The sequence below is a fragment of the Crocodylus siamensis genome, chromosome 15 (assembly GCF_052110815.1).
Source record: "Crocodylus siamensis isolate JL-2025a chromosome 15, ASM5211081v1, whole genome shotgun sequence".
NCBI classification, from domain to species: domain Eukaryota; kingdom Metazoa; phylum Chordata; order Crocodylia; family Crocodylidae; genus Crocodylus; species Crocodylus siamensis.
The window spans coordinates 45,943,286-46,065,181 of NC_143409.1; the positions used below are offsets into that span (position 1 = coordinate 45,943,286).

The 121,896-nt window shown below is 49.9% G+C and overlaps 5 protein-coding genes across 10 annotated transcripts; 3 read left to right on the plus strand and 2 right to left on the minus strand.

The window, feature by feature from the left end:
- Positions 1-11,758: 11,758 nt before the first annotated feature.
- On the minus strand, positions 11,759-13,933 carry LOC149852529 (uncharacterized). The gene is made up of 2 exons (XM_090028386.1): positions 13,646-13,933; positions 11,759-13,093 (listed from the first exon to the last, which is right to left on the minus strand). Exons 1-2 carry the CDS (start codon positions 13,931-13,933, stop codon positions 11,759-11,761), a joined length of 1,623 nt encoding a protein of 540 aa, XP_089884512.1.
- A 15,240-nt stretch (positions 13,934-29,173) lies between these two features.
- Positions 29,174-32,070, minus strand: LOC149852530 (endonuclease domain-containing 1 protein-like). Its single transcript, XM_090030037.1, has 2 exons — positions 31,632-32,070; positions 29,174-31,022 (listed from the first exon to the last, which is right to left on the minus strand). Exons 1-2 carry the CDS (start codon positions 31,917-31,919, stop codon positions 29,682-29,684), a joined length of 1,629 nt encoding a protein of 542 aa, XP_089886163.1. The 5' UTR covers positions 31,920-32,070; the 3' UTR covers positions 29,174-29,681.
- A 22,209-nt stretch (positions 32,071-54,279) lies between these two features.
- On the plus strand, positions 54,280-71,722 carry LOC149852531 (uncharacterized). 2 transcript variants are annotated; one of them, XM_090029981.1, is made up of 5 exons: positions 54,280-54,494; positions 55,728-55,839; positions 64,098-64,172; positions 64,582-64,818; positions 67,681-71,722. In XM_090029981.1, the coding sequence occupies exons 2-5, from the start codon at positions 55,806-55,808 to the stop codon at positions 69,834-69,836; spliced, it is 2,502 nt and encodes an 833-aa protein (XP_089886107.1). In that variant the 5' UTR covers positions 54,280-54,494; positions 55,728-55,805; the 3' UTR covers positions 69,837-71,722. The 2 variants fall into 2 exon arrangements, with proteins under 2 accessions (XP_089886107.1, XP_089886108.1); XM_090029982.1 differs by lacking the exon at positions 55,728-55,839.
- Positions 71,723-78,894: 7,172 nt separating this feature from the next.
- LOC149852532 (uncharacterized) lies at positions 78,895-97,014 on the plus strand. 4 transcript variants are annotated; one of them, XM_090030028.1, is made up of 5 exons: positions 78,895-84,029; positions 86,952-87,084; positions 87,558-87,677; positions 87,816-87,929; positions 88,604-97,014. In XM_090030028.1, the coding sequence occupies exons 2-5, from the start codon at positions 86,997-86,999 to the stop codon at positions 89,923-89,925; spliced, it is 1,644 nt and encodes a 547-aa protein (XP_089886154.1). In that variant the 5' UTR covers positions 78,895-84,029; positions 86,952-86,996; the 3' UTR covers positions 89,926-97,014. The 4 variants fall into 4 exon arrangements, with proteins under 4 accessions (XP_089886154.1, XP_089886151.1, XP_089886153.1 ...); XM_090030027.1 differs by having other exon boundaries at positions 78,896-85,578; positions 88,604-97,013; XM_090030025.1 differs by having other exon boundaries at positions 78,895-87,084.
- A 7,130-nt stretch (positions 97,015-104,144) lies between these two features.
- LOC149852533 (1-acyl-sn-glycerol-3-phosphate acyltransferase alpha-like) lies at positions 104,145-121,265 on the plus strand. Of its 2 annotated transcripts, XM_090030130.1 has the most exons (7): positions 104,145-104,489; positions 113,906-114,128; positions 114,610-114,743; positions 114,890-115,065; positions 115,865-115,960; positions 116,043-116,115; positions 116,244-121,264. In XM_090030130.1, the coding sequence occupies exons 2-7, from the start codon at positions 113,944-113,946 to the stop codon at positions 116,384-116,386; spliced, it is 807 nt and encodes a 268-aa protein (XP_089886256.1). In that variant the 5' UTR covers positions 104,145-104,489; positions 113,906-113,943; the 3' UTR covers positions 116,387-121,264. The 2 variants fall into 2 exon arrangements, with proteins under 2 accessions (XP_089886256.1, XP_089886255.1); XM_090030129.1 differs by lacking the exon at positions 104,145-104,489 and having other exon boundaries at positions 111,501-114,128; positions 116,244-121,265.
- Positions 121,266-121,896: the final 631 nt, after the last annotated feature.

The following is a 121,896-nucleotide window of genomic DNA, read 5'->3' on the forward strand; positions in this document are numbered from 1 at the left end:
CCACAACTGGGCAGTTTGGCCAAGAGGTGATCATGGGATACCAGATCAAAAGCTTTTCTGAAGTCAAGATATATGACATCAATCTCTTCTCCCTTGTCCAGGTGATAGGTCACCTGGTCATAGAAGGAAATGAGATTGGTCAAACAAGACCTACCCACAACAAACCCGTGCTGGCTGTCCCTTAGAATGTTAGCCTGGGCCAGTCCCTCAAGGATGGCCTCCTTAATAAACTTTTCTAAGATCTTCCCCAGGATAGAAGTCAGGCTAATGGGCCTGTAATTAGCCGGATCCACTCTCCTCCCTTTCTTGAAGATCGGCACCACATTGGCCTTCTTCCAGTCTTCTGGCACTACACCAGAGCGCCAGGAGTTTTCAAAGATCCGTGCCAGGGGCTGGGCTATGACGCTCTCCAGCTCTTTGAGTACCCTGGGGTGCAGGTTGTCAGGGCCGGCTGACTTGAAGGTATCCAGATTCTCAAGGTGTTCCTTCACGAGGTCAGCACTGATGGAGGGTAGGGGATCCCCATCACCCGGATTTACCTGCTGGTAAAAGGGGCAAGAGCTCCACACAGCGCCCATCCCACAGTGCTGTCCTTGTGAGGCAGGGTGGGGAGGAGGGGAAAGTGGCAGGAGAGGGAGGGTTGGGACCCTGGCAGGGAGGGCCTTGTTCCCTTCTGGTTTAACTGAAAACCAACTGGTGCTATATTGTGGGTAGAGCAGGTCAGAGAGGAGAGGATTTTTTCCTGGTGATAAAGAGACAGACAGGGGATTGGCTGAGAGAGATGGGAGTGAGCGCCAGCGGTTATGGGCCCTCGGTAGGTGGTCCTGCTTCATCTGTGCAGTGACAGCAGAGTCACTGATGTACGAAGTTCCACAGTCGAGGCTGAAGGGACCCTGGTTTTGGCATGGAGCTGGGGCAGATGGCAAAGGTTCCCGTCCATCCTGTACTTGATGCTGATGCCACGTGGCAGACAGGCTTGGATGAGCACTGTGATGACAGCAAGGAAGAAGGAGAACAAAACTGAGACTTGCTTGATGACAGATTGAATGGCAAAGGCCTCCTAAACAGGGACGGTCATCTGGTCATGAAGGATCCTTAGGATGATGATAAATTTCTCTGAATGGCCAAACTTCAATAAGATCTTCCAGAGAGCCTCATGGTTAACAGAGTCCAAGGCTTTGGTCAAATCAATAAAGACCATATAGGTTGCTGGAGTTCTTCTTAGTATTTTTCTGGATGTCCCCGGCTGCAAAACTCATGTCCATTGTGGGTCTTGATGGTCTGAAGCTGCATTGAGACTCAAGAAAGATTTTATTGACAAGAGGGAGCAGTCAGTTCAGCAAAATATGAGCAAGGATCTTCCCAGTGATGAAGAGGAGGGCCACACCTCGATCGTTTCCACAGTCAGACTTGTCTTTCTTTTAAAAAATGGAGACAATTTTGGCATTCCTTAGGTCAGTGGGAATTTCCTCAGTGCTCCAGATTTAGAGAAACTGTGTGTGGAGCTTGTTGGTTATAGTTTCCCCACCAACTTTGAAGACCTCAGCTGCTATGACATGTGGGCCAGATGCTTTGTAGTTCTCCATCTGTCTTATTGCCCGGTGGACTTCCTCAGAAGTTGGTGCACTGGCAAGTGCTTCTCTTACTGGATGCTGTGGGATGAATTTGATGGTTTCATCAGTCACTGTTGAATATCAGTTCAGGAGCTTTTGGTAGTGCTGCTTCCAGCAGTTTTGATGGACTTCTTGTCTTTGAGGAGTGTACTCCCATCTGCAGGCATGTGCCTAAAGACAGACCATAAAGCCAGTTTGAGAGTGCAGATGTTACAACTGGCCTTGTTAGCAAGGCACAATAAACAGGAGATGGCAAGGAGCATTGCCAAATGGGGAAGGATAGAGACAAGAAGTCCTCTCTTGCAGAACTGGACTTTTCTCAAGGACAGTCCCCAGCAAATTGTCAGCTTCCAAGCCCACAGAAAAAACGGTTCTGTCCAGTTCAGTGAAATACAGACATCTGCATAACACCATTCAGAATATTTATGAAAAGAAGCCAAATATAAATCTAGGGTATAAAAGGGGAATTTGGGAAAATACTTCAGCATATTTGAGACCACTTGCTGCCAGTGTGCTGCCAGCTTCCACTTCCCTCCTGCCTCCCCTTCAGAAGACAGAGGTACGAATCTGTAGTGTGCTGTTGCAGGTAGCTCAACAGGCTTAGAGACAAGTGCTCATTCTTGTTTTGGAGTGAGAGGAAAAATAGAGGCAACCTGCACTCAGGCAGTCAAGAGTAAAAAGCACCCTGTTCAAATTTGCTGATGACACTAAGATGTGGGGGGACGTGGGCACACTGGAAGGATGCAATGGGCTACAATCAGACCTAGACAGGTTACAAGGGTGGGTGGATGAGAATAGGATGGGTTTCAACACAGACAAGTGCAAGGTGATGCACCTTGGGAGGAACAACCGGCACCATACCTACAGGTTGGGGAACTCCCCCCTTGTCAGCACGGAGGCGGAAAGGGATCTGGGGGTCATCATTGACTCCAAGATGAACATGGGCCGGCAGTGTGGGGAGGCAGTTAGGAAGGCCAGCCGCACCTTGTCATGCATCCACAGATGCATCTCAAGCAGGTCTAAGGAGGCGATCCTCCCCCTCTGTGCAGCACTGGTCAGGCCGCAGCTGGAGTACTGCGTCCAGTTCTGGGCGCCGCACTTCAAGAGGGATGTTGACAGCATGGAGAGGGTCCAGAGGAGGCCACTCATATGATCAGGGGACAGCAGGGCAGGCCCTGTGAGGACAGGCTGCGGGACCTGAACCTGTTCAGCCTCCAAAAGAGAAGGCTGAGGGGGGATCTAGAGGCCTGTTATAAACTAGTCAGGGGGGACCAGCAGGCATTGGGGGAGTCACTGTTTCCCCGAGCACCACCAGGAGTGACCAGGAATAACAGTCACAAGCTGGCAGAGGGTAGGTTTAGGTTAGATATCAGGAGGCGCTACTTCACAGTCAGGGCGGCTAGGGTCTGGAACCAACTTCCAAGAGAAGTGGTGCAGGCTTCTACCCTGGGGGTGTGTAAGAGGAGGTTAGATGAACATCTTGCTGGGGTCATTTGACCCCAGTACTCTTTCCTGTCATGGCAGGGGGTCGGACTAGATGATCTGCTCAGGTCCCTTCCGACCCTAGAAACTAAGAAACTATGAAACTATAAGAGGAGGGCTAGCTGTAAAGGGATAAGCAGCCAGAGCGCTTGAAATGAGAAGTGGCTATTCCTGTGCTAGTAGGACAGCCATAGTACTATAGTAGAGCAACCCGGGGAAGCAGCAAGAGACCCTCTGCAGTGCGAGGTCTGCTGCTCTAAGCTATCCTGAAGGGTGGTAAGCAATGCTCCTTAGAGAACATCTGCACAGTGCCCAAGGAGTCACCTGATGGGGAGGGGTCAGGGCTCTGGTGGCAGGTAAGTCAAGGCCAGAGCCAGAAGCAGAGCAGTCAATCTGGGCCTGGAAGCTAAAGGAGAAAGAGTTGTGTAGTAGGGGGCCTGCTGATGAGAGCTCGCTCTGAGAGGTGCCAATCCGGAGCGAAGGGCCGGCAGGGGTTGAGCCTCAGAACGGATGGGGATTTCAGAGAGCCGGTGTGCTAAGGGAATTCAGTGGCAGCCAGGGTGCTGAGAGCATAGTTAGGGCCAGAGGGCTTCTGCTTTTCATATGAGATTTATCCAGTGGTTTGGGTGGTACTAGAAGGGAGTGAGAGGAGGTCCCAGTGGTGCCCAAAGGGGTGTGTGGCTGTCCTGAGTCCTGCCAAAGGGCAGGGTCTTGATGGTGACAGGAGAGAGAGAAAACCCTGGGTGAGAGAAAACAAGCATCAAGGACTTGTAGCCCACAATGGGAGGGATGGCTACACAGGAAGCCTAAGGTGAATTTTGGGCTGGCTATAGCCCCCCCACCCCTTCTGCCCCCTGCCCTGCAAACCTCCCCTGGCAAGAAGAGCACTTGGCAGTCCTCCCAGAACAGCCCTGAAACCAGGCCATGAATGAATGCATAGTGGTAGTACAGCAGCTTGTAGCACCAGGGTACCATCAGGTATTCAGAAGACACTTCCTCAGAGGCTGCCTGCTACCTGTGAAACTCTGGGCCTCCACTACTAGAAAGGTATCACCTTGGCCTCACAGCTCTTGTGTAAGATGGAGGTAAAAACATCCATGTGGGGCTGATAGCACTCACTAGCATCCAGAAGCACCCGTTGTGTGTGCTGCCAGGCCCTGAGGAACCCAAAGTCACATTCAGTGGTCTCCTGCCAGCTGTTCATCCAGTAGTTTTCACATCCACATGTCCAGGTTAAGGCTTCATGCATCAGGAGAGCACTGGGGAACCCGATCTTGGCAGCAGCAGAGTGAGAACAGTCACCCCTTCCAGGAGGATGCGGGCAGCACCATGGGTAAATGCTCCCCTCATCATCATGTGCACCAGACTGGAGTTGTAGAGCACCCAGGGAATGTGGATGGTGCTGAACCCCCTGAAGGTCACATGAGTGATCCTCCCTGATCCTATGTGAGGGCCAGTGGGACAATGGAGAAGCAGCCCCTGCAGTCGGTGTTCCCTGAGTCCTAGCTCGCTAGGCACAGGATGGAAGGCTTGGTGCCATCGATATCCCCAAGGCAGTTTCCAAAGTCCATGTGGATAAATTGGCTTTGGTCCCCTCTGGATTGGAGATGGGGAGGGAACATGGTGCCAGCACCTTCTGGGTGGCACAGCACAGCTCCCAGACAGTTCTGCTAGGCACCTGCCCAGACCAAATGGTGGATGACACAATGGAGGCCTTCACCACTATGGTAATTGTCACCTACCTCTCCAGTGGCATGGGTACCTTCAAGCTGAAGGCTTGTCTCTGAAGTGATGGGGCCAGTTTGGAAGACAGCTAAAGGAACATGGCCCTGATTGTCTCTGCCAGCACTACTCAGTGTCCTCATGCTTAGCATTATCCAAGCCACATAGTCACTGCTCATGTGTCTGACCCTGACTCAGTGGCAGATGGCCTGCAAGGGTACCAGAGAAGGCCATTCTTCATGCTGCCCCATCAGCTTCATCCTCAGGCCTGTTGCCTTTGAGCAAGCAGCACTTTCAAGGAGGTGCCCTTCATTTTAGGGTAGTTGCAAAAAGTTGTTCTAACGGTTGTTCATCAGCCGATCTGCAGAAGTGAAGTAAGCAAAGAGATATGGCCCCAAACGGGTGCATGGGGAAGGGATGAAGAAATGGTGGTCAGTTCCTGGAACCTGCAAAATGAAGCAGGGACCAAGAAACAGTTGTCTGGTGCTAGACGGCTGTGGGGAGTCTTGACTGGATCAAAAGGGGAGAATCATAAACCAGCACTGCCTGTTCGCACAGTGATCATAGGGAAGAATCTGGATCAAGGCAGGGAACCCTTGGAAGAGACACAGTCCTGAACATAGTGATGACTGCAACAGCTGTGCTGTGCTCCAGGACCTGGACTAGTCCCTAGGCCCTGCCTGGTGTAGAGCAGCAGCTGAGAGGTGAGCTGCAAGAGGGCAGCAAGTATGGCCAGGTAGACAAAGCCTCTCTGCTGGGCTCAGGAGCTGAACTAGCATCTCACAACAACACATGAGAGACTGGAGGTGCAGAAGATGGTGCAGCCCCATTGTGACAGCTCTCCTTAGGGTGGCAAAAAGCAGAGAGCAGAGGCCTGGCAGAGAAATGCCCACAAGGCTCTGCCAAACTCACTGGGCTGTCTTTTGAAACCTTTGGAGATCAGAGATAAGCAAGAGGATTTTGCCCAAATGGGCGCATGGGTATTTGGGAGTGAAGATATGGTGGTCACTTTTCAGGAATTGCAGAATGAAACAAGGATCAAGAAATACTTGAGTTGGACATAGCGGGGGTGGTTGTGGTGATGTTGAGTTCATTGAAAGGGAAGGATGAATGTGCCTCATTGTCTGTTTGTTCAGAGGTCAAAAGGCTGGAATTGGGGCAAGGCAGGGCTCCCTGGGAAAGGACACAGCCCTGAACCTGGGGATGCCTGCAACAACTGGTGTGTAGCCAGTGGCAGAAAGTCACCTTGGTTTCTCCCCAAATTCTCTGCCCTGTGAGAATGAGATTGGGATGGGCCTATCACAGAGGATTCACACCTCAGCCTATCTCTTTAGGTAACTTGAGCTGGCTGCATTACTGAGTGAGGGGGGAAACCTGCTCCCTCTGCCCACGGGACTGGCATCAGTTACCTGGGTGAGGGGCTTCTACCTGGTGGGCTGGAATCTGCCCGGTAACTGGTGATGTATTTCAAATTGGTTGGCCGACTGCCAACCAGAGCTGACCTCCACTGGACCAGGTGAATGAGGTCACAGGGGCTGTATAAGTTGGGACTGCCCAGGAGGTGGGGGCAGCAGCCATGCGGGGGACACAAAGAAGCCTTACCATCTGAAACTAGCTCTCTCTCACCCCAAAACTCACAGGCTGGAAACTGCCTGCCTCCAGAGGGGAAACTTCACCAACCTCTGGAAGATGCTTGTGAGTAAGCTACTCAAGATCTGATTAGATATCTAGCTGGCAGTAGCTCAGATGCGTGATCAAAAGGCTACCTCAGCCAGACTATTTGCTCTTTAGGATTTCTAAGATATTGCTCAGTCTTATACCCTATTTTCACCCTACCCCAGTAATCAATAAAGTCCTCCTTTGTGACCGGTGTGGGAGACTTATTGAGGGGTGGGTCTAAATTATGCCTAAGAGACCCCTTAGGTCTGTGGACTAAGGGAGACTACATGTTTTGCCCCCGAATTTGGGGAAGTGCCCCAAGTGCCTGTACTGGGTTGAGTACCTATAGGACATTAGGCCTGTGTTTCCCCAAGGACACAGGGCCGGGAGTGAGTCCATTCTTGGGGTGGTGGCAGCTACGTTACCCCCAGGCTAGCGAGTGTGCTTCGGGAAGGGGTTGGCCGGACATAAGGCGCCCCTAGGGAGGCATTCGAAGCCTGGAAGGTGGTCGGGAGCAGGGAGGTGGGCGGCTCAATGCAGGAGCACCCCCTACTGGCCCGCCACACACCCCAGAACCAGGAAACTTCTGTCTACTCAGTTCTGCATCACTTGCTAGACGTACACACCTCTGGAAACAGGGAAGTGAAAGCCCCTTTGCAAAGTCTTCCTGCACAACTTTGGCTTTCCCAGCATGTGGGCCCTGTGTGACTCTGAGTTTGCATCTCTGGGAATGGGTTTTCTGTGCTTGGTGCATTGGAATGGGGGCACGGGGTGTCTCTCCCAGGTGCTTCCCTCCAACACTGGAGACAAGTACCAGGCAGCTGGTCACCTGATGGCAAATGAAGCAGAAACTCCCATCCCCCAGTGCTATTCTTATGAGGCAGGGAAGAGAGGAAGGGAAAGTGGCAGGAGAGGGAGGTTTGGGACATTGGTGGGAGAGGCCAATCAAACTCGCGTTTGATTGAAATCCTGAAAACCAACTGGTGTTATTTTCTTGGTAGAGCAGGCCAGAGATAAAAGGGAGTTTCCTGGTGATACACAGACAGACAGAGGATAATGCCAGAAGGTTGGTTTGGATGGGGAGAGCACAGGCACTTACGGGCCCTCTGTAGGTCCTCCTCAGTTCGTGCAACAGCAACAGAGTGGCTGATGTACTGAATTTCCACAATTGAAGCCAAAGAAACCCTGGTTTTGGCACAGAAGCAGGAGAGATTGTAAAGGTTCCCATCCATTCTGTCCTTGATGCTGATGTCATGTGGCAGACAGTCAGGGTTGAGCACCTTGCTGACCACAAGAAAGATGGAAAATAAAATTGGTTTGATCATAGAGCTCTGCTTGATGACAGATCAATTGACATAGGGCTCCATAGCAGAGGCAGTCATCTGGTCATGAAGGATTCTTAGGATGATATGTTTTCCTGGACAGTCGAATTTTAGTGAGATCTTCCATTCAGGCTCACAGTTAACAGAGTCCAAGGCTTTGGTCAAATCAATAAAGACCATATAGGTTGCTGGAGTTCTTCTAAGTATTTTTCTGGATCCCCCTGGCTGCAAAAATCATGTCCATTGTGGCTCTCGATGGTCTGAAGCCGCATCGAGACTTGGGAAAGATTTTCTTGACAAGAGGGAGCAGTTGGCTCAGCAGAATATGAGCAGAGATCTTCCCAGTGATGAAGAGGAGGGCCACATCTCGATAGTTTCCACAGTCAGACTTGTCTCTCTTTTAAAAAATGGAGACAATCTTGGCATTCCTTAAATCAGTGGGAATTTCCTCAATGCCCCAGACTTAGAGAAACTGTGTGTGGAGCTTGTTGGTCACAGTTTCCCCACCAACTTTAAAGACTTCATCTGCTGTGCCATCAGGGCAAGATGCTTTGTAGTTCTTCTTCTGTCTTCTTGCCCAGTGGACTTCCTCAGAGGTTGGTGCACTGGCAAGTGCTTCTCTTACTGGATGCTGTGGGACAAATTTGATGGTTTCACCAGTCACTGTTGAATCTCAGTTCAGGAGCTTTTGATAGTGCTGCTTCCAGTGGTTTTTGATGGACTTGTTGTCTTTGAGGAGTGTAATCCCATCTGCAGGCATGTGCCTAAAGACAGACCATAAAGCCAGTTTCAGAGTGCAGATGTTACAACTGGCCTTGTTAGCAAAGCACAATAAACAGGAGATGGGAAGGAGCATTGCCAGGAAATGAAGGAGAGAGATAAGAAGTGCGGTCTCCCAGAAACGGACTATTCTCAAAGACCGCAGCTAATTGGCAACTTTCAAATCCACAAAAAACAATGCCTCAACAAAACACAAACATCTGTGTAATCCCAATCAGAATTTTTATGAAAAGAAGACAGATATAAATCTGAGGTGTAAACAGAGGGAAATTTGGGGAAGACTTCAGCAAATTTGAGACCACCTGCTGTCAGCCTGCTGCTACCTTCTTCTTCCCTCCTGCCTCACCCTCAGTTGATGGAGATAAGAATCTGTATTGTGCTGTTGCAGGTAGCTCAACAGGCTTAGAGAAAAGTGCTCATTCTCTTGTTTTGTGCTGTAAGGGAACCCACGGTCTTGCTGCTGAGAGAAAAAATAAAGGCAACCTGCACTCAGGCAGTAAGAGAAGGCCTAGCTGCAAAGTGATCAGCTGGTGAAGCCCTTTACAGGAGAAGTAGCTTTTACTATGCTAGTAGCAGAGACATAGTAGTATAGTAGAGCAACCTGGGGGAGCACGCAAGACCCTCTGCAGTGCCAGGTCTGCTGCTAAAGGCTGTCCTGAAGGGTAGAAGCAAAGCTCAATAGAGAACAGCTTCAGAGTGGGCAGGGAGTCACCTGAACAGAATGGGGCGGGGCTCTGGTGGCAGGTAAGTCAAGGCCAGAGCAAGAAGCAGAGCAATCAGTCTGGGCCTGGAAGCTAAAGGAGAAAGAGCTGTGTAGTAGGGGGCCTGCTGATGAGAGCTCGCTAGAGATCCTGCTGTCTCTGAGAGATGCCAGTCCAGAGCGAAGGGCCAGCAGGGGATGAGCCTCAGAACGGATGTGGATTTCAGAGAGCCGGTGTGCTAAGGGAATTCAGTGGCAGCCAGGGTGCTGAGAGTGTAGTTAGGTTCAGGAAAGACAGAAAAGCCTGGGAGAGGCAGAACAAGGGTTAAGGGCTTGTATTCCACAAGGAGTAGGAACAGGGCTAATGAACCCAGGGCATTTATACACATACATTTGTCTGCTGCAGTGCCTGCATTCGTATAAATGGTGAGATAGGCATCAGCACTGAAAAAATTGTGGTGATATGCTTTTGAACTAAAATACCTGTGATGTGTTTTAGTTCAAAAGCTTACCGCCATCATTTTCTCAGTGTAGACATGTATTTTGCCATTTATACTAATGTATGTGCTGCAACCTGGGGGGGTTTAAAAGTGCCCAGTGCTGCTGCCCAAATCATGGCTACATATGTGTCCACAGCCCAGAAGAGGGTAGAGTTTGACATGAGGGGCCCACAGCCTGGGAAGAGGTGAGAAGCAGGGTCAAACACCTTGTCCAAGAAGGGCAGAAATAGGCCTGGAAAGAGCCCAGTAAGGGGTAGAGGTTGGGACCAGAGAGCCTATGAGCATGGAAGAGAAAAAAGCCCAAGGGGTCGAGATGAGAATTGGAGCCTGAGGAGCCAGGCCCTGCACAGTCAGTGCAGGCCAAAGGGACCAGTCAGAGCAGTGGGGGTGGAAGCCAGGAAGGTCGAGGCCGCAACAAGGGAGTAGAGACCTCAGGTGGCCTGGTGGTGTGGGGAAGGCGCCACCTAAGTCATGAGTGGAAACAGCCGTGAGGCATAGGCATGGCTGTAGGGCAGGTTTGGAGGGTGTGATTATCCCATAAGGAAATGGGTGTCTTTGTGGGGCACTTGTCGGTGAAGGGGGACCACCTGCAGGAAGAATTGATTGGGATAAGAGGGGCCTGAGTGAGAGCTATGGGGCAAGAGGCCAAATGATGGCTGGCTCTAAGCCCCTTGGGCTGCATCTCTTTCTTACTTCCCTTAATGAGATCAAGGCACGGCAGGCGAGGGCAAAGGGAGGGTGCCTTAGTGGGGCCAGCAGGAGGTCTGATTGCCACTGGGGCATTGGGCCTTTTACAGTTGGTTTGTAGACTTACCTCATGTCTTCTTTTCTGACTTGGGAGGTAGTAATATCTTACCTCAGGGTGTCAAACATGTGTCTTGTGGGCTGGATTTCATCTGTTGAGCCCCACCATCCAGCCCCCAATGCTGCTTGTGTCATATCAGACCCACACTGGGCACAGCAGGTGGCTGTAGCATGGGTCACACTGTGCGCCAGATCCCTTTCTCCCTGCCCCAGACTACCTGATCCAGTGCCCACTCTAGGCAGGGTAGGATGCACCCTGCAAGTGGCACCTGTGGGTCCCCGCCTGCGTGAAGAGGGTGCAGTGTGCAGCACGCATCTGAGCAGGCAGCCAGAGTTGGAGAGGGCTGCTGCTTTGAATGAAGTGTGGACCCTGGGGAGTCTCTCCCATTTCCACCTGCGGGGGCTGGAGGAGTGTGGGGCCCACCTTTCCCACTTGCAACACACTTGTTGTGCCAACCATTTAGTGCCCTGTGTCTGGGCCCAGTAATCTTGGCTTGGCTAAAGCTTGTCGTCCATCCGGTAATAGGAGACACAGGGAAAATCCCTGTGTCCTTTGGGGGTTTGTTATGGTAGCTGATCACTGTCAGCATGCGGCTGGGTCACGCTCAGGAGTGTACTGAGGTTCCAGCTAGATTTTAAACTGACATCCAGTAGGCCAAGTTTATGGCTTGTTTGGCACCTGGCCACTGGTATTTAGTAAGGAGAGAACGGGCTTCTTTGGAATGAGTTTGGAGAGCCTGAGCTCATGCAATGCAAAGCTAAAATCCCCCTCAGGGAGACTTTTCCTTGTCAGAGCTGCCCTTAAGTAAGCTTACTTCACTGTTATGGATCACTCTGCAAGTTTATTAATTCAGCAAGAAGCACAGCGTTAGTAATGTGGTGCTGTCATGCACACAAGCTACACAACGTTTCCTCACTTTTGAAAAAGCATTTCTATGAGTCCATTGCAATGAGAGGCGAGAGTTGTCTTGTCATGCCCCTGATTCTGGAGTGTCCATCAGACCATGCACCTGGCAAGGTGGCCTTCACTGGGCCCCGCAATGCAATGAGCAGTTTTACTGCCACCGATTCACATTTCAGCACTTAACAGCTGCACTAAGAACAAGAGAAAATATGCTCTCCCCCCAGTCCCCTCACCCCTGCATGGTGGTGGAGGGGCCCTGCCTGGCTGGCACCTCAGGGATTGCAGTACTGCCAGCACGATGTCCCAGTTCCTGTATAGCACCACCGGTAGCTGTAACCATGTTTCCCACAGTAGTGGTTCGGAGCACAGCAGTAATCCCAGTTGTTCTTATGGTCTATGTAGCACCAGAAATATTTTTGGTGATAGAGGCCGCAAGGGAAGTCAGCACGACACTGGTGCCCTTTCACAGTCACAGCTGAGTATTGCGGTGAGCAAGTCGCTGTTCCTCCATCTCCTCGTGCACACTTGTAATCTTTCGTGCACTTCTTAGTACAGCAGTAATCCCAGTTCTTGTTGGCTGAAATGTAACACCAGCTGTAGGCTTCTCCCTTGTGCTTCCCGCAGGCCTGCCCAAAGCAATGGTAGCCTTGTGCTGATATGTCAGAGCCGGGAAGGTATTTTTGTTCGTGGAAGGTGCACACTCTGCGTGAAGTGCCTGAAGTGTCAGCAAGTCCAGTGGCATCAGTAGGATGAGACAGCACACATGACAGGCTGTCCTGCTCGTACGCTTTCAGAAACAGGTCGTGCCAGTCTTTTGTGCTGCCGACCTCCTGAATAAGCCCAACACTTCCCAGCTGCACCTTGCGCTGATTCACGTTTCTGCTCTTCATTACCTGGGTGGTCTCTTTGTCAAGGTTTTTCCTCTTGTCTGAAGGGAGGACCTGAGTATACAAATTAAATATCAGGTCCCTGAAGGCACTGTACAAATCTTGTTCAATTGCTGAGAAAACCTCTTGGGTTTTCTGGCTCTGGGCATTGCAGTCATCTGCCAGGACCTTGATGTTCTGAGTATTGTACATTTTCTGCAGCTCCTGGTTTAATTGCTCCACAGAGAGGACTCGTAGCTTGGATTCCTCCTTGTTCTCTGCCAGGACGGCGAAGGAGAACTTGCGGTTGTTGTTGGCATTGTCACAGCAGACAGCTGTCCAGATATGGCTGGCCACTGCCACTCGGTCGTAGGCCCGTTGATGGTCCCATTCCTGGTCATCCTTCTTGGGGATTTTCTCACTGCCAGCAACAGCTCCCGTCACCAGGTATGCAGTTCCTCCCTCATTGAAGCAGTTCTTTGTTAACTTGTCTTTCAGGCTATTCTCCAGCTTGCGCCAGTGGATCTGGTTGAAGCAGCGGTCCATGGGAACAGTGTTGGTGAGGGTGAAGGTGGCTATGCGACCATTGTCACACTGGAAGCTGTTTGGGTTCAGATGTCCCCGGTCATAGTTGGTGTTTACATAGTCCCTGCTGATGGCCTGAGTGGATTGCAGTTGTTCTGGGGTCAGGCCTGAGCCTTCTTCTGTTCTCATCTCGGGGGACTTGTGTGGACCTAGCAGCTGATCCAACACAAGATGGGACTCAGAAATGCTCATGCCCAAAGGAAAACCCCTTCCCCATCATCGCAAAATTGGCAGTCATAGATGCACTCAGTCTCTCCCTTGCTGCAGTCTGACCCGACTTCCCCCAGAGTCAAATCCTTGCCCACCAGTCAGTTTTACTAGGCCTGCACCCTATGATAAAATGACCTCTCCTTGCCCTCGCTCCTGCTGCCTGCCTTATGGGCTCCCCATTCACAACCATCTTCTGTACCTGGATAGAAACCCCTCCTCCCATGCTTCCTGGGCTATCAGCTGCCCCCTTACTTTTCTTTTCCAACCCAATGGGATCTTGCTGCACGGTACCCACCTCACTCAGAATCACAGCTCTGCCCTTTTCCCCTGCTCTCAGCACCCTCCACGTCCCCACGCCCTTCACTTTCACTCTCTCCCAGGTCCGAACCCCACTGTCCCTTCCTCCCTCTTCCACCTTATGCTGTTACATCCCAGGTTCATCAGGTTCCCGAGCAGCTCTGCACCCCACAATGCCTGACCCAGTGTGCTGGGACTGACCTGTGGCTCCACAAACCATTTCTTCCTTCTCTGGGGCTGGTTTTCACATGATTTAACCTTCAGCGTGTATGCAGACCAGCGCGGGGTGTGGCTTTCTTTGTCATACAGGGTGGCATAGTGGTAAGCGTTGTCATACTTCTGGCAGATCTTTGCTGTGTGTTGGGTGTAGAACCCCACTGGCTCAGCCTTTTTGTAGAAATACTCTTGGCAGGAACTGAACTTCCCCACCTCAGCCTGCACCAGCCCAGCCCACAGGGAGGCACAGCCCAGCAGTACGAGTAGCCCCATGGCTCAGAGAGATGCAGGGCTGGTCCTTGTTTAGCTGCTATTTTTATAGACCCTGTGAAGTGTCTGGATGCACGTGACACTTGAGGAAAGTGGAGTAACTTGCAGGCTTCCCTATAGAGCATTCTGAAATAAATGTGACACAGCAAGTCTCCAGCGGTAGAAAGTAAACGGGGTTTGAGTTTGAGAGCAGCTAGCTACTTTCCACCTGCTGTGCATTGCTGCCCTCCTCTCCTCTATAGAGTAGGAGTGACCAAACCTCAGTGCAGTGGGGAACCAGCTCTCCCGTGGTGTTAGGAAGGGGAGCAATACAGTATGCAGGATGTTGCAGTGATCATGAGAAGCCTTTCCCCTCTGATATTTTGGTTCGGGTCGGGGAGTGTGTAGCTGAGGGAAAAGCAGAGGGTGCATCCCATTTTATACATAGCCTAATGGCCTGCCATTACTGCACACCTCAAGTCCTTAAATATGGCAGGGAAGCCATTGACACATGTCCTGGAGACATCTCAAGAGTGGCCAGGGAGAGACCTGCCCCAACAACCCTCACATCCTTGTTCCTGGGCTTGGTGTTCTTGTGTGACAGGTCATGTGGGCAATGCCAGGAGCAGGCACCCCCATCAGCTGTGGGAACCAGGCTGCTCATACTGGGCCCAAATATAATTCTCCTGGAGGCAGGTCAGTAGCACTTAGGAAGCTAAACTTAGTTGCATTTGTGGCAGTTTGGGCCACCTGTGCAGATTTTAGATCCTATCCCCCTGCAGGATTTGCTTTTCCCCCCACGAGCACACGTACAATAGATCCAGTGTGGACACTTATGCTTTGCAATGATCTCCTCTCTGCAACAGTGAGACAGTGCATCTTCACAGGAAAACTGAGGTTTGCATGGGGTTGCTGGCAGAGGAGGAACTCAGTCTCCTATTGTCAGAGTAAAGGTCCTAACCACTGGGTCACCCTATTGGGTGGTCAGGTGGTATTGGAGGCAGGAGATCACTTTCCTCCTTCAGTATTAAAGAGCTGTCCTTCTAACTTCTCCACATTTGAAATGTGCACAGATTGACATGCTTTCCCAGATGGCACAGGATCTCAGCAGTGTAAGTGACCACAGTGTGTCCCTTCTGGTCATGCTCAGAGGGACCAGCCTCGTTGCAAGGACTTGGAAATAGGATCTAATAACATCAGAGTTGAGACAGTGAACTAGCACTTAGGGCATGGACAGATGTAATATTTGTAGTGCTTCAAATGCCTTAAAAGAACTAGAGAAAGTGACAGGACAGACGATGCCCAGCATTGTAGCACTACAAGTTGGACCAAACCACAAAAAAAAATCTTGCATAAAATGCATGCAATTCTGACCCACTTCAGGTGCAGGGTGTTCCTCCCTCCAGACCCCAACAGGGAGATGATCATTCTGCCAGCACCCTATAGTACTAGGCTTCCCAAGTTTCTTCCCCTCCACTCCTCTCCTCCCCAAGACAGCCCCTCTCCAACTCACACCCAGCTCCACTACTGGGGGACCACAGACCCTGCTTTGTATATGATCTCACCTTTTTAAAACCCATGCTGTGGCTCCCATTTCCAGACGGACAGCCCAGAAACCTCATTTCTCAAGTGCAGCAGTGACTCAAGCAGCCACTCCCTGAGACATGAATGGACTCCCTTCACAATGTCTTTGTCTGCAAAATGCTTCTGCAGCTGGAGGTCTGTGGAAGCCATGCCCCTTTTCTCCGTCTGGGGCAAGCAGAGCACCTGGCCGTCCTCCCAGAAGAGCACAGGAACCAGGCTGTGCATGAATGGATGGTGGTTGAGATTGCAGCTCACTGGAACCAGGTGCTGGCAGGTGGTTGGGAGACTTTTTCTGCAGCTAGTTGCCACCTGGTAAAACTCTGGGGCTCTACAACCAGAAAGGTCTCACGCCGGCCTCATAGATCTGGTGTATTTCCAGGCAAAAAAAAACTATCTGGGCTTGGTAGTACTCCCTACCATCTAGGGCCCCTCCGTGCACTCCACCATGCCATGAAGCACCCAAAGGCACATTCAGCTGTTTCCCAGCAGATGTTCACCCAGTAGTTAAAAACCTCTGTCCTGACATTCACATGTCTAGGTTAAGGCTTCATGAACCAGGGGAGCTTCAGAGAGCCTGGTTCTTGTATCAGCAGAGTATATGAAAAGGGGAAAGTATGCCATTAGGCCAGGGCTTCAACTGCTTGATGCGTATGTCCGTCTGCTTTCTTTATATATTTCATAGATTTCATAGACATTACGGCTGGATGGGACTTCACAAGATCATCAGGTCCAGCCCCTGCCCAAGGGGCAGTGAATCAGCTGGGGTCAAGTAATCCCAGCAACATAAGCATTCAAGTGCTTCTTAAAAGTGTCCAGAGTAGGTGCTTGCATGACTTCTGAGGGGAGTCTATTCCAGGCTCTGGGGACTCAGACAGTAAAGACATTTTTCTTTATATCCAATCTAAAACAGTCTTCCAGCAATTTGTGACTATTAGAACTTGGGATCTTCCTTTGGGGATCTCTGGTGAACAGATGTTCTCCTAGTTCCTGAAGCACCCCCTTTATATACTTATAGGCAGCCACTAAGTCCCCCCTGAGCCTACACTTCTCCAGGCTGAAGCGTCCCATGCCTCTCAGCCTCTCCTCATAAGGCCTGCTGTCTTGTCCTCTAATCATGCATGTGGCTCTCCTCTGGACTCTCTCAAGCTTCTTCACATCCTTTCTAAAATGTAAATCCCAGAACTGGATGCAGTACTCCAGCTGTGGCCTCACTAAGGCCAAGTAAAGCAGGAGGCTGACTTCTTGGGTCTTGCTTGAGATGCTTCAGTAGATGCAAGCCAGAGTTTTGTTTGCTTTGCCTGCTGTGGCATAGCATTGGTGGCTCATGTTCATCTTGTGGTCAATCATGATCTCCAAGTTTCTTTTGGTCATGGTGCTAGTGAGTGTAGCACCACCAAGCCTATAAGTATGATGTGGGTTTTTTATCTTGAGCTGGAGCACCTTGCATTTCTCCAAGTTGAATGTCAGCAGGTTTTGATCTGCCCACCTTGTGAGCCTGTCCAGGTCAGCCTATATTGCCAGTCTATCCTGTAGTGTGACTGTGCTTCCCCATAATTTGGTGTCGCCTGTGAACTTAGCCAGTCCACTTCTAACATCTGAATCCAGATCACTAATAAATATATTAAATACTGGTCCAAGTACTGAGCTCTGGGGAACACCACTGGTCATCATTTGCCCTATTGATTCGGTTCCATCGACTATCACACTCTGGGTCCGACCATGGAACCAGTTCCCCAGCCATCGGACCATAAGGTTGTCGAGGCTGCAGTTCCCCTATTTTACCATGAGGACATCATGGAAGACCAAGTCAAAGGCTTTTTTGAAGTCAAGATACATGATATTATCCTCTTTTCCTTTCTCCATGTGATGCTTCTTCGGCTTCTTCAGCCCCTAAAGGTGAAATAGGATTTTGGCCAAAATGAAAGGGCTTGTCCTTGGTTTGCAATGGGCAGCTGAATTTAGCTGAACAAGTGCTAAGCTCCCATAGTGCTTGCAAGCTGACAGTTGGAGCAGTGGTGAGCTGTGCAGATCTGTGGCCTGCCAAAAGAAAGAAGTTGCCACATTTTGTTCTAGGGTTTGTTTGCTTTTTATCAGCCGCTATGAAGATTAACAAAAGGATATTGCCCAACCCCCAAGTGCAGGGGGGCTGGACCCAATGGTCTGTAACGTCCATTCCAGCCCCTAACAACTCCAAAACTATGAAACTATGAGATGGGTAGATGGATATTGGGGGAGGGAGGCAGGTGAAGAAATGGTGGTCACTTCCTGGGAACTGCAGAATAAATCAAGGATCAAGAAATAATTGAACTGGGGTGGTGGGTGGCTGTTGACTAGAACGAAAGGGGAGGATGATTGTGCAGCATGGTCTCTTTGTGCAGAGGTCAAAGGGTAGGAACTGGGGCAAGGCAGGGCTCCCTGGGAAAGGACACAGCCCTGAACCGGGATGTCTGCAACAGCCGGCCTGTGCTTCATCCCACAGTGCTGTCCTCATGAGGCAGGGCAAGGAGGAAGGGAAAAGTGAGAGGCCATGTTGCCTTCCTCTGATTTGACTGAAATCCTGAAAACCAAATGATGCTATTTTGAGGGAAGAGCAGGTAGGAAAGGGGTTTTCCTGGTGATAGACAGACAGACAGAGGATCATACCAGGAAAGTAGCTGAGAGACAGGGGAGTGAGCAGAAGCAGGCTGGTTAATAGATGGTGCATGGGGTCAGAGGCAACACACAGAGTGTGCACATGGGTGCACATGCACCTCCTGAGTGTGGCAGTGCACCCCCTACACTGCTGGTGGTGTCTGCGGGTAGTCAGTGATCCCCACTGGCTGCCACCAACACTACTGGCGCTATCTGCAGCCACCCCCCAAACAGCGCTGGTGGCATCTGTGGGAGCTCCCGCTCACTGCCACCGCCCTCCTCCTGCCACCTGGCCCCCCCAGCTGCCATGGGCATGCGTTGCTCATGCATGGGGTGCCTGGTGATGGAGGGTGCAACTTTCCATACGGGTGCAGACTGCAGACTTCAATGGCAGAAGTGTCCTGTGGTGACTTCCAGCCCCTCAGAGAGCAGCATCCTCAGAAATGTTGCTTTGCCAAAGGGAATTGCCCCTGCTTCAAAGCAGAAGGACTGCTCCTGCCCAACATGTAGCCGCTCGTGTCAGGGGCCAGGTCAGCCCAATAGAAAGGGGCTGCAGCTCTCATCTGGGAGTCTTCCCTGGAGTGCAAGGCAATGCACCTGCTTAGTCTTACCTAGATCACCAGCTTCTTAGAGCAAGGTTAGTCCTGCAAGGTGCGGCTGTCCATTGTGGGTCCCTAATTCAGGGTGCTTGTACAATGAGGTTAAAAGTAGTTGGTGACAGTAAAAATAATTGATGAGGTTAAAAATTGCTTCCTTTGCCCCACTTCCCGCCCAAACTCCTCCCCCTTCCTCCCACCCCTCTACCAAACACATACATGTGAGCCCCCAACCATTGCTTAGTATCAAGCAAAACTCTGAGTCTGCCTGGAAATGCTTGAAGCAGCAATTTGGCCCTGATGTGGAAGCCATTGATGCAGACATGCTAGAAGAAAAGCAAAAGAAAGTGCTCTTATAAACAGTAAGAGGCACAACTACCTTGGAGACTTACAGCACCTTCCACGCAGAATGGGAGGTTGGAGGAAGGAAAGCCTGACAGAAATGCTTGAGGACCGTTTTGTTATAAAAAAAACCCTTGTTTAGGGAAAACCTGTGTCCCAGCTGTCAAAGCTCCAGGGTCAGTCCTGGAGGTACGCCACACTCAGAAACTCTGCCATGAAAGACAGGGCTGTCCTGGAATGAAAGTGTGCGTGTGTGTGTGTGTGTAGCTGAGGTTCATAGATTCATACATGCTAGGGTGATAAGGGACCTCAACACATCATCTAGTTGGGTGCGCGGGAGGGCCTGAGGCCCTGCCTGCGAGGCCCCTGAGGTAGACAGTCCCAGCCTAGTCCCCGCCTACCAGCAGCATGCCATGGATGGGCACTTGCCGCACCCCAAGAGTCCCCTCGAGGTCTGCAGCCCCCCCGACACCTCAGAGACAGCAACCCAGACGGAGCCCATGGTCCTGGGCTCTACGTGGACAGAGCCCCTGGCTCTCGGCTGCAGGGGCTGCCTGTCCCTTTTTCAGGCTCTGGGGCCCGGGAGCATGGCCACTTCCCCATGTGGGGTCTGCTCCCTTTTGGGGTTTCTGCTGCGCCAGCTGGAGGAGCTCCAGGCCACAGTCCAGAGATTGCGCGCCATCAGGGACTGCAAGCAGGAGATAAACTACCACCAGGCCCTTCTCCCCCAGGAGCCAGAGGGTCGACCATGGTCTCCCTCCAGGACAAGGGAGGACTCCGGGACCTCCCCTGCTGTCCAGTCAGGGGCATGGACCAAGGGGGTCAAGGGCCCTAAGGCCCGCCGCACAAAGGCCCCTGCCTTGCTGGAGCTTAGCGACAGGTACGCAGCTCTTGCAGTTCCAGCAGAGCCTGCCGAGTTGCCAGCTCCCACAGGCAACCCAGGCTCATCTGCAGCTACTGTCCCTGCTCTCCCCAAGATGCAACGTAAGGTGTTTGTTGTAGGAGACTCCATCCTGAGGGGGACTGAGGGGGTAATCTGCCACCCTGACCCCTTAGCCTGGGAAGTCTGCTGCTTTCTGGGGGCCCGCATCCGAGACATTGCGGAGAGGATCCCGCAGCTCCTCTGGCCCACAGACCACTACCCCATGCTCCTTATTCACGTGGGCACAAATGACATGGCTTGGAGCGCTCCCTGCCGGGTCATGAGGTGCTACAGGGATTTGGGTGTGGGGCTAAGGGGTCTGGGGGCGCAGGTGGTGTTCTCTTCGGTCCTCCCAGTCTCAGGCTATGGGCTGAGGAGGGAGAGGAGGATCCAGGTAGTGAACAAAAGACGGCAGCGCTGGTGTCATCAGGAAGGCTTTGGCTACCATGACCACAGCCCGCTCTTTGGTGAGAGAGGCAGTGAGCTGCTGAGAAGAGCTGGCCCCCACCTCTCTCCCCTGGGGAGGAGGCTCTTCTCAGCCATCTATGATGCCTGTGGTGAGCCTGTGATGCCTGTGCCTGACCTGCTCTACCAGGCCTTAAACTAAGCCCGCTGGGGGACAGGGTGACTACCACCACTGCTGACCCACTGAGCAACCCTTGCAAAACCAGCAGGCCAAGGCACTTAAGGGAACCCACCCCTGCCCCAACCCTGGTACAAACTGTGGGCAAGAGCCCCTAAGGGGACACTTGCCTGCCTGTACACAAATGCCAGGAGTTTGGGGAATAAGCAGGAGGAGCTCATCCTCCTGCTTAACACAAATAATTATGACGTCATAGGGATAACGGAGACCTGGTGGGACTCCACCCATGACTGGACCTCGGGTATAGATGGCTATACCCTGTACAGGAGGGATCGTGTAGATAAAAGGGGCGGGGGTGTAGCTCTTTATATTAAGGAAAGCTATGCATCCCTGCAAGCTGATGTTGGCGACCAGGGTGGACGACTGGAGACCCTCTGGGTTAAAATCCATGGGGAACATGGCACAGGGGACACACGGTGGGAGTGTACTACAGACCTCCCACCCAAAGTCCTGAGCTTGACCAGGAGTTCTCCCGGGAACTGGCTGAGGCCGCACGCTCCAAGACCATGGTTGTCACGGGTGACTTCAACTACCCGGACATCTCGTGGGAGGATCACTCAGCAAAATCTGAGCAGTTGCAAAGCTTCCTCTTGTGCGTGGATGACCTCTACCTGACTCAAGAAGTCTACGGGCCAACGAGAGGTAAAGCGCTGCTTGACCTGGTATTGGCAACTGGGGGTGACCTAATCGGTGACCTAGTGATTGATGGGAAGCTGGGTGACAGCGACCATGAGCTGATCACCTTTACCATCCACCATAAAGCTGGCAAGTCAGTCAGCAACACGGAAGTCCTTGACTTCAGGAAAGCCGACTTTGACAAGCTCAGGAGGCTTGTCAGTGAGGCCCTAAGGGACCGCAACCCCAGGTGGAGGGGAGTTCAGAAAGAGTGGTTGCTCCTCAAGGGAGCGATCCTAAATGCACAAGCTAAGTCTATTCCATCTCAGAGGAAAGTCAGCAAGAGGGCACAGCAGCCCCCCTGGCTCTCCAGGGATCTAGCAGACCTCCTGAGGCTAAAAAGAAATACCTACAAAGGATGGAGGACAGGATTCACCTCCAAGGAGAAATGTTCTGCACTGGTCCGGTCCTGCAGGGAGCAAACCAGGAAAGCCAAGGCTGCAACTGAACTCCAACTAGCTTCGAACATCAAGGACAATAAAAAGTCCTTTTTCAGATATGTGGGGAGCCGGAGGAAAAGCAAGGGCAACACTGGACCCCTGCTGAACCAGATGGGACAACTGACAACTGACGCCCAGGAAAAAGCTAACCTATTAAATGGGTACTTTGTGTCGGTCTTTCATCAGTCCCATGGGACGCCCATACCCACTATGGGACAGAGAGGTCCGGATGAGGGAGATCCCCTGCCCTCCATTAATGCTGACCTCATGAAGGAACACCTTGAGGGGCTGGATACCTTCAAGTCAGCCGCCCCTGACAACCTACACCCCAGGGTACTCAAGGAGCTGGCGAGCATCATAGCCGAGCCCCTGGCATGGATCTTCGAGAGCTTCTGGTGCTCTGGTGTAGTGCCCGAAGACTGGAAGAAGGCCAATGTGCCTTCTTAGCAACAGGTACGCAGCCACCTCCTTCAAGAAAGGGAGGAAAGTGGATCTGGCAAACTACAGGCCCATCAGCCTGAGCTCTATCCCGGGGAAGGTCTTAGAAAAGTTTATTAAAGAGGCCATCCTTAATGGACTGGCCGACGCCAACATCCTGAGGGACAGCCAGCACAGGTTTGTTGTGGGTAGGTCTTGCTTGACCAATCTCATTTCCTTCTACGACCAGGTGACCTATCACCTGGACAAAGGAGAAGAGATTGATGTCCTATATTTTGACTTAAAAAAAGCCTTTGATCTGGTATCCCATGATCACCTCTTGGCGAAACTGGCCAATTGTGGCCTTGGGTCCACCACAATCCATTGGCTGGGAAATTGGCTCTGTGGTCAGACCCAGAGGGTGGTAATTGACGGAAGTACTCATCATGGTGCTCTATGACTAGTGAGGTCCCCCAAGGCTCTGTCCTTGGACCCATATTATTCAACATCTTCATTAATGACGTCGACATTGGAGTCAGAAGCAGACTGGCCAAGTTCGCCGATGACACCAAACTTTGGGGCAAAGCATCCACGCCAGAAGATAGGCGGGTGATCCAGGCTGACCTGGACAGGCTCAGTAAATGGGCGGACGAGAACCTGATGGTGTTTAACACCAAAAAATGCAAGGTTTTCTACCTTGGGTGGAAAAACCTGCAGCATCCTTATAGGCTCGGCAGTGCTACGCTGGCTAGCACTATGGAAGAAAGAGATTTGGGGGTCATCATTGACCACAAGATGAACATGAGCCTGCAATGTGATGCTGCGGCTAGTGAAGCAACCAAAACATTGGCTTGCATCCATAGATGCTTCTCAAGCAAATCCCGGGATCTCATTCTTCCCTTGTACTCGGCCTTGGTGAGGCCACAGCTGGAGTATTGTGTCCAGTTTTGGGCTCCACAATTCAAAAAGGATGTGGAGAAGCTTGGGAAAGTCCAGAGGAGAGCCACGCGCATGATCAGAGGTCAGGAAAATAGACCTTATGACGACAGGCTGAGAGCCATGGGGCTCTTTAGCTTGGAACAGCGCAGGCACAGGGGTGATCTGATGGCCACCTGTAAGTTTATCGGGGTGACCTGCAGTATCTGGGGGAACATTTGTTTACCAGAGCGCCCATTGTTCCTTTTTACCCCAAGAGGTGAACAGAGCATCTCCAGTTCCTTGCTGCACTGCCCTAATGAATTTGTAGGCAGTTACGAGATCACTTCTCAGCCTTCTCTTGTGGAGGCTGAAGAGGTCCAGGTCCCTCAGTCTCTCCTTATGGGGCTTGGCCTGTAAACCCTTAACCATATGAGTGGCCTTCTTCTGGATCCTCTCAAGGTTATCCACATCCTTCTTAAAGTACAGGGCCCAGAACTGGATGCAGTACTCCAACTGCGGTCTGACCAGTGCTGCATAGAGGGGAAGTATCACCTTTTTGGTTCTCTTTGTCATGCATCTGCTAATGCGTGATAAAGTGTGGTTAGCTTTGCTGATGATTTTGTCACACTGATGACTCATGTTCATCTTGGAGTCCACTATGACTCCGAGATCCCTTTCCGCTTCTGTGCTGCTGAGAGGGCCATTTCCTAGCCAGTTGGTGTGCTGGATATTTTTACACCCTCGGTGCAGTACTGTGCATTTGTCTTTGTTGTACTGCATCTTATTGTGCTCTGCCCGCTTATCCAACCTGTCCAACCTGCAATCGTTCCCTACCCTCCAGAGTGTGCACTTCCCCCTGCAATTTAGTATCATCCATAAACTTGGACAGAATACACTTCACATCCACATCCAAGTCACTGATGAAGACACTGAAGAGGACATCCAAGGACCAAGCCCTGCGGGACCCCACTACCCACATCCTTCCAGGTCATTATCGACCCGTCTACTACCACTCTCTGAGTGGACCCCTAAGCCAATGTGCCACCCACCTGGCTGTGTAAGCATGTAAGTCACAGCCTCTTAATTTATTAATAAGAACGGGATGAGATACAGTATCGAAGGCCTTCCTAAAATCTAGGAAATGACATCCACCTCTACTCCTGTTATACCAATTCCTTCACTTGTGTACTATTGAATACAAGAACCGATGCAATAACTGATGATGGACCCAGCTTCACCAAATCTCAAGGAACATGGCCCTGATCATCTCTGCCAGTGTAAGTGAGCGAGTGGGAGACCTGGAGAAAGCACAAGTAGGAATGGGCAACAAGGGAGGCCTCCTCATGCTTCCTGAGAAAGTAGGGCAATCAGGTTGTTAAGTCAGGTGTCTGTACCTGAATGCATGGTGCCTGGGAGACAAACAGGAAGAATTGAAAGTCCTGGCACAATCAAGAATTTAGGATGTGGCTGCAATAACAGACACTTGGTGGAATCTTCATCTTGGCAGGTTTTTAAGACTTGGCTCAACAAAGCACTGGCTGGAGCAATCTAGATGGGGATGGTCCTGCTTTGAGAAGGGATTTAGACTAGATCACCTCCTGAAAGGGGGGCCATCATAGAGGACAGTCTGGTTGTCCTCTGTCCTCTATTGACATGAAACCAGATGCCGTTATATCCTTGAAGAGAAAAATAGGGGACATTAAGGCATTGGGTTTTGTATCAATAGAGGACAGAGTAGCAGAAAACCCGAATGTCCTCTATGATGGCCACCCTACCTCCTGAGGTCCCTTCCAACCCTAAGTTTCTATGATTCTATGTTTCTATAATACTCAGTGTCCACATGCTTAGCAATATCCAAGCCAGCTAGTTACTGCTCATGTGTCTGGCCCCAAAGCAGTGGCAGATGGCCTGCAAGGGTACCAGAGAAGGCCATTCTTTGTGCTACCCCATACAGCTTCATCCTCAGGCCCGTTGCCCTTGAGCAAGCAGCACTTTCAAGGAGGTGCCCTTCATTTTAGGGTAGTTGCAAAAAGTTGTTCTAACGGTTGTTTATCAGCCAATCTGCAGAAGTGAAGTAAGCAAAGAGATATGGCCCAAAATGGTTGCATGGGGAAGGGATGAAAAAATGATGGTCAGCTCCTGGAACATGCAAAATGAAGCAGGGACCAAGAAACGGTTGTCTGGTGCTAGATGGCTGTGGGGAGTCTTGGTTGGATCAAAAGGGGAGAATCATAAACCAGCAGTGCCTGTTCGCACAGTGATCATAGGGAAGAAGTTGGAGCAAGGCAGGGGCCCCTGGGAAAATACACATCCCTGAATTTAGTGATGGCTGCAACAGCCGGCCTGTGCACCAGGACCCAGACTAATCCCCAGGCCCTGTCTGTTGTAGAGCAGCAGCTGGGAGGTGAGCTGCAAGACAGCAAGCATGGCCAGGTAAGGAAAGCCTCTCTGCTGGGCTTGGGAGCTGAGCTAGTAGCTCACAGCACTGCAGCATGAGAGACTGGAGGTGCAGAAGATGGTGCAACCCCATTCTGACAGCCCTTCTTGAGATGGCAGGAAGCAGAGAGCAGAGGTCTGGTAGAAAAATGCCCATAAGGCTCTGCCATTCTCACTGTACTGTCTTTTCATAGATTTCATAGACTTAGGGCTGGAACGGACCTCGCGAGGTCATCAGGACCAGCCCCCTGCCCAAGGGGCAGAAAGTCAGCTGGGGTTAGATCACCCAAGCAAGATAAGAATCTAGGCATTTCTTAAAGGTATCCAAAATAGGAGCTTGCAACACCTCTGTAGGGAGTCTATTCCAAACTCTGGAGACTCGGAAGGTAAAGAAGTTTTTCCTTAAGTCTAATCTAAAATGATGTTCCAGCAGTTTGTGACCATTAGACCTTGTCTTCCCTTGGGGTGCCTTGGTGAGCAGATGTTCTTCCAGTTCCTGATGCAACCGTCTTATATACTTACTAGCAAATTGTCCATCAAGAGTGACAGGGGGAGGACAGAGCCCCACATCTACCCTCCCCCCCACCTGCTGCTCCGGGTCTGGCCTCACTCAACCTCCCCACACCCATTACTCCAGGGCCGGCCCCGCTCTACCCCCCACCTCCCTCCGCTGCTCCAGGTGCAGGCCTGCTCTACCCCCACAACACTCGAGGTCTGGCCCCGCTCCACCCCCACTCATAGATTCATAGATTGTAAGGCTGGAAGGGACTTCAGTCCCTTGCACCAAGCAGGAAAGACAGCTGGGGTCAGGTGACCCCAGCAAGGTGACCATTCAGTCTCCTCTTGAAAATTTCCAGGGTAGGTGACTGCATCACCTCTGGAGGGAGCCTATTCCACAGTCTGAACACCCTAGTTGTGAAGTAGTTTTTCTTATTGTTGAGCCTGAAACAGTCTTCTGGGAGTTGGTGACCATTACTCACAGTTGGAGCAGTGGTGAGCTGTGCAGAGCTCTGGCCTGCCAAAAGAAAAGGAGTTCCCAAATGTTGTTTTAGGGGTTTTTTTTAATCAGAATATCTGCAGAACAGAGGTAAACAAAAGGATATTGCCTAAGTGGGTGCATGGGCATTCGGGGGGTCATTTCCTGGGAACTGCAGAATGAAACAAGGATCAAGAAATACTTGAGTTGGACATTGGGGGTGTGGCTATGGTGATGGCTGACTGTACCGAAAGGGAAGGATGAATGTGCAGCATTGTCTGTTTGTGCAGAGGTCAAAGGGTAGAAACGGAGGCAAGGCAGGGCTCCTGGGAAAGATCACAACCCTGAACCTGGGGATACCTGCAACACCTAGCCAGTGCCCCATCCCACAGTGCTGTCCTTATGAGGCAGGGCAGGCAGAGGGGGAAGTGGAGGTTGAGGGAGGGTTGGGACCTGCACAGGGAGAGGACGTGTTCCCTTGCTTTGGTTTGACTGAAATCCTAAGAACAAGCTGGTGCTATATTGTGGTTGGAGCAGATCAGAGAGGAAAGGAGTTTTCCTGGTGATAGACAGACAGACAGAGGAACATGCCAGGGAGGCTGGCTGAGAGACAGGGGGAGACTGGTTAATAGCTATGGTGTGTCTGGGGATAGAGGTTGTAGCTTTCCGTATGGGCACAGACCTGAATGGGAGAAAGGTCCTGTAGTGGCTTCCTGCCCCTCAGAGACCAACATCCTCAAAAATGTTGCTTTGCCAGAGGGAACTGCCCCTTGCTGCAAAGGTTTCTGCCCCTGCAAAGGATTCTGTCCCTTGCTGTAAATGTTTCTGCCCAAGCCCATTTCCCTTTCTTTGTGGGAGGAGGTGGGGAAGGGGGGTGGGGGTGGTGTTGTGTGGCTCCTAGGTGGCTGGGCTAGGGTTGAACAGTAATGTGTGCCATCTGCCTGGTTAATTTTCAGATCCCAGTGCCTGTGGGACATGGTGCGACTGCCCGGTCTGAGTCCCTGATTTGGGATGGGTTCTTGTACAGTGACTGACTTGTAAGGTGGAAAGTAGCTCCCTTTGCTGCCACCCCCCTCCAATCACACACATGCACATGCATGCACACACATGCTGCTTAAAATCAAGGGAAACACTGACTTTGCCTGGAAAACCTTCAAGCAGCAAATTGGCCTTAATGTGGAAGCCATCAGGGCAGACACACAGGTGGCATCTGGATGTTCTTCACAATCCAGGGGTGCATGGGAGGAGGGTGGGGTGCGGCTCCCGCTTTGGGCACCTATGCCCCCCCACCTGTGTTGTGGGAGGAGGCTGCTCCTGCTGCAGGCTGCCTGTTGTACCCAGAGCACAGGTGGGGGAGAGAAATGGGCCCCCAGGGCCTCCACTGAGATGTGCCCAGCGGTAGGAGCACCCTCTCCCCCCCACATGCCCCTGGACGGCAGAGAGTCCCAGAGCTGGCCAGGCCAGGCTGGAGCCTGATCCCACTTCTGTGCCTCTGCTGCACTGAACGTGGTGTCAGGCCCCGGCCCAGCTGGGTCTGTAAGTCTCTATGGTCCAAGGGCTTGTAGGGGGTCTCCTGCCACTGGGTGCAGCCCAGTGGAGGCCCCAGGGGCCCATGGCCTCTCTTCCCCACCTGTGCTCTGGTCAACTCCTGCTCTGACTTGACTTGAAGCTACAGACTAAAGAGAAATACAAATAAAAAGCCTGGACGAAGGAAGAGAGCAAATGTGAGTATCACACGGGGCCTGCAAGGCACGCTAACGAGGGTTCAGGTGAAAGTGTTCCACAGTGGAACGCTCTCATTAACTTCTGTCAGTCCCTGCCTGGGATTGGAGCTGGGCCGAAGCATCTCGTCCCCACCCACAGTGCTGTCTGCAGGATGAAGGGGGAGATGCGGCATTTAGATGCATATCCATCCATCTGACCAGGCTTGTCGTTCTGGGCACACTCAGAAGGGATGTGCTACAGTTATTGCCTTGATTTCCCCTCTCTCCTGCACTGCTCCAGCCTCTTCCACCCAGGGCAGTTTCGAAATGCCTCTAAAAACGTGGGTGGAAAAAGACCACAACTAACAACTGTTGGAGGTGCCCAGTAGTATGGACGTTGCATGGGATAGTGATTTCCCTGGGTTCCCTCACCCCGTGAAGATCCTTCAGCCCCTGGTCTTTTCATGTAACTGGCTCCTTTCCCTCCCCACAGTTGGAGAAGGCTGCCGCTTTGGATGAAGCGTGGACTCTGGGGAGCCTCCCATTTCCACCTACTGGGGCTGGAGGACTGTGGGGCCCATGTTTCCCACTTGCAGCACGCTTGCTGTGCCAGCCATTCAGTTCCCTGTGTCTTGGCCCAGTAATTTGTTTGGCTAAAGCTTGTTATCCATAAGGGAAGCCAGTCTGGAGCAGAAAACATTCACAGGGGACAATCCCTGTGTCCCTTGGAGGTTTGTTACGGTGACTGATCGCTGTCAGTACGCCAGTGGGTCACACTCAGGAATGTACTGCGGTTCCAGCCGGATTTTAAAGCTGACACCCAACAGGCTGAGCTGACAGCTCATTTCTCAACTGGCCACAGAGGTATTTAATACAGAGAGAACGGGCTTCTTTGGAATGAGTTTGTAGACCTTGAGCTCATGCATTGCAAGGCTAAAGTCCCTCTCAGGAGAGCTGTCCTCAAATCAGGTTACTTCACTGTTCTTTATCACTCTGCAAGTTTATTAATTCAGCAAGAAGTACAGAGTTAAAAATGTTGCTGATGTTATGCACACAAGCTACACAACTTTTCCTCACTTATAGAACAGCATTTAAATGTGTCCATTGCAGTGAGAAGCAGGGGAGGGAGGGGTGGTTCCTACACATCTTACTCTAGGGCATCAGTCAGATCATGCATCTGGCAAGGTGACCTTCATTGGGCCCTGCAATGAAATGTGCGCTTTTACTGCCACTGAGCCAGATTTCAGTACCTAACACCTCCACTAAGAACAATAAAGAATATCCTCTCCCCCTACCCAACCAAGCTCACCCTACCTACCCTGAGCACAAGGGGTGATGCAGCAACAACCGCCCTTTGAAAGACCTGGAATTAAAAGAGGAGATGGCTGGTAGTTGCCCTTGCAGACACACCCTGCGCTCACTCTCAGGCTCCATCTCTAATCACGTCCGCACCCACATGGAGGTGGAGGGTCCCTGCCTGGGGGGCATCTCAAGGGACGCAGTACTTCCACGTCCACCTCCAGCCTCCAACATAGCACCACTGGTAGCTGTACCCATGGTGCCCGCAGTAGTGATGTGGCGAGCAGCAGTAATTCCAGTTCTGCCGATAGTCTGTGTAGCACCAGAAATAATGTTCCCCATATAGGCCACAGGGAAAGTCAGCGCGACATAGCTGCCCTGTTACAGTCATAGTTGAGTATTGAGGTGAGCAGTACGCTGTTCCCCCATCCCCTCGTGCACACTCATACTTGGATGTGCACTTCTCAGTGCAGCAGTAATCCCAGTTATCCCAGTAATAGCTCTTAGAAGTATAACACCAACTGTAGGCAGTTCCCTTATGTTTCCCACAGGCATGACCAATGCAGTGCCACCCCAAGGCTGTAACATCAGAGCCTGGCTGGTGTTTCTGCTCCTGCAGGATACAAACTTTTCTGGAAGTGCCTGGGGTCTGGGCCAGCCCAGAGGCAGAAGAGAGAACACATGTCAGGTTGTCCTGGTTGTACATCGCAGTAAACTTCCTTTGCCAGGCTTCGGAGCTGGACACTTCTACAAAGGCCCTGACTGCTGTGAACTGCACCTCGGACAGATCCACATTCCTGCTTTTCACCACCCAGTTGGTCCTTTTGTCCAGTTTCTGCCTTTCCTCCGGAGGGAGGAACTGGAAATAAGAGTCCAGCAGCCGGTCCCGGAAGGCAATGTACACAGAGGCCCTTAGAGCTGACAAAGCCTCCTGGCTTCTCTGGCTCCCACCATTGCAATTGTCTGTGAAGATCCTGGGTCTCTGAAGAGTCTGGTTCAACACCAGCAGCTCCTCATTTAATTGCTCCACAGGAAGGATTTGCAGCTGGGATTCCTCTCTGTTCTCGGTCAGGAAGGCAAGGGAGAATTTGTGGTCAGTGTTGTGGTTGTCACAGCATGCAGCCATCCAGACATGGCTGGGCACTGATACCTGGTGGCACAGCTGTGCCTGGTCCGCTTCCTGGCTCTTGCCCCCTCTGGGAATCATTTCTCTACTGGGACCAGTGCCTGTCACCAGGTAGGCAACTCCATCCAGGCTGAGGCAGCTCTTGGCCAGCTCCGCGTGGAGTAGGTGCTGCAGCTTGTGCCAGCAGCTCCGGAGGAAGCAGGGCTCCATGGGGATCGTGTTGGTGAGGGTGAAAGTGGCTGTGTGGTTGCTGTCGCACTGGATGCCATTTGGGTTGAGGTGTCCTGGGACATAGGAGGTGTCCTCATAGTCCTTGCTGACAGCTTGGCTGGATCTCAGCTCCTCTGGGGTCAGGCCTGACTCTGCCTCTGTTGTCATGTCTGGGCCCTCACCTGCTTGAAAGAGCTGGGGGATCAAAAAGGCAGAGTGACTTGTCCTTCTCAGGAATTCCCATGCTGGGGACATGGCCCCTTCTCCGCCCTGAATACACATAGCCAGACCCTGGGATGCCCCTTCCCCTCCCTGCCTCTAGTATGTGCATTCCCCCTTTCTTCCAGGAATCCTCTCCTTCCCTCTTTCTGCACCCTCCATCCCCATCCCTTGGAGTCAAGCCCTTCTCCTCCAACAACCTCCCCCCAATGTCTTCATCATGTTGGGGAGCAGCATGGGGTATTCTGCCATGCCCTCCACTTTATCCACCTGGAGAACAGCCCACATCCCCCTGTTTCTTCCGGGTCTCAGCTCCTAAGCTCAGCCTCTGCCTCCCTTCCCTGAGCTCTCCCACCCTGTCCCCCATTATCTCTGGTTCTCATCCCCCCTGCTTCTGCCTTGCCAGGATCTGAACCCCTTTTCACACCTCCCCACATGCCTACCACATTCACTTTCTCTCTGGATACCTGTCTTTAATGTCCCTTCCTCTGTCCTCCCATCTCTTTCCCTCACACCCCATGCTTATCAGGTCCCCGAGCAGCTCATAATCTGACACAGTGACTGGCCCAGTTCTCCGGGACTGACCTGTGGCTCTATGAACCATCTGCTCCTTCTCTGGGGCTGCCCTTCACAGGCCGTCTTGTTCAGCGTGTATGCAGACCAGCGCGGGATGCAGCTGCCCTTGTCATACAGGGTGGCGTAGTGGTACGTACTGTTGTATCTCTGGCAGATCTTTGCTGTGTGTTGGGTGTTGAATCCCTCTGGCTCAGCTCCTTTGTAGAAATACTGCTGGCACTGACTGAATGATCCCACTTCGGCCAGCGCCAGCCCAGCCCACAGGGAGACACAGCCTAGTAGTGTGGGTAGCCCCATGGCTTGGAGAGATGGTGGGGCTAGTCTCTGCTTAGCTGCTCTGTGTATGGGCCCTAGGAGGTGTCTGGCTATACAAGAGTATTGTGGAAGGTGGGGCAACTTAGAAGTTTCCTGTCAGGGCTCTCAGAAAAACAAAAACGAGTTGTGCCAAGACCTTATCAGTGTTTTCCAGACCTAGATCAAGGCCCCAGGACTATTGGAGCATTGGCCAAACAACTATGGAAACAGGCGTGGTTTTGGCAAGAAGCCAGCTGGGTCTTTCTGGCTGCACATTGTGTTCTTCCCAGCCAGGGGATATGGGATTAACTTTAACCCCCAGGAATCTCCTCCACTCCATGGGCTGGGATCGGGAAGGGAGTACAGCCCTCAAGTCTGAGAAACATCTGCTACCTGGGTTGTTGGGTGCCTAAGCTGGGACAATGTGGTAGGGGTGGCCTGGTGGGTGCAGTGTGGTGGGGTGCCTGTCTGAATGGGGAGGAAAACTGTTGATTGTGCAGGAATCCAAGGGTGGGGGGAGGCACAGCAAGAAGGGATTTTAAGGAGGGAGTATCTGGCTGGGGCGGGACAGACCCAGCATGAGGGTTCACCTGGAACACAGCCGGCCATCCTGCGGGTAGACCCTGAATCATTGAATCATAGAAAATTAAGGTTGGAAGAGACCTCAGGGGGTCACATCTAGTCCAACCTCCTGCTTAAAGCAGAACCATCCCCAAGTAGATCATCCCAGCCAAAGCTTTGTCTAGCCAGGTCTTAAAAACCTTCAAGGATGGAGCTTCCACCACCTCTCTGGGTAACCTGTCCCAGTGTTTTTCTACCCTCCTAGTGAGAAAATTCTTCCTCATAACTAAACTAAGCCTCCCTTGCTGCAACTTGAGATCGTTGATCCTTGTTCTGTCATCTGCCACCACTGAGAACAGTCCAGCGCCGTCCTCTTCTGAACCCCCTTCAGGTAGTTGAAGCCTGCTCTTAAGTCCCCTTTCAGTCTCCTCTTCTCTAGACTAAATAAGCCCAGTTCCCTCAACCTCTGCTCAGAAGTCATGTCCCCCAGTCCCCTCACCATTTTTGTCACCCTCCACTGGACTGTCTCCAATTTGTCCACTTCCTGTCCACGGGGGGGGGGGGAGGGGGGGGGGGGAGCAAAACTGAACACAGTACTCCAAATGTGGCCTCACCAGTACTGAATACAGGGAAATAATCACTTCCCTTGACCTACTGGCAGCACTCCTAGCAATGCAGCCCAGGATGCCATTAGCCTTCTTGGCAACAAGGGCACACTGATGATTCATATTCAGCGTATTGTCCACTGTAACCCCAGGTCCTTTTCTGCAGAGCTGCTGCCCAGCCAGTCAGCCCCCAGCCTGCACTGGTACATGGGATGGTTCTGTCCTAAGTGCAGGACTTTGCACTTGGCTTGTTGAACCTCATGAGATTTTTTTGCCCCAATCCCCTGAAATGTCTAGGTTACTCTGAATCCTAACCCTGTCCTCCAGCATATCTACTACTTTCCCCAGCTTGGTGTCATTTGCAAACTTGCTGAGGGTGCACTTTATGCCATCTTCCAGGTTGTTGATGAAGACACTGAACAAAACCGGCCTTAGGACCGACCCCTGTGGCACTCCACTTGATACTGGCTGCTAACTAGACATTGAGCCATTGATTACTACCCTCTGAACCGGATGCTCCAGCCAGTTTTCTGTCTGCCTCACAGTCCATTCATCCAGCCTGTACTTCCTGAGTTTGCCTGCAAGAATGTTGTGGGAGAACGTAGCAAAGCCTTGCTAAAATCAAGATACACCACATCCACCAGTCTCTCCACATCCACAGAGCCAGTCATCTCATTATAGAAGGCAATCAGGTTGGTCAGGCATGACTTGCCCCTGATGAATCCATGTTCCTAATCACCTTCTTCTCCTCCAAGTGCTTAGAAATGGATTCCTTGAGGATCTACTCCATGATTTTTCCAGGGACTGAGGTGAGGCTGGCTGGTCTGTAGTTTCCTGGATCCTCCTTTTTCCCTTTCTTAAATATAGGTGCTATGTTGCCCTTTTCCAGTCATCCAGGACCTCTCCTGATCAGTATGAGTTTTCAAAGATGATGGCCAGTGAGTTTTCAATCACATCAGCCAACTCCCTCAGCACCTTCAGGTACGTGCCATCCGGCCCCATGGATGCGTACACGTCCATCTTTTCAAAGTAGGACAACCATGAGATTGCAACCATGAAGGGCAACCATGATGTCAGCTATGTGGGGTACAGGTAGCCAGGGCATCAGACTGGTGTCTGTCTCAGCGGGAGCAGAAAACATGGGGCCTGGTCCCAAGATGAGGCAAGAGGGAGATCCAAGAGACATAGTTCAGGATGCAAGCCAAGATCAGAAGCCAAGAGAACCAGATAGCAGGTGTTGAGCTCCAGGAAGATTCAAGAGCAGGGTTGGGGAAAGCTAAAGCTACCACGAGTACCAGGGAGAGCAGTGAACATAAGGCTTGCTGGAGCAGACTAAGGCTGTTGTCAAGGTGTGCCTACAACCTGAGGCTGTAGGTGTGCTTATAAGGGCTGAGTGGTGCTCTCAGCATCCAGTCCAGTTACATAAAGCTGGCAAAGTTGCATGAGCCCAGGATCAAGGTCAGGTGTGGAAGCTCAAGAGCTCTTCCTGGCCAGGCCTGCATGACCAGAGGCCCGGACACCCAGGGATGGACAGAGAATGAGACGTTCAGAGACAGCCTACAATTTCTACCAAAGCCTTTTCTATGTATATTATGGAAAACATGATATTAAGCTATTTTTTCCCTAAATTTGTGTGTGTAGAAATTGTCTGCCACTTCCAAAAGTCCGAGTTTTCGTCAGGAAACCAAAACCTGAAAAAATTGCCAAAAAAGCTTGAATTTCAGGCTCCTGGTCTCAAATTTTTGGTGTTCAAAAAAGATGAAAACTTTTTGCCTTATGGGGTTTTTATACAAGCCTTAGAAATCATGGGGAGATGGGTTTAGAAGAGACATCAAGAGGTGCCCCAGTTCAACTCAGGATCAAGTGTTCCTAGACCAGTGATTCTGAACCAGAGCACCATGGCATCCTGGCGTGCCCTGAGATCCTTTTAAGGATGCTGCAGAGTGCCATGCAATGTTTAGCACTATTAGGTGTGCAAACATGATTCACAAGATAAACCCAGAGATTTCAAATAGGAATCTGACTGGGTTTATTCATTCTGACCTGTTGTGGTCTTTCTGAATTCTCTGCAGCAGAAGAATAGTTCTATTATCTTTCTGCAGTCAAAAAACCAAGTGAAAATTAACAGCTGATGTTTTCCTAGGGATGCCTTGGGACTCAAAAGATTGAGAACTCAAAAGATGGTCTTAGACCATCCCTCACTGAAGGATCCCTAACCTTTTTACCACCAATGCCAGGGATACTTCTACCCACAAGGTAAGTTGATTTGGTTCCTCATTACCTTTTTAGGCCATGTTGTCTCAACAGGAGTAGGCACTTGCATCCCAAGCTTCAAGTGCATTGTGGGACAGGTGCTTCAGTAAGCAGCAGGACATTTAGAGGACACTATAGGTGTTTCCAGCTCAACTCCGATGGGTCAACTAAAAAAAAAAATCTCCAGCATTCTCCTGGGAAGGTTCTTCTGGAAGCTGACAACCCTGGTAGCATCCAGCCTGTTGTCAACCATGCATGCATGGGCAACTTCACAGCTAGACAAGCCATGGTGAAGGAACTCTGTGCCATCCAGAAGGTGTAGACACTGCTGCTTTTCCAGCCTGCTGGAGTTGCTCACAGCCAGATTTTCTCACATGGCTTCCAAGTTACACTGGGCCAGCCCAGGTGCCCACAACCAGATCCTATGCCCACATTGCTAATATCAATACCTGGTTTCTTCATCCATTTACACAAAACAAACAGAGATTAATTCTTTGGTGTCATTAACACATTTGTCACATTCTAAGCAGTTCTCTGAAACAGGTCATCATCTCCTTGGTTCCAATACCTAAACCCTGTTAGCATGACTGGAGGTCAAAATTACAAATTTGCCATACATCCAACCAGATTTTCAAGCTGAAATAGGACACACTGGATTTACCAGCTGGGTAATGTTTCTGTAGCCCCTCTTTCATGAGACAGGGAACATTCACAAACTAATGTTTAAGATGAGTCTTTCTAAGCTCAATTTTTACATGGGACACCATTTTTCTTAGCAGGCCACTTCATTCTTAACTATCTACACATAGTAGTTATTCATTCACCAAGACCTAAGAGGTATAAAATCAGCAGTTTTTACATTCAGATTAAAGGTGTTCTAGGCATAGCCTGCAGAATATGTAGCATATTGCAAACAATTGAGATAGAAGGGCACTGAAGTCCAGCAGTTATAACCGCAGAACAATACAAATCCCCAGGTTTTCACTGTATTTTATGATCATCAGTTATTGAGTCTTTGGTGTCTTTAGCATACTGATCATGTTCTAAGGAACTCTCTGAGCAGCGAAGTGCCAGATGTTTTAATCTGCAATGAGCTAAATGAACAAATTGCACTCACTGAATCCTTGACTTCAGGTTACCAAGTTCTGCTCTAAACAGGGCCCCCAAAGCCAGAGATCTGCTATTGCTCAGCGGGAGGGATGTGTAACTTTTTGGGGAGGCTGAGTCCAAGGGGACCTTCATGCACTCACAGGAAGATGCAAATATGTTGTGCTAAACACAATCCTTGGAAAACAAGAGACACTTAAAGTGAATGACATACCTGCAATATGGTATGTGCATCACCTGGCTGTTTAATTCATACAATCTACAAGACAATCCTCTAAACTGTAAAATAGGATTTGAACAGAAGTAGAGCCCAGTAAAACACATGCCCAGAGACACAGCCCAGCAGCACAGGCAGCCCCATGGCTAGGAGAAGTGGCAAGGCTGGTCTCTGCTTGGCTGCTATGTGTTTGGTATGCAGGAAATGCCTTGTGTCATGTGACCCTTTTAGTACAAAACATAACTTTCTTTTTGGCAGAGCTGTTGGAAATGGACTAAGCAGCCATGGCCTTATCAGTATTTTGCATTGGTGACGGAGGCGCTATTTCTAGCAGAGCATCAGTCATGCAAGTACGTAAACAGAGTTATTTTTGGAAAGGGGCCAGCTGGCCCTCTCCGGCTGTGCACATGTGGCAGGAACACATGACTTGAGTTGCAGACCCTTGCTCTGGTGGGACAGGATTTGCTCTTCTGTTGAGGCAAAGGGGAAATACAGCTCCTGGGATGTTGCAGAGAGCTGTGAGAAGCATCTGAGCAGTGCTGTGTGGAGGCTAAAGGAATAGCTTGGAGGAGGATGGCTGAGGAGGGGTCCGAGTGTCTGAAATTGCTTGGGAATAACAGCGATGCCTGACCAGGAACAGGCTTATTTGGTAGGTGCGGTGCAGCAGGATGACTGTCTGGATGGGCAGGGAAGTTGTGTTCTCTGTTTGACCTAGGTGAGACAAGAGAGGATTCTGTGACGGGCATGACAGACTAATAGATGCAGGAGCAAACCATATTGATGCGCAGGGAGACTAGCAAATATGACAGAAGACCAGCTTGGCTTAGCAGGGAACTCTTCAGTAAACTAAATCACAAAAAGGAAGCTTATAAGAAGTGGAAACTTGGACAAATAAATAGGGAAGAATATAAGAGCATTGCTCAGGTATGCAGGAATGAAGTCAGAAAGGCCAAAATGCACTTGGAGTTGCAGCTAGCAAGGGATGTGAAGGGTAACAAGAAGGGTTTCTACAAGTATGTCAGTAACAAGAGAAGGATCAGGGAAAGTGTTGGTCCTTACTGAATGGTGGAGACATCCTTGTGACAGAGGATGCAGAAAAGGCTGAAGTATTCAACGCCTATTTTGCCTCAGTGTTCACAGGTAAGGTCAACTCACAAACTATTGCACTGGGCAGCATAGTTTGTGGAGGAGCTGAGCTGCCAATAGTGATGAAAGAACAGGCTAGGGACAATTTGGAGAATCTGGACATATAAAAGTCCATGGCGCTAGATGGGATGCACTCAAGGGTGCTGAGGGAGTTGGCAGCTGGTATTAAGCAGAGTGCCCCAGGGGTTGGTCCTGGGGCCAGTTTTGTTCTATGTCTTCAGCAACCTGGACAATGGCATAGAGTGCACCCTCTAAATTTCCACATGACACCAAGCTGGGGAGAGCAGTAAATATGCTGGAGGGTAGGGCTACGATTCAGAGTGACCTCAACAAATGAGAGGATTGGTCTGAAAGGAATCTTATGAGGCTCCACAAGGACAATGCAAAGTCCTGCACTTAGGACAGAACAATCCCATGCACCAGTGCAGGCTGGGGGTGACTGGCTGAGCAGCAGCTCTTCAGAAAAGGACCTGGGGGTTACAGTGGACAATAAGATGAATATGAGCCAGTAGTGTGCCCTTGTTGTGAAGAAGGCTAGTGGCATCCTGGGCTGCATTGGTAGATGTATTGCCAGCAGGTCAAGGGAAGTGATTATTCCTCTGTATTCAGCACTGGTGAGGCCACATCTGGAGTACTGTGTTCAGTTTTGGGCCCCCCACTACAGAAAAGATGTGGACAAATTGGACAGAGTCCAGTGGAGGGCAACAAAAATGGTGAGGGGCTGGGGTACATGATTTATGAGGAAAGACTGAGGGAACTGTGCTTATTTAGTCTGGAGAAGAGAAGACTGAAAGGGCATTTAATTCTAGCTTTCAACTACTTGAAGGTTTCCAGAGAGGATGGAGTGGGACTGTTCTCAGGGGTGGCAGATGGCAGAAAAAGGAGCGATGGTCTCAAGTTGCAGCAAGGGAAGTTTAAGTTGGATATTAGGAAGAATTTTCTCACTAGGAGGGTAGTAAAACAATGGAACAGGTTACCCAGAGAGGTGGTGGAAGCTCTGTCTTTGGAGGTTTTTAAAACCCAGCTAGACAAAGCTTTTGTTGGGATGATCTAGTCGGGGCTGGTCCTGATTTGAGCAGGGGGTTGGACTAGATGACCTCCTGAGGTCCCTTCCAGCCCCAGTTTTCTATGATTGTATGATTCTATGCACAGGGAGCAAGAGGCACATGGATTAGGTCTAATTTTTGCCTGCCTATCTGTCCAGTTGCAGACATATCATATGGAAAATTGGATTTTAAATATTTTTTGTGGAATCTTGGGTTTTTTCTCTTGCAATTGACCCACTAACTGAGCTAGTTCCTGCCCTGAGAGCCCAAAACTGAAAATATGCCTGTTAAAATGTTTGGAGCTCAAGTAAATGGAAAAAAAAGGAAAGGTAAATGTTTAGAGCTCAGATCTAAGCTTTTTGGTGGCCAAAAGGCTGAAACCATTTTGTGGTGCAGGTTCCTCATCCAAGTTTTAGAAATCAAGGAAAAATGAGATTGGGAGAGTCCAACCCCTGGACCTGGCCAGAATCAAGTGTAATTAGATGGTTCCTAACCAGGGACTTGTTCTTTAATGCCACTGATGCTTGGGATGCTTACTACCAGTGTGAATGTTACCTGGTCTTCCCAGACAAGGAGGACTTGCCCTGAGGCCATCTCTTGTCTATAGACCACTGGTTCTTGGTGCAGAAAAGAAGCGTGAGCAGGCGAATGACAGTGCTGCAGACGGTGTAATGGCCAACAGGACAAGGTAGGCCACTTCCCAGGAAATCTGCATGGATAGGCAGCCCAACACCTTGTTTTCCCTTTTAGCAAAAAGTCAGTGGCAAGAGAGATCTAGAGCCTGACAGTCCTTGATCACTGCTGGTCTATTGCAAACTCATTGGACAAGAGCAGATCAAAAATGATAATTAATAAGGCTTTACCATAGTAATGAATAAACCACATCACATCCTACATGAATGAACTGGTTTGTTGCAATAGTGCTCAATCTTTTGGCCCCACTGTCCCCTCCCTTCCCCATGTGCTGGGATTAGGTCTTGGGGGCCTTCCACTACCCCTTTGCCAACTCCTGCATACCAGGATTAGGCCCCCAGAGGCCCAACACTGCACCTTCCCATCCCCTGTGTGTTGGGATTGGGCCTTCGCAGTCTAGCACCACTCCCTCCCACCCCTTGAATGCTGGGTTTGAATCCCATAGTGGTTTGGCACTGCCCCCTTCCAGTCCCACACTTTGGAATTGGGGCCTGGGGCTCAGTGTTGCCCCCACCTAGTTCTGCACACTCGTTCAGCTGCTGGATCCAGCATGCAGGGCCCAGGGTTCCACATGGGTGAGGAGCTCCCCTGCTGCCAAATGGCTTAATTAGAACAGGCAGAGATGTGGGTTAGTCAAGGGGAAAAAGGGATGAACAGTCAAAAAGCAGGGGGCTACCAATTACTGCTGTAGTGTTTCACTATGTTTCAAGGGAAAAATGAGAGAAAATTGTTATTTCTTCCATTTTTTTTACTATTATCAGACATTGGGAACCTTGGATGGGGCATAAACAGTTTCCTTCATTTTTCCTTTTCTCTTCTCTTTTTTTTACTTTGTTTTATATATTTTTTTTCACTGAGGAAATAAGAGGAGGCCAGGCTAACTGAAACGGAGTTTTAGTGAATAAGCCTGAGATTTAGGGAAGTAAATGGGGTGGGGTAGAATGGCTTCTCTCTTTACTGTCTTGTTCTTTGGCCTAAGCAGGAAAAAAGAGAGGCAGAAGAAGAAGGGAAAGAAGAAAAGTATGAAAGGAAGAAGGAGGTATAAAGTGCAGCCCTGACATCCTGCAGGCACCTTGGTTCATATGCCCTAAGGCAAGCTCTCTATATGAAATGCAGTTTGCTATTTTATTAATGTATTGTTTTCCCAAAACAACCAAGTGCCAATTTAGATCCACCTCAGTAGTATAGAAGCTGCAGTGGCCCCAGACCAATGAACTCCAGCTGCCAGGACAGCATCTTCATGCTTCCAACAGGAGGCTGTAAATTAGAGCAGCTTTCAGGTTCCTCTAATTTAAGCCAGATGTTGCCCCAGTCCCTACCTGTGCCTTGTTCATCCTGGTCCCATGATGAGCAGAACTGACGCAGAGCAGAGACCATAGCCAGTTCATTCTGTAAGAAGTCAGGGGCAAAACTTTCAAGTGCAGCCAAACAAGGTTCTTCGGGCAAATCTCATGTCTTTTATTAGACCAACTCAAAAAGTTGGAAAAATTCTTCTTTGCAAGCTTTTGGTATAAATACCTTTCATTAGGCTGAGGAAGCATCTGCAGTTGGTCTGTGCTCTTCCTGGATGGAATGAATAGTAAAGAAGCCAGTTTCCAAGGTATTTTTGAAAATCCTGAAGACTGTGCTGCTTAAGTCCCTTCTGAAAATAGCACCCTGGTCTAGTCTGCACTAAAAAGCCTCAGCTGGAGGAGCTATCCTAACAGAGCCAGACTAGAAAATCTTCCTCAGGAAGACACAGATGACATTGGCAAAGAGTAGAGAGAGGTAGTTGGCCATGTTAGTCTGAAATCAGGCAGAAGGCAGGGCAGGTGGTGCATACATACTAACTTTCTAACAGTTAAACCAGCTTAACTTTTTGAAAGCTGATTTAACTGTCAGAGTGTACACGTGTATGTGGAGCAGAGTCCACTTAAATGTGCCACAAGATAATACACCTCTGAAGTGTATTATCTTAAGTAACATTAGTTAAGTCAATTTAGCTCACAAGAAGCTGCCACTATGTCAGGGAGCTGTACATGGGTACTTTCTGATGCGGTTTAATTTAAGTCAGCATAGTTAAGTTGCCTTATTTGAAATTAGTATGTATTTATACACCCTTACAGACTAATTTTTTCAGAGGCATAAGCTTTTGTAGGTGACAGCCTACTTCATTCATCAGGTGCTATGAATGGATTTGCAGAGAGCAGAGGTTCTAAACAGAGGAAATTTAAACACAAAGAATAGGGGGAGGGGGCACTGCTTAGAGAGGAGAAGGTGGTTTGAATAGCAAAGAGTGCTTCTGCTGGCATCACTTATGCTTGTTCCCAAGAAAAACCAACTCCCCTGATTGAAGAACAGTTTGCTGATACAGTTATATCATAGAGAGGCAAGGGCAGATCTAGGATTTTGAAATAAGTGGTACAAATGGAGTGGTGCATCATAACATATAACGCAACACACATTTTTCTCCCATTAAACAGCAACTAGAAGTTTTACTACTATGCTAGGGAGGCAAATGCTATATTCTTCAGTTTAAGATCAAAGCAAAAGCGAATATAACTTTATAGGAATGAGTAATAATTTGCTGTAGTATACCTACAGTTTAAATACACAACAAAAATAGCCAAAATAAATTATTTTATTGATCCTGTAGTCACTATAGTTAATTATGCATCTCTTATTCAGATTTGTAAAACAAATTTTTATCTTTCTAGCCTTTGTGACAGCTAGAAAATGATATTTAGAGATTTGCTTTTAGGAATTGACTTGTAGGTAGAGTAGACATGCATTAGAACAATGGTCCAGGGGAATAGCAAGAATTAATTGGTTTCTAAAAGACTGTTTGTGACAAAAGTTTCACAGCCTTCAAGGCAGACACCTTCCCTGAGGTGTAATTTCCCAGGATATGTATACCTGCTTGTCTGAGGCCAACATACACATCCTGGGAAATTAAAAACATGAATAGCGTACCTATAACATGATATAGGCTTGCCGCGTTGGAGCCAGGTCACAGTGACCAGCTGCAGAGCTCCTGAGAGTCCTGGTTTTGGTGTACGGACCAAATTAGGGGGCTGGGGTTGCCCAAATTAAAACATCAGTAAAATGACCAAATTAAAATGTGTGCAGATGATGGATTTGTTAAAACAAATGGATATGCTGACAGGATAGAATGTGGACAGTATGATAGCCACAGGGAAACCAATCAACCATGCCTGGAAAGAAAGTGTCATCAGAGGAGAAAGAATACAAAAGGAGGGAGTTCAGAGCAGCAAAAGGTCCCCGAGGGGGGAACCTGAGGCCACTACGGACAGACAGCACCAGCCCATCTCACCCATCCCATCATTAGGGTGGACCTCAGCCCTCAACCTCCAAAGGTGCTGACTGCTGACATTCAAGAAAGAACCACAGGGTGAAGCTCACATAATGGACAGGCCTACCTTTCTGCTGTGAACCCTAGGACTGGTAGATATAGAATTGGAGGGGGGGGCGCATTATTTTGTTTGCTTTACCTGCATTATTCTTATCTGCTGTCACTGTGTATCAATAATATTTTCCTATTATCGAATGGAAGAAGTCGTGGTCGGTCTGAGGGTTTGGATCCACTTGGAACAAGGTATCTGGATCATAAATCCAGTGCCAACAATTTTGACTGTGTCCAGCACTTCACTGCCATTCATTTCCACATCTAAGTTAATGAGGGCCTGACTGTCCTGGTAGGATGGCCCCAGCCCCTGGCTGTTAGATAAAAGCTAGGCACAGCTGCCGTCAAAAAGAGTAAAACCTGCTCAGTCCTTAAGGGAAAGACTGTAGATCTGCCATTCAGGAGATGGCTGTGGGTCATGAAGAAATGGATGTACCTCCCTGCAGCTCCGAGTCAGGTACATTAGACCCAGAGAGGGATGGGAGTTCAGACAACCTCAGTCCCTAGCATCTTTCTCATGGCCTGCGGCAGGAGGCTGCACACTCAGCATGCAGACTGGATCTCCTTCCCAGGTGCCCAACCCTGCCCATGCCCTGCACTGTGGGCCTGAGCACCCAACACAGGGTTTGGGATCCCAGGTGCTTCAGCAGCTAGTTTGTAGGTGCTGAAGCCTTTTAATGGGCCTAGAGCCTTGTTCACACCAAAGCCCAGTGGGGTTCACAACAAGACATCCCCTCACTTGTGTTCCCTTGGGGGCCCAACTGCTAGGTGTGGCCCAAAGCCACCCATGAGATAGCAGTGAGGAGGTGGGGGCCCTCTTCTGCTCTATAGGCCAGTGGTTAATGCCCTTGCTCAGGGTGTCTGTGGCCTTGGTGACAAGGTTATAATCCCTCCTTTGGAAACACAGTGTGACCTGAGGTCTTGCCCCACTCCACAGTCTGTTTTCCCAACCAGTAGGCTAGTTGAGGCATTGAGGAGGTTGAGCTCCAGGGTGCTGTTCCACTGAAACTTTCTTCCTTTGAATGAAATGATCAACTATTTGTTGGATCACAGAGAAAATTATGTCATGTCCCAGCATTCCCTAGAGGGGCTGCTCTGGGGTCCAGTCCCAAACTCCAGTGGGTATTAATTGTTCCATGCAAAGCTCCCACAGGTAAGTCTGAGATGGCTCTGTTATCTGGGAGGTGGGAACGTTCAACTGCTAAGCTGTTCTTCATGTGCAGCAGAGGACTGGTTTGCACCCAGGCTTCCACATGCCAGGCAAGTGGTAGCTATCTGAACTGCTTCTCTGGTTCTGGGAGAGGGAAAGAGCTGGCCTGGTTGTGGCCCCTGAATGGGCCACAGGCACGCTCCCAGAGAGGACCTGGGCACTGCCTCCAGCCCTTCCTCCTCAGCATTTCCTTTGAAGGTAGCAGGCTCCTAGCATAACTTCTGTGATTTCTTTTTAGACATCCATAGTTCTCCCTCTGCATTGTCAAGGAAGCCCAGCTAATTGCAAGTGGAGTTCCACTCAGTGGCTGATGCCTACAGCTACAGAGCCAAAGCCCCCCTGTGTGGGACCCGCTTGCAGGGGCAAATCCGCTTTCACATCCCACAGTTATATAGCCATGTACCTGGATTTTTGCCTTTCTGTGCCATTTGGGCTTCCTTGCTGTGTGCTTCCCTTCTACGCTGCCTCAGTGGGCTGCACTCTGGTGGCATAGATGGATTAGAATCTCCTGGGTACACATAACCTGGTGTAAGTCCCTAACACTTTGATCACAGAAAACCCACAACTAGAGGGATGCCAAGCAGGTCCCTCCTGCCTTTCAGCCCCTTAACCAAGTAGTTAGGACACTTGCCCAGAAAGCAGCAGGCTGTAGGCTCCCCTTCACCCAAAGCTGGGAGTTGAACTTTAGGAACTGAAGTTAGGTTTGGAGTTTAGTTTTAGAAACTGGGTTCGGATTTAGGATATGGGATACAGTTTAGGTTACTGGTTAGTGTTTGGGTATAGGATTGTGGTTAGAATTAGGGAAATGAATAGGATTTAGGGATAGATTTAGAGTTATAGTTAAAATAAGGTTAGGACAAGCAGAAGGCAGAGCAAGTGACACCGTACCAAGAAACCAGTTCAGAGAAATATGAAGTTTCATAGACAACAACAAATTTAGTCAGATGCTTTACTGGATTAGGATTAGAATTTAGTTTCAAGGCTAGGATGAAAATTTAAGGTTAGGGTTAGGATTTGATGTTAAGATTTGGGTTAGGGTGACATTCTCTGGCCTCTGCTAAGCAGGAGATCAGATTGGTAAATTGGGATGGTCCTTTATGGCCTGATCATTGTGGAGCCTCTGAAGCCACCTATTGTTATCACAGCTCCCCTCATCCTCATGTGCTGTACTTACTGTGCTTCTTCCAATTCTGTTGTGAAGTCCCCCATTCAATGATGATATGTTCCTGCCCATTCACTATAGAATGTGACTGGAACCTGCCCAATAAATCAATCAGAGCAATAACAATAAGAATAGCTATCGCTGTTGTACACCTCCCCCCCTCTTCCCCCCAAGCTTTTCAGGTTGTAAAATCCTGAAATTTTCTCAGTCTTGGCCTTCAATTTTCCAGACTTAATCTGTTTTGGGCATTTGTACATGTTTCTTGTGGGACAGCCATCTGTAAAAATTTTGACAGGCTTCTTTGTCCCATACTTTCTGGATTATCCATTTAGTTAAATTCTCCACAGTCATGCAAAACTTTTCAGATCTCCTGTGGTTCTCAGCCCTGATTGCAAAGGAGAATTTTTCTGTTGCATTGTGATGGTCACAGCACACAGACATCCAGAAGTCCCTGGGTCCCACATTTTGTTGTAGTATATCTGCTGGTTATGGTCATGGCCACTTCTCTGCCTTTAAGTTTCCTTCTCTCCACTGGGGATTTTCCTGTTGCCATCAGGGATAGTTCCTGTCACTAGAAAGGCTGAGCCTCCCTTCATAAGGCATTCTGTTTTGACATATTTTTTGACAAGATCCTCCACAATAAGCCACATACCCCTGTTGAAACTTTGATTGAAGAGGGCAACATTGGTCAGGGTGTTGGTAGCATTTGCACTTGACCCATGCTGGAATGAGAAGGGATTCAGGTGTTCTTGATCAAAGCTTGTGTTTGTATAATCATCACTGATAGCTCGGCAGGATCACAGTTCATCTATGGACAGCTGTGATTGTTGAAATGCTTCCCTGGTCATACTGGCTGGCTTGCTTGAATTAAAGAGCTGGGGAAACAGAAGGTTAGACATGACATTCAAAATGAGGATGAGAAACCAATTCCTTCTGAGCCAGAAGGGAAATAAAATGCCCTGGCTTTTCTGGATATAGGAACCATGTGGATTATTGGCCTGAAACCAGACCAGCTCCTAGAGATTTAAGCTGGAACTGCACACAGCCAGCCTGGTGGTCTCTGCTCCTGTAAAACTCTCCTTGCCAGCTCTGTGCTACAGTGTCCTGAGACCTCACTGCTGAAAAGGGCAGGGTGGGACAGGTGGGGAAGTTCCCTGAAGCAAGGATCATCTTTGTGTTCTGTCTGCAGAGCACCTAGTGCCATAGAGAACTGGGGCAGGAATGGGGTTCCTAGTAATAAAATTGAAAACAAGAACAACTAGAACAACAACATCAAGAAAAGGAGGAGGAGGAGAAAGAGAAGGAAGAGGAGACCTTCCATGTATCACAAACCAAGGAATCTCACCCACAGACTCCTGCAGCCAGCCCAGCTGACTTCTGGTGGAGTTATTAGGAAGAGCTGTCCAGTAGGCCTTTGCGAAGCGGCTAGTATTTCCTTTGGATTCGGACGATTTGGGGGACAGTGATTCAATTCAGTAATTTGAATCACTGTCCCAAATCGTTTTGGCCAAATATGATTTGAAGATTTGTCTGCTACTGAATCTCCCGAATCACCCAGGCCCATCCCTTTCCCACTTTCCCAACCCGGCAATGGCTGCCCTGCCTGCCCCAGCTCCCGGCACTTTGAAAAAAAAAGCCCTGACTTACTGGGTACTGCTGGGCAGGGGGCAATCCCTGTTCCCCCCCACTGCCCCACACTGCATGGGGGACTCTGCACAAGCCTCCTGACCCGCTCCTCCAGTCCCCCCCTGGCTGCCCCACCCACCCCAGCTTTGATCCTTTAAGGAAAAAAACCCCCAAACTCTGGAGGGGCAGCTTTTTGAGGAAGAGGGTGACTCTCTTAATAATGTGAGATTTCCAAAGTATTATCATCAGTGTTCGCAGCATTGGAAAGTCCTAAGTTCCTGTACCCCACATCAAGCATGGGAAACAACCCCATGGTTTTTGATGGCATAAAACTGGGGTGTTTTAACCAGTCTTCACAACATCAGAGAAGCTTATCTTTTTATTTCATCTACACTTTTCTCTTTCATTCCTCTTCATGACAAGGGATGTTCAAGGCTGTGAGAGGAAGGAGTGAAGGAAATCCTGTAATTAATTTTTGAAAAATTGCTCTCTCCCATCTGAAAAGGGAAGGGGCAAAGGAAGGAAAAGCGTAACATGTTAAAATTTTAAAAGATGCAGAGAATGGAGGAGGCAGATGGAGGCAACAAATGACAATGAGAAGGGAAGTAGCTAGAGGCCATTTATGTGGGGCCCTGGACTTCTACCGAATTCAAACTGCCTCCACTGTCCTAGTCAGTCCATTTCTACCTGCCTTGCACACCCGAGGTCCCACCTCCATAATTGCAGCAGTTCAGAAATCATCTTGATTATGGACTTCCTGCTCCTTTTCTCTTGACTTCTCTCCACTGCTGCATTTCTCCCCCTTCACACCCCCATCTGGAATTGCCTCTTTGCTTTCCAGATTCCACATCCTCAGACCCCAGAATCACATCCCTTCCCCCATGTTCCAGGGTCCCATTCCCACTTCTACATCTCTTGTTCTTCCCTGTTAGAGCAGGAGGCAGGACTGCAGGAGATGGCATGAGAGTGGGAAGGAGGTAACCTCTAAGACCCATCTCCACAGTGACAGTCCAGGAAGGATGCTCCATGGCTCTATGTCATGAGATACCTCTAGAAGAATCCTTGGCACCCTACAAACAGCGCCCACCTGCCCGTGTCCATAGAAATGCAGCCACAGGCCTGGACAAGGTGAGAGAGTAGGATCTATGTAAGGGCTATATGGGGTTCAAGGAGGAGATAGCTTGGGGGAAGTCAGTGACATAGGTTGGGCTGATGAATAGGAGGAGGCAGGCTGAAGGCAATAAGGTAGCCAGGTTCCTGGGGGGAACCAGCAAGAAAGAAACTGTGAGAAAAGTGACATGACATCTGCAAGTCACAGAACTGCATCACTTGCAAACATCAGCCAGATTTCTTAATCCGCCACTTTGTTGAAGGGAGTGGATAGCAACTCCCTCCCCCTTCTTCCTCCACAATAATGCCCCTGTGCGTTAACCTCGCACACACATCTCCAAGGGATCTTGGGAGCTGGGGTGCCTCTACCTCAAGCCAGGAGTGTAAAGAAGAGCTGGGATTGCCATCAAGCTCCTCCAGTCCATGACTGACACCTGGAGGGAGTTCAGAAGGGATGTGGAGGCAGAATTGCTCTCTCTGCTGAGGAAGTTTGGGCAGGGTGTAGCTTCTAATTTTCCCATCTCCTCAGGAGTTATATAAATGTGTTCCCCCTCTCTGAGGTTTCCTCCTTTTCCTCCCCAGCACAGGGGATGCCTCTTGTCTAGAATCTCCCTTTGCCCCTTGTCTAGAGTCTCCCTCTACCCCAACAGGTGAGGGGAGGACGAATGCAAGCTAGGAGGAGACTTTCCAGCAGAAAGACCCTGAGCACAAGGACCCATGTGGGACCGGCATCAGTGTTAACAGTCCACCTTTAGGATGGCATGACCCTGTAGTGACGCAAGAGAGCCTGAACAAAGTAGGGTTTACACTTGTGTCCCTACAAGGTCACCCAGGCCCATCTGCTTTGATGTCAAGGTTGCTGCTCGGCCTGTCTATACGCTGTAAGGCAGAAGGCAACTACCTCTCTATACCGTGCAACTCCCTGCAGTACACAGAGTTCTGATTCCTTTTGCCTCTAGACCGATACGGCTACCACCTGCATACCTGACACATGGAAGATATCAAATTTTAGCCAATTTTTAAAATGAAATTTCATAATTTTACAAAAAGGAAGCAAGTTTTACCACCTGAGATCCTGCTCCTGCCTTTGTTTGAGGTAATTTGCATTATCACAGAGCCCAGAGATACCTCAGCACATAAGAAATCTCTGCCCAGAAGAGCATTCCATCTTTTTACTCTTCTGTGAAATATGAAACATCATAACGAGAAGGAACTATGACTCTACGCCCTGCTTACCACCAAACAGCTTTGAGGTAAATAGACTATTCCAGCCTTTCTCTGCATAAAATGGACTGTCCCAAACAGGAGATTTTTCCACACCTTCAACTCACTTATGAAATATGAACTTTGATGTCATAGATTTCATAAATACTACGGCTGGAAGGGTCATGGGGTCCAGCCCCTGCCCAAAGGGCAGGAGGTCAGCTAGGGTCAAAGGATCCCATTTCTGCCTGGGAGAACTTTTACAATCTGTTCTCCTATGCCCGAAGAAGGGTGCTTGTACCCAAAAGTTTGCAAATAAAGATTTTGTTTGTTTGCAAAAATCTAGTTGGTCTAATAAAATATATCATCTCTACCACGAGTTCTGATTCCTTTTGCAGTGCACAGAGACATCTAGTGACTAAATTCTGCATTGCAATCCAACAGAAAACAAAACCCTGATGAGCTTCAGCCATTGTTTTTTAAGCTGTGATCCCGGATTGAGTGCAAGAGGCGGGCGGAAGTGGAGAGGCTGCAAGCCATTGAAATCTTGGCACAAAGGGAAACACCCAGTCCAATCCCCTGCACCCTTGTACTCCTCAAGGTCAAGTGCTCTTGGTCATGCTCTTGAAATGCACATGTGGGCTGGCTGTCCCTACCACCAATACAGATTTTACTCTGACTTTTCCAATGAATACGAAGGGCAGGGGTTGTGAAATGTCTTTGGATAAGTAGGGGTTGAGGTGAAAGGCTGAGAAACATGGAGTTAAATGATACCCACAAAGTAAAACCACTACCGTCCCCATAGCCTCCTAGCACCTGCCTCTACCCGTCCCCCGCTCTGCCCAGCATTAGATGAGCAAGGTAGATTGTGGGGACACACAAGGCCACAGGGAGGGAAGGGACTGGAGGGGCTTTTGCTGGTTCAGGGTAGGATGACTCTGAGGAGCAGGATTAAGAAGGTATGTATGGGGTATGCCAAATATCCTGTTCTCTGCCCCAGTCCTCGGAGGATGGGAGTCTGCTCCGCCATGCAGCTCAGAGACAGGGTAGCACCACTGATGTCTGCAGGCTCATGGCGTTGTGGAGCCACTGAGGATCCAGGCTTTAGGTCCAGATGTTTAGGTGCATGTTGTTTTTGGCTCAGGAGGGCCTAGGTGAAGCCCCCAGAGAAGGTCAGCTACAAAACAAAGCTTCCCTTCTCCTCCAGAAGGGAAAGAGTACAACATGGCAATTCTGGGCTATTGAACAAATTAATCCAAATCATAAAATCCTTCCTCTGGCTGTCACCTGCCCGTGGTAGTGGATTGTAACGGCTAAAACTAGAGAGATTAATAAGTACTAAATATGTACTTCTTGGAGGCAGTTGGAATTTTTGTCTAATATAAAGCTTGTAAGTTTATAACCCGCAAATGTAACTTGTAACTATTCATAAAACTGACTAAACCTCAAAAACAAACCTATAGCTGTAAAATTAACTGACCTAATCGTTTTTGCTCAAATTTCAGCCTTAATAATAAAAACTGGATTCAACCGCTTGGCATACCCAGCACATTCCAGGAAAACACGTCTTAAAAAAACATAGTCAGGGAAATCTAAAGATGTTAGATTTAGGTGGAGTAATGTAGTAACTTTTTATAATAATTTTTAACACCTTTTAATCCTATAGGATAACAGCTATAAGGCAAAATTGTGAGTGACTCTAAAGCCAACAGATTAACGTAAAACTAGGTACAAAAAGCGTGGGTCAGGTAACCAGCAGGAAGGAGGGAACAGAATGGTAATTACTTTTCCAAGCCCAAACCCGAACTCTTATCTTTCTGTTAACTATTGTGCATGTGTAAGCTAATAAATTTGCCATTGTTTTACTCACAGCTCTGCCTCCTCAATCCCAAACCAAACAACCCAGTGGCTGATACAGTTATAGCACCCAATCAACCTGCAACTAAATTAATACACGTACAGTGCCCAACTAGCCTGTGATAGTAGATGTAGCCTTCCAGCCTTCCAGGCTACTAGGCACTGAGTTCTGGGAAGCCAGTGAACCCCAGGGCTGGGTGTTGGGCAGAATAGGTGTGTGGAAACTCCTGCTCCTCACACTGCACACTCAGGCCCTTGGACAAGAGATAATCACCACAGCAGACAAGGGGATGCACAGCCACATTAGTCCGCACAAAGAGATGTTCCAAGCCAGAGATACTGAAGCTCCTGAGAAATGTCTCAGGAGCTGAAGGATGGTTGCCATTAGCAATGAGGGCAGGAGGAAAGTGTGCTGAGGTGTAGTTCTCTGTGTGCACCCAGAGCAGGAGGGTTAACCATGCCTGAATGGCCAGTACCGGTACTAGACAGGATGTATGGCTTATCGTTCAGCAGACATATAGTCTCCTCTCATGGGACAGGATGATCATATGCTAGATCCCTGTATCCCTAAGCCAGGAGGCATTAAGAAACTTCCCAAGGATAAGGGGTGTTGTCCATCACCTGGAGTCTAAATCCAGACTGGATGTCTCTTTCTGACAGTTATACTCTAGCTCAGCTGGAAGCTATTGTCTTGGTGCAGGAATTACTGGGAAGGATTCTCTGACCTATGTTAGGTAGGATAATCATTGTTCCTCCTGGCCTTCAAACCTCCAAATTCATGAAACTCATAAATTTTAGGTAAGGTGGGGGTTGGGGTGTGGGAGCCGAAGACTAGAGAACAATGTTAACCAACAAAGTAAATGCTGTCTAGACAGAGTATGAACTCTTCTCCAAGCACAGGAGTCATGGCATGAGCTCTCATGCTCTGCCTGGTGGAATAGCTATCCTTTACTAGCTCCCCAGATAGGCACTCTTAGTCTGAAGTGAAAATGTTCATGTGCAGAACTAATTAGAGAAGAGTCATTGCCATTTTAATTCACACACTCGGCCAAGTTTGCAGTGGTTGCCTGTGTAAGTAAACCCTAACTTAAGAAAATATCCAACACGAGCATCAGACTGGAAGCCATTGAATCCGGTCCCCTGCATTCTCAGGCAATCATTAACCCTAGGAATCCCCCAAATCACCACTTTGAATGTGTTGCGGATCTCCACAACACCCTATAACAAGCTGCATGTAAAAGTAGGAGAGACGAAGGGCACTGCTAATGCCCCGTCACTGCAACAACAGGGAACTGGTTGGTTATTCTCAGAAAATCCAGGCAAAGGACCAGATCCCATACTACAGAGGAGGCAAACACCCCCAGCCCATGTCAGTTTGACATAAGGGGAAAATTGCTTCCTGACTTCAGATTTGGTGATCAGTGTGACCCTGAGTGAGAGAAACCCTCTAAACAGGTATATTTTGGTGTCCAGTACCAGCAGGAGCACCAGCATACCTTAGAGAAGACTAAACAAACCCAGAAACCATTGCCATTCATGGGGGCGGGGGCGCCTTCCCGATCCCAACTGGCAACCTAACAAAGCCTTGAGGTATGGGCTTGTCAAATGCATCCACACTAAAAATAGTTTTATATCCTAACTTGGTGATACCCTAACATCACGTGCACTGGCTATTGAGACAGAATATCCTGTCCTGTTGCACCAGCCCTTCCACAGACTTCTCCAGTTCAGTCTTAGAAATGCAGGTTCTTCACCCCCATCCCTTTGTTTGGAAAACCGTCCCCATATTTCACCACTCTGACAGTTAACAAACAATCTTCTTCTAATTTCCATTCTAAATTTATTCACAGCTAGCTTGTAGCCCTTTTACCTTGTGCTGGGGTTTTCTCAGCCTAACAGGCTCTTCCCCTTTCCTAATATTCACCCCACAAGTGAACTTGTAAAGAATGATCACATCCCCCCTAAATCTCCATTTTGCTGAACTGTATAAACCAAGCTTATTGCAACTTTTTTCGCAAGGGCTCCATTTCATCTTACGACGTCCCTTCCAGCCCTAAACTGTGAATCGTCTTAGGGGCTGTTCTTTGAACTCATTTCAGGTTAAGTTAATCTTTTTTTCAGTGTTCCAACAGGCTCACCGAAAAAGGCATGGCCAAGGAGCTGGGCGAAGGGCTGTGAGGCCTCTTCTCAATGTTGCAACATTTTGGCAAGGCAACACCTGCCAATACAATGCACAAGTCAAATACCTACAGCAGAGAGCACACTCAGACCGGCACAGGCCACCTCAAATGCTGGTGCAGAGCAGATATCAAAAGAACTGCTTTGCTTTACACTAGTTGAGGGCTCAACCCACTGACATCTTTATTTAATTTTCTACGTGATGTGAAAAAGTACCCGTGAAGAACTGATGGATGGCTTAGGGTTGCCAGCCCTCCAGGCAGGGGGCCTGGTCTGCAGGAATTAGCTATAAATCTCCACGAGATTGCTGAGAGTCACCCAGGAGATCAATAACAGCACATTCATTCAAATAAATGAAATGTGGAAGCCAAGTCATAGAGCAGTCCAGTGAGTTTTTCAACCGTAATAGCAATTTGCATTTGCCTTCCTGATGTAAAGTCTGTGCACTGTAATTAATGTCATTACATCGTGGATGAAACCTCCCGGAATAGAGTCGGAGTTGGCAACCCCGGGATGGCTACGCCCGGGCCTGGTCCTGTGACAGGAGCCTGAGACTGGGAAGCCCAGCTCTGCTCCCACCAGGTGAGCAAACGCGATTCCCAAGATACACCCCGGGGTGTCGAACGGGAATGTCCGACGCTACGAAGCTGGGTCTCTCCGTTCTCTGCGGCGCTGCCATGTTTCCTTCAGCACAAAGGAGGAGCTGGCATCTCCTGAGGGGTGGCTGAGGCCTAACAAGAGGTGCCAGGAGTCTAATGGGGGTGTTTTAAGTCTAAAGACAGGTGTTTCGGTCTAATGAGGGTGCCTGGTGTCTAACGAGAGATGCTTTCAGCCTAACGCGAGGGGTGCCGGGTCTAACCAGAGGTACGGGGAGTGTAGTAAGGGGTGTTCTCAGCCCTCCCAGAGGTGCCAGGCGTCCGAGAGGGGAGGGTGTTTCCGTGCGAGGCGCGGGGCCCACGTGCCGCCGGGCGGGCGGTGGCCGGGGCGGGCGCGGAGCCGCTAGAGGGCCCCGGCGGCGGCGGCGGGGGGCGCGGAGGAGCCGCGGCTCCGTCCTCCCGCTCACTGCATCCGGGGTTGCGCTTCCCGGGTCACCGCCGGCGCTGCATCCACGGCGCCCCGGAGCCCGGCCCGGCCCGGCCCAGCCCAGGGGACCGCTGCGGCGGCGGCAGCCGGGCCCTGCCCGCCCCGAGCCGGGCTCCAGGTAACAGCGAGCGCGGGGCCTGCGCCTCCCGGCGGGGCAGCCCCGGCCCGGCCCGGCCCGGCCCGTGCCCGGAGCCAGCGGGTAACAATGCCCCGGGCAGCGGACGGGGCGTCTGGCTGCGCTGGGCCCGAGTGAGGGGCCGAGGGGGCGAAACCTGCCCCCGCCGGGCCGGGCCCTGGCCCAGCGCGGGTCCCTGCGGGCAAGGGCGACACTGTCCCTGCAGGTGGGAGGCGGTGGGCCCGTGACGCTCCCCCAGCTTCAAAGGCTCGTCTTTGCCTGAAAGCTTGTGAGGACTTTCTTTCCAACTGTATGAGTTGGTCTAATGAAAGATATTGGGCTCACCCACCCAGCCTTGTCTGCCGGCATCAGGGGCAGATCCTGGCGCGCAAAGGTTGAACGCATCCCCGATGGCGCCTCTCGCCCTGGTGGGGGTGCAGACATAGGGGCAGTTTACCATGGGGTGCAAGGGGCAGGGCTTTCCCCCACGTCAGCTGCTCTAGGGGAACTGCCTGTGGGCACACTCACACTCCGCAGTAAGCTGAATCTAAAATACAATGACTTACCTGCCCTTTGAGGGCCATGCTCTGCTTTTGCTGTTCGTTCCTGCACAGGAAAGCCCCAGTCCCTTTAAGTCGCGTGCAAATCCATGCCCAGGGCAGTTCCCAGACCTCAGAGTCTGCCATCAGCTGAGAGATGGATCTTCCTGCTTGTTTGCGCAGGGTTCACGCCTCCTGCAGCTGCTCAAACCCGCTGTTATGCTGTGCCACGGCAGAAGTGTGCAGAGTGGCCCAGGGCAGGGCCTGTATCGGACCTCTGCCCTGCAGGCACTTCTGGCTAGGCCCCTATCCCACACTCACTCTGCTGCTGCCCAGGTGCCACCCTGCCAGCACGTGCCTCTCTCTTCACTTGGCCTATCAGGCTCCCTTTCGCTGGCCCCCATCACATCCCAGCATCTAGGTCTGTTTTGTGCCATGGGGGGACAGGTGCGGAGCAGATAAGGAGAATAGGCAGGAAGCAGAGAAAGCAAAGGGGGGTCCTGGCAGTGCTTTGCCAGGAGTATTCAGCCCAGCCCAGAGGCTCAGTGGTTGGGCAGGCACCCTGTGGGTATTGCAACTGGTAGAGGAAACTGTGCAGCCGTGCCAGTGTTTGGTGCTTGGGAGAGGGGGGCTTGTGACTGAACTGGGGTTTGTGGCAGGGCAGCAGGTGCTGAGTGAGAGGCTCTTGCTGTTTCAGGAGCTGGTGGCCTTCAAGACAGTAGCTGTAAATATCACCAAGGCACTTACTGCCCAAGAGGCACTTACCAGGGACACCATGCAGGAGAACTACGAGAACGTGATCTCACTAGGTAAGGACTCTGCTCCGTTTTGCTTTTCAGAAGACCTCTGAAGCCGCCAAGTCAGCTTCTGCTCAGAGATCTGTCCCTTAGGCTTTGGAGGGGATAAAATTCATACAGCATTGCTAACTCATGATTTTTGGCATTGTTCTTAAAGTCCGTGCTTTGGGAATGTGAAAAACTTAGCTCTGTCTTTTATATATATACAGGCAACCCCCACTTAGCGCTCTTAATTGGTTACAAAAAAACACAAGCATTAAGTGGAATAGCATTAAGCAAAACCAATTTTTCCATAAGAATTAATGTAAATATAATTCGTTACCAGGATGCCTGGCAGCAGTGACATGAGCATCTGGTAGCTCAGGGCCAGCTCAGCTAGCATGTGCCATTGCTGCCTGCCTGGGCCCAGGTTGCAGACACAGTGCTGTTGGTCCCCTCCATGCCGGGCAGCGGGCAGGTGGACTGTTATGGCCACAGTCATGGTTACTCCAGGTGGCGGAAGCAGGGCGCAGCATCCAGGGCTCTCCCACCATGAGTCACAGCCCACCGCACCTGGCCCAGGCACCGTGTAGGCAGCTAAATAGTGCAGGCAGGCCAGCTCGCACAATGAGGCTGTGCACTGCCAATGCACTATGGCATTAGCGTATGCTTCGTGCTTGATGCCTATGGGCATTATAACAAAACTTGCTGAGCACTAAGTTGAATTGGATATCAATCCAAAATGACTGTTATAGTCAAATAGCACTCAGCAAAACAGCGTTATCGGGGATTGCCTGTACATAAAAACACACAGACATGTAGATATATATCTATATAAAAGAAAGAGCTACATTTTTCACATTTCCAAACTGTAGACTTTAAAAACAATACCAAAAGTCATGCAAGTTGGCAATATTGCTCATAGTCCCTGATTTTGTATGAGTTTGTTCGCTCCACAAGCCTTTGCCTTAGGTAGAGGGTCAGAACCACAGCTGTGATTCTGCTCTGTGCCTGCCCAGGACCTTAAAAAAGCAGCATGTGCAGATGCTGTCTATTTGCTGTCTTCCCAGATCCAGCTGTCTCTTCAGAGAGGACATGGACTAGTGGATACAGGCACTGGACTGGAATGCAGGACTCCTGGGTCCTTTTCTAGGCTCCAGCACTGCCTGGCTGTGTTATTTTGGACAAGCCCTTCCCCTCCCACCCTTTGTCTCTCTTGTCTGCTTACTTTGTGAGCACCACAAAAGAGGGGCTTGCTGTGTGCATGTGTGTGTGTGTATTTATCCCTACACAGGGTCTGCAGAAGTGGGGCTCTGATGTGGCCTGGGGATCCAAGGAGTACAGTGAGACATGCAGTAATAATAAGGCACAGGATCATATATAGATGAGCGACTTGTTGTTCATTCTCGTCTTTATTTGATCTGTACTCTCTGTGTCTCTGAGTCTCCTTGTATAGGGCACAGAAATTGCAGCTCCTGTAACAGGCCCATGTCATCCCAGGGGATAAACTTGACTGTGAGCCAAATACTCAAGTAGCATAAATCAATGGAAACCACTGAAGTCATTGGAGCTGTGGCTGATTTACATCTGCTGGGGGCCTGGCCCCATTGACTACAGTAGAGACAGCTAGTTGAACTCACTAAGGATTTGGCCCTTTTGACTCTAGTATAGTGAAGCTGATTATGCCCCTGGTGTTCAGGCCTCCCTGACTCCCATGATGTGATACTGATTTACACTGGCTGGAGATCTGATTCCACCTGGTCCACATTGGCATCAGGACGGTGGAGAACTGAGTGTTTCCCAACCTGGAGGCCTGAAGCAAGGGCTTCCAGACCCATAAGTAGGCTGTGCCTGCATGGCTGATTCCAGCATAACAATGCCAAGATTAGGGTTAAACCAGCTGGCTCAAGTCCTGGCAGCGTGGAGCACAAGAAAATCAGGTAGGATTGTGTGATGACTCGGAAAGAGGCCACATATGAAAGACAAATGCAGACCTTGGCTGTTGGCTGTGCCCACTGAGAGGTGACAGTGCTTCTCAGAGTCCAGTTCTTTGAGCTGTCTCTCATGGCTAAGTCCTGACACAAATCCTTTCAAGTAAAGGCAGGCAACGGGGGTGTCTGTGTGACATAACATGAGCATGATGGGAGGAGAAGGATAGGGAACAGTGACAGATAAAGGAACAGAAGAAAGGCTCCAGTACATCTGGTCACAAGCAAAGAGCGACTTGAGCGTTCAGATAGTGGTGGGTGAGAACTTTTGGTTTTGTGAGCCTTATTTTCCTTTCATCCTCATCCTCACCCTCACCCTAGTGTTCACCAGGAATAACCATAACGAGTCAGTGGGTCTGATTTGTTTCCTTTTACCCTAGTGTGAAATAGGAGCAGCTTCTAGGAGTTGCTGGCGCTAAGTCCCCTATCACTCAGGCTGGTATAAACTAGAAGTAGCTGACTCCCCTCCCACTTACCATGGTGTAAGTAAGGAGTGTCCCTACTCTCCCTGTTGTAAATCTGGAGTAACCCTTTGAAGCCAGTGGGGTCAAACCCTTTTGCTGACATAAATTATCATTGCTTCCTTCTCAGTCACCCCAGCAGGGGATCTGGCTTCCTGGAGTTGCAGCTGTGTAGAGCCCAGCTGAGATGAGAGCAGACATAAGCTCTCAGATCTGACTCCAAGTGCTGCAGAAGACTTCTCCCGAGCAGACTGAAATGTAGGTCAGGGACCACCTATTATGGCCTGATTGATCCAGGGGCGGCCTTTTCAGAAGGGCTGGAGAACAAAATGGACGTGGTTCCTGCTTAGCACTCTAACCAGATTCGAGGCACAGCTGCTTTTCATTAAACCTTCCTTCTCGGCAGTGCTGGAGAAAGAGGGGGGCTTCCTGCAATTCTGTGGCACTTGGTGACCATATCCCTGGGAGCAAAAACCGTTCCCCAAGCTGTGGTTTTTAAATCTGCCAGGTTTAGCTGCTGTAATTTTATGGGGGGAGAGAGCGTTCTTCTCAATACCTCCCCAGGGCTTTTTAGACCACCGTTATGTTAGCTGTACTGCTGGGGCTCAAAGTTGGAAGCCCTGTTGCGTACTGTGAGGCACAGGAATGTAGTTAGAAGCAGCCCCTGCCCATACTCTCCCTCTCCTCTCCTCCCCACCCCCTTGCTCTGAGAGGCTAAATGGACAAGGATGGATTTTCCCGTGAAGAGACTGAGGCAAAGAGAGATGAAGTGATTGACAGAGAGGATCAGTAACAGAGCTCACACTTGACTGCTGAACTCGAGTGGCAGGCTAATATATTACCCATGGGAGCAGGCTGCCTCTTGCCTGCCATGCAAGACCACTCATTATTTCTTATCTGCTGTTTGCCTCATAAGGCCAGGAAAGAATATTTTCCCCTTTCTGTTGCTACAGTTATCAGGGTTTTTTTTTCCCCCCCCCCGCTTGCCTCGGAAAGGGGATTTTGGACTGGGGTGTGCCAGTGCTCCTGCTTGGACTAAAACCTGGAGATTCTTGGGTAGAGGGTCTACTTAGACCCCTCTACTAAGGGTGAAACCAATTGCCACTCTTGGGGTCAGGAAGGGATTTTACCCTATGGTCAGATTGGTATGGACTGTGGGGTGTTTTCCTCTGTAGTGGGGTCATGGTCCTCTTCCTTTGATCTCTCAAGTGCATTTTAACAACCTTTGCAGCAGCAAGACAGTGACAGTCCTTGTCCCCCTGTTTTACCAGTGGCAGGTTAAGGTGGTATAAGTGTCGTTGGATACTATGTTTTGCATGGCAGGGTCGACTGTAGTTTTAGAAATAGGTCAGCCAAAGATTTGTATTGGATCATTTGGATAGAGATGATCCTTTCTTGAGTACCGCTTGAGTGTGTTGGCCTTGTTGACCTCCCTTCTAGCCTTTCTTTTCTATAATACTATGATTCTAAAGCCTGAAAAAAAACCCATCAGGCTGTGAGGTTGAAAGGTTTTGCCCAATAGTTCTGAGCCTTGTTTTGGATTCAAGGCACCCTGCAGGAGATGCCAGCCCTTAGTTTTCGCTGGTGCTTTGACTACAGAAAAATAATAAAGTAGTGCTTCTTTTGGAAACAACACAGAAAGACCCCAACAGGTCACATGTATTTAACACTATATGTCTATTTGAATCTCTGAATGTGTGAATCATGTTTGCACACATAACACTGCTAACCTTGAAAGGCTCTCAAGGCACCCTGATTGAGAATCATTGGTTTCACCTATATCGGTGAATCTCAACCAGGGTGCTGTAGCACCCTGGGGCATCCTTTTAAGGGTGCCATGGGATACTGCTCAATATTGGCACCGTTAGGTGTGCATACACCCACACACAATTCCCAGGATGAACCCAGAGATTTCAAATAAGAATCCATAGTGTCAAAAACGTTCTGACCCATTGTCATCTTTCTGAGTTCTTCGAAACAGAAGAGCTACTCTATTATTTTTCCATAGTCAAGAATAGAGTAAAAGCTGAGAGCTGGCATTTTCCAAAGGTTGGCTTGAGTCTAAAAAAGGTTGAGAACCACTGGCCTGAATTTAAGAGGATGGTATTTTATTAAATAGCACAAAAGGTATTTAAAGGAATACTACCTAATTTCAGTATATTATAGAACAGGGGTGGGCAAAATGCCAGGCCATTCTATCTAGAAAATTAATATTTATCTGCTCTTGGCTGCCTATCATGCAACCCTCGATGGCTTGCCTAAACTTAGTAAGCAGCCCTCTGCCCAAAATAATTGCCCACCCCTGTTATAGAAGGAGAAACAAGGAGCAGCACTCATAGAGGAAAAAGCCAACCTCATGCATTTATACCTCCTAGCAAACTGGTGGTCATATCAGGCCATTGTGTCAGGGATCTGTCTGCAAGGACTACTGCTTTATGTAGCAGCCACACCCAAGCCTGAGGCCACTCATGCAGCCAGCAGCCAGTCCCATCCAGAATATCAGAGTGAGCTGGGGTGCTTAAACACATACTAGGCCAACAGAAAATAAGAGGCATCTATGCACGTGCTCTGGAGCCGGGGGAAGCACTTTAATTAGAGCGACTCTGAGGGCCACTTTAATTAAAGCGCTCACAATGTCATGTGTATTCAGCATCCCATGATTCAAAATGGCGGCAGGGGTACTTTAACTAAAACTCGTTCGATGAACTTTAGTTAAAGCGCCCTGCTGCCATTTTGAAATGCAGAGACACTGAATACACGTGATGTGGAGGCTGCTGGAGCACGCTAATTAGCATGTTCTAGCAGATTTGCAGTAGACTTGATTAACTGAGTCTGCTCTGACACGTGCTAATTAGGACGCATCCAAGCAGAGCTCCGTCACATTTATAGGAGCCCAAAGTGACTTAACTAAGCCAACTTAAGTCATGTCAGAACGTACACTAGGGTGGCCATCATAGAGGACAGTCCGGTTTTCTGCTACTCTGTCCTCTATCCTCTATTGATACAAAACTCAATGCCTTTGCGTCCTCTGTTTTTCTCTTCAAGAGAAAGGCGTCCAGTTTCATATCAATAGAGGACAGAGGACAACCGGATGGTATTCTATGATGGCCATCCTAATGCACACATGAATAGCTCCTTGACATGGTGGCAGCCATCTTGTGACCTATGCTGATTTAACTAAGGCAGCTCAAGATAATCCATCTCGGAGGTGTATTATCTTGTGCACATTTAATCCAACTGCACACCACGTACATGTGTACACTCTAACAGTTAAGTCAGCTTAAAAAAACAGTTAAGCCGGTTTAACTGTTGGAAAGTTAGTACATGTCTATGCGCCCATGGGGCTTGTGAAGGCAGCCAGCAGACAGACTCCTGACACTCCCCGCCACCCTTAAGAGCATCTCCAGGTACCCAAGGACGAGGGTTCTCAGGATGTGCAAGGTGGGGGATTTGAGTCGCATGCATCTTCCCTTACCCCCCATGAGTAGTCAGCAAGGCCATGCTCTTCTCACTGTTCAAGTATTTTGTTCTGTGCCTGTGGGACACGAAAATATCTCTTCTTTCTCCAAGGTGCAGTAGGAAGGGCACAAAACATTCCTGTAGCTCACCAGAGGCCTGAGGGGTTTGGGTGGTGGACCTGGGGCCAGAACAGGAGCAGGCTTCAGAGGCTCCAGGGCCAGTCAGGGCTGGAGCTGGACAATGCAGTGGGGCTGAATCGAGCCAGTAGACTGGGAGCGGGAGCTGATGCTGAATTGGGTTTTGGAGCCACACAATGTTAGCATTGTTAGGTTTGCATACATCCTTCACAAGATAAACCCAGAGATTTCAAACAGTTGTGATCTTTCTGAGGTCTTTGCAACAGAAAAACTGATCCTTTATTTTTTGTTGGCAAAAAAAGAGTGAAAACTAAGAGCTGGCACTTTCCAAGAGGCGCCTCGAGTCTAAAAAGGTTGAGAACCACTGCTTCAGGGAAACTTCAGTGGCTGAGGAGCCCATCAGGAGAAATGGGGACTGCTCTGCAGCGAATACTAACGTTTTTTGAGGCTTGCAAACTGGCATGGGGGGTTAGGGGCACAATGCTACAATGGTCGCAACCAGGAGTCCAGAGCCGAGGGTCACAAATCAGCAGTCCAGAGCTGAGGATTGAGGCAGAGGAGATGGACAGGAACCTGCCACAGCAGGATGATGAAGTCTGATGGGGGTGGGAAAGTCCCTTCCATTTCTCATCTAATGTTTTGTTTGAATATTTGGAGGTAGAAGGGGAAAAAGCCTGCCTATTTTAAACCACTGATTAGCATTCTGCCCTCAAATCCATGTTTAAATACCTTAATCCAGGCATGAGCAGACAAATAGTGATACCGCTGTAAAAGAGGGAGAGGACTTACCTTCTGTGAACATGCGTCACTAATCCTCTGTAATTTTTTTTCTTCTGTCCACTGCTGTTTAGTAAGTGAAACTAAACTGTGATTTTTCCTAAAAGAAGGAAAGACAGGTGCTGAACGGTTAGATCCTGTGGATAGCAGTTTTGCTATGTTCCCTTGAAGCTTTTCTACCCCGAGTCTCATATTTTCAGTAAGCTTTGTCTTGTGTCATTAAAGACAGTGGGAGTTTTGTCTTTGACTTAAATGACTGCAATGTGGAGCCCTGTACAAGTTAGCCAGCTAAAGAAAGTTTTATGCTGTGATGGGTTCCTCCCCACCCCCAAGTAACATGAATCCAGCAAACTGATCAGCTGCTGGTCCTGGCTTGCTGAGCTGTCTAGTGATCTTCAGGCCTGGAGTCTAGTATGTTGAGTTATCCAGCTAGCTCTCTAGCTCCTTGTAGCTTGCTTGTCCTTGGGTCAGAAATATCTTGGCGAGGGGGAGATTTTCAATAGCAGAGGGCTCTATAATTCATCTGGCAGAAGGAGGCAGAACAAGATCCAGGGATTGGAAGCTGAAATGAGATTCGTCCGAGCCAGTTTTTAATGGCAGTAGTGACCATCAGAGCAACTGTGGAGTCACCATGACTTGGGGTCTAAATCTCAGCACTGGTCATCTCTTTCCTGTCCCTTAATAAGCTCTCATAGCTGGAGACTTGAGAAAGCTATGCGCAGCCCCCTACCCTTCCATGGCTTTTCTGTTTGCCATTGGGCAAGTCTCTTAGTCTGTGTGCGCTTCAGTTCCCCATGTACAAAAGGAGTTAGTATCCATACCCTGTTTCACAGAGAGGATGTGGGGATCATTGCGTTAAGGAGGAGAAGGTGCTCAGATGAAGTGATAATGCTGCCTCTGTGTAAGTGCGTTCATTTTCTGTATGGAAGGTCTGTCCTGGTTTAACCACAAGTCATAGGGCTCGGTGCAGGAGTCACTGGGTAAGATTCTGTGTCCTGTGTTCAGCAAAAGGTCAGGCATCCCCTCCTGGCCTTCTGAATCTATGGATCCTTGTCTTTTTAAATGAGTACTTTGACAAATCTGTTCTCACACATCAGGCTTTAACGTGTGCAATTACTTGTCTCATTCTAAGCAACCTGTGTCATCCAGTTGAGGTGAATGGTGACATCTTGCTATGGCCCTCGATGTGAGGGTTCAAGCTCTGCTCTGGTTTCATGCCAAATGCTGTCCCCAGTTGTAAAAAGGGTATGTGGTTGGGACTTGGAAGTCGAAAAGCAGGGAGATGTGATGCTGACCACATGACTCCACTGTGCGCTGTCTACAGATGGTGTGCCTTCAGGGTGTTTGTCTAGGTGGGCCTTTAATGCTGATGCCATGTCCTTACTAGCAGTTGGGTTCACCAGAGCATCTAGGCACTTTCACTGGGTATGTCATGTATCTAGCATCTCTCTGGTCTATTTTTGCTGTAGCGGAGGAGATTGCCATCAGCTGGCCCCGGATAACGGCCTTCGCTGAGTCTCACAGGAGAAGAGGACTTGTCTCCGGTAAGTGGCTGTGCCAACACTGTGGAAAGACATCCATGTGCCTTTCACACCAGAGGTGTTCTTGATGTCTAGCCTGAGCTGGAATAAATCCATGGCAGCCATGTCTAACTAACATCAGAAGCCAGGCTCAGTGACTGGTGTGGCGTAACTCCTGGCTTACAATGGGAGGAATGATAGGAGTATGGGCCCAGGTCACTTTAGTGGGGTCACTCTTGATTAACATGGAGATGAGTGGCAGGAAATCTGTCCCAGTGACTCCAGTGAGATTATTTCTGATTTGCAACTGAAGGAGAGAGGGGAATCTGCGCTTATGATGCCTGTGGGGCCACTTCCAGTTTACACCCCATACAGCATCCTCTCAGTTTCCCTGTCATCAGAGTAGCATGCTGACAACCTGTGTCCCTTTCAGGTCTGGAGATGGAGTGTGAGCAGAGTCAGCTGGAGCCTACCCAGGTCCAGAACTCAGCCTCAGCCAGCTCCAGTGAAGGAGGGATGAACCCAGACCTCCGCCGGCAGCTGGGTCTCATCCTGCAAACTGCTGGCCGGACCCAGGTGGAGAAGATGCTGCGGGAGCTGGTGAGGGAGCAGAACCAGGAGGGGAAGCGTAAAACACGCAAAAAAGCAGTGAAGAACCCCAAGGATGGAGGTAAAGTGATTGAGGAGAAGGAAGGGGGTGCTAAGGGAGGAGGATGTGTCCCCGTGTGAGGGGAGCAGCAAAGGGAGTGTGTGTGTGAAAGGGAGTGTGAGCAGCAGAAATGGGTTTTTGTTCCCTGGTCCCCAGGGTTTGAGCATGTGTGCATCAGGGGTTCTAACAGGCAGCTTGGCCTGGGCTAATTGACTACTGGGCCAAACCTGCCTGGGGCTTTGACTGACAGCCCTAACCCAGGTAGTGACTCCAGCTGGCCACCATTTGGGCATTTCCATTTAACTCCAACTGTGGCAAGAGAACCCAGGCAAGCCTGTCGGTCTGACTAAGGTCTGCTCTGGTAAGCCTCTCTCTTCCCTTCCCCTGCGCTCTGCTTTTCAAGGTTCCTGACTCCTTTTGGTTCTGTTCATGGTCTCCAGCTTATGGATTTTGTCTTGGATCTGGTAACTTGGCATCTGATTATTGGGTCCTGTCCTTGGCCCTGGCTCTGGCCCTGCCTGCGTTTTGGATTCTGCTCCAGAGTTTCCCCCTTGGATGTGGTAATTTGGATCCCAGATCATGTCTCAGCCCGTGTTTTTGACTATACCCCTGGCTCCTGCCCTCTCTCAATGGTCTAACCAATGAGGCAAGATTGCCTATGATTTGGTCCTTTACAGTGTGTAAGGGTCAAACAAATTTGAGGGGCATGACCAGGGAGAGCAAGAGAAATTGTCAAGCTCCTTGTTGGAACTGAGGAAACTTGGGAAAAGAGAATACAGGGAGTGGGGATGTCTGAGGCTTAAGGGGTAGGAGGCCAAGGGAAGTGGGCAGGGCTGGACATGCTTGCTGGCAGTGGCGACACGTAAGGGATGCATGGGGGTGCACATGCATCCCTTGAGAGTGCCCATGCACCCCCTGCCCAGCTGCGCTCTCCACTTAGGTAATGGACAGGGGGCAGGCGGGAGCACTGGTGCCATCCCTACAAGCGCCAGCTAGAGTGCGGTGCTCCCAGAGCAGCCACAGCCACTTCCAGAAGCAGTCACAGCGATTGGCTGCAGTCTCCGCCTCAGCGAGTGGTCACTGGGGGGGCACATGCTCCCCCTGACTAAGGTGGCACCAGTTGCTTATGCTTGCTGGGGTTGGTGTTGAAATGACTTGAGGGGGGCAGGGCCAGGGAGAGGGGTGGCAGGGTTGAATGGAAGCTGATGTGATGGAAAAAATACTTTATAGGGACAGTTTGTGTTGGAGCAGGAGCCAGGCAGAAATGGAGGTTTCACAGAGACCTGGGGGAAGAAAATGACTTTTTTGATGCTAGGATTTAAGCATGTTCATCAAATATGCAAATTGGGCCAGTGTCTCATTTGTGTGCTGTCCCAGACCATCAGCCTTAATATGCGAGCACAAGGTGGCATAGCACAGTCCTGGGATTCAGGGTCCCCAGTTTCTGGCCGTCCAGGAGCAGTGGGCAGGGGAGTGTGTACACAGAGAACAGGCAGGCACACTCACTGTAGAAGGCAGCTCAGTCTTGGGACTGTTGCATTAGATATGCCTCACCGGTGAGCGGGAGTGCATGGGTGAGATGCTCAGAAATGCCTTAGCTGGGACACGAGGCACACTAACGTGGCAGGGTAGTCATGCTATTAGGGACCTGGATTTTGCTGTTAGCTATGCTCAGGGTGACTTGTAGCACCTATTACCTGTGAACTGAGAATGACAGTGGTCTCTGCTCTGATAAGGGCATCAGGCCTTGATCTGTACAAATTGTGAAATGCACCGAAATGTTAGCAAGATGCAGAGGAAGCAAAGACCCAACCAAGTGGCAATCTGGGCCCGAGCCCAGCACATTTGTCCAATGCTGCAGCATATTGTGCATAGTATTTCTGTCTCTCTCCAGTGGTTTGTGCTGTGCATCCAGGAATCGTAGCTAATAACTTGGTAGGAACAAGTGTTGGGGGCTTACTCCTTGCATCTGACGCTGACTCTCAGCAGACTATTTGAGTGGTGGTAGTTTCACATTCATACTGACTTCTGTGCAAATAAGTACTCTAAAAACCATGAAGTCTTAAAAAACATGCTACTGTGGGGTTACCCCTTATCTCAGAAATCTCTTGGTTGAACAACCCAAACTTTGTACTACAGGGTGCATCAAACCCTTTCATTGGTGTGCCAGTTTCCAGTGTGAGCTCAATATAACTGTTTTAGAATGGTTTTTTAAGTCAGTTTTAAATTGCAAAGCTCTGTTGTAAACTGAACTATGTCCTCCTCCTCTGTCGTGTCCAAGCAGCATCGCTCCAACTCCATGTTTGTTTGCTCCGGATGGAGGATGGGTGGGTTTGACTGTCCACGCAGCTTGGTGTGGATGAAGGGGTAGCATAACACAAGATTCCAGCAAAAGCTGGATTTGATGTTCTTTAAGGCCAGGAAGTGGTCCAGAAAAATATGGGAAGTAACAGAGGATTGGGAAAAGGGATAGGCACTATCAGAGCTCAGGGCAGGGAGGGAGAAGTTTGTCGCACATTTTTTTAAAGAGGGAGTCAGGCAGGAGTCTTGGCCATAAAAGAGGAGCAGTCCCTTGAAATTGAAGCAAGTAGAGGTAGAGTAGGAAATTCCCATTAAGCTCCTCAGTTCTGTCTTGTGTCATTCAGGTTAGGGTTGTCCCAGTGGGTGTTGTAACCTCAGAGGAGGATCATGTCACTTGTAGCTCCTTATATGACCTGATTAACCCTAGGCTTCCCCCAGCACAGCAGCAGGACACACTTCTCCTCTGGGGAAAAGTTTGAGGGATTCAGCTCCTGATTTTTTTAGTCTCCCCAGCTGCTCTTTGGGTTTGCTCCACTTGGCACAGGGAATAACTCACATCAGGATTCTCTCTCTCTATCCCAGCCGGTGATGGGACCATGAGTGAGAATGAAGAGGAGACTCCCCTGCAGGAAAGCTCGGAGAAGGCAGACTCCCCTGGGCCCTTACTGGAAACTGCAGAGGGTCCTGACCAGGGGAAGGCCAGCGGGAGCCAATGCCAGTCAGAAGGGCAGGAGCCACCACCACAGAAGAGCCTCCCCACAGGGAAGCAGGAGGGCAAAGCCACCCGCCGCACGGGCCTCAAGAAGGCAAAGGCAGCAGCGGTGGCAGCACGGGGGCCTGGCATGTGCCTGGAGTGTGGAAAGGACTACACCTGCAGCCGGCTCCAGCAGCGGGTGCAGACGCCTGAGAAGCCGCACCAGTGCCCCGAGTGTGGGCGCTGCTTCCGCCAGCGCTCCATCCTAGCCAAGCACCAGAAGATCCACACAGGGGAAAAGCCCTACCGCTGCGGGGACTGCGGGAAGTGCTTCAGTCGCGGGTCCAACCTGACACAGCACCAACGTATCCATACAGGTGAGCGCCCGTTTCAGTGCACTGATTGTGGTAAGAGCTTCATCCAGAAGTCAGACCTGGAGAGGCACCAGCGCACCCACACTGGTGAGCGCCCCTACCAGTGCGGCCAGTGCGGGAAGTGCTTCAGTGTCAGCTCTCACCTGGACCGGCACCGCCGCACCCATCTGGGCGAGTCACGACGCCACCACACCTGCAGCAGTGGCAGCAACCAGCCAGGCCCCCGTGGCCGGCTGGTGGAGGAGGAGGAGGTGGCAGCAGCTGCTCCCCACCAGTGCCCCGAGTGCGGGAAGTGCTTCGCCCAGCGGGCATCGCTATCCAAGCATCGCAAGACCCACAGTGGGGAGCGGCCATACCAGTGTGGGGACTGTGGGAAATGCTTCAGCCGCAGCTCCAATCTAACACAGCACCAGCGCATCCACACGGGGGAACGCCCCTTCCAGTGTGCTGACTGTGGCAAAAGCTTCATCCAGCGCTCAGACCTGGAGCGACACCAGCGCACGCACACTGGGGAGCGGCCCTATCAGTGCCCTGACTGCGGCAAGAGCTTCAGTGTCAGTTCCCACCTGGACCGTCACCAGAAGATCCACGCAGCTGAACAGGCCTCTTACCGCTGTCCTGAGCACCTCAAAGGCTTCCTGGCTGCCCACCAGCACGGCAAGCTTTTTAAGTGCTCTGACTGTGGGCGCTGTTTCAGCCAGAGTGCTGCCCTGGTCAAGCACCAGCGAGTGCACGCTGTGGCACGGCCCCCACAGTGTGCAGACTGTGGGAAGAGCTATGTGGCCAGCCCTGGTGGCAAGACTGGGGGCAAGCCCCACAAGTGCACAGACTGTGGGAAAAGCCTGGGTGGGGCCCCTGTACCCGTGCTACACCCTCGGCTGCGCGCCCAGCAGTGCATGGACTGCGGGAAGAACCTGGGGGCTGGGAAGCCTCCGCCACCCCCACCCCCAGCAGAGAAGCCTTTCAAGTGCGCAGACTGCGGGAAGGGCTTTGGGCAGCGCTCGGCCCTGGTGAAGCACCAGCGCATCCATACAGGGGAGAAACCGTATGCCTGTCCTGACTGCGGAAAAAGCTTCATCCAGAAGTCAGACTTGACTATCCACCAGCGCATGCACACGGGGGAGAAGCCGTACCGCTGCAACGAGTGCGGAAAATGTTTCAGTGTCAGCTCCAACCTCATAACCCATCAACGCACACACCTAGGTGAGAAACCCTACCAGTGTGCCGACTGTGGGAAGAGTTTCATCCAGCGCTCAGAGTTGACCATCCACCAGCGCGTCCACACTGGGGAGAAGCCCTACAAGTGCCCTGAGTGCGGAAAGTGCTTCAGCCGCAGTTCCCACCTCAATCGGCACCAGCGTACGCATGCCGGAGACAAGCCCTCGCTCCTCTCCACTGCCAAGTCCAGCGCCAGCAACCCCCTCCAGGCCTCCTCGGCCTTCTCCTCTGCTGCCAGCTCTTTCTCCTCCCCCTTGGGTGCCTCTTCTGCTCCCATCCCATCCCTGCCCTCCTTCCCTTCTTCCCCCTCACCCCTCCCCATCCCATCCCTCTCTGCCACCCCACTGGATCTGCCCTGGGCCTTGTCCTTCCCCTCCCGTGCCTTCCCACCCCACCCTTCTTTCCCCTCTCCTACCCCCTCTGGAGCCCAGGCCTCATCCCTGATAAATTAACTGGCTGCCTCCACGTGCCCCTTCCTTGTTCCCTGCTACGTCTCACCTCTTGACCTCCGGTCTGCCTTACTCTTCCCTCTGCCTACACCCTTGTCCCCACAACCCCCTTCCTGCCTCCTCCCAATCCATTTCTAGCAGTGTTGTCCTCTCTTGCAGTTTTTTGTGTTATAATGTTTGGCCAAAAGTCCCAGCTCCCAGAGTCAAGGGATCTACCTGAGAATCTCCACTGGCATTGTATTAAAGTGAATGTCCAGCCTGGGATGGGCACAGACAAGAGTTGGGCAGCATGCAACCCTTCAGAGCTCAGCCACCAGCAGATGAACAAGCAGAAACCCAGAGGTCATATTTAAAGCCCATGTGCTCACTGTTTTGGGAGGTCTGTTTCCTGCTATCCTGTTTCCTGCTGTTTTTAAACCTCAGGATTGGCAATACTGTGACTAGGCCCCACAACTCTTATCTTGGCTGTGGAGTTGGCCTCCCACTGTCCTACTCTTTTCCCTTTCCTATTTCTTCTCTTCCTCTGATTTTTCATACCATCAGTTTCCAGTTTCCTTTTGCCATCCCTCTGGTCCTTCTGGCTCTTCCCCATCCCTCTCGTATGCCCCAGTGGCTCCAATATTGGTGCTGGTGACCCCTCTGGTTGTGCCACTCAACAGCCTAGTTCAGCCTGCAGCACTGGATCAGACCCTTCCCCTTCTGCTCATCATCAGCAACTTTAGCTTGTGTTTGGAAAAAACTCACTGTGGAGCACTCCCCAGCTGGGACCTTCTGGTCTTCACTCTCTGTGACCCTACAGAGCTGAATGGTGACAGCCCACTGCTGTTGCAAGAGGAGACTTGAGGTTAGACTGGGAAGGCAGTTAAGCCAAGACTGGAAGCATCCTGCGAGAAGAACAAGGGCAAAATCCCAGGCCCCTCTGGTGAGTGGATTGAGTTCCCAGACTCCCGTGCATTAGCTCAGCCGTCCATGGAAGAAGAGACCGCACTAGGGGCATGGTATCTCTGCCCCTCTTAATGAAGGAGAGGTGTGGGGAGAGTTTGCCCTAGAAGTCATCATCAGATAAAAAATAACATTAGTGGTTTCAGCTTCAGTTGAGGTGGGTGGGGGGAAGAAACTATTTTTTTTAACCGATTTGGAACAAATTTCCCTCTCCCTCTCAGAAATGTTGACAGACTGTTAGATCTTGAAACCTGGGCCTAAAAAAAGTAAGGGAAAATAATTTTGCTCTCCCTCCTTATCTACTGGTTTTCATGTGGCGCTAATTAGGGTCACAGATTAGAAACGAGGCCCCGCCTATCATTCGAGCTCATTTTGGGGGCTCTTCCTGCTGAAGAGTTGGACCCCCTCATATACTTACTTTTGTTGCATATCTGTGCTCCAGGCCTTTTCGGACTGGCCTTTTCTTATTTTGTAACCTTGTAAATAGCCTGATGATAGTTTCCAACTCTGTAAATATTTTTTTAAATCTCTTCCTGTAGCTCCTAGCGGTGGATGCTCTGATTTTAAACACCTGTTGTACTATCGTGAAAAAAGCTCTGGGCAGATCATGTCTAATTTGGCTACCTTCCCAGTGCGCTGCCTGATACCCAAAGAGATGTACCCCTTAGGCCCTGAATGAACTATTGAAGACACTAAAGAGTTAGTTTGGTGGTGGCAAATATTGAGGGTGCTTAAATCCATAGTCAGGGTTTCTCTACATGGAGTGTTGTTCCAGAATAGCTTTTCCTGATTAGGTCCCTGTGTGACTATCCAGAATAAGTTTGCCTTGTTCTTTTTCCTGGGTGGATTAAGCTAATTCAGAATAAGGCATTTTTGTTCCAGCACAGCACAAGGACACACACACAGGACGTTATTCAGTATTTGCTGTTCCATTTAAGACCTATTCCCTCTCTTAATCTGAATGAATGCCATTGTGCTGAAAATCCCTCAGGTTGGATGCCCAAAGGAGCATGAAGGAGTGATGGGCCTGACTTCTACTGAGATGGTCAGGACGTTCAGACTCTCTCATGATGCCTCCCAGTCCACTCCACCACGCTTTCTGTCCCCACGCTGGAGTCTTACACACCCACCAAGTGCATGCCTACAGTTTGTTGTCTCCTTTTTCTGTCAGAGCAGGCCAGTGGTGATATTGGCTTGCCTTCTGCTGAACCCAGCCAAGTGTAGGATCAGACGGGAGGAGCAGGTGCCAGTGGCACAGACAGAAGCAACAGGACTGGCCAGCAGAGACAGAGCGGGATGGGCCATCTCCTTACCCTTGCCAACCATCTTTTCCCAGCTCCAACAATTGCCATACACTTCAGACAGACCGCAGACCACAGTTGCTCTTCTGCACCTCAAGAGCCTCAGCACCTACCTGTGTTTCAACCTCACCCACAGTGGTACAGCTATGTGCAGCCCCATGTCTTGCTCGTGGCAGGCACTGCTGGCCAGAAGCTGGCATTAAGGTAGCATGCAAATGATTTGCAAGTGTGTATGAAGCAGTTTGCATATTGTGCCGCACTTGGCACTGCACTGAACCAGGCTGTTCCGTGAGCTCCTTGGACAACCCCAGGCAAGAGGTGCCAAGCTGCTGGTCCAAGTGAAGCCCCATACAAATATTGGTACGAGTAGTAGTGCTGCTTCTACTGGAAGTTATTGGCAGCTCTGGCAGCCCAGCACCTCCAAGAACTGGGTTGCTTTCCTTTTGATGCCTTTATCAACTGAGGGGCAGATCCTCTGCTGGCATAGACTGGGGCAGCATTAATGACATGAAGACAGTGTTTGGCATCAGCTGTATCGTAGAAATGGGGATGGCACACTACTGTCATCCCCATAATATGGGCAGTTCTTGACTTACAACATTTTGAGTTACAACGTTTGGCCTTTACGTTTATAAATTGACACCCTGTTTCAACTTTATGACATCAGTTTTGACTTTACAACGCTTGATCCAATGCTATACCACGCCAGTGAGCACGTCCACTGCATCGCCCATCTCCCTGGAAAACATCTGTCCAAGCTTCCTTGGACGCTTTCTTTAAGAAAGCAGCCAAGACTCCAGAAGAACCTGCAGCCGAGACTCCTGAGAAGACTCCAGCCAAGAACCCTTCAAAAAGTCCAGCAAAGTCACCTCAAAGAAGTCCTTCCAAATTAGTGCGATTGCTAATTACAATATAAATACATTAATGTAGCTATATTACTCATCTATAATTGACTGAGTGCAAAATTATGGGTTGTTTTTGGTGAAATAGGGCATCGGGCCTTGCTTCAGGAACCAATCCCGCATTTATAACATTGTTTCCTATGGGAAAATCGGTTCTGAGTTACAACATTTCGACTTAAGATGCAGTTTTCAGGAACCAGTTTTGTTGTAAGTCTGAGGACTGCCTGTATCTGATTACTGCCCGTCATGCATTTAGCATCTAATTGCATTTTTAGGCAGACAGATCTAAAAATTGGAGCCTAAGTATATATATTTTTATTCTCTTACAAAAGAAGACAGACACCCCACAGCCAACTAGCCCTCCCTCCTCTTCGCCCCCTGAAGTGAATGAATGGCTTTGCATTGTGTGAATTTGAAGCAAATTCATCTGACTCGGGATGGGGATCATGGGAACAAATCATCCGAGCTCTCCTGAACTCCTTTCAGGAGGTTCTTTATTAAAGAAACAGACATTTGTAAGCCACAGAAGAAAACTTATTTCTGGTTTGAAGTTTGATTTCAGGCACAGAATCAGGAACTATGAAATCGAATAATCAGATGGCAGCTAATCCTAGATGTTAAATTCTTGGTGATTCTGAAATTTTATACTAGCACCTTCAGTGCCACAAGTATTGAATGCTTTAATGATGGACATTTAGGCCTATTAAACAGAAAGGCAGATGGATTGCCCATGTCTGTGGAATATCGTTAGCCATCTCGAGAAGAAACTCCATCAGAGCAAACATCTCGAATAAAGGAGGCAGAGGAGGCCTTTGTACAAACTGAGACTCAACTTATTGGTGAACAGTAATGTATAAGGTGTCACTACCAGGCCTTGAGTTACAAAGGGAGTGGAGTCATCAGAACCAAAATCCCACACAAAGTTAGAAGAAAGTTACGCTCATCAGGTTTGAGACCTGGTCAGTGTCATTGTCACAGGAAAGAGCAAGGCCACTTGGATGAAGAGGAGAGAGATGGATCCAGCAGAACAAGCATAGCCTTCTAAAGAAGGGGAATGATTGGCCTTTCACAAGATGGCAGTGATAAAAGAGAAGAACCTCCTTGGGTTTCAACAGGACTTAGTTATGCTGCAGATATGCTGGCAAGGGATACCTCTTCAGAGTTGGCTTTTATGTGCCTTGAAGAAAATACTGTGAATGGTGCAAATTTAAAAAAGAAATGCAAGCCTGTCCCTTGCTGCAACAGCCCACAGGAAGGAGTGCAAGGGTGATGCTAGTATGGGCTCCCAGGCCATGGCGAGAGCAGCTCTGTGCCTGGGTTATGCATGCCTGAAGAGGTGTGATGCAGTGATAACTGGCTGCTCAAAAAATAGGATTGGCAGCAACTGTGTGCTGAGCTACTTGTGCAGATGAAGCAGGTGGACATCTCTCCCAAGAAAGACAAGGATGAGGAGGCCTTGAACAGTGTACAAGAGTGTCTTGCAGGGGTCTGAGGACCTGAAAGCAGTACTGGGTCTAGAGACAGATGAACTGGTAGATAGTATTGCACCTGCCAAGGGCTCCAGTGCAAAACCAACCCTTGGTGCCATTGGCCAGGCACTGTAAATTAGGGCAATGCAAAGCTTCAGTTGCCAATTTGATTCAGAGGAGATTTGGCTCGATTTGAGGGCTGAATCTCCGAATGTGAATCAAATCAGGAGACCCATTAAAAGCTCCAAACTGATTTGAATCTTCCAAATCGATTCGGAAACGATTCAGAGATTCAGATCAACTGGGGAGAGGCAAGCACAGACAGGCAGTTGCAGGTTATCCCACAGCTCCTGCAGCTGTGCCTGCCTCTCCCCAGACTGGGGGAGCCATGGGAGAATCCTCCATGGCTGCCCTGCCTGGCCCTGGCCTCCCAGTACTTTAAAAAAAAAAAAAAGCAAAAAAAAGCCCCGCATTCACCAGCTGCAGCAGTCACCCGGAGCCCAGCACTGCTTAGCCCCAGCGGCCCTAGCTCCCACACAGCACACGGTGCCCTGCTGCACGGCACCTGCGCTATGGGGCAGCTGCTGTGCGGGGGGGGGGGGGAGGGCATCCCCACTGCTCTGTGCTGTGCAAAGTGGCTCTGCCATGAGTGGCCAGAGGCCTCAATTCCCGCTCCTACAGCCAGTGAGTGCAAGGCTTTTTTTCTTTTCTTTAAAGTGCCAGGAGGCCAGGGCCAGGCAGGGTAGCCATGGGGGCTTCTTCTGTGTCTCCCCCCACCCCGCCTGGGGAGAGGCAGGCACAGCTGGAGGAGTCCCTGGGAGAACCTGCAGCCGTCCGGCTGTGCTTGCCTCTCCCTGGCTGATCCAAATGACCAAATCTCTGAATCAGCGCCAAATCTTTCGAAGCCAATTCAGCTGAATTGGATGGGGACAGTGATTTGAATAACTGTCCTCTGAATCTGAATCGAATACTACCCTATTTGCACAGACCTACTATAAATCCCTGGTGCTTGGCTGGGGAATAATAAATGCTCCAGCCACTTTTCAGAGGTTGGCCAAAGAAAGACTCTCAGAACTTGAATGGGAATGTGTTTGCATGCTGCCTTCTGTGGTTAGAGATCTTAGGGATGCCCCACCCCCAGATAAAGTGTACTGCCAAGGCTGCTGCCAGCAGAAGCAGGCCTGCTGCAGGAGGGTGGGTATGCATGATGAAGTGATCCTGTGAACATGGAGGGTAAACCAGAGGAGGCTTCTTAGGGCATGGTGGGACTTTGGTCCTGCTCAGTAGGTTGTTGTGGTAGTATTGGCAACAACTACAAGAATATCACATGGGCATCATGGCATCCAGTCCACAGTGGGATGTGAGTGCATTGCTGAGAGTGGTGGGGATTTCCAAAGGAAATGGCCTGACTCTCTTCTCTCTGAAGGTCCCATTGAAAGTCCCGTTGACATCAGTAGGACCATGGCCTAAGCTGATCCAAGTGCCTTTGGAAATGGCAGCATGTTAGGCTTTCTGTTAGGGGTGCCTTCGCCCTCCACTTGGGTACTTCATTGACCCCACAGGCAACAGGAACAGATCTGACAGGCAGGTGACAAGAAATTATCAGGAGCTTGGGTAAAAATCCTCTGTGGCAAAAGATTTATAAAGGTCTAGAGTAGACAGCTTGGTGGAGGGGAGGGGGAAGAGATGATCAAGAAAGCTTGAAGAGGCAATGAATGGGCCAGCTTTTAAATCCCTCCTCAGTCTTCTCTTCTCCAGACTAAATAAACTCAGTTTCCTCAGCCTCTCTTCAGAAGTCATGTCCCCCAGTCCCCTCACCATTTTCATTGCCCTCCACTGGACTCTCTTCTATTTGTCCACATCCTTTCTGTAGTGGGGGCCCAAAACTGGACACAGTACTGCAGATGTAGCCTCACCAGTGCCAAATAGAGGAGACAATGATAAAGTAAAAATAAAAGGTGATAAAAAGAGTCACTTGACTCAATTTCTGGTTAACCTATGGAACTCAATGCCACAAGACATCACTGTGGCAGAGGATGGAGGTGCCTGTCTTTTTAAATTTACTAAAGTGACAAGTGTCTTGGAATACCTGTCACGGGGCTTGCAAGGGCTCTTGCTTCATGGTGTGAGTCAATCCCTGAGGGATGGAGGTTAGAAAAAAACACTTCACTGTAAGGGCCAGTTGTTGGATCACTGCATATGTCTCTGAAGCAGCAGATGCTGGCCACCATCCGGGACAAGGTGCTGGACTAGATGGATGCCTGATAGGACCCAGGCTTCTGCACCCATGGCATGACCAAGGTTTAACTCACTCCAGAGAATTCCCACAATTGTGATACCTCTGCTTGCAGCATTGTTGAATCCATACCTGAAATATTGTATCCAAGGCAAAATTCCCCTATTTCCCTGGCTACATCTTTTCAGTGGAGCTGGTGACCAGGTACTGAGGTCAGTACTGACTGTAGCATTGTTTCAAAATGGTACAGATGGCAAAGCAGAAGTGGTAATCTGAAGGGCTAAATGCTGCCACCCACCGTGTTGCCAACTCTCTTGCCTTTGCTATGTGGTCTTATGATGTTGAATGCCTCCCTTAAAGCCCCAGCTGTGGGCAGCCTGCCAGGAGGGGAGGCTCTTGACTTTCACTTAAAACCAAAATTATGTTTTTAGTACTCATGGTCATGGAGAAATGTTTGCGGACATGACCCAAGGTTAGCACACCTCGAGGACTTGGAAATGGGGACAAATAAAAAGAAACTCAAATGCATGGGGGGGTGGGGGTTCAAAGAAGGAAAGAAGGGGTAAAGAAGAATGGGCAGTGCCAAAGATTTCTGACCACAAGCTGTAGCCAGGGACCTGTACAGTACCCAGCTGGACTGGCAGCTGATGTGCAGATCCCAAGTGGATCATGCATCATCCAGAGCCTAGAGTTGGTTCTGGAGACAACACACAAGCCAGCAGGGATCCCAATTTGTTCGCTACACAGCTGGCAAAATGGGGAAGGCCTGGTGACGGGGGGCATCTGGAAGGGAGTAAGAAACCCATTGTGCTATTCCTGGCTCTGCCACTGAATCCTGTACAATGCAGAGCTAGTTGCTGCTGCCACCCAGTGCCTTGGTTTACCCATCTGTAAAATGGGGGAATGATAACGCTGTTTCCTGCCCATCTTGTAGAGGAGTCATGAGAACAAAGTGCTTAATGTCCACACAGTGCTCTGAACGGGCAATCACTGTGAGGCTGAGCTGTGTTGCCATTAGGGTAGAAAGCTGGGATAATACAATTAACGAAGAGATGAGCAGTTTTCTTTCTTCTTACTCCTGATAACTCGATGCCATTCAAGTCCCCAGACAAGGAGTGGATTGACAGCACAAGTAAGGGCCTAAATTTTTTAGTACCTCTCAGCCTTAACCCCATGGTATCTCAGAGCCCCCTGTGTGGCAGGGAAGGATTAGCATGCCCGTTTCACAGACGGGGACCTGAGACACAGATTAAGTGACTCCCTCAAGGGTCACTGACACAGCCAGGAGTTAAGCCTCAGTTTCGTCAGTGCCAAGCTAGTGTGCTAGCCACTGGACCCTCCTTCCTTCTTAGGCAGTTACTCTGGGGAGTAAAACCATGCCTTGGAGCAGAATTTGCTGAAGGAATGTCCTGAGGCCTGAATAGCTAAAGGCCTACCTCCATGTGGCCAGCAGAGCTGTACTAGAATGACTACTAATGCCAACTACTGCCGCAGAGCTATTCTGTTCCTTTGTGTGAATGCCCTTGTTTCAAAACAGCTTCTTTTATTCCAGAGTAAATGTGCTGCATATTCTGGAATAGAAATAAAGTTTGAAATAATGAGTCCACATGGAACAGCTATTTTGGAATAGGCAAGCTATAACAGAATCCACCTCTAGTGGAAATGTTGCCCTGCAATAGCTACCCCAGGAAACTTCCATCTTGGAGATGAGGCCTTAATGCCTACCTAAATGACCTCAGATGTCTGTCCTGCCATGTTAGGGCAAGCTGGGTTGTATTTGACTGTGTAAACTGGCAGGGGCAGGGCAGAGACATCATTATCTCAAGGTGAAGGGAATGTGAGGTGAGAGAACCCCATGGGATTAGGATCATAGATGTGGATGGACCCTGTTCATGGTTATGGAAGCAAACACATTTTATTTTGATAATCTTGTATTTTTACTTAACTGTCAACCCTATGGAGTGTTTTTATGGATGTTGCTGTTTGTTTTCTGAGCCCGTTTCCATTTTATTATTCTTTTGTAACCCGTGTATATAGCCCAGCGGTATGGTTAAAAACTGTAAATAAATGACCTTTTTATCTGTTTTTCCCCAACTTTGTGGAAGTTGTTTTGTTTGTCACCCCTGTTACTGCATCACGGAAAAGGACAGCAAAGTCAAAGAGAAGTTTGAGCCCTGGAGAAGGTAAGGCAGCTTCTTGTATATCAGACTAGCTTAAACCTGAGGATTTTGTAGACTTGCAACTCCAGTGATGGAGAGCAAAGACCAGGCCTGAATGTATATCTCATGCTGTCATTTTTTAAATGCACACTGAGGTGACTCACCGAGCAAATCAGTGGAAAAGGAACTGAGGACCAGAATTGGTCAGTTTTTTCTTTGCACTTTTTTTTTTTTTGAGAAGTCCAGATTTAGTCATGCATTTTGCAAATCAGTGTCAGCCTGTTGGCTACAAAGGACCAACTCACAGAATCATAATGAATTCTAATTTATTGTACAGGATGTGAAGTTACCAATAAAATCATAAAGGCAAACTTTGAGTTATGAGGGGTACTGGCCACCTTAACACACACACACGCTGTAGCACCAAAGTTGGTTTATACATATCTGGGGCTCTGGAGTCTGCTGTTGATGGTCAGCTTCCTCCAGGGTGATGTCTTCTCCAGAAGGGGGTCTCTTGCTTGTCCTTCTGTCTCGGTAGGTCAGGTGCTGGATGAGGGGGCGCCAGTGAGGGTCACGCTTCACTGCCTTTTATCCCTTTCTGGCATACTTGTGTGATCCCCCAAGCACCATCTTGGCTGCCCAATCTGGAGGTCGCTGTCCCATGTGGGTCTTGAGTAGTGCATGGGAATCTATCCTTGACTCGATTGACTTAATGGTGTATTGTCATGGGTTACAGGAATAGTCAATGGGGGGGTGCTCTGTTCCAGGAATCAGTTCCTTGGCTTGATTAGCCTAAAATGGCTTGTAGAGTTGAGTTTTGTAAGGGTAAGTTCCTCTGGCTGGGCTATTGTTAATTAACAGCCAGAGGCTCTTGCCTTGTCATTTAATTACCTACTGATCATCATACATACTCACATTCATTCAAGGGACCAGCCCAATATAGCAGATTTTATCACTTTACAATTACAATTTCAATGCAGTTTTTAACAGTGGTCCGGGGTGTAACTTCATTCTACAGGGAGTACATTCCTTAAGGGTTTAAAAGTATAAAATATAAAATACAAAATGTCATGGTAAAGATAAGACAGATGAAATATAAAAATGCACTGTGAGAAATATATAAAAATGCAATGTGAGGTAGTGAGGATCAAAGGCTACTGCGGACAGTGAGTGAGTTAGGTTAGCACCAGAATATATTTACAGTCTTTGAAGTGGATATTTTAGTTCTTTTGTTTTCTTTATTGACACTGAGCTTAATTGATACCTAGATGTAGTTTCTACGTTTCTCGGACAAAAAGTCACTTCAGCTTTCTGGCTTGCTCTGAGCCTCGCCACACCCATGCAATGAGTGTGCTAGATCTCTGCCAATACTTAGAAGGAAAAAGAAATGCACAAAATGGGGGGGGGGAGTGCAGGCAAGAAGGACTTCTGTTATATCAATGTCCAGAAGGGAAGTGCACAAAGCGGGTTTTCTGCTACAAGCCCTGCTTAAGAGGGTCCCCAAGCCAAACTGCAGCTCACCACCCTCTGATCTCCTAAAGCAGCTCCACAAGCATCCAGCTCTTTGGTTCTGTGGAATTGGTTCTGTAGTAACCAGCCAGGACATCCTCCTTTGGGCCCTGTGCCCTGATAAACAGGGAGTCTTTCTTTCAAACACAGTCCTTTTGCACTTTGATGCTTACGCAGGGGCATGAGAGGCAGGGACATCTTGGACAGGAAGTCCTGCTTCTCATCTGATTTACTGTACCCCCTCTAGGAAATGTGAATCCCTATGCCTCATTGTGAAAATATCCTTAGGACACAAGCCCAACACTGCTTTTCAGCAAGGCATTGATATTTAACTGTCTGCTCCTGTCGGGAAGGAGCCCTGGGCTTTCTCAAGTGTTTGCAGGACCCAGTCATCTTAAACTGGCTATATCCAGTGCTTTAGCCTTAATCGGTGCTGAAGGGAGTCGAAGCCCCGCCACTCCTGCCTCCACTGTGGAGAGATCACTAGCAAAAAAACTTCCAGCCCCATGAGCAGCTTGCAAACCTGCTTGAGGCAGTGAAGGAATAAACCTGCAAACAGCAAATGAGCCAGACAGGCAGAGAGGCACTGAAGCTGCTCTATAAAGAGGAGGAGGATGAAGGGGGGTCCGGGGATCACAGAGCTCACTTTGAGGCCCCCCACACAAAAGGCTACCCAGGAGTACAAGGTAAGGCATAAGCACACAGTGCGACACTCTTAATGTGTCTGATCCCCAGCAGGCTTTCTCCTGGGTTGGCTTGGCAACTGCTGGAGTTGTGCCACTCAACATGATGGCTTGATTACTGAACCAAATGCCCTCAGAGGCTTTGGGCAACCATGGGGACTGCTTCCTCTCTTCCTATTTGCCATCATGAAAATCACGACTGACTACATTGCAGCTATGGGCACAAATTGCTCTAGAGTTTGTAATGGGCTTTGGCTATTTTATTGCAGAAGATAAAGTACAAATATCATATTTGGGGTGTGTCCTGTGGCAGCATGTACAATACCACACAAGATGCTGTGGTATTCATTATCCCCACAGCTTTTAAGTGAGTCTTTCCACGGGGACTCGGATAACAAAGGGATTTATATTCCCTTTTCCAAAGCAATATGGGGCCCCGGCTGGTACATTGCAACAGCTTGGACACGGACACATGGACACACACGGGCACACATGGACACACACACAGTTTTCCAGCAACAATCCCTTGCAGCATTCCCTTCCAGAGTGGCCCATTAGGTAGCATTTGGTTGTGATAATCTTAACCCATGTTAGATTTCCTCCTGGTCTTAAGTAAATGGATTAATATCTATCCATTCATGTCTCTGGCTTTCTGTATATCCACAGTCCTTTTGGGTTTTCAGATTGCCAGTGTCCCGACTTGCTCAGTCCCAAAGCAGGGATTTTTTTCCAAACTAATAATAATTAAAACATTTTTAGGGTGACCAATTTCTGAAAGAACAATAATTGGGTGAAATAAACTGAGCAGAAAAAGTTAGGGGAAATTTGTTCTTCTTTGGAAACTGATAGCTTTTGCAATTTCTACCATTTTCATTGCTTGACAATGAATACATACATTTTCAACACAGTCCAATGATTTGTTTTTCTAAGGAAGGAGAAATGAAACCTGCAGGTAAAAGATGTATGCTATCACTACCCTGTCCATTTAAGCTGGTGGGGCTGATCAGCTCTGAATGTCTCAGTGATTCAGCCAATATTCCACATAAAATGCAAGCCAACTGAAGTCTACCTCAGTGCATGGCTCAACCAGCTGGCAGGGACAGAGAGGAGATCAAAGGTGACACTGAACAAATACTGCTTGCCCAGTTCTTCAAACATATCATTTGCAATCATGATATTGTGCAAGGATCTGTGTCTGCTTTTATCTCTATCTCTCCATCTCCCTGCCTTGTCCTTGGCTTCAGACTAACTCAGCTAACTATGTCTCTCTCCCTCTTCACTCAGAATTTTTAGGTCTGTCCTAAGTTTTGGTTTCAGTTTATTTAGTTAGGGGTGTAGTTTTCAAAGGGGATATTGCCTGAACTACTGATATAACTGTGCTCATACTTAAGGGAATCAGGGTGCTTTGACCCTGATGGCTTAGTGTAGGAATACACTACTTTTGTAGACAAACAAGACATGAGAATCATAGAGAAGGAAGCCTTGAAATGACCTGCATAGGTAATCTAGTCCGGCCCTCTTTCCGAGGCAGGATCATCCCTTTCCAAACCGTCCTATAAAAGTCCATTGTCTAGCCTCTTCGGAAAACTACACAGGCAACCCTGACACAATATCAGACGTAACACCCTAACCCACCACAGGTAAAGCAGGGTGGGGACCATAGCAGCCACTGTTCTGCTACTGTAAGGATTGTTACTATATGCTCAAGAAATCCCAGGAAAAAGAGGAAAGGAAACCACCCCCACAGTCCATACCACTCTGGTCATAGGGTAAGATTCCTTCTTGACCCCAAATGTGGTGACTGGCTAGAGCAGAGGGGCAAGACCCTCTAGCCAGGAATCTCTGGGTTTAAGTCTCAGCAGGAGCATAGATAGACACCCCATTCCCAACTCATTTGAGGACCAGGAGCACAGGTCTGGAAAGGACCGTCAGGTCATAAGGCCTATCCCCTGCAGGCAACCATGTAATAGATGTTAAGTGGAGACACATAGGTAGGTATTCTGAATTCAAGTGGAAGGCAGGGTAGATTTGCCCCTTATAGACTAAGTACATTAGAGATATAGCATAAGTTTTCATGAGCTGGAGCTCATTCAACATCTGAGGAAGTGAGCTCCAGCTCATGAAAGCTCATACTATACATCTCTAATTGAGGTGGTCTATAAGATGCAAATCTACCTTGCATTCTATAGATGTGAAGTGCCAAAGGGTTCACAAGACCATCCACCCCAGTCCCTCTCACACGCAACAGCACACAAAGAACCAACTAACCACCCATGACAGAATTCGGATTTCCAGTGCCAAAAACCAGAGACTCAAAACACTGTAGCCAGAGATAGGAAGGCTTAAGAGGCACACGCACATCACCAGTGCCTGTTGAGACTTGGTGGTGAAGGGGCAAGAAGCCTGGGGACAGAAGGAGGGCAAGCAAGCAATAGCCTGACTTTGTGACCCAGAAATGTGGATGCTGCCCTGGCAAGGGGAAGCAAGTCCTGCTGTCACTGTTATGTATGCATTTTGCATTGCAGTGATTGGGAAACCAGCCCCTGTTGGGGGCAGAGAGCAACTTCTGCACAGCATGCTCCACCTGCTTGGAATTGCCTCCTGTGAAGCTTGACCAGCAGCCCAGACTGCACTGTTTGGAAAGCCTTTGAGCAGCAACCCTCGGGGCAGCACTGCTTCATGCAAGAGAGACCTCTTTGGAGACAAGACAGAATGCCCAACAGGAAGGAGCATGGGCCTCTGTTTTGAGAGAGAAACAAGAAGAAAGAAACCCCAGGAGATTGGCAGGAGCAAACCACAAAATCTATGCTTTTCCTTTTAGAAAGAAAGCTCCCACGTGTACAATACTCACTATCCAACAGCCAGCAACCCCTTACCCATCAGGACACCCCTGTCATTACATTACATTAATCAGCCCACTCTCCTCTGCCAAATCCCTCCTGATACTGTACTTTGAGAGCATGGATCACACATCCAGCTTACACAGGAGGATGGGGTGAGTGGGCCAAGGACTGATGATCCATTTGTTTTCAGGCTGCTTTTCAACTGCAGGCTAAAGCCCCTTCCCTCTTGCCTTTCCACGGAGCCAGATCTGGACTCCTGTTTCTATAGTGCAACCCAGAATAGCACTGTCTTCCAGTGCTCTGACCCCAGTGCTGTTTAAATCAGTGGGGGCCAGCCTTTTTCATAGGTTTGCCACAAATTAGCTCCACGCCCTTCTCCTAGCGCCACTACAATCCCTTTTCCCTGCCACATCTGCCTTTCTGCCTTGTGCTCCCTACCTGAGCTGCTGCTCTGCTTTCTGCTCCCTGTCCTATCTGCCACTGTGCTGCCTGCCCCCTCCCTGACCTGCCATGTGTCTCACACAGAGCCTGCCTGTGCCATGTGTCCATCCCTGGCGTAAATGATGGATTTTACAGTAAGGGGGGATTGGGACTACAGGCCAGAACCCTTTTGCTCTCCCCTTTCAAGGGCTGTGACCACCTTCCTGGCCCAGCCAGGCTCCGTCTTGCTTGCTTTCCTTCTGGTCCCATGGAACTTTTCTCCTTGGCTGCCAATTGTTTAAGAGAAAGGTTGGAGACACAAAGAAAAGAGAAAGAGGAGATGGGTAGAAGGTACTTGCACCCTTGTCTGCTCCCTAGCTGAGGGCTAGAATAGCATCTTGGGACAAAGGAGATGTGGGTTCAAACCCCATACCTAAAAGGAAGTTGGGGGATTTCTAAAATCCTCTCTTCTTATCACGTTGCCTTTTGCTCACATATTGAATGCTGATCTCCTACTCCAGGCCAGAAACAGCTTTCTGAACGGTAAGCCCCTGGTTAACACAGCACTGCTGCTCGGCACTGAGAGATAGTGAAGGAGTGATACAGAGTTTAGCTGCCTTGTGATGCCAGCAAACCCCTCTATTACATTTGGAAACTCTGTTTCTGCCTAACGGAGATTTATGTTTATTGTAACTGGAACCAGGGGCTTTTTTTTTAATATACAAAATGTTTTTTATTGTATTTTCCCCCAAAGGACAACGGCAAGGTTGCAGATTCTCTGCAAATCAGAAACATGGCAGAAAGCTTGTAAAAATGTCAACCCCTTAGAAATGTGATGCTGAACCATTCCACGATTTTTCTGCTTCTTTGAAATCATTGCTGAAGTGTAGGGGTTTTTCAGCTGCTCTTTCGTGAGAATGAAAGCCCTGCTTCTTGAGACATGAATCTGTGCCTCCCTTATTTCTCCAGCCAGAGGGGAGGATGAACTGTTGCCACTAGAGGACAGTGGTCGATAGTAAGGATGGGGAAGCTGGTGGCTCTGCTGCTTCCTCTTCCGCCGGGATAGTGGGGCTGAGCTTCCCAGGTCAGAGTGCTGCATCTGGACCCACCCAGAGACTAGGCTGAAAGGCTGCTCTCCCAGCAGGGTTGGTGCCAGGGAAAGAGCCCTATATATGCCCCCACAGTGCCCAGCCCAACGGGGACTTTCTCCAGGGGCTGGCACCAGCCCCCCAGGGCAGCCCCGGGCTCTGCCAACACCAGCTCCTGAGCCGGAGACTCCAGGTAATGGGGAGAGACCTTGGGGGAAGCACTGGGGACAGGCAGGACAGGGGCTGTTTGCACACAAGGCCTCTCTGTGGCCATCTCTGCTCCCCGGGGTCTGAGAGTCCCAGAGCTGCTTCCCCCACTAACGCACACCAGCTCTGGGCCTGGCAGGCACTGATTCAGCTACAGGAGAGTGCCCACCCCTGGGAACAGGACAGTGACCAACTCTTACAGCCAAAGGGGATGGAGGAGAGAGACTGAGAAAGGGATAGATGGGAAGGGGCAGATGGAGCAGTCAGTGGGCAGGGAGGTGACTGGCTTCCCACCCCCCTTCCCTGCCACCTCCCCAAGCAGAGTCACTGTCCTGTAAGCAAGGCAAGGAGCAGAAGGGAAAAGCCCATCCCTGCCCCTGCCTGGTCCCTGCACTTCTGAGAAACCAGACTGCCCATGGGGACAGAGTTGAGGGGAACACCCCTCAGCTGGGCTCCTTGTATTCTGCTGTCTTGTAACATTTTAATCACAGTAGTATTCATGTTGGGAAGGAAGGGTTAAAACTGTCTTGGTGGGTTTAAACCTGCTGAGAGAGGTTGTGACTGCACTGGAATAAAGTGTCTGAGCACTTTCCCAGCATGGTAGACTCCAGAGAGCCCCTCTGTAGGGACAGAGTTGCAGGGACCCAGGTTGTGACATGGACTCCTGAGACCTCCCAAATCCCCTTTGCAGCCTGGCAGGCCGCAGAGAAGCACCCATGCTCTGCCCCGGTGTGCCATCCCCTGGGGGACAGGCGGTGATGGACAAGGCACAAGGGGCAGATTTTGTGGGCAGCACAGGGGGCTCATCCCAGAAGCTGAGGAAGCTGTGCCCATGTCAATAATTAGAGGTATCAGGCAAGCTATGAGCGATGGCTAGCAGGAATGTGTTGTCTTTGGGAGAGGGTAGAAATCCCTTCTCCATCATCCCATAGTTGTGTAGCAGAGAGGCAGCTCAGCCTTTTCCTGAAATTTACAGTTAGGGGTTGCAGAGGCTCTGGGAACACGTTGCCATCCCAGAAAGCTAAAAATAGCCAGTGCATAACCAAGACATCCCTTCCAGACCATCTGGGTCCTCTGGGTCCCTGCAACTCCGGAGCAGCTCAGGAGCATGGAGAGGTTGAGCTCTGTCCATCAGTGCAAGGAGCATTTGCTATTGCAGCACCTTCCTGATAGAGCCTGGTTACACAACAGTCTTCAAAAGGCCACTGTATGGGGAGAAGGTGGGGGTTGAATGAGCAGGCTAAAGACAGAGGTTACAGCTTCACAGGATGCTGCAGGAGGAGCTGGGCTGTATGGTCTGTGCCACAGCTGGTGGGACTCTGGCTGGGGCAGCTGGTGCTGAAAGGGGTGCTCTTGCAGCTCCAGGTGCTGGTGACCTTTGCGGTGGTGCCTGTGTTTTTCACCATGGAGCCATGTGTCCTGCTAGATGCTCACCAAAAAGCACTGTACCGAGACGTCATGCAGGAGAGCTATGACACCTTGATGTCGCTAGGTAAGAACAACACTTCCCTCAGGATGAGGAGCTTCAGGGTCACTCAAGCACCTAGCTCAGCCTCTTCTCCAGGTCCCGGTGACATTTATTTCAAGAGGATCAGCCCTGTCACCCCTGGGCTGTGGCTGGGAGAGGCCCTCCCCTCCATCCACCTTCCAGTGAAGAAAACATGGCTGCTGCCTGCTCATGCCTGGGGGTCCCTGTGTGACACAAGACCTCTGATTATGTGCCTCCATTTGGGGGCCCTATCTGGGGCTGCCTTCCCACTCAGGCAAGGCCTGTCCTCTCTGCACAGTAGTTATTGTTCCAGCTCTCCCTGGCTCACTGAAAACTCGTTCACTTGGTGTGTCACTGTGTTGCCTGCTGTGCATAGCCCATGTCCACTCCATCTCCCTAAGGATCTGGGCTGCTATGCTACATACTTGATGTGATGTGTTTATTATCACTTACCGGGCTTTCTCTTCTACCTAAAGTAGGCAGCATGGATGCTGTTAGCTCTACTGGATCCGGTTCAGTCCTTGGTGGGGGTACAACATTTAACCAGCCTCTGCATCCTAGCATGGTGAGAGGTGACCCAGGGAAGGCTGTACTAGGCAAGTGTCCTGGGGCAGAAGTGGCTTGTTTGGATGTGCTTATTTTCTCACATTGAACCCAGCCAGAAAGGCCGATGAAGATGCGGCAGGATGGGCTCACTACTGTGATACCACTTCTCTGATTTTCCTCCACTGTAGAATTCCCACTCCTGAAATCAGATGTGATCTCCCGGCTGGAACGAGGGGAAAAGCCACATGTCCTGGGTTCCTGGAGCTCCCTGGAAAGGGATATCACGAACGCATCCCATGGAGGTGAGGGATCAGTGTTGCTGTCTCAGGTGTACACCGCTGGGAATCCCAGCGAGACCCCATGAGTGTCCTCCATGTCTACCCCGTTTCTCCCAGTTCAGGCCTGTTTGCAGCAGGTGTAGCATCCTCATGGCAGATGTCACTAGGGCTTCTCTCCCCATCCTCACTGGCTGGATGCTCATTTCCCTGGAGTTTCTGGTTGAGATGTGGATGCAGTATAAATGCTCTCCACTGGGGCAGGATTTGGTAGAGCTCCTGTATTTTTCCATCTTCCAAGCAGTTATTTGCATTTGTGATGCCTTTTCCCACCCCTTCCCTGGGGTTCCCTCCCACACTCCAGCCCAGGGAATGACTAGCTTGGGTTCATAGAAATCATAAACTCATAGAAAATGAGGGTTGGAAGGGACCTCAGGACATCATCTAGTCCAACCCCCTGCTCAAAGCAGGTCCAGCCCCACCTAGATCATCCCAGCCAAAGCTTTCTCTAGCTGTGTCTTGAAAACCTCCAAGGATGGAGCGCCCACCCCCTCTCTGGGTAAGATGCAGTTTGTAGGAGGCCATATGGTATAGATAAATGGGCTGGGGAGCTCGAGCTCTACTCCCAACTCTGTTATAGGCCTTCTAGGTGACCCGGGAAAAGTCACTTCACCTCAGTGCTATCCTCCTTCTCTTGGCAGGTGAGGATGGGGTGAGTGAGAGTGAAGAGGAGAATCCCCAACAGGAGGAAGGTCCTGAGCAGGTGGACCCAGCGGGGGCAGCATCTGGAGCAGCTGAAGGGGATGTTTCCCAGGAGCCAAATGAGGAGAAGCCCGAGGGGCCAGGGAAGCAGCAGCGAGATGCCTTGGGGAGACGCCGGGGCAAGCCTGTCCTGCAAGAGGACGGCTCTAGGAAGCCGATGGCTGTCCCAGCACGGCAGAGGCTGCAGCAGGCCGGGAAGCCCTATGAGTGCGAGGACTGTGGTAAAAGCTTCATCTGGAGCTCACACCTGGAGCGGCACCGGCGTGTTCACACAGGTGAGCGCCCCTTCCGGTGCCCCGAGTGTGGGGAGCGCTTCACCCAGAGCTCCCATCTGCGGCAACACCAGCTGGGCCATGGTGGCGAGCGCCCTTACAAGTGCGGTGACTGCGGCAAACGCTTCGCTGACCTCCCGGCCCTGGCTGCTCACCGCAGCATCCACCTGGAGGAGAAGCCCTACCGGTGCGGCCACTGCGGCAAGGGCTTTGCCTGGAGCTCCCACCTGGAGCGGCACCGGCGCATCCACACAGGCGAGAGGCCGTTCCGCTGCGGGGACTGTGGCGAGGGCTTTGCCCAGAGCGCTCACCTGGCCAAGCACCGGCGCACCCACACAGGCGAGCGCCCCTACCGCTGCATGCTCTGTGGCAAGGGCTTTGTCGACAGCTCCGACCTGACACGGCACAAGCGCACCCACGCAGCTCCAGTTGGGGCTGCTGCCAAGAACCGCAAACGCCGCGCACCCGGGCACTGCTCCCCTCAGGTCGGCTCAGAGCCCCAGAAAGCCCTCCAGAAAGAGGAAGCCCTTGGGGAAGCCTCAAAGCCGCCCCAGCATTGCTGCGCCGCTGGGAAGGGCCGCCACTGTCCGGACTGCAAGCCGGGCCCCGAGCCCAGCGAGACCCCACAGCCCGGCCCTGAGCAGAAGCCCTTCCCCTGCGGGCACTGCGGAAAGAGCTTTGCCTGGAGCTCCCACCTGGAGCGGCACCAGCGCATCCACACAGGCGAGAAGCCCTTCAAGTGCGGGGAGTGCGGGGAGGGCTTCAGCCAGAGCTCCCACCTCACCAAGCACCGGCGCACCCACACGGGCGAGCGCCCCTACCGCTGCCCCCGCTGCGGCAAGGGCTTCATGGAGAGCTCTGACCTGGCCCGGCACCAGCGCACCCACACTGGGGAGCGCCCCTACGCCTGCCCCCAGTGTGGCAAGAGCTTCAGCGTCAGCTCGGCACTGGCCAAGCACCAGCGGGTGCATGCCATCACCCAGCCCTGAGCACTTGTAGTGGAAACCCTCTGCCCCCCAACTCCGCCACCACCAGCCATGCCTGTTCCCTCCCCAAGGAGCAGGGAGGCAGACCCATCCCTTCCACCCACTGCCACCTTTTTGAAGCAAGTGGCTCCCACAGTGACCCAACCAGAGGGCCAGTATCTACGACTGGTTAGACCATGGGGATTTCCATTCCAGGGGCCATCCCGCTGCCTTTTGGGAACCCACCTGTTTATCCGAGAGCTGAATGAAAGGAAGGAAATCTGAATTTTCCCACCAAAAACAAACTTCCAAGGGAAAAAAAAGAGTTTTCCATCTTAGGTCCACCTAAACATTTGGTTTGGCACTCCCGTTGGACTATTTTGCTCCATTCTTTGCCTTTTTGAAGCAAGAAATTTATGTTATGTTATAATTTATAGTATAATGTAAAATAAATTTCGATGCAGTGGGTTGAAATGCTCTATTCTGAAAGAGTGTAGACATGACTCCCCAGGTGCTTTGTTTTGAGCATTTTGTTCCCAAATGAAATTTCACCCAAACTGAGCCCCTCACGCAGAACATTGTGATCCCTACACCATGGCACTTTGCAGGAGAAAAGCTTTCTATTGCCTGGCTCTCCTCCTGGCTGGCTCTGGACCAGTCTTTTTTGGCACGTGAGTTGGCACAAATGCCTCATGCTACATCCGTCTAGGGCTGCGTGTGTTGTGTAGGAGGTGCTTTGTTGCAGGCATTCAACACATTTTGGAAATCAATCCAGCTCCATCCTCTTCAGGTGAAGGAGAAAGGAAGGAGCAAAGGGGCCCAAAAGACAGATTTAAGAGTCTAAGACACCAGAGTCAGGCCTAGGCAAAGAGGTCTGGTCTCCACACAGGAATCCCTAACCAGTTTTGAAGTTAAGCTGATATAGTACCCTCCTGCACCCCATGTCTGCAGAGCAGCCTGGAGACACAACCAGCTGGGTCTGGATCACACTCCAGATCACAAAGGACAGGACATCTCCCACCCTAAACACTGGGCTTTGCTTATTGTTGGTGCCAAGGGAATGGATCCAGGGGGCAGGTTTCTATCAAACACCTCAAAGGAGGATAGGGAAGGCTTGCATGTCACATTCATTCAGTCCCTTCCTTTCTAGCCACTCAGCGTCATGACTCCTACCGGCCAGGTATATGGCTCCTACCCCACACTGTTAGCCATTGTGTCACATTTTTATCAGTACCCCTCATTAGTCTTTGTGCATCCCAGTGACATCTCCCTCTGCCTCTGCCTCTTAAGCCTCTGGATGTCACGCTTCTCCCCAGCTTTCTAGCCCTTCTGTATTGATCCCTGTTAGCAGAGTGACTGTTCCAATTTTAGAAGTCAGGGATGTTTCTTAGGAGTCTCTCTTCGCACAACCGCTGGGTGAATCCCAGAGTCTGAGCGGCTATAAATGAACGTGTGGAAGAATGTTAGTCCCTGACTTGAAAGCTACTGTAGAAGAGCAGGTGAAAATGTGAGAGGTGGGTGACAGGGGCTGGGAATCTGCAGGGCTTGCTGGTAAAAGCCAGAGATTTGAGGCTGAGAACTGTGAACTCACTACGCCAAGGACCAGAGAGACAGGAAATGCCTTACAAGTGTCCGATGCATCTCTACCTGATTGGTGAGGGCCTCCCAGTGAGCTCTCAGAAAGGATCAGCCTATCCAAGCCAAAAGGCTAAGAGGGCTCCATCTCAGGCAAGATCTGAACCCAGGCTAAATCTCTTAATTGGAGGCAGGTGGAGATGAGGGTCCTGACACGGCTCAGGGCTTTCTTCCTGTCTGTACAATGTGCTGAATGTTTGCAACCAACCTGGTGCTTTCCTCATAGTCACAGGTCCTGAAAATGGCTTGTGGGTGTCTCTGCCAGAAGCTGAGATGTACAGGGTACGTTAGCTGTACCCTCTGCTACCCTGCCCATAAGCACCTGCTTCACTAAACCTTCCCACATAAACATCAGAGGAGCATCCCCTGTGGGCAGATAAAATGCTTGACTGGTTGCACAGATACTGACATTGCAGCAGCATTTCCCCTGCCTGTTAGAGTAGCTGCTATCAGCCAAGGGATTAACGCTGGGGGCCTTTGTACACACCTTTTTTTTTTTTCCCTTTCTTGCACTGCAACTGCGTGACTGTTTGCACAATCAGGTTTTCTGGATGATTTAAAAGTCTTTCTGGTGCATTAAAGCAAAACTCCTGCATAGTTTAATTTGGTTCATCGGGAATGAAAGCATTGCATCCATGGTTTTGTTGCATGCAAACGCAAAGGCACTCAAAGACGTTTAATGAGCCTCTTTGTCCACCAGATGGCTCTGTGATTTTTTTGTAGTTGACCCTTTTGAATTGCTTCCACTTTCAAATTGCTTTCCCCCCTTTTTTTTCTTGTCACCAGCTCCATGTTCCCACAGCTGTGTGGCAGAGCACAGGTTGGGGGGGGGGGGGCCTGGCCCCGGGGGCATCACTGGACCATCCTGCTCTCCTGCATCACTGGCCAGGGACCGGGTTTAATTTGTTTGAAAACCGAATGTGTACAAACACTGGTAAATGCTCCAAAGCTTTATTCATTTGAAAACCTAGTGCGTGAAGACACTGATGTGACGCTTCAAAATAAACAAGTTTAAATTTTATAAACCTATTTAATTTAATGAGGATTAAACCCTGTAGTGTGTACAGGCACCCTGGGACAGCACCCTCAGGAGGTGACTTTTCCACTTGTAAAGGGAGCTTCTTGTGACTTTGAATGGGGTTCACTGAGTCTTGTCCCTGTGTCTGTCTTTTCCCTGGGACCTATCTTTCCCTCTTGCCTTTGGAAATACTGGTGACTGTAGAACCCACTCAGCAGCAAGGTGTTGGGTTTTACCTGAAGAGGAGGCTGCTGGACTGAGCCTAGGGCTTTGGTCTGCTTGGAGAAAGTTTGGTCTTGATTTCCTTTTTTAATAAATGTTCTTCCACGGTAGAAAACACACTGCATCTGGAAGCCTTTCACTGTGAGCGTCTGTGCATGGGAGCTGGCCCTGAGCGAGTCCTGCTGCACAACACACTATTCCAAATCCATTTGATCATCTGATCTAGTAGCAACCGCAACTACAGCCAGTTTGCCTTTGGGCAGTGACCGCTTGTCTAATGGGTTCAATCCCTGCTCCCCAGTGCCCACCCTGAGTCACATCAGGCTCTTTCTCTTTCATGTGTCACCAGTAGGAACAAAGGCTTAGAAGGTCAAACTCTTCTTTTTACAATGCCCATGCACTTCAAGTCACCTCTATGTTCAGCATAGCAACCTTGATGAACCATTGCCATCACTTCTCCATCTTTTTTCACTAGATTTGCTTTCTTAAAGAAACAAGGGAGAAAATATGCACATAAACAGAAAATTTTGGAAATAAATTTTAATTTTGCCACTTGGGGGTCAAAATATTTATTTTCTATTTTTTCCCTCGCATTGATTTTCTTTTCTTCTCCATTTTAGTGGGGAAAAACCCATCACTGTGTACTAACAGAAACTTTTTTTTGATGTAAAGAGTTCTTCTCCCTGATTTTCAAAGGGCTGTGGATGACTGTCTCAGGACCAGCTTGACCAAACCAGTGAAGAGCCCCAGCTCAGGTGACTGCATCAACAGGCAGACCTGCCCTTTTGAAAGAGTGGGATTTATGTCCAGTAAGAATATTGTTTATCCATCACTTTGACATCTTGGTGCATCCCAAAAGCCAATGACTTCTATGTAGTGAGCTGTGGGTCCTTTACTATCGTACCAACATCAATTTGTGCTAGAATGGCTTAAATGGATGAACATGGCTAGAGCAGTGGGTTGGACTAGATGACCTCCTGAGGTCCCTTCCAGCCCTATTTGTTTCTGATTCCATGTACAGGCAGATGGCAAATGCATCCGAAAGCATACAAACTATGCTTAGAAAAATGCTGGGTATTAAAGGTATGCAAATACTGAGACTAAGCTATGCAAAATGTGGGTATTAAATCATGTTATTATATATGAGATATTGTATTATATATTAGATATTATATCATAATATATAAGTGTATATTATATATTATAGTATATGCTATATATTATATTATATAATATATCAGAAAAATTCTGGTCATTAAATGTATGCAAATACTGAGATTAAGCTGTGCAAATGCTGAGATTTGTCTGGGAGTCCAGCAGCATATCTGCCCCAGCAGGTGTGTGTCATTGGGTCATTAACAGAATGCTGTTTGGAGGAGGGGCAGCGGTGGGTAGCCATACCACCTGGCAGAGGTGGAGTCCCATAAGGTGGCAGCAGGGCAAACTTGCAGTGTAAGCAGCAACTTGCACAATGAATCTGCTTGAACTTTAACAAAGGTCTCCCTCCAGCACAGACACCACTGGGGGAGCAGTGGATGCTTAGTACAGATTCTGCAGTGCTTGAGTCAGTGAGTACAATTCAGGTGTCGTGGGGACAGGCAGTAGTAAAAAGCCATGGACATGGATACAGAGTGCCCTCACTGGATAGGAAACAGCTAGGAGTAGAGCATCAGTGCCTGGCACTGCAACCAGGATGGGGGTTGTCTCTGCCTGGAACTAGGGACAGGGTTGGGGTGTCACTCTGGCACCCCAACTCTCCCTCATGCTCCTTGAGCTCCAGGAGAGGATCTGGGCCCAGGCCCCAGGTATGTATCTGCAGTAGGATCTGGGCATTCACCTGTGGGAAGGGAGGAGAGGACAGTGAGACAGGAGGGAACGAGAAAAGGGCCACAGTGAGACCCAGGTTGTGGGGAAGGGAACTGGCAGTCCTTGACCGGCGGCACAGCTGGGGTGGCCGGAAGGGAGAGAGCCACCTCCAGCCACTGTGGACTGTGACCTTGATGTACCACCAGAAGATGGCAGTGACACCTCGGGGGAGCAGTGGGGCAAGGAGCAGATTTTACTGGGTGTAGAGGGAGCTCCTGGGTGCCTGCAGCAGGAGGACAGAGGTGGTGGTGGGGAGGGGGGAACACGCCTGTACTGGGGAATCCTGTAGGGTAACATGTGGGTTTAGCTGGGGACTGCAGCACAGCTAAGCTGCAACACCAGCTTGATCAGGTGGCATCAAAATCAGGTTTGGGAACAGGCCCTGGTTGGGTTTTGCTGAGCAGTCTTGGCAAAGGTGACCCTGAGCAGGGGGCTCTGGCATAGGAGCAGCCTCAGCAGGGGACACAGAGGTGTCTTTGTGGGAGTCTGGAGCTGGCCAACATGGGTGCTCTGCCTGTCCTTAGGGAAGAGCACTGTCTGAAAGTGGTGTATGGCATGTGAGGACTGCCACCGGTGGGTGGGGCTGGCTCGTAGGTTTCCACTGAAAGCATCTTGCATGAAGAAGGAAAAACAGTCATGAAAAATATGTTTTCCACAGAAAATTTCAAGCCTTCCAAAACAAAGACATGCAAAAAAAAAGGAATGCCCCAAATTTAAAACACTTCACATTGGAAGTGTGGCGAGAAGGCCTCGTGGGAACTGTGCCTCTGCTGTCGCACGCTCCTGGCCTGCCCCCTGCAGACTGTATCTCCCATGACTTACAGCTCACCAGGAGAGGAGCCCAGACTCCACCGTGGGAGATGTAGTTTGGCCTGAAGAGGATCAAAACACAGGAGTCCCAGGGCAATCCATTCGTGATAAACTGCTACTACATTTCCAAATCAAAGTATTTTGAGTTTTCTCCAAATTTTCCAAAGAAGGAAAATGTCCATTTTATGATGTTCTCTGTTGCCCATCTCCTCCTGCTTCCCTTCTCCCTGCCAAGGGGACATCTGAAGCATGAAGTGGCATGGAGTTCAAGGGTCGGGTGGATCTAGCCTCCATGGAAGCACTGACATTTGGAGAAAACTCAAAATATTTTGATTGCCTTAGCAATGTGTTGTGGGACTTACAGCTCCAGGAGGCTGGTGCTCCCAGGCTTTCCTTCCTTTGGAAAATTTTGAGAAACCGGAGAAACTCAAAATACTGTCCATGATGTGTCCAGGCCTCATTATGCAGTCAGCATCTGGTAGCAAGGGAGCTTCTCCACTGTCTCTCTGCTGGGCTTCTCCCTTAGTAGAGCCTTCCTTCCCTGTTCCCTTATCAGGATTTTCCTTGCCATGACTCCCATACTGGCCTGCGTGACCTTCAGTTTGCTCCTCACACTACAGTCAGCACTACAACACTTAATGTTGATATCAAAGCATCATCAATGGGCTTCAGAGTGAACACCTCTGGAAACATTTGCTCGCACCTTCCAGAGTGATGGTCTCAGGCTCCCTACAAATTCAGGCAGAGTCGCTCACATTCAGGGCAGCTCCCACTTTGAGGAGCGTCCCTGTGTCAATTGTATTCAATTTGTGTCCTAAACTTCCTTTTTTTTTTTTAAAGTTGAGATCTCTCCAGTCCTGTGAGGCATCCCCAAACAAGCTGGGGTTTCTCCTTTGCTGTTCTGCCTGGCATGTACATGTGAGCTGCTCCACACCTTTCATTTGGGACTGTTTTCCAAATGTGGGGGGGAAATGGCTGTTGGTTGGGGGTTTTTTTAAGGGTGGGGGCAGGAATTTGGGTGAGGTTCACAATGTATTCCGATTTTTGGCAGCTCAACACTAAGAAATTCCCAAAACATTTAGATTAAGACATGAGACTATGGAGAAAATGTCCAGATTTTTTTTTATCAAACTGAAATGTTTGGACTTTTAAAAAGAATTGTTTAGAACTGGTGTTTTTTATCCTTTGAATGGATATTTCACCTTAAAATCCTTCAGTGACGTGTGAGGTAAAAACAAATATATTTCAAAATATTGTGCTTTTGTGTCTTTTACAGAAGCTTTTCTTCCATCTGCTACTTAGCTCTGCTGGGCTTGCTTCCCTTCCAGAGGCCTGAGGAAGGTACAGTGGGCATGTCTACGTGTGCTTTTACATGTGCCTAAACTTACTGTGCATTGCATAATGCATATTAAGGCAATTTAGCATGTGTATACATGTGCATATGCATATGTAGATGCATGCCCGTAATGTGCCTTAACTAGGGCTAAAGTGCCTTAAATCAGCATGTGTAGACATACCCAGTGATACCCCAAAGCTTGCTTGTATCTATCTCAACCATGCAGTTGGTCCAATAAAAGGTATCACTCACAAGAATTCTTGCCTTTTTATTGTTTCTAATCAGCATTTTGGAAAGAAAAGTTTTGCTCCAAAATGCTCCTCCAGAGAATTAAAGATTTTAGGAGAAATGGACAGTTTCCTATGGAACAGAATTAGATGTTGATGATTTTCAAAATATTTTCATTTGGGAAATTTTCTGCATGGTCCTAGATTTGAAAGTTTAGCTTCACTTGGAAAATCTGGCCAGTATTTATAGAGTTGAACTGAGCTAATTAGAGCAGGTGTGCTCAGCCTTGGGCCTATGGGCCAGATCTAACTTAAAATGCCATGTGATCTGGCCTGTGGGACTTTCCAGGGCTCCAGAAATTTGAACCTGAAGGAGTGTTGGCACCTCTCCCCTGCTGCCAGATTTCCAGATCCATGGGAAGCCCTGGGCCCTGCATGCTGCTGGATGGGGTGCTGAATCCCAGTGCCCAGGCCTGGGAAGGGGAGGACAGTGCTGGTCCCTAGGACCCAATCCCAGTGTAGGAGTCTGGGAAAGGGCAGTGGTGGGTCTCCTGGGGCTCAATCCTGGCAGGAGGGAGGCAAGCGGAGGCACTGCCACCCAAGTGCAGTCCTCCAACATCCCAGGATGCATTGTCCCCACCCTCCTGTTCTGTACAGACAAACTTTCCACTCTGTGAACTCTACTGCTCAGAGAATAGTTCTGGCATCAAGCCAATTCCACCTCCCACCCCAGGGCTATGACCTTCCCACCCCCAGGGGTGCAGTCCCATGCAAACAGCTTGCAGAGCACATGCCAGCTAGCCAGGTTGCAGGGGATGGGTGGCCCAGGAGTGGGCTCTTGGATGGGTGGGAAGGGAACGTGGTAGGGGGCTGGATTGGGTCCCCATGAGCTGGAGCTCCCTTCCCAGGGCAGGGGCAGTAGCTCCCCCAAAAGCACTTTCCCTCAGCGCTCCCACCTCCCAGCCACTCCTGGAAGCATGACCAGCTCCCCGCAACCCTCACATCCCAATTTATTGAAACATGAGACCTTCACTAAATTACTTCCTCTTTGTTTCTTTTGAATTTTTTTTAACTTCTTTTTATTTTATCCTTCAGTGGCTGACTTCCTTCATTTTACCACTCTTTCCCCTCCACGTTTCCTTTCCACTTCCCATTTCATTACCTACCCCCTTCCCATTAACTCTCCACCTCCTAGCTTCATCTTCCTACACATCTCCTTTCCCATCTCCCATCTCTCACACACCTTCTCCCAGAGCAGGGGTAGAAGCTGGTCCTGGCTCGCCGGGTGTCTCGCACCAAGTCCCAGCTGTGCAGGTGGGGCACAGGCAGAGCAGGTTTTTAGCCTTAAGGTGCGACTGCTCCAAACTCAAGCTAGCACTAGCACCCATCAACATTTGAGCAACTCAAAGTACGTGTAACAAGGCCCTTAGGCAGAGAAAGGTAGAATAGGATTTGGCCCTAGGTACTTACAAATTGACCGTTTAATAATTTAATCTAGAAGCTTCCCACAGTTAGGCTGACTGATCTATAATTCTCTAGAGCCCCCTTTTCCCTCTTTTTATAACTTGGTCTTATGTTTGCCCTTCTCCAGTCCTCAGTGACTCCTTCCATCCTCCACCAGCCCTCCAACATAAGCACTAATGTTCAGAGATTATTTCTTAAGCACCAAAGGATACAGTTCATCAGGCCCTGGCCATATGAATCCATATAACTTCCTTAAACAGTCTTTTAACTCTTCTTCCCGTGTGTTCCTGCCCCTTATTGTTCAAGCTGGTTGTGGTAAGCGTCTGGTCACACTTAGCTTTCCGTGTAAAGGAAAACAGGCACTGTCCACTTCAGCTTTCTCCGCAGAACTATTTCAAGAGCTCCTCCCCCATTCAATAATGGACCTGAAGGAAAAAATCTGCACCTTGTTGGACTATGGCAGGGAGTAGCTCTGTGAAAAACTGCCCACACCCATTCACTCCCACGCTCTGTGTGAAAAATGCTGAATTTGAGCTAACTGCCATTAGAGAGATGCACCCTGGCTCAGACCTGTTTGAAAGGCAATTGTCCTGCCCTGGGTGCAAATCAAAAAAAGACTGCATTTCCATTAGTGTTGGGAGCACTCAAAGGGGGTGGGTAGTGGGGCAGGGATGGATCCAGAGGGGATGCAGTGGTGCAGTTGCACCCTCCTTTGACTGTCACACTAGAGCTCTTGGTGTGTAGGGTCTGCCTGTAGTCCCTGTTTTTGCAGAGCTCTGGATCACTTGTTCCCTGCTTTTCCTTGGAAGGGGAGGGAGGAAGGGGAGAGTGGCAGTAGCAGCTTTCAGCCCTTGGACTCTGGAGCCATATGAGAGCAGGGCTCCCTCCCTGATCAGCTGTTGAGCTCAGCGATCATTGCTCATGAGGAGCTTTGGCAGGAGCTCACGCTGGCTGGGCAGAGAGCTCAGAGCTCACTGCACATGGGGATCACAGCCAAGGTGGGGGGCTGCACCCCCCAGCCCCATTCCTGGATCTGCTACTGGTGGTGGGGGAAGGCATGTTTTCATGAAAGTGCTCCCTTGCAAGGTCCAAGGTAGCATAAAGTGTCCTTCATCCCTCTCACCTAACGTGCCCTAGCACAGGGCAGGACAGCAGTTTAATCTCCTAAAATGGGAATGGGGGAGACTACCCCCAATCTGAAACTTAACTGAGTGAAATGTAATGATTTGTGACATGCAGGAGTTCAGCATAGAAGATACAATAGTCCCTCCAGGCCCTAAAACCTATGAAGCAATGAAAAACATCAGGAAATATTTTCAAACCTGCTTGTATAAATTGATAAGTGGCTTTTGAACAGATCTAACTCTAAAGGAACATCAGCAGAAAAATCTAATGCTTGTCAAAATTGCTCCCAAATTTCATTTCCTCATTCCCCGCTCTCAGTTAGGACCAGCCCAGCCCCACTTGGAGTCAGTGCAGCTCTCTGCCCCGCCGGTGCTGCCCCCGGGTTCCTTTGTGATACAGCTCTGCTGGGGGCGCGTCTCAGTCGCCTCCCCAGCATCGCACCCCAGACACATTGCTAGCCCTGTTTTTTTGGGAGACTTCTTTTAATAAAAAATATAATCATGTCTATACATGCAGTTACTTGGTCATACGGCTCAACAGCAAGACAAAACATTTCACCAGCATTTCCATTTCCATGCTTACATGTCCAGCCCTGTCCTGAGGGAGGAAAATCAAGATGAATTCAGCTGAGAGTTTCAAAGGCAAGGGAGTGACATGGAAGGCAATAGGGGCCTAGTTACCATGAGCAAAAGAGGTGTTTAGTGTCATGGCTTGTCATGTCAGGCTTTGGCTCAGGGCTCCACAAGTGCCCTTGGATTCCTCTTTTGCTCCTTGATGCCTTGCCCCTGGCCACTGGCAGGGGTGCGCTGTTGATAACCAATTGCACAAGGGTGAAACTTGTCCTCAGTACCCTGAGCTCAGCGCACTGTGCTAAACAGTGCTGGCCTGGGTACAGCCACTTGGTTTGCAGATAAGATTTCTGCCACATGTCAAACCCCCGTGCAATCATGAGTCACTTATCTCTGCTCAATTCAGACCTCGCCCCATGTCCTCTCAAGCTTCATTCTACACTTGATTGTGCAGGGCACGCCAAGCTCCTTCACAGTTACAGTGCTCAGATTTGGTACCTGCAGCATATCTGATCCTCGGTGTGTCTGCTCCACCCGCAGCCTTGATTTTGCTCACAAACACTCCCACCTCAACACATTCATGTCTGCTGTGTGCACACAGAAATGCCAGCATCAACCAGCATCAAGTCCCTACTGTGCTGGTGCTGCACAGACAGACCGGGACGCATTACTTTGGGCACCAAACAGACCCACAGGACAAACTTCTATATTGCTGCTAAGATGACTCTGATTTAGCCTCTGCTTTTCCCAGGCTAACAGGTTGGGATCAAGGAGGCATTGTACTTCACCTCTGCAGACATGCAGTTCTCCTGCATTTTCAGTGGGGAGCTGCTGAACCCCGAGAGGCACGTTTTACTTTGCCCTGCAGCATAGAAATCATAGAAAATTAGGGTTGGAAGGGACCTCACGCATAACACAGTTCTCCCATTCATTTCAATGTGTAGCACTTAGATACCTCAAGAGACAGGTCCTCTGTGGCCCCGGAGGTGCCTGGCTCTCCAGCCACTTCAATGAGGAGCTTTAACCTGGCCTCTGGTCAGAATGTCACTGGCCCCGATGGCCTAAGACAGGCATTGCAGCACAGACATCTCTATGGCCGACTGTATTTGCTTCCATATAATAGTTTGATCCCTCTACCATGACTTGGCTCATAGTTAGGGCACTTGCCAACATGTGGAAGACCTTGCTTCTAGGCTCCTCTCAGCCTCGAGAATCTGAACCCAAACCTCCTATAACCTAGCAGATCACCTTACTTACTAAACTGGGGGGGCAGACATGACTGTGAGTATCCTCTGCTAGAAGTTGGTCCACTGGGCAGTCAAGTGGGAAAGAGTCATGGAGCCAAAAAGAAAGAGAACAAAAAGGAGCCTACTTTGTGGCCCAAAAAAGAGGGCCCTGATTGGTTTCCAGCCTCTGTTCCCAAGGCTGCTTGTGCCTTTTGTTCAAGAACTCATTCGTACCCGATGCATCATTTACTCTAATGTACATGGGCCATTGTGTTACTGTACAACCTGACACTAGTCTGGACTGTGCTTTAGTGGGTTGGTGGCAGGACTTGGCCCAACAGAGTTGCATCAAAGTGAGTGCAAGGCAATTCTGGTCAAACGTGAACAAGATGTTCAGAAAACAAGCTCATCCCAAGTCATTAGGACACCCACTCTGCCTGTCTGTGTGAGGGGGGGAGTGGTGAAAGGAGCTACAGGAGAAGGGTAGTTTTTGGAGGGGGTTGACTGGTCCCCTATAAGGAGGGGGAAGGCAGGTGGCAAAGGACTAGAGAAGGCTGAGTACTGTACATGTGCAGGCTTTATTCTTCTGAAAGGAAAGCCTATGTCATGGGTGCAGCCTGGACGTGGGAGGATGGGGGCACGATGCTACAATGACAACAAATGAGGATCCAGAGTCCAGAGCCAAGGGTCATTTGCAGGAGTGCATAACTGAAAGGTCAAGGCAGAGGGAGCAGGCAGGAATGAGACAGGGGATGCAGGCAGGAATCAGGATCTTTGGGAACAGACAAAACCTGTCCTGATGCAAACCCACAGAGCAAGGCAGCAGCGTGCCAAACAGCTGAGGGCGCTCTGGCAGCGAGCAGCCAAGCCCACGCAGGCTCTCAGGACCAGCTGGGGCTTGTCTGGGCAGTGAGCAGACAGGCTCCTGACGTTACCTACACCCACTTTAAAGGCACCTGCAGGTGGTCAAGCACACGAGTTCTCAAGATGTGCACAGTGGGCAGCCCTGGCCATATCTGGGCCACATACATCTTCCCTGCCCCACTGTGACTGGTCAACCAGGGCATACTTTTCCCATTCTCCAAGTGTTTTGCTGTGTGCCTGTGGGACAGGAAATCTATTCCTTCTGTGAGCTTTAGTAGGCAGGGTGCAGAGCATTCCCGTAGCTCACCAGGGACAGGCCTTAGAGACCCTGAGGATATAGCTGGGATCAAAGCAGGCACTGGAGCTGGCCTTAGAGGCTCTAGGGCTGATGTGGACCTGAGGGGCTCCAGGGCCAGAGCCAGACTAAACCCAGGAGCTGGAGTTGGATTCAAGAGTCAGGGTTCCTAGGAGCAACACTGTCCCAGGAGCCAAAATGGGGGGCCGGAGAGCAGAGCTGTCCCAGGAGCTGGAATCGGCACCAGCACTGTGGCAAGGAACTGGAGCTGGACTGAGGAGCGCCAGGAGTGGAGTAGGCCCAGGAACTGGAGCCAGAGTCAGGAGTCAAGTGGGGATGGAGTGAGATTTGGAGGATCCCAGAGCTAAACAGTAAGAGGAGCCTGAGCAGGATTTGGAGACTCCAAGGGCAGGGCCAGCACCAGATTTGGAGACTCTGGGGCGGAAACCAGATTCAGGGGCTCCAGGAACAGAGTGGGCATAGGAGCCAGAGCGGGGGCCAGATTTGGAGGCTCTGAGAGAGCTAGACAGGGTGGGCTCTAGATATGGTGGGAACAAACTAGGGCTGCAGGTAGCACTGGAGCCAGGACTGACTTGGGAGATTTCAGGAATGAGGCTGGAGCAGGAGCAAGCTTCAGGCAATCCACGAGCAGGGTGGGAACAGGAGTCTGAGCCAGATTCAGAGGCTCTGGGAACCAGATGGGAGCTGGAAATGAAGCTGTGCCCCAAAATTTGCAAATAAAGAATTGCTTTTGCAAATATCGAGTTGATCTTATACACTGGTTCTCAACCTTTTTTGTACCCAGACCCATTTGTAAACATCAGTGGCCACTCCCAGCCCAGTGCCCCTCACTCCCAATGTGCTGTCCCGCACCCACAGGTCCCAGCCCCAGTTTGTGGAGCAAGGGATGAGTGTGTGGGGCATGGGGGCCCCCCAAACAGCCCCTTTCATTGGACGTAAGCTGGAAACTGAACGTATGTGAAAAGCCACGGCTTCCCATATTTTTCTCCTTTAAAGGAAAATCCACTTTTAAAATTTGTTTGCAACCCTTTCATATATTATTGTGACCCACTTTTAGGTTGAGAAATGCTGGTCTAATAAAAGATATCACCTCTGCCACGAGTTCTGATTCCTTAAAACAAAATCTAGCCTACTTGAGCATCTTGACAGTACCTCCAGTACTTCGCTGTCAAGCATTTTTGCACCTGAGTGAATATTACCACGTCCGAGTTACAGTTTTTAGCTACAGCCAAAAACAGTCTGCTGGGCTGTGAAATAGAAGAGAAGTGGCACCAGGAATGGCTAACAGACAGCAGTGTTGCAGAAGAAATAATAGTTTGAATAATAATGAATCATCAAGACCATTAGAAAGGGTAGAGGGTCATTAATGCCTCTGGAGTGGAGAAAGATTAGCAGGGATCAGGGAGAAGATAATAAGCCCTGAAGTCAATTGGGTCTTTCTGCACTGCCTGAATAGAAATGTGCTGCCTCCCCCGAGCAGCTGGTTTGAAAGTTTGGGGAGAACAGGAATCAAAGGGGGGTGGAACACAACTGCGTGGTACCACCTCCCCTGGATCCACCCATGACAGCAGCCGTGCCAAATATTGAAACTGAGGCCAGCTGCTGGCACGCAGGAGGGCAGCAACCAGGCTCATACCAGGCTGTCAGAACCAGCTGAGGCTTGTCTGAATAGTAAGCAGGCAGACCTGTGACTGAGGCTTGTCTGGGCAGCGAGCAAGCAGATTGCTAAAAGTCTGAGAATTTAGAGATTGCTACTAACAAGCCACCAGGCTTTTCTTTTTCAGAGAGTGAAGGAGACGGCTGATCAAGAAATGGCTTCCTAGCTGAAGCAGTTTTGCCCTCTGCCATCATCACAGTTTTAGGTGCACCACGGCCCCTTCTCCTGTCTCTCCTGAGTGTACCCTACCAGGGTAAGTTAACACGTTATGTTTTTAGCTCTATAGACGTTTTGGCACGGCAAAAAGTCATTGGCTATGTATTCACGCCTGGTTTAACATATCAGAAATGACAGCTCCACCAAAAAAATGGCAAACCTACAACAAAGAAGTTCCTCTCTGAGTCAGCAATTTGTCTCTACTTCCACGTTTGTTCTCATGCTCAAGGCTCCACTTCTTTTTGCTCCAGATGAGCAGGCTCTTCAGCATCTGGACACGCAGCTTACGCTATGGTTGTGCAGTGTATTCCCAGAAATTCATAGCATTAAGAATGAACATGTGCACATAGCTTTGTAATGATAGTAGGAATTATGGATTAGGAGCTAAAGTTATCAGAGTGCATTGTCTGGGGGGGACAGAAGAAGGCTGAAGGGGAGAGGAGAAATAGAGATCCACATGGACTAAGCCAGCTGCTCATATGTACATATATAGCTGTTATGAGTTAATTAAAGAGACTAAAGTTAATGTAAGTGTCCAGTGTGCTTCTAAGTGTGTGCATTATAAATATCATATGGTGTCAGAAATAAAACTGAATGTATGAGAAGACTAAGAAAATAGGTTGGCTCAAGCCCTCAGGAATGTGAGTGTTTGTAGGAAATACAGCAGAGAACTGGACAAAATGGGAGCATTTGAGCTGTATTGCACCGCACGTAAGCGGTGCAGACAAGAATAATGAAAGGCTGGAAACTGCTTTGTTTTTGAGTGTGGCAGGTCAGGAAGCAATAGAGGTGTTTAACACTCTTCAGTTTCAGAATTCAGCAGAGAAAGAAAATGCAGGTCTTCATGAGTATGCTTGAGGCACACTGTGCACCGAGGGAAAATGGGACACAGGAGATGCCTATGTTTTTCACCACAAGCCAGGCAAATGGGGAAAATACAAAGTAATGTACAACAGGGTTAAAACCGGCAGCACAAACTTGTGAATTTTGGGCACTTGTGCAACTTTCTCAGTAAGAGTTGTATTGCATGAAGTATTCTTACAGATTCACCGTGGGCCAGATTGTTATGGGAGACTGGAAAGGACTGTAGACATATGTCAAGCAAAGGAAATGATGGCAAAACAACTGAAAGGACTGGGTGAAGCAGAAAAAGCATGTGCATAGGTTGCTATACAAACCTGTATTTAATACAAAATCAGAAATAAAGCCATGGACTGGAAGATGTCCTGCTACTAATAAAGGACTGAAACCAAAATAAATGAAAAAAAAGAGCAATCAGAGATTGAGAGCTGTTGCTGGGATTGGTGGGAGGGTTTGCTCATCTGTAAGGTTGGGCAGGAAGGTGGTGGTCAGGCTTTGAGAAGCCAGAGTTTTTGGGTCTTGGGGGGTTCTTTGGGGGATCCTAACTGAGAGTTATTTGTGTGTTGTGAGCTACTTTGGATAGGGTGGGATAGACATCAAAATAATAAATAAATACATTTAAAATGTGCTTAAACCAATGCAGTAAGAGACTGACCTACATATAAGTAAGAATGTCATAACTGTAGCAAAGACCATCATTTCACCAAAATGTGCAAATCCACAAAGCCGCAGACTAAAAAAAATCACCCTTAAAGAAACAGATGAAGAAGATTGATTTCTAGATGTGCTGAGAATTCAGCCCAGTCAGGAGGAGCGGAAAGTGGATCTGCTCATTATGGACTACAAAATAGCAAGTTTTAAAGTTGGTAAGAACATAAAAAGTGCCCTACTAAGTCAGACTAATGTTTTCGCCCAGCCTCCTGCCTCCAATAGTGGCAGAAATGGATGCTATACAAGGAGAACATTGAACTGGATATCTCTAGAGTGATTTATCCCTGGCATCCACCATTTACTGGGTTAGAGATGTCAGAGGAAACATCTCTGAACATTGTGTTCAATAGCCATTAATCTATCATCCATGAATTTATCCCATCCCATTTTGAACCTGTCTCTGCTATCTGCCTTTGCCACCTCTTGTGACAATGATTTCCAAAAGTTCACTATATATTGCATAAAAAAGTACTTTGTCTTATGAATTTTAAATCTGTCACCTACACCGGGGAGGCACACCTGGGCCACGGGTTAGCGAGGATTTAGTTAGGGAGCTTCTGGAGGGGTTGGACGTATTCAAGTCGGCCGGCCCGGATGATCTCCACCCTAGAGTTCTAAAGGAATTGGCCGAGGTCATTGCAAGTCCCCTGGCACGGCTGTACGAGCACTCGTGGTGTTCTGGTGAGGTACCGGAGGACTGGAAGAGGGCCAACATGGTCCCCATCTTCAAAAAAGGCAGGAAGGAGGACCCGGAAAACTATAAGCCGGTTAGTCTCACCTCGATCCTAGGCAAGCTGTTCAAGAAAATTATGCTGGCACACATCCAGGAGGGGCCAGCAGGGGACTGCATGCTTAGGGACAACCAACACGGGTTCATCAGTGGCAGGTCCTGTCAGACCAACCTGGTGGCCTTTTACGATCAAATCACCAGATCATTAGATGCAGGGGTAGCAGTGGATATAAACTTCCTGGACTTCCGGAAGGCTTTTGACACTGTCTCTCACCCTGTTCTCATTAAGAAACTGGGGGGCTGTGGTGTAGACACCCACACAGTCAAATGGGTCGCCACCTGGCTGGAGGGCCGCACCCAGAGGGTGGTAGTGGATGGGTCCTTCTCGGCCTGGAAGGACGTGGGCAGTGGGGTCCCCCAGGGCTTGGTCCTCAGGCCTGCACTGTTCAACATCTTCATCAGCGATTTGGATGAGGGGGTAAAAAGCACCCTGTCCAAATTTGCTGATGACACTAAGATGTGGGGGGATGTGGGCACACTGGAAGGATGCAACGGGCTACAATCAGACCTAGACAGGTTACAAGGGTGGGCGGACGAGAATAGGATGGGTTTCAACACAGACAAGTGCAAGGTGCTGCACCTTGGGAGGAACAACCGGCACCATACCTACAGGTTGGGGAACTCCCCTCTTGTCAGCACCGAGGAGGAAAAGGATCTTGGAGTCATCATTGACTCCAAGATGAACGTGGAGAGGCAGTAAGGAAGGCCAACCGCACCTTGGCGTGCATCCACAGATGCATCTCGAGCAGGTCCAAGGAGGTGATCCTCCCCCTCTATGCGGCACTGCTCAGGCCACAGCTGGAGTACTGTGTCCAGTTCTGGGCACCGCACTTCAAGAGGGATGTGGACAGCATGGAGAGGGTCCAGGGGAGGCCACTCGTATGATCAGGGGACAGCAGGGCAGGCCCTATGAGGAGAGGCTACGGGAGCTGAACCTGTTCAGCCTCCAAAAGAGAAGGCTGAGGGGGGATCTAGTGGCCTGTCATAAACTAGTCAGGGGGGACCACCAGGCATTGCGGAAGTCACTGTTTCCCTGAGCACTGCCAGGAGTGACCAGGAATAACAGTCACAAGCTGGCAGAGGGTAGGTTTAGGTTAGATATCAGGAGGCGCTACTTCACGGTCAGGGCGGCTAGGATCTGGAACCAGCTTCCAAGAGAAGTGGTGCAGGCTCCTACCCTGGGGGTCTTTAAGAGGAGGCTGGATGGACACTCTTTCCTGCCATGGCAGGGGTCGGACTAGGTGATCTGCTCAGGTCCCTTCCGACCCTAGAAACTATGAAACTATGAAACTATAATTTCAGCAGGTGCCCCTAGTTCTAGTATTCTGGGATTTGGTGAATACCAGTTCCCTTTGTTCACACACTTCAAGATTTTATAGACCTCTACCACATCCCCACCCAGCTTTCCCCTTTCCAAACTGAAGAATCCCAGCCTTTTTTGTCTTCCCAGGTCTGGCAACTCCTCTATGCCCCTGACCATTTTGGCTGCCCTTGGTGGTGCTGGCCCCGGCTCCCCCACCCCCGTCTAGTCCTCCACGTGGCTTTGGAATCATGGTGGTGCTCCCCCACCCTTGGAGCACTCTGATTGGCTGTTTCTGTCAGTCAATCAGAGCGCGAAATAAAGCCTTATGGCCAGACAGACTTTAGGCTTTTATAATATTAGAATGACTTTTGGAAGTTGAGTCCTATGGCCCCCCTTCATTTTGACAAAAATAAACTAGTTTCTGGCAAGTTTCAACCTGTCATTGATCATTTGTAATTTGCTCAAGTCTAGTAGGAGATGCTGGCAATTCTGCCAACCCATGGCTGATATCTTTTCCCAGTATCTTTTTCTAAAGTTATTTTTTCATCTGTTTGTGGCTGAAGAATGTGTGACATGTTTTCCTCTTTATTCCAATTTTCTCCTTGAATTGGCCACACATTTCTAAGACAGTATTACTTAGCCCTCTGAGGAAGGATCATAATGTTTTGCAGAGAAGGCAGCAACTGCAGCTCAATTGTCTATTTTAAACTTAGGGGTGTTGGTTGTAGCTGTTTTGGTCAAAGGACACAGGCAGACAATGTTCTTTGGGTAAATCTGATATCTTTTATTAGACCAACTCAAATAGTTGGAAAAATTCTTTTTTGCAAGCTTTTGGGTACAAACACCCTTCTTCAGGCAAAGGAAGCATCTCGTCTGCCTGAAGGATAGGTTTCCTTATCACATTGCCATTTTTTCATTTGGATTTGAATTGTCTATTTGAAATTCTGTATGTTCAGTAGACCCAGTAGAAACCTATTGATGGCCAGGAAATGGTATTTAGAGATTTGCTTTTGGGAATTGGCTTATAGGTAAAGTAATTGTGCATTCTGATGATGGTCCAGGGCAATGGCAAGGGTTAATTGATTTCTAAAAGCCTGTTTGTGACAAAAGTTTCCTTCAAAGCCCACTGTTTCTGACACAGGCAAGCAGCAAGCACACACACAAGCTGGGAAATTGGACACATGTACCACACTGTTCCGTAACAGAGATAAGAGACTCTGCCACATTGGCTAGGTCATAGTGGCCATCTGCAGAGCCCTTGGGAGTTCTAGATTTGGTAGATGGATCAAATTAGGAGTCCCAGAAAGAACCAGATTAGGATGAATGCGTGTGATAGGTCTGTGGGAAAAAAAAGAAATATGTTGACAGGGCAGAATGTGGACAGCAGGACATCCACAGAGAGACCAATCAGTGATGCCCAGAGATGAAGAGTCATCATACAGGAAAAAAACAATACAAAAGGAGGGATTTCAGAGCAGCAAAGTGTCCCTGAGAGGGGAACCCGAGGCCACCATGGAGAGTGGGCCCGTCTCACCCGCCCCACTGGGGGAGAGTGGCTCTAGGTCTCTGACCTTCAGGCTGCTGACACCTGACATTCAAGAAAGAACCTCAGGGTGAAGCTTGCATAGTGGCCAGGCATACCTTGACTCTGATGACAGCTCTAGGACTGGTAGACATAGAATTGTTTCCATTAATCTTATCTGCTATCATGTATATCCACAACAGTTGCCTATTAAGATCTTGGTCAAACTGTGGGTTTGGGTCCACCTGGAACAAGGTGTCTCAGACATAGTTTCATAATTTCTAGGGTCGGAAGGGACCTGAGCAGATCATCTAGTCCGACCCCCTGCCATGGCAGGAAAGAGTACTGGGGTCAAATGAACCCAGCAAGGTGTTCATCTAACCTCCTCTTAAAGACCCCCAGGGTAGGAACCAGCACCACTTCTCTTGGAAGTTGGTTCCAGGCCCTAGCCGCCCTGACCGTGAAGTAGCGCCTCCTGATATCTAACCTAAACCTACCCTCTGCCAGCTTGTGACTGTTATTCCTGGTCACTTCTGGCGGTGCTCAGGGAAACAGTGACTTCCGCAATGCCTGGTGGTCCCCCCTGACTAGTTTATGACAGGCCACAAGATCCCCCGCTCAGCCTTCTCTTTTGGAGGCTGAACAGGTTCAGGTCCTGTAGCCTCTCCCCCTGTTGTCCCCTGATCATGTGAGTGGCCTTCTCTGGACCCTCTCCATGCTGTCGACATCCCTCCTGAAGTGCGGTACCCAGAACTGGACACAGTACTCCAGCTGCGGCTTGACCAGTGCCGCATAGAGGGGGAGGATCACCTCTTTGGACCTGCTCAAGATGCATCTGTGGATGCATGCCAAGGTGTGGTTGGCCTTCCTAACTGCCTCCCCACACTGCCGGTCCATGTTCATCTTGGAGTCAATGATGACCCCAAGATCCTTTTCTGCCTCCGTGCTGACAAGAGGGGAGTTCCCTAACCTGTAGGTATGGTGCCGGTTGTTCCTCCTGAGGTGCAGCACCTTGCACTTGTCTGTGTTGAAACCCATCCTATTCTCGTCTGCCTACCCTTGTAACCTGTCTAGGCCTGATTGTAGCCTGTTGCATCCTTCTAGTGTGCCCACGTCCCCCCACATCTTAGTGTCATCAGCAAATTTGAACAGGGTGCTTTTTACCCCCTCATCCAAATCACTGATGAAGATGTTGAACAGTGCAGGCCTGAGGACCGAGCCCTGGGGGACCCCACTGCCCACGTCCCTCCAGGTTGAGAAGGACCCATCCACTACCACCCTCTGGGTGCAACCCTCCAGCCAGGTGGCGACCCATTTGACTGTGTGGGTGTCGACACCACAGCCCCCCAGTTTCTTAATGAGAACGGGGTGAGAGACAGTGTCAAAAGCCTTCCGGAAGTCCAGGAAGTTTATATCCACTGCTACCCCTGCATCTAATGATCTGGTGATTTGATCGTAAAAGGCCACCAGGTTGGTCTGACAGGACCTGCCACTGATGAACTCGTATTGGTTGCTCCTAAGCATGCAGTCCCCTGCTGGCCTCTCCTGGATGCGTGCCAGTATAATTTTCTTGAACAGCTTGCCTAGGATTGAGGTAAAACTAACCGGCCTATAGTTTTCCGGGTCCTCCTTCCTGCCTTTTTTGAAGATGGGAACCACGATGGCCCTCTTCCAGTCCTCCAGTACCTCACCAGAGCACCATGAGTGCTCGTAAAGCCATGCCAGGGGACTTGCAATGACCTCGGCCAATTCCTTTAGAACTCTAGGGTGGAGATCATCCGGACCGGCTGACTTGAATACGTCCAACCCCTCCAGAAGCTCCCTAAATAAATCCTCGCTAACCTGTGGCCCAGGTGTGCCTCCCCCGGGGCCCGAGGGGGGCTGAGCAGGGAAGTGGCTGTTCTGGTCCCTACTTAGGATGACGGAGGCAAAGAAATCGTTAAACATGTTAGCTTTGCTGTCTGGTGTGATGACCAAATTTCCCAATGCATCCGGCAAGGGCCCAACATTACCCGGGACCTTCTTTTTACCCCCTATGTATTTAAAAAAGGACTTCTTATTGTCCTTAATCTGGGAAGCTAGTCCCAGTCCCATCTCTGCCTTGGCCTTCCTAACTACCCCCCTACATTCCCGAGCAACTACAGAATAGTCCTCCCTGGTGATGACCCCTTCTTTCCATTGGGTGTAAGCCTCCTTTTTAGCAAGAAGATATTCCTGGATGCTTTTGGTGAGCCATGGGGGCTTGTGTGCTCTGCTGCTCCCTTTGATCCTCATTGGGATTACCTTCCTTTGGGCTTGGAGGATCGTCTCCTTAACGAGCGACCACTCTCCTTGGACACCTGGCTCCCCTCCCCCCTGGGACCTCAGTGCTTCTCCAACTATCCTCCTTAGCTCGTTGAAGTTTGCCCTCCTAAAATCTAGGGCCGCTGCCTTACTGCAGGCCTTTGCCACCTTGAGCTGGATGGTGAATTCCAGCAGGCAATGATCGCTGTTGCCCAGGTGGTTGAGCACCTGCAGCCCCCTCACCAGGTCATCACCCGTGGCCAGCACCAGGTCCAACAAGGCGTCGCCCCTGGTGGGGCTGTGCACCTCCTGGGTTAGATGGAGGTCCTGCACTCTGGCCAAGCACCTACATGAGCGGTCAGACCTGGCTGACTGCTCTTCCCAGCAGATGTCCGGGAAGTTCAGGTCCCCCATGACAACCACATCCTTAGTCTTCACTACTTCTGTGAGCTGACCCAAGAATTCCTGGTCAAGCTCTTCTCCCTGGTTGGGAGGTCTGTAGTAGACTCCCACCATTAAGTCCCTTTCCCCTCGACTGCCCTGTACTCTAACCCAAAGCACTTCAGAGTGCCCCTCCCCTGGCTACTTGCTAATTGTTGAGGATGTGTATTCCTCCTTAATATAGAGTGCCACGCCCCCACCTCTTTCCTATCCTGTCCCTCCTGTACAGCCTATAGCCCTTGACATTCACTGCCCAATCATACATTGAGTCCCACCATGTTTCCGTAATCCCCACTATGTCCGGGCTGGTGTCAGCCAGCAGGAGGGTGAGTTCCTCCTGCTTGTTGCCCATACTACGAGCATTTGCGTAGAGGCATTTGAGGCCTCCTGTGGATGTGTGTACTGACCCCCTAGTCCCAGCGTTACCCTGGCCCCTATCTCTAACCTGTTTATTTGCTTCGCTCATTGGTCTGGGCTGGGCTGTAATTGTGGGTGCTGTTTGGTCTGGCAGTGTGATGTTTCCTCTGGCCTCATCTTCCCCTTCCCCCAATGAGCCTAGTTTAAAGCCCGCCGGAGGAGGTCTGCCAACCTAGAAGAGAACACATGCTTACCTTTAGGGGAAAGGTGGAGCCTGTCCCACCCCAGCATGTCTCTCATCTTGATGTGCCAGTCATGGCTGAGGAAGCCAAAGCCCTCCTCGAAGCACCATTCCTGTAGCCACCAGTTGGTCTCCGCAATGCACGTTTCATGCCGTCTGCCTCGTCCGCTCACTGGCAGGATAGAAGAGAAAACCACCTGTGCGCCCATCTCCTTCAGCACGCAACCCAGGGCGTGGTAGTCCTCCATCAGGCAATCAGGGCATAAATCCAGTGCCAACACCTACTACATAGAGAAACTAATTGTTTTGATTCTGAGAGATTCAAACCCTGGGGAAAAGGGAGGTGCAATGATGGTAGAAACTGTGAAGTGAGAACCAAAGTTCCTGAGCACACTGCATGCAGGGACAGAAGAAGGCTGGAGGTAAGATGGCAAACAGGTAGAGAGCTACATGGGCTAAGCCCATTGCTTATGTATTTACAAGCTTTTATAAGTTAACTAGGAGACTAAAGCTAACAGAAGTGTCCTATGTCCTCCTTCATGCATGCTTCACAGGTACTATAATTTCTTGCATACCACACACATCTGAAAAAGACACGGACCTTGCTTTTGAAAGGTGGAATGCAGAAAAAAGATTGTTCCTTGAGAATACCAGAACAACAGTACTTCCACAGAGAAACATAGGCAGGGAGCAGGGAAGGAGGCGAAAAACCGTGGTTGATTTGCTAGTCCCGTAACTGCAAGATGCTGCAGGCTATGCTGGCTGAGCCAAACTGCCCAGCCCCTCTTCCCTACTTGAGCTGAGCTGGGCAGGAAGCCAGAATTACTTGCCAGATTAGCTAAAGAATGGTTTCTGGATGGGCTTATGGCACATGGGGCACTGGGGCATGCATAGGCAGCTCCCAGCCCAGATCCTTTGCCCTGTACTATATCAATCCCTTGCAGATTTGGGAGGACTCCCTCTCCTCCTGCCTCTGGATCTCATGGAGCTGTCCCTTGTTCTGGGGAACCTGCTTATTCTGATCCTGACTGGGCTGCTAATGTACTACTACAGTGCCACATTCAGGTACTACACCAAGGTGACCGTGCTTGATGGATACCTCATCGCCATTTCCATCGTCTCCCTGCCGTTCTTTGTTGCTCATGGACGTACTGTGGAAAATATGAGGTGGGTAGATTGGATGTCATCCATCTGTTTTGCAGCTGAGAAACCAAGAGGAGTCACCCTGGCCCAGGGGACATAATGCTGCAGTGAGAATGCAGTCAGATCATAGTCCTGGGGGTGGCCCATGGCAATGCTATGTGAGAGGGGATGTCATGGTGTTGTGGTCCTGGGGATTCCTGGTAGTTTTAATATAAAAGAAAGGGATGTGGTCTTGTCCCAACACTGGAGTGTCCTGGGGTCAGTATTATAGCAGAGAAGTTGGGACCTCCCAAGGCCTGGAATATAGCAGAAGAGAGCAGTGTTTCAAAAGGCCATGAAGGAGTGAGGAGACTCTGTCCAGTTGCAGTGAGGCAAGGCAGTAGCGTTGTCAGCTTGCTTCTGAGCTCCTGTATGCCAGGAGTCAGGATAGATGTTGTCCATGTCTCTTAGCCCTGCCCCGTCTCAGCCAGCTCTCTCTCTTTCACGCTTCTATCATCCTCTGCAGAATTATACGTACCGTGATGTGTCCCATCAGATACTTGCTTGGCATCAAGGTTAAGGTGCAGGGGAAGGAGAACCTGGACATTGAGGGGCCCTATGTGATTGTTGCAAATCACCAGAGCAACGTGGACTTTATTGGTAGGTCAGCTGTGGGTGATGTGACACGCTCTATGGGAGCTCCTGGCTCCTGCATTCCCTACTCTCTTCCTGCCAGGAATACAGTAGGGCCAAGCAGGGGGAGCCCCAGACTGCCAATGCTGACTCCTTCTCCGCTCCAATGCCAGTGATGTTTGAGGCACTGCCAGAGCGCTGCGTGACTGTTGCCAAGAAAGAGATTCTCTACATGGGGACATTTGGCCTGTGCTGTTGGCTCTCCAAGTTCATCTTCATTGACCGCCGTAAGACAGACCGTGCCATCAGTGTCATGTCAAAAGTGGCGCAGACCATGCACCAGGAGGATGTAAGTAGGGCCAGAGACCGAGCTGGGTGTGAGGTCATATGCCCACTCCCCACCTCATCCTGTAGTGGCCCACTGGGGGATAACCACTCACTATTTCTTCCAGGTGGGGAATTTCCCTTTCCAGGCAGAGGACCAGGTGTTCAAAGCTGCAGGTTCTTGTCCCAGGTTGGGCAAGTGCACAGCTGTGGTATAGGACAGGCATGCTTATTTGAGGCCCCACAAGCCCCCTCCTCCAACAAACAGACACTAGCTGTGGGCTCTCACTCTGGCCATTTGCCCATTGGTACCTTACCACCGTCTTTGCCTGACTAGCTTGGGGGCAGAAAGCCATGGTTAGGATAAGCTCTGTGACTGCCAAAACAAAGGCCCCGGGGCCAGACCTTGGCTCGGGGTGTCCACGTGCCTTGATTGACTGCCATGTCAACCCCTGCTCCATGCTGGGCCAGGATTTCACTCAAGGCTATGGCCTCTCCCATGTTGGGGTCACTTGGAAAGGCTGTTCCCAGGGGGAGAAAGGTTTTGATGACAAATCCCTACTCAGCTTTACTACAGGGTGCTAAATGTATCAGTAACCACCACCTCCCACAACACCTGGCATGGCTGTCTGGGGACGCCCCACTGTCCCCACTGAATCTACCTGGAGACATATGGAGCATGACATAGGTGCTCCAGCCAACCTGGCCCCCTGCACCTGCCCCTTCCTATGCCCTGGGGCTGCCTGGCCGTGGGATTGTCACAGCAGCAGGCAGGTGCGGGCCTGTGGACAGAACGGTTTCATCCGGGTGCTCTCCTGTTCCAGTTGCGAGTTTGGGTGTTCCCTGAAGGCACCAGGAGCTATGGTACCACCATGCTCCCCTTCAAACATGGGGCCTTCCACCTTGCTGTGCAGGCCCAGGTAAGTGAGCCCTCTTTCCCCTCCGTGGGTTGCTGATTCCCTCCCCTGCATCCTGTTTCATTGTGCCTCCGATCTTTACCAGGTGCCTGTGGTCCCCGTGGTGTTATCATCCTACAGCACCTTCTTCAACAGAGAGAATAAGAGGTTCACAACAGGTGAGTGTGGGCACTGGGGAGTGACCCTGGCATGAACGTCCCCACCCAGGGGCTTGAGAGCCCCCTTCCCTTCGCTTCTCTTCCCATTGTGTCTCACTACCCCCACCCCTGGCACAATGTCCCCACAGGTGAATGCACCATCCAGATCCTGCCACATGTGCAGACCCAGGAGCTGGGCCCAGATGATGTCCCAAGGCTGACAGAGTGTGTGCGGCAGACCATGCTCACCACCTTCCAGAAGACGTTGGAGGATGCTAGGGAACATACATGAGCCAGACAATGACATCTACACCCTGCGCTCACCTCCTGGTGATGACAGACCCCCACACTCACACCTAACTCCTAACAGTGACTCGCTGTCCCAGCATCATCCAGTTGGGATGCAGGAAGATTGGGACTGCTCTCGGTATCTCTGCTTATCTGAAATGTATGGGTCTTTAGAGCACAGTAGACCTCCTGAATTCCCCTCACTCACCCTGCTGGAAATCAGTGGAGGTACTTTACCCCCTCTGCTCCACCTGGATTGGCCCCTGGTATCCCTGGGAGAACACAACAGCCCCCGCTACACCCCAAAGCCACTTCCAGCCCTGTCCCAAGGGAGGAGAGGCAAGATGAGTTTGCCTGGGAATTTCAGGACCCCTAAGGAAGCAACATAAAAATCCAGTAGGAGCATGGTTACCACGATCACAAGGGAAAATGCAGTAGGAGCTCAGTTACCATGAGCAAAAGGGATGTTTAGTGTGAGGCCTGATCCAAAGCAGTTTCAACAAACTTTGTTCCAGTGTCGTCTAATGCCTCTTTCACTCCCTGGCCACACTGACAGGGGTGCACCATGATAACCCATTAAACAAGGATGGGACTTATTCTGAGCACCCAGGCTCAGTGCTGACCTCAATCTGGCCTCTTCACTCCAGCTCCTTTATTCCAGCTGTGAAGAAATTGTGACCTGCTCATCTAGCTGGTTTGCAGCTCAGCATCATAGCATCACAGGCTGGAAATGTCCAGATTGTCTAACAGGATTTCCTGTTCTCAAACCATCCCCAGAGGCATCCCCAGCCTCTTCTTGAAAACATCCTGTGTAGAACAGTGCATCACTGCCCTGGGCAGCTCCTTCCATTGTCCTACTGCTCTGGTAGTTAGGGGTCTGTTCCTGAGAGTCAACCTAATCTGCTTTGCAGCAGTCTAAATTCATAGCATCATGTCCTACCCTCTGCCATGAGAGAAACAATTTTCTGCCTCTGCTTTATAGCAGTCTTACAAAAAATCAAATACCATTCTTGGTCCCTTTTTTCCCAGCTAAGTATGCCCAGGTCCTTCAATCTTTCCCCGTGCAGCTTGCAGTCACCCTAACTCACTTCTAAAGCTCACCTCAGGATCCTCTCTAGTTTCACTAGGTCTTTCTCAAAGTGGAATTATAAATTATATTGATGTGCTGCCTTTCATTCACAGAGAAGATAACTTATTCATAACCCTTCAGCCAGGTCCATGATGGCAGTAGCAAGGGCTAAGCTCTGTTTTAGGGGTTTTACACATTTTTTTTTTCTTGGCTTGAGCTCCCATGCAGAAACATGGGAAAATAAAAGCTACCTGGGTGTTTCAGCATGAGCAGGCTTCAACACTTGCAAGCAGTACTCAACTACAACAGGGTTTATTGAAGGGACAGGCAGTCAGGACAAACACACCATCTTGGGAAACTCTTCCTAGGCAGTAGCTCACCTCCACCAACTGTTAACAGCTGATTATGGTCAAATGACCCAGGGGTCTGTCTTAGTCCCATACAGAATGAACTTGGGAGCCAGAGTAGGTGCTAGCCCAAGCTTTCCATCTGGGTGCTCACAGACATGCAGCTCCCTGCTGTAACTCGTGGTGCTTCACAGAAAGCACCATGAATTACAGTGACCCCTCTTCCTCCCCAACCCAACAGACATTTGCTGTTGGTTTAGAGGGGAGGTAGGGAATTGAGCTTCACTTTGGAGCTGATCCAGCATCTGCAGCCTCTCTCCGCTAGCCTCACCCCCACCGCCTATCTCTGGTGCTGTCTACAAGGTGGGAGGGGAGGGAAGCTCTAGTCTGGGGTTTGCACAATCTGTGCTGAAGTGGGGTAGGCAGATAGATTGTAGCCCCCCTGAGGTAGGAGGCTCCAATCTACCCCCCTCCCTCCAGCACAGGCTGGGCAAACTCCAGACCAGATCTCCCTTCCCTCCTTTATCTCCCTCCCATCCTTCAGACAGCACTGGCGGCGGGGCTGGATTGCATCAACCTATCTCTGATAGGCACAGGGACTGACAGAAGTTGAAGAAGGTGCTCTGCTTTGGAGCACTTTCAGCTGAATCCTCATTAAATGAGGGTTATTTTGTTGTGTGACCAGGCAGTTTTAAATCTCTCTGTAGCCGTGCACTTCTGCCAGGGCGTGGCTGTAGGGCACTTTCAAGGGGCCAATAGTGCAGCAAATACCAATTCTGTCTGCACCCTTTGTGTCTGCACTGCTGAGTGGCACTGACCTATGACTGCCTCATCACTTCTCACTGCCACTGGGGGCAGCTGTTGTTCCTCACTATTATTACCATTTGTCAAGGATGCTAAGGGGGCTGCTTTGCTACTACACTTTCTTATACTGCAATTAAACTCAAGGATCTCATCACTTCCAGAAAAGAGGCCAGCTGAGGCAGTGCCACACAGGGACAACCTAGGCATGCAGGGAGCCAGCCAAGGTAGTGCAGGACTCCTCTGACCACAGGGGCTGAGGTAGCATGAGATCTGACCAAGGCATAGGCAGGGCCCAAACCTGGCACACAGGGCTCAATCCAGACCACGGACCACACAACAGACCAGCCCCAAGCCAGCTATCTGGCCCACAAGACCAAATGGCTAAGCACCACTGCATCACAAAGATCACCAGTGCTCTTCCCTGTAAATCTTGGAAATTTTATCTCAGGCCAAATCAGCCAAATCTGTTCCGGATTATATTAACTGGGCAGAGCTCAATCATTCAAGTTTGTGTGGGCACTGCCACTGGCAAGTATCCTTCAGCCTGGGGCTTCAGATACTGCCAAATCCATGGCAGGCATCCTACACGCAAACCTGAAGCCAAGAGGCCTTGGGGTTCAGATGATCCCTGGTCTTGCTTGCCTTCAGCCAAAAGGTTGAAGGAGTAAGCTGGAGAGAAAACCCAAGAATAATCCCCCATTACCATAAATTGTGTAGACACTGAGACTCTTTCAGGGGGACCTACCTACAGTGCAATGGACGCACCTCCACCCTCAACTACACTGAGTCATTCAAGGCCAACAACAAGGGGATCTTAGCTGCCAGGTCAGTAAAACCAACTGGAGCAAAAAAAAAACCCCCACTTTTTTTTTGCAAAAATATTTATCTGTATCAAGAATCTGCCAACTTGTCTTGGGACTGCTGTAGTTCACCTGACAGTCTAAAATATACTTTAAACCATCCAGCAAAGAACTTTCCCAGCTTCTTTTGTGGCATCTGAGGTCCCTCCATTTTTGATTTCCACAGGGTGAGTGTGCTTACCCCAAAGTAACCTTTACCCAGTTTTATCTTACACTACAGTAACAGTACCCTTATAATAAACCTTGCAATCCTAGATGGCAGAGCCAGTGCACAGACACCTGACTTGTCTGACCTTTTATATTTAAACAGTCGAACAAAAAACATAGTCAAAATGAGCACAAAGAGTTTCCACTCCTGTCACCTATGCAAAGCAATGGGAAGAGTATCTTGGCTACACGTTTTAGGGCAGTGGGGGATTGCTCTCCTGAACAGAACGTAAGGCCTGTTCTCCTGCCCCTGATCATGCGTATGGCTCTCCTCTGCACTCTCTCAAGCTTCTCCACATCCATTTTAAACTGTGGAGCCCAGAATTGGATGCAGTACTCCAGCTGCGGCCTCACCAAGGCTGAGTACAGTGGGAAGATAACATCCTGGGATTTGTTTGAGAAGCATCTATGGATGCAAGCCAGTGTTTTGCTCACTTTACTAGCTGCAACATTGCATTGGTGGCTCATGTTCATCTTGTGGTCAGTCGTGACCCCCAAGCCTCTTTCAGCCATGATGTTAGCAAGCATAGCACTGCCGAGCCTATAAGCATGCTGCGGGGTTTTTTCCCCCAAGGTGGAGTACCTTGCATTTTTTGGTGTTGAACGCCATCGGGTTTTCGTCCACTCATTTTCTGAGCCTGTCTAGGTTGTCCTGCATCAGCGTCCTATCCTCAGGTGTGGACATTTTACCCCAAAGTTTGGCATCATCGGTGAACTTGGCCAGTCTACTTCTGATACAAACGTCTACATCATTAATAAAGACGTTAAAGAGTATAGGCCCAAGGACAGAGCCTTGGGGGACCCCACTGATCATGGTGCACCATGATGATTTACTTCCATCTATTACCACTCTCTGGGTCCAGCCTCAGAGCCAATTCCTCAGCCATCAGACTGTGATGTAGCCGAGGCCACAGTTGGCCAATTTTTCCATGAGGAGGTCATGGGACACCAGATCGAAGGCTTTTTTAAAATCAAGATATATGACGTCAAGGTATGTTCCCCCAGTCCATCACCTTGAACTTGATGTCAAGGAGATATCAGAGGGTTCCTTGGAACGTGAGGATCCCAAGATGCAGTGAAACCTCCACAAGTACACCTACAGTAAGGGGCAGGAACTTTATGGGAGGAAGACTGCAACCCAAAGCATCCCGTTGTTCCTCATGGTCTAGTAAACATTTTATCTCAGCGGGGAACCCCAGGGAAGCTACAGTAAAGGATACAAGGCAGGTTAGGGAGGGTAACCATAATGCCTTATCAGTGAGACCAGAGGCAGACAGGGATCCTGACACACACATCATGCCAGCAAGCAGTTTCTTTGCTCCAGTTAAAGGGAGCTCCTGGGAGCCCCTGGATGAACATGTGTAATGAGTGAATTTGGTCTCTGAACCCCTCAGCTGTCTCAAAGGCCTAGATGTTCCCATGCCACAATACTTGTTTTCTGTTGAGGGGTATGTGGGTGGGGAGGTCCAGGGGAGCACTGGGCTCAGCTGGGTTTGAAGCACAGCAACAACCTGTGCTGGGCGCTGGGCTCCAAGCCAAGACAAAGGTTCATCTGGGCTCTGACTGCAGAGCAATATAGTGAAACCAAGATGTGGGGAGAGCAGCAGGGACATGGGGCATTGGGGAAGGGGCAGTGCTGTCTCAGGAGCAGAAGTGTTACATGACACTTGAGCTCCCTTAGTGGCAGTGACCAAGGGACAGCCAGTGGCACTGGCTGTGCTGATGGAGGGTAACCACCCATCCCTAATTGGGTGGGAAAGTCCTGGAATGGGAACCTCAAGTCCCAGCCCTGGACAGCACACCTCTGGGACAACATTTGTCCTGGGTTCACAGCATTGCACAGTAATCCACTAGAAACAGCGGCTTTCCCCTTGAGGGCAGACAGCGTGCCAGCATCAAGGGGCTTCCAGGAGTAGGATGCAGGGGACACCACATGCATGTGCATGCCCACACATATGCATGTGGCCAGGAAATACAGCCAGGCAGCATGAAGAGCAGCTTCCTGTAGGTAAGTCTAGGGGTCGAGGGGACGGACAGATTGAGGCCCCCATGGTGAGGAAGGAAGTGGGGCAGGGGCTGCGGGTGCTGCCCAGCTAGGGTGGTGCATGGACTGGGACACAGCCATGGGTGGCTCAGCCAGGGGGCAGGAGGCATGGGGGCATCTCCCCACTGCTGAGTGAACCCCCCAGGATGGGTGGGGGGGCATGTTCCCCCCCTCCCCAGATCT

Excerpts from the sequence above, each read along its gene's own strand:
- LOC149852533 (XM_090030129.1), top strand. The coding sequence starts at position 113,818 with ATGGGCTTATGGCACATGGGGCACTGGGGCATGCATAGGCAGCTCCCA. Across the intron at positions 114,129-114,609 it reads CGTACTGTGGAAAATATGAG|AATTATACGTACCGTGATGT; the intron begins GTGGGTAGATTG and ends CATCCTCTGCAG. Across the intron at positions 115,066-115,864 it reads AGACCATGCACCAGGAGGAT|TTGCGAGTTTGGGTGTTCCC; the intron begins GTAAGTAGGGCC and ends CTCCTGTTCCAG.
- LOC149852531 (XM_090029981.1), top strand. The coding sequence starts at position 55,806 with ATGCAGGAGAACTACGAGAACGTGATCTCACTAG. Across the intron at positions 64,173-64,581 it reads GAGAAGAGGACTTGTCTCCG|GTCTGGAGATGGAGTGTGAG; the intron begins GTAAGTGGCTGT and ends TGTCCCTTTCAG. Across the intron at positions 64,819-67,680 it reads GAAGAACCCCAAGGATGGAG|CCGGTGATGGGACCATGAGT; the intron begins GTAAAGTGATTG and ends TCTCTATCCCAG.
- LOC149852532 (XM_090030025.1), top strand. The coding sequence starts at position 86,802 with ATGGGGAGAAGGTGGGGGTTGAATGAGCAGGCTAAAGACAGAGGTTAC. Across the intron at positions 87,085-87,557 it reads TGACACCTTGATGTCGCTAG|TAGGCAGCATGGATGCTGTT; the intron begins GTAAGAACAACA and ends TTCTACCTAAAG. Across the intron at positions 87,678-87,815 it reads CCCAGGGAAGGCTGTACTAG|AATTCCCACTCCTGAAATCA; the intron begins GCAAGTGTCCTG and ends CCTCCACTGTAG.
- LOC149852529 (XM_090028386.1), bottom strand. The coding sequence starts at position 13,933 with ATGGGGCTACTCGTACTGCTGGGCTGTGCCTCCCTGTGGGCTGGGCTG. Across the intron at positions 13,094-13,645 it reads AATGGTTTGTGGAGCCACAG|CTGCTAGGTCCACACAAGTC; the intron begins GTCAGTCCCAGC and ends GTGTTGGATCAG.
- LOC149852530 (XM_090030037.1), bottom strand. The coding sequence starts at position 31,919 with ATGGGGCTACCCACACTACTAGGCTGTGTCTCCCTGTGGGCTGGGCTG. Across the intron at positions 31,023-31,631 it reads GATGGTTCATAGAGCCACAG|CTCTTTCAAGCAGGTGAGGG; the intron begins GTCAGTCCCGGA and ends TTGATCCCCCAG.